This window comes from Pithys albifrons, chromosome 2 (genome assembly GCF_047495875.1).
Source record: "Pithys albifrons albifrons isolate INPA30051 chromosome 2, PitAlb_v1, whole genome shotgun sequence".
NCBI classification, from domain to species: Eukaryota; Metazoa; Chordata; class Aves; order Passeriformes; family Thamnophilidae; genus Pithys; species Pithys albifrons.
Genome location: NC_092459.1, coordinates 57540188 through 57684366, shown reverse-complemented (window position 1 = coordinate 57684366; position 144179 = coordinate 57540188). Strand labels below are relative to the sequence as shown.

Below are 144179 nucleotides of genomic sequence, written 5' to 3'. Positions count from 1 at the left end.
GCACATGTATCCTCACTATTAAATTTGAATAGATGAACTAAAATCCATAAAGTGATAAGGTCTAGTTTTGCAGGAACACACAGTGACTTAACATGTGTGCACATGGGTGCAGATCTAAGGATTTTCTTAAGTCCTTGCAGTAATCCATTCTAAACAGAAAGATCAGAGATGGAATATAAAAGACTGAAGGGAAAAAAAAAAGCAAAGCAGCAAGTAAAAAAGGCTTTGTAGGCCAGATGCAACAGACAACTTAGGTCTCTAGCATGCACTGAAGATTTAGATGGTGATTATGTATTTAAATCTGATTCTCAAATCCAGACTTACTCCACTCTTCATACTTTCCATTAGATCCTCTGCATTTTTCTTAGGATTATGAAAGTTTTCCATGTTTCAAAGGACTTGATAATTTAATGCCTCCATCAATTTCAGGATCCAGAACATATACATTTCTGCTAAAATACCAGTCTGACTGGTATTCTCAAACCATTCATAAAACTCACCTGAAGCACTGGGTCCCTATAAATGTAGCAAAATTGCATTCTTTCCAGAGGGGACCTGGGGAGGAGCTCCTGCCCAGGCTCCCTCTGCATGATACCCCATAAGCTAGTATACCGACTCTTCTTCTACTCAGAACCACCCTACATACCACCTTAGAACACTATTGCATTTTACTAAATATTTCTTCTATGTAAAATACAAGAGTTATGCTCAGAACAGACATTAGAGACTATGAGTTTTTGCTCCTAGAGAAATGCTAGTAAACTACAAAAGATTCATGATTCCTCACAGATTTTTTTCTTGACTCAATGATTCTTGAATTTTTCCTGCATGCTTTCAATAAATGCGATGAAAATATTGTCCTTTAGTTTCCTTAATCCCTGATTAGGATTTTATTACACATGGTGAAAGTAATTGATGTAAAAATCTTTCAGCTGATGAAACAATTGATCAAAACCTTGCACTTCCTGTATAAGTGCTCTAAGCAATAACCTATAGTATGAAAGGTGGGCACCACCATCTATGTCTCTAGCAATATTTTAAAACTTACCCAAGCCCTGCCCAGGTGTTTTTCAAAGCAGCAGGTTAGATATGTGCTCTGAGATTTGCATCTCTACAGAATAAAGAGATCCTTTTGAAAGCCCACAGCAGATTACGTCTGGCCTCCAGAAAGTGGGAACACTTACTCTCAGCAGTTCATTTTCTAACATTCCTACCACTTCGATAGTCTCAGGGAGCTGCCTGCTGATTTTAGGCAATCACAGTCTTTAAATACTGCAAGTTTTGAATTTTGTTTTGATGCAGTCCATTCTCAGAAACAATGAAAAAGGAGACATGATGCTAATTCAGTGTTCAGAATTCACCAAGAGAAATGGACTGAAAAAAGATCAGTAACAGATGAGTCTGACCTGGGCCAGTGTAGATTCTGTATTCACCAGAGAAGGAGCTTAAAGCATGAGTGGGCCCACCTCTAGATGGTAAAGTACCTTCATCTTCTCTAGATTCACTAGTCATTTCCTGTAATTACTGCATTGAAGCATCTGCTTCAAGCCAAAGAAGTTAACCATTGATACAACGAAGAGCAGCTTTCCTCAGAAGGGAAAACTTTTGCTGTCTGACAACTGAACTATGATTAAGAACAATCTATTTCACCCATATTTGAAAATCTCAGTACCAATTTTAAGTGGAAATTTTTTTCCAATCTTGTAAAACTAGTGAAAAAAAAATTAAAAATTTGAGGACATGTATGTATGATTCATGTTTTCTTTACAAAATGATCTTGACTGGAGTTTCTAAAATGTCTCAAATTAGTGGCAGCAGTACAAGGTTGCTTCTGTTACTGATTTATTCACAGGAAATGGCTTTACAGCATAGCAACACACCACAGATAGCATAATTAGGCACTGTGTTTTGGGCTTTCATAGTAGGTTTTCCTCTAATATACCAATAGGGGAATATTTTAAACAAAACTTTTCAGAAGCCTTCTACATCTCTTAACATCCGGAATAATAAACTGTCTTGCTACCTTTGCATAATCTGTAACTCCCCAGTATCTGCAGGAAATCCACAAGAAAAACCTCACTTACGCACATATTCACCACAGCAAAATCACATGGTCGGCAAGGTGAAAATAACAACTGAAGCCTGATGCAGCTGGAATATATATGAAATATAAAATGACAAAACAACCTACTCCTCAGCATTGCTTTTATAGAGAAAGCTATATTTTATTGTATTGTATTACATTATAAATTGAATCTACACACACACAAACATCATTAAATAAACAAATTTTACAATTATAGTAATGTGAATTTTAAAAATTGTTATAATGGAAAATGTGTATGGACTGGTAGGACATAAGCACACATTTAGTCACTCTGTGATATTCCTTTATGTCAACAGAAATCTTCTGTGCTTGTTCAAACTTGTCTGCTCTGGTACTGCCTGAAGTTGATGTTTGACTTTTTGCATTTAAACACAAATCAATTTATGTCTGTAACTGCATATTTCATTAAAAAATTACTAGGTATCTATCCAGAAAATCAATTACAACCTATTTCAATGTAATGCATACCTCATTAACTGGTATCTTTAGACATAAAAGGAAGTTCAGTTTGTTGAGTGCCTCTGTACAATGCCTCTGTCTTTACAATGTAAAATACTGATGTCAGAGCTTTATAGACAACATACATACAAAAAGAATGAAGTTAACGTCAGAAACACTAATTTCAGGCACATTACTCCTTAATTCTGAACAAAAATATATCACAAGACTAGGGAGGGGTGAACCACTGCTGTCCAAACAAAAGCCAAACAGGAATATTTTCTGGGGTTTGAAAAGGTTACACTAAATTTGTTGTTTGTTTCCTTTCACTTTTATGTACTGTGGCACTTCCTAGATTCAGGCAGAAGCTCAAATATCATACAGTGCTAAGAGAAAAGCTCTTCTTCTGCTACTGTATTTCTGGTCTGATGAGAAACAGGAAATACCAGCAGTCTCATGAGAGTGTCTGTTCTCTGCAGATCCCCAGCTCAAATGGGGAACATTACACAAACCCATCTGAGCTTGAAAACTTTTTGAAAGTGGCCTGTTTCTAAGTGGGACACAAAAAATCATAGCAGAATTCAATAGCTTCATCATTTGAAGGCACATAAATATGAAGTGAAACAATACTGTTTATCTGACATGGCTACAACCAACATAAAGTGTTAATAAACACTGAATGAAAATACTTCCAGCTCTATATAGAGATATTTAAAATATGCTTTAACAAACAATGTGAATAAATGTTTTAAAACAGGGGTTTAGTCTTTACTTTTCAATAGCTTTTAAGGGCCTAGATTTTCACAGGCTGTATGATCACCTTTTCTGATAAGCAGACTCCTTTAAATTTTACCATTATTTATACAAAATCCCCTCAGCCCCTCTGAACTACAGCTTTTAAATTCTTGATTAAAAGTTTTAAAACTCAAGAGGTATTCAATTTCAATTATCAGCAAGAAAATTCATGAGCAAAGTGGCTACACTGGTGCCAAAAGTAATGCAGACAATAGCCAACAGCAGTTGCTTGGAGTATAAAACAGACAAACACAGTGATCCTTTCTCTAGAAAGGATTTTGGCAATTTAGTAAGGGACCTTCTGAGACAGAAGGCATATTTGGGCCATTAAGTTTACTGGCAATATGAATGTTAAATTTCATTTTGAAAACAGTAATATTTTTGGCCTCAAGAACCCGGGGCTATGAATCCAGCAACTTAACTAGGCATTGTGTGAAAGAGTGTTTCCTTTGTTTTGGTTTTAGAGTTCCTGTCTTACAAAGTGCATAATGATTCCTTGCATGACTTCTCCATTATTTTATTATGCCTTTTCCTCTTACCTCTGGTCTTTTTCTACATCAGAGGATCTCTCTTAATCTATTGACTCCTGTGTTCTATATTCCTTACCAGCTGGTTTGTACTTTATCTCCTAATATTTACTTTCTGGAATGAGGTAACTGGGACTGCATGTAATGTTCAAGATGTGAGCATATCTTTGATTTATTTAGTGGTGTAATGATTCTGTTTATTTTACTCTCTGTTCCTTTCCTCATTCTTTTCTTGGATTTGGCTGATAGTATCCAAGCTGATGTTTTCAGACGCTTGCCCAAGGAGTCCAAGACACCTTTCCTTTGAAGTATGCTCATTTAAAATCGATTGCTTTGCAGACATAATTAAGATTTCCCCTCACCCTTGTACATTATCAATATTAAGACTTAAGCATCATCTTTTTACCTACTGCTAAGGATCACAAAGCCCTTTGGCAACCATCTCTAGTTTTGGCCATCCTGAACGATTTTTGATTATTGGAAAATTTCTTCATATCCTTGTTTCACCAATTTTTAAAGTTTCTTTATGAATAGCTGAACATTTTTCCGGGCACATACTCTTGTGAGACTACAATGGAAATCTTGTAACACCATGAAAACATACGCATATTCTGACCATTAATTTATCCTTGAAAGAATGTATTTTTCTTTTCTCCTGCAGAAATTTAGCCCTTCAAAAACCATTGTAAATGACTTGTTGAAAACATTTTCTTGTAAATACGAGTATGGTGACTCACTAGACCAACCTTATCCCCATGCTGTTGACTGTTTCTAAGAAGCATAACAGATGAGGAAAAAGTGGCTTTTCTCTACAAAAGCCATCTGGGGTTTGGGTATTGGTTATTAGTTATCAGTACAGAGTATTAGTTCCATTCATTATTATAATTTATAAAGATTTGTCTGCTCATGCTGGTAATGAAGCCAGACTTAGAGTCTGTAAACTGACAGAGCACTTATGGTCTTTTAAAGTTTACTATCACATTTTCCTCCTTAACCTCCTCAGATACAGTAGCTGATACAAGTGGCATGTTCCACGCATTTATTAGTTTACTGTTTTAATAGCTGAGTACTTTTAAAACTCCAGGGTGGCTCAGGTAAGCTGATTATTCTTATCGACCATTTTACAAAACATTTTAATTTCTTTTAGACACAGTGGCATAAAAAAAATATATAAAAAATGAAGGAATATACCCTGTAGGTTTCCTGTGTAATCTATAGATGCCTGTACTATTGTCTTACAGGGCTGTACCTTCCCATGGCTTCTTGATGGCACCCACACTAGGGACTGGATTTGGCATGGATAGCTTAGTAAAACTGTTTTCTATGACAGTAAAACATGAGGATGAAAACTCTCACAAAAGCAGTTAGACAAGGTCTTAAAAGACTTATGTATCTTTAAGAAAAAGACTAAACTGGGCTTGAGCCACTGATGAAAGAAGCTAACACAGGCCGTGGAGAGCTGCAGTGAAGGAGCAAGTACAGGCAAAAGCTCCTGTTCTGTCCACATCCCACTGAAAGTGAAAGAATCACAAAAGATAGACAGTAGTACCAGATAAATGTAGTTTTAAAGGCAGCTCCTTAAAATTCTTGAGAGCTTTGTAATTGTGGTTGATGTTCAAACCATTTGATGCAATTTTTTTCAGTCATAAATAGGTTTTGGAAGAACATAGAACATAGGAACCTACTTACCAGATCAGAAAAGGTAGTCAGACTAGGGGATATGATTACTATCCTATTTGTAGTAGTGCTCAGCTGATCTGTTGCAGATTCAGAATAAAATATTATAGCAAAGTGTGAAAATTTTGTCTCTTCTTAACTTTCTAAATCTCTAGGTTTGTTTTTTCATATTCTTCGTTTATACTGTCTTGAATCCTTATTAATTCTACACTCTTCTTCCTGGGGGAAATCCATTCTATGTAGTAAATTTCACTTCTGTGATTATTTTTTTAATAATTTATTTTATAAGTACTACCTTAAAATGCCATTAGTAGATCCTGGGGTTTATATCATGAGAGAAGATATACAAATAGATAACTATCTCACCAATTTTATCTAAAATGTCTGAAATCTCATGAGTTTACATGCTAAATTTCAGTCCGTCATTATATATTTCATACAATTTTAATTTCACTCCACTGATACTTCTTTTTAACTCTGGTAAGAAGAAGATATATCAATAGAGTATGTTGTAGAGGAATTTGTATTTCTCAAAAATACTAATGAGTATAAATTAATATAGATTTTAAAATAGCCTCTACCTCAGGGTTTTAGGGTCCAATGTTTCAGATATTTATGACCAGATTTAGAAAAATGTGGAATCTGGATGATTGTTTTCAAATTGGGCTTTTGAAATATTCACCTCTCTTTGTTTCTGCACAGCACCTTTCCCTACTCTCTACTCTCCTACTAGTCTATTTCCTTCCTGTTTTTGTTCCTATTTGACACTGTTTCCACACCACAAGCATGCATTCAGATTTTACAGTGTACTTTCTTTCTTCACTTTATAGAAGTCCTACAAAATTGCAACTCTAAAGACATTTTTATAACACTGTTACAGACTGACATTTTAACAGCATCATCTGTTATTTTAATAATGTCCCTGGTGCAAGATGGCAGCAGTGCATATCCCAGCCTGTAACAAATCCCTTCAGGGAATCCTGATAAGGTCCTTTCAGCTGCACACTATTCAGCCTGTATTAGACACAGTCACATTAGGTCTGCACAGTGTCAATAGGCCCCTGACTCCTGTAGGCTGTGGAACTGCAGGCAGGCTCCCCCTGCCTGCTCTAGAATATTTCCTGTACATGGTTCTTCTGTATGTCCCCCAGGCCAGACTTCCTAAACCTTCCAGGCAAGGGCTGACAGTACACACATCCACAGTTCAGCCTCTGGGGTCTGGTGCTACAATTCATCCTTCAAGAAGACATGAGGTTGAGCCATTATCTGCATGTGCCTCCTTGTTGTAGATGATTTTTAAATTAACTCTGGGCATTTTTTCAGGTGAGATCATAGGACTCTCAAGAGACAAGAAATCCAGTCCAAGCCCATCCTGAATACTGCCAAGAGTTCCTCCTCCATGTCATGGGATCTGCCTCCCATGCAGCACACTTTCCTCTTTCCTGGCTGGCTCCACAATTAGTTCCTATTATAACAAAAATACTATCTGTTTTTCTACCTTTCCTAGGCTTCCTGCCTGAGAGCTTCACTGGATAAGGCAACATAGGGTGGGACAATCTTCTGCAATTATGGCCCTCAGATGGCACCCTCTGCAGCCCATCCACCTCCTTAGACAGCTGCTTGCAGATGGTCTCTTGGCTGGGCCAGTTCATACAGGGAGGTAGCTAACATCCTGCTGTACCTCTGCTGACTTGAGTATTACATTCGGAGCTCTGCAGTCCTGAACAACCAAACATGCTCTGCTGAGGGCGATTGTCAAAAAATTATGTAGATAAAACTTCTTAGCTGCCCCTCCACCCATCCACTGGAGCTTGCCAGCAGTCTGGTTTTTAAGATTCTGCATTAGGCTGTCATTTCTTTGTCCTCCTTGCTGGGGGATTTCCACATTCAAACCACCATCCCCAGCAGAGCTCTTGGAGAAGACTGACCTCATGAAGGATGTGGCTATCTCATTGTCATAAGACAGGACAATTCAAGATTTTTCATTGCTGTAGACAAAGCTGAATATAGAGGAAGCAGAGGAAATGCCCTAGGCTCCATACCCCACCCTGTCACCATTCTGTTAGTCCACTGGCAACAGAACCTCTCCTTTCAGTTGCAAGGAGTGGAGATAAGAACAATGCAGAACAGCGCTGAGCACGCACATTACAGGGCTACCAGCACCCATTTATGTGGATTTTGCTTGAGCTGCTTTAGTGAGAACCTTGTCTACAAGAACTGCTCTGCTGCTGTTATTACCACTTTGAAGTAACACCATTTCTGAACTGAACTGCAACTGCAGTCCAAGAAGTTGGGAATCCCTCTCAGTTGTTTATTTAAGGACCACTCCTCTTACCCTATCTCTGCAGACACTGGTTCTAGTTGACCATGCTTATATCCAGCCAGAGTTTCAGTGTCCTCTCATCTGCATCTGGGGGACTGGAGCTCAATGATCTTGCACTGTCTACATCTGATATAGGAGCCTGACAGCATCTGGCTGAGTCCATGCACATGAAAAACTTCCCTTACATAATGATTCATGAGCAGTTTTTCTCCAAATTGCAACAGCACTTACAATAGTTAAAATGTAAAATCCAGTGAGGATAATATTATTTTATTCAGTACATAGACGGTACAATACTGTGTAATAATAATACTGCAATGAACTGAGCAGTAGGCAGAATATATACTTAGGAAGACAAGAGTAGATTTTGGAATTAAAACAGATAATCCGTAGATCTGAATTTTAATTCCTGGAACTGTTTCCCAAAGCTGAACAGAGCATAGTGGCTTCAAGTTTTGGTTTCTTGTAGTTTTGTTTATTGGGGATCTTTTTAAATTTTATAATAAAACCATTGAATTTGGATGGCAAAGAAAGTCTCAGCCTACAAACCCTCTCAACAACTCCACGTTTGCCTGTAAAGATACATATTCATCATCATCTTCTGTATTACATTGAGATCAAGGGACAATAATAATGGAAGACTAGAAAAATGCAGACAATATTATCTGTAATTTATTTGGTGGCTAAAAGATCATAAGAAAAAAGATATATGAGCCCGTTTTGTCTTATCCTTTGTATATCAATCCACTTTCCATCAGAAGGCTAAATTTTGTGGGAAGTGCATTAAAAGCAATTTTGCAAAAACAGCTAGCATTTCTCAACTAACCTTGGAGACTCTTCAGTAAATCATAATATCCAGTAGATGACATCTTTCTATTAATACATATTAAAAAAATTCCTATTTTTCCTAACATGTGTATGCCACACATGGAAGAAATTTCCTGTTACAGCATTATCTGGACTATGAAAAAGAAGACATTCACTTGAGACCAGACTGACAACTTGTATTTTCCAGCAGGCCTGGATACATGATATGGAAGCTCTGAGTAACAGAGCTTTTACATCCTATTTAATATCCCTTTAATAGGAACAGATCTGTAGCATGATGAGACATATTAACAAGGTCATATATGCATTTCCCTAGCAAGAGGAAAATATTATTATTCACTGAAATGTATATATAACAGAGGACATTTCATTCCTCAAAGGAATGATTGGTAATGAATGTTAGTTAATTAATATACACATAGTCTTTAAGCTTTGTAAATACAATTTTTCTGGTTTGCAAACAAGGTTAAATTAAAGTGATGTGATTTAAAACAAGAGTCTCAGTCAGAAATGGACTGGGGGGTCATGCTGTCATGACTTCCAATAGTGTCAGCCTTTAGGACCAGTTTGTGTCTACTATTTCATTTGTGCCATACTCTCTAAAAGAACCCATAACCTGGAGATAAATAAACTAAAGTAAGTTCAGAGTATTACACTTTCAGACAAAAATGTGTAGAAGAAAAAAACCACAGCTTTCCAGGAGGTAGTTTACATAGTACAAGTCACAAGATGGTAGAAAATAATGTTATAAACATATTTAATAAAGATTTATTTTTACAGAATAAGGTACTTGAACAACCTTAGAATAACACACAGAAGAATAAACAGTAACAGTTCTAGGAAAAGTGAGGAGGTGGATAGTTCTGACTATGTCCTTCTGTGCTTCTGCTGGTGTGGCAGTGTCTGTCAGGTGAGGGGGTTGCAATGTGACAGCTGCAGAAGCAGTTACACAGCCAAACCTGTACCTGGGCTGGAAGATCCTACTCGCCTCGATGAAGAAGGAAAGCAGGGCAGGGTGCCTTAGGGAGCAAAGCTCTTCTGCCACTCAAAGCTGCATTCACACAGTGCAACTAATGCAGTATGTAGCTGCTGTAAATACACTGGCAAAGGATGACTGTATAAATCTGAGCGAGATGATCCTTGTTCTTATAAGTGTGAAGCAAAGAGAAACAATAAAACGCTACATATACCCTAGAAGAAGAATACAGTCTGGAAAGAAGAAAACAGAGAGATATTTTCTAACTGTAAAGAACATGTTTTATGCATTTAATCCCCTAATAGTAAAGAGATAAAGAGAAACTTACAGGACTTCAATAAAGCACTGTGGTCTCCTCTGTGAGTACTCTTATGGAATATTAAATGGGTTTTAAAGAGGAAAGCAGGACATTGGCGTACTTTTAAAAATCATCAAACATACTAAGTCTAGAACACACACTGTCTATTAATTAACTGCAAGCAAGTTGCATCACATTGTTTCTCATAAACTTGCACATTACAGAGCCAAATTTAGGTTAATTGTGAAATTGGAGGCAAATGCAAAAGCATTTCAGTTGCTGAAAACTGTTTTCCTCTACTAAAAAAAAAAAAACAACAAAACGAAGAGAGAGGGCAAGAGAGGGAGAGAAAAGAAGCATCTCCGGAGGTTGACTGCTAGCTAGTTTCTGGTTTGTGTCAACTTGTTTATATCAGCTGCTGATTTGCGTCACTGGCTTGGCTTTGTGGTTGTATCTGGGGCCTGATGGACACCCTGGTGCATTAAGAAATTCACCACAACAGTACAGCATGTTAAGATCAGATAGCACAACTTAATGTTGTTTTCTTAAGCACATACCCCACACACAACCCTACTAAGAAATTACTGCAGGCAGCTTAGAGAGGCAGACCGTAAGTTTGATGCAAACCATCTTTAAATTCAGATAATGAGGAAAATGTCCATATAGAACTAAAAAAGTGTATACTACAAATTTTTAAGAGTAACAAAACTTGTACATACATTTTCCAAAGGGTTTGGATTTCTAGGAATCAAAATATGTTACATGTCTTCACTTGTAATTTTTTAGTAGAAGCATCTTGACCCACTGCATATTTACTGTGTTGCGTAGGGAAATTTTTTACTTTGAGACATAAAACAGTTTTTTAGCTATGGCTTTAATTAGTTCATTGGAAATTAAAAAAGTATAAATCCTGAATATTTAAGATTGAACATCTGACAACTAGGAATATTGACCACAACATAACTTAGATGTTCTGCCTCAGACACACCTACTTTATAACACATTTACAATATATAGGTTGCCCAAAGAGAAGTCAAAATTACACCTTAAACTTTGTGCCCATGTCTAGACAATACAGGTTCACACATACAGAACTGTCTAATGAAAACTGAGTACGGCAGAAATGAGTAAATGCCTTCTTGCTATTCCAGATGTATATCACTGGAAACACTAAGTAGGGACTACTGTGATTCTGAGGGCAGACTTCAATAAGGTTATTAATCTTTTATTTCAGCTGATGTTTTGTTTCACATTTTCTGCCCAAGCTTTCGATAGAAAACCTTAGAATTCTAGTTTTGTGATAGTTCATAGAAGGTCTAGTGAATAAACAAAGAGAATACACCTTAACAGACATATTTCATTATACAAAGCAAATATTTTCAAACCCATGTTTGCTTTATGCAAACTTCCTATAAGAAACAATGAAATCAGCACCAGGACCCTCAAAATATTCTGTGAGCATGTCCCTGAAATAAAAGATGCTTTTCTGTTTAAAAATTAGGAATTTGATAAAATTTGTGTTAAGATAATAAAGTTACTTCCAGTATAAACATTACAGTTGAAATCTTTTGATCCATCTGTTTTACTTCTCTTTTTCTTTCTGAGAATTTAAAAATATTTGGCTGTTGCACAATTTGAAATTAAGTCAGATTTTTAAATCTCAAATTCTTGAGTAAAGTAAAATGATTATTCCCTAGGCTGTTCTGATAATATATCATATTTTAGATTGAGGAGTCACAGTTCTAGAAACCACACAATGAGTCCAGGAAGTTCAGCAGTTTGCATGGCTGTTCACACAGACAGAGAGAGCAGGAAGGGCTCCTCTCCAACCACAATGAAAGGAGCCAATAGAGGCAGATAAATAGACTCAGTATCTGGTGGAGAAGAGCACAAAGAGATCCTTTTGGCTGCAGTCTTATCACTGTACTAGTGTAAGCTTCTTCTGTTAATGGTGTTGACACACCATAGAGCTCATTCCCCTGGAGCTGCTGGAGACACTGACTTCCAGACAGACAGAATTGCTGATGTAGCTCTTCAGGTCACAAGTTGGCACGAGTGCCTGATGCCACTCTAGGAGGCTGGGGCTGACAAACTGTTATTTTGTAGATGTGCTGTGGTTAAAGAGCTATGTCATCAGGTGAGGGAGCTACAGAAGGAAGTAAATAGGCTACAAAGTATTCGAGTGCATAAGCAAGAGTTCACCACTATTTTCAGAGATGCTACAGTCTCAAGACTCTCGGGAATCTCAAACCTCTGTTGTAGTGGAGAAGTATATGAGCTCAGAACCCTGCATAGAAATAACATAGAAGTAACATCCAGTTACAGGATAAAGATGGTTACCTTACAAATAGGGACAGAGGCAAGCCAGAGGTGTTTAACATCTTCTTTGCCTTTGTCTTCAACATGGATGGTGAACCAAGCAAGGGTTTTTAAGAGGTCTTTGGAATCTGGAGAGGTTCCAGCTTGTTGGAAGCTGGCAAATATCGTCCTGAATTTCAAGAAGGGCAAGAAGGAGGACCCCAGACACTACAGGCCTGTCAGTCTCACTTCAATTCCCAGTGAAATCATAGAAAAGATTATTCTGGAAAGTATTGAAAAACACCTGGAGGATAACACAGTCACTGGTCACAGCCAGCATGGCTTCATGAGGGGAGAGTCCAGCTTGTCAAACCTGATTTCCTTCCGCGACAGGGTAACCCACCTAGCTGATCAAGGAAAGCCAGTAGAGGTAATATTTGTGAACTTAAGTAAAGCTTTTGTTACTGTCTCTCACAGTATCCTTCTGAACAAAACACCCAGCCTACAGCTGAATAACCATGTTACATGACAGGTGAACAATTGGCTCACATGTCAGGCACAAAAAGTTAGAGTGAATGGGGAAACATCAGGCTGGCAACCATTTCTTAGTGGGGTTCTTCTGGGCTCCACCTTGGTCCAGTTCTTTTCAACATCTTCATTAACAACGTGGATGCAGGACTCAAACACTAAGTTTGCTGGTGGCACTAAATTGGGAGGAGCTGTTGACTCCCTCAAGGGCAGAGAGGCCCTGCAGAGAGACCTTGACAAATTAGAGGGCTGGGCAATCACCAACCATATGAAGTTTAACAAGGGCCAGTGCCAAATTCTGTAGCTTGGATGGGGAAACCCTGGTTGTATGTATAGACTGGGGAATGAGAAGCTGTAGAGCTGCACTGTGGAAAGTGACCTGGGAGTCCTTGTCAGTGGCAAGTTTAATGTGAGTCAGCAGTGCCCTGGCAGCCAGGAGGGCCAACCATGTCCTCCAGGGCATCAGGCACAGCATTACTAGCCAGTTGAGGGAGGGGATTGTCCCTCTCTGCCCTGCACTGGGGCAGCCTCACCTTGAGTACTATGTGTAGTTTTGGGCCCAACAACATAAAAAAGACATTTAGCTATTAGACAGTACCTAAAGGAGGGTCATGAGGATTGTGAAGGGTCTGGATAAGCCTTATAAGGAGCAGCTGAGATCACTTTGTTCAGCCTGGAGGAGACTGAGGGGAGACCTCACTGCAGATTACAGCTTCCTCATGAGGGGAAGCAGAGGATAAAGTACCAATCTCTTCGCTCTTGTGACCAGTAACAGGATTTGAGGATTTGGCTGAGCTGAGTCAGGGAAAGTTTAGACTGGATATCAAGAAAAGGTGCTTCACCCAGAGGGTGGCTGGGCACTGGAACAGGCTCCCCAAGGAGTTCAAAAAGTGTTTGGAGAAAGCTTTCAGGCATATGGTGTGATTCTTGGAGTGTCCTGCACAGGGCCAGGAGTTGGACTTGATGATCCTGATGCGTTCCTTCCAACTCAGCATATTCTACGATTCTATGAAGGCTCACAAAGCAAAAAAACATTCAAAGAAAAATAATCCAGATTTTAAGCAATGGGTCCAGGAATAATACAGGGAAAAGCACATCCTAGTTTGTATAGTCTAGAGTTGGTTTTCAGAAGTATATGGGTCATTACAGCAGAATATAGTAACAGTTTACTGGCATCTTCCTTTTCTTGTCTTGGTTTTTACAAGGAGAAACAGAAATGGTGTTGGTGCCTGCATAGAAAATAGAAGTGAATATCAAAAGAGATGCTACAACAGCTTTACATTTCCCAAAAGATTCTACAGTGCAAGAGTAACTCCTTTAGTACTGAGCATAATTTCCTGGAGGGGTGTGCACTGTTGCCCCTGCAAAGTGAAAAAGCTAAGCCTCTCTAGCTGTCCAAACACACAACGCCCATTCTTATACTGAGGAACTTCATCACTTTTGATGACTGTGAAAGGGAGACAGAAATGCAAAGATTTCTAGTCCCACCTGCATCAATATAAAGCTATTGGCTATAAGTGTCTTTGGAACAATCAAAACTTCATTAACCCAGCACTGCCTGTTGAGCATGGGGCAGAACCCAGGCTGGAAAGATTTTCGACCTTCCTATGAACACCACAATTTAGCCAGGGAGAACTTATTAACTACAAGCGTCCCAGAACATCAAAGCTTTATATAACCCAGATCAGCCAGTCTGCGTCTCACCTGAAGAGGCAACACTGGACAGCACACTGCTTGGAAAGGTCTTCGATACTCAGTTTATGGACCACACTTAATTGCAAGAACAGCTCCCGAAATAACTTTTATTAATACAAGTATGTGACAATGACTATATGGGTTGCTTAGTTGGTGATAACACTTAGCTGCAGGATTGTATTTAATTGATGCCAAAAAAACCCAAAAGAAACTGGCGCAAAACACATTCTACAGGCAACTCCAGCAGTATACCCCTCCCATGACAAGTTTAACTAACAGAAGATTACTAATTCGAAACACAACAGCTCAACACTACATTTAAACACACTCAGTAACCCAAAGGAAAAGCAACAGGAAGAATATAACAGCTTCCCACTAACACATATACACCAGGTGAGCTATAACAAATCACAATTAGTAAGGAATAGGAAAATAGAGTAAGAATTTGGTTACTTACCCCTGCAATGTCTGATGGGGTGGGGAGGGAGACAGATAGCTCATAGGTTGCCCTCCCAGTGGTGGTGGAAATATTCTCCCCAGTTTTTGCTCAAGCCCAATCTCTTTTTATGCATTTTTTTCCCTTTAGGTAGGTTGTGTGATCATAGTCAATACTTTGGGGATGATAGACAGATGCCCGAGGGGTGTCTTCTTGGGACTCTGCAGGGTGCCACAGGGTGTGTGAAGAAAGGCCATGTTATTTCCATAACACTCCATTCTTCGGTAACCCCATCAATAAGCACTTTCAGGGAGACACTGGAGTCTCTTTGTCCTGCCAGCAACCCTCCGGGGGGGTTTGAGGCATTTCCCTCAACTCATCCAGACTTTATCAGGGCGATCACCCCACAGGTGGATACTGGGAGCTTCAAGAGGACCTGAAACATATGGTGTCAAAGAGAAATGACTCACTTGGAAGTTTGGTTTGCTGTGTTTGACCTGCATTTCAAAGTAAATAGCAGATTCTGTACAGAGTTGTTATGATTTACTCTCAGAAGTATAATAAAAAAGTAAATGCTAGAGAGAGTTTTCATTGGGACATCCCTGTTAAAACACAATGGAGAGAAGCAAAGAACTTTTGATTTCATTCAACTGCTTTTGTAAACATTTTCACATCTCTGTCTATATCAGCACTCCTCAGCTTTGGAGCTAGGAGCTTCCAGAAACATTGTGAAGTGTTAACAGAGCCAGTGGAATCCGTCACACCAGCTGGAAGAGGCACATTGAGGATCTGGTGAGTAGGAAGGAGCCAGAAATTTAGCTGGAATAGCTCTGTGGTTTCAGGGCTGTGGCACAGACTTTGGGTTTTAAGGCATTCTGGGCTCCTGCTGGCTCCAGTTTAGGAGGGAAGAACCAGCTACAAAGGAAAAATAAGGAACAGTTTGGTTGTCGTTTGGTGCATGAAGACTGTGCTAAGGATACCAGCACTCCCTGGATGCACAATGCCAACATGGGCAGGATGGGAATACAGAAAGGATGAACAGTGGTCTCTGATTGCAATCTCACTGGCTTTGTGCACCAAAGGGCACCATCACCTTGTCCACGTGGGAGCTACTCTGTTTGAGGGCTCTCCACCACTACAATAATTCAGGAGTTTTGCTTTCCCCGTGTTCTCAGGTCTCTTTTGTTCCTCATTCAGCCATCCCAGAGTTTCCATGGTTCCCAAATTCCATCCTTCCAGGCCTCCTTAAAAATAGCAGAAGGGCCCCAAAGTATGCCACAATGACAGTCAGAGAAATTTGGAAAGCAGAGTTTGAGTAAAAATATTTACTACGTGAACACCCTTCTGCTGGTCTTCATAGGAATTGAAGTAAGTGACCAAGGGTGAAATTTGAAACCAAAGCTTCTAACTGAACCAACAATTAAATAGAAAATCAACATGCCCTGTAATGACAACAGAAAAACTATGTCAAAAGCACAAGCCTTCACTGTCTTTATGGCTTTACAATCATTTTTTCCAATTTGTTTAAGTATGTATTAATTGGATAAAAAACACAGAAAGATGATTCTGGTCCTCTGCTGACAGCTTAAACAACTACTCTTTAGTTCAGAGGTTTGACTCACTACTTATTGTCAGTTCTGGCTGTTAGTCACTTACTGTGATGTAGCAAAGTTGGAAAATAAGAAGTTAAGTCAGTTCTTTAGTCCAATAATTCTCTCTAGCTGAGATCATAAGAATATGAAAACTTGGCAGTAATATATTTTATTTCATCAGCTATTTCAGTATTCTGAGATAATTACTTTATTGCAGGCAAAAAGTGTATATGCTTTCTTTTTTTTAATAGGTAACCGCTTTTGAAATAAACAACTGTGAATTGAAAAGTGTACTTGTTTGATTCTCTTCACTTAGTTTTTGACACACCTTTCTAATTTTATGTAACTGACATGGTAAGAATGATACTATGGGTGAGGTAGAGTTAGTACTGTCAGATAATGTGATAGACAAGCTACTGCAGAGCTTTACTATTGCATCACAGAGATAGTTACAGCAATGTAGGAGAAAGTAGTTCTTGTCCCAAGAAAGTCACTACTTGGCACCAGTGAAAGCTGCTCTGATGCTATGTGAAAGCCCACTTTAGTGGTTGCAGGTACATGGATTGTCCATAAAAAGGAATATTAGGTATTGCTCAGAAGAGACTCCCGAGGCTATGAGATAACTTCAAAGAGAACTAACAAAATTTTCACCCAAAATAATGAATGGCATAGATTTAAGTGGTCAGATTTAAAAGGTGGAGGGGAGTAAAAAATATGGAGTACTTCCTCTTTCATTCCAAAGAGTGGAAAGTGAGGAATGCCTTATCAAACAAAAAATTCTCCCATGGCAAATATTTAGCCATATGTACATAGGGACAGTATGAACGTGGATGAGAGAATCATAGAATCAATTGGGTTGGAAAAGACCTCTGAGATCATCAAGTCCAACCATTGGTCCAACTCCAGTCCATTTACTAGATCATGGCACTCAGTGCCACGTCCAATCTGCATTTAAAAATCTCCAGGGATGGTGAATCCACCACCTCTCTAGGCAGCCCATTCCAATGCCTGATTACTCTCTCTGTAAAGAATTTTTTTTCTGATATCCAACTTGAATTTTTGTGAGAAATATGCAAACAGGCCAGTATTGCACTTATCGTATGAATGGACAACTCATTTTAAGACAGAGTCAAAAGCTGTAATGCAGTTATTGCTCAACTTACATGTTCAACTGGTGCCAGTATCACTGAATGAAAACACAGTTTAATATATCACAATATCCAGCTACTGGCTTGGTGACTGCTTCAGGTCAAAGATTCAATCTGTTTCCTCAAATTACTTCAGTGTGCCACAATTTCCATACCAATTAAATAAGGCACAATACTTGCAATTCTTAGTAAAGTGCTTTCAAAGCAACTGACAAAATTTCTAGAAACAGCTCAAGTGCCATTGATTGTATATGTTTACTTGAATGCATCACTTGGCATGATAATATTATTAGACCATTATTTCTGTGTAAACCCATGCATTCTTTCACCCATGTTCTTCATTTAATGAGTACATTCACGTAAATTACTGCAGTTGTCTCTCTGGTACCTTTTTGAAACTCATGAAAGATGCAGAGTAAGCTGCTCTCTCGCATCACTATTTTTCAAGCCATCTGTATTTCTCAATGTTCCTTTAAACTAGTTTCCTGCCCAGAGAGCGAAGGGGCCTAACAGAGAAATACCGATGAAGCTACAACAGTCTACTTAGGATGCAAGCACTTTTACCCATCCCTCTCACATTTCTGCTGGAAGCCTAGCAGACTTGGTAAATTGGAAGACACATGCAGTTTTCAGCTACTGCTATGCACAATCCATCAACTCAGAACAAATTCCCCATTGCTGCTATTAAAGCCAAGCCTCCAAGCTAAATCTGAATAATCACCTTCGTTTTTTGTGAACTCTGCAACAAGTTGTTAAGGAAAAACTAAGGCACAATGTGTAAATATTTTGGTGTTCATCAGTGAATTTACTGGCGAAGTATTTTTTGGAAGATTTCTACTCCCATCTCCTGCTCAGAGCAGGATCGGCTGTAAAATCAGACAAGGTTTCTTAGGGATTTATCTTTTTGGGCTACGGAGAAGACACAGCCCCACTGGGCAAATTGTTCCCGTGTTTGAATGTCCTCATGGTGAAAAGTTTTTCCATACATCCATTCTGAACCATTCTTGCTTCAGCTTTTATTTTTTGTCCTCCACCATGCAGCACTGTGAAAGATTCTGTCTCCATTTTTTTTAACTTGATCATGGCAAGGGCAAGGCTGCTGTTAGTGCTCCCCAATGCTTTCTCTCTTGCAGGTTGAACGAGCCCAGTTCTGGTCCTTCAGCTGCTTTTCACAAGGCAAGTGCCCCCACCTCTTGACTGTCCAGGTTACCCTCTGCTCAAGTTTTAAACTTGAGGGCCTTGAAATTAGACACAGCCTTCCAGATTTCATCTCATGAGCAGAGATCTCATGAGTGCTGAGCAAAGGAGGCTAGCTACTTCTCTTGATCCTGTTAGCGCAGCTCAGGAAGCTGTTGGTTTTCTTAATGGCCAGGGCATGCTGCTGGCTCATATCCAGTCCACTCTCTGATAATACTCCTTTTTTGTAGAGCTCTTTCACCACTTCTGTTTAGACTCCCTACTGCCCCAAATGGGTCTTATGTTCAAAAAGCCAAATTCCTATCAATGACATCAGCTGTACAACTAAATATTGACATGTGGAAACCATCTGCTCCTCTCCAAACCTTTCCACCGCACTGGCAGGACTCAACACCACCTGGGTCTCCATACCTTTGACCCTCATGCCCATAGCTGTCCAGTCACTCTTGATAGGTTCAAAGTTCCTGCTCCAATGTATTAGTGCTGCCAATGTAATCAAGCAGCAAGAGAAATAGCACATGGGTCAGACAAGCCTTGGCAGTTTCTTTGCAGCATGCTGGATCTGAGCTCTCAGCAAGCACTAGATTTCCTAGACAGAAGTTGTGTCAGCATATTGGGCCTTCCGTACGTGTAGAGGCAAGTCCTACAGGACTGTCAGTCATGGCTTCCCCTTCGTGCTAATGCAGGGCTCACCAGGAGGCTGTGTTGTTTCCTCAGGGATGGCTTTCTTTACCTTGCCTGCTACCAGCACTCTGAGACAGTTTAGCAGCTGCCAATCTGCCATCCTCCCTGCATGAGGAGTCACAAGATACCTGCCTTTTCTAGGCTGGTGTTCTTCACTCCTCCATTTAACCCCTACAACTGACCATGATCCCTGGCTGCTTGCCCTCCATGCAGTTACAAGTTCAAGATCTTTTTTATGCTCCCTGATGCTGTGCAGTTTGTCCCCTTTCTTGCACAGATTCCTGTCTTGGCAAAATATTTCCCCATTTAGTGCACACCTTGTGCAGGCAAGGCACTGTTTACTCCTGCTCCAGGCTTTGGGAGACACACCAGTTATGCTCTGCAGTCTGGGATTTGGAGAGCTTTATCCTCCCACTGGAGCTGTTACTTGAATAGAGGCCTCTGCTGTGCCATGGGTAGTTGCTCTATTTGGTACCGGGAACTGTGCCCTGTGGTGCAACACTGCCGATGATGAGTCCCACATGGCCTTCCACAGATTTCTGGCCCCCTTCCAGGTGCCTTTCTGAGCAAACTGCTGCTTCTGGGAGCCGTGCCCTGGGATCTGTGTTTATGACAGATTCATATCTTCTACTTTCCAACAGCAGCTGGTTTTAGAGAGTCTATATGGTATTTTCAGCATCTCAGGTGTTTCATTCTAAAATCCCTAAGACCCCTTGAGTGGAGAGTATAAGGGTTTAGATATTGAAAATCTTTAATAATTATGATGTTACTTAAATGAAAAGTTTTCAGGAAGTTCCACAAAATATCACTTTTCCTTTCTGTGGACTTAAAAAATATTTCAGCCACCCAGACAAGAAACTACATTTTAAAAGTTTTACATATAAGTTCATGCCATGTCCTTCAATACACACATACTGCTCCCACTGCAATGAAAACATTGCATGCACACTGATGGGTAGGCTTCAGGCTAAAAGATTGACACCCTGTTTAGACTAAGACAGATATTGTAAAAACTGATAGGGTAAAAATGTGACCAAATATATTTTTTGTATTTCTTTGTAGTGCTTATGTAATTATCTGGGCAAAAGGGTCAAAACAAAATAAAACGCAAAATTTCAAAGATCTGTAAATGAAATAAAATTAAAAATTAAAAAATAAAATAAAATAAAATAATAAATACCAAAACTCCTAAATTGTAACAAACTACCATGAGAAGGAAAAATATTGTAAGAGAAATATTTCTAATCCAGAATGTCAAATAGTCTCTCACAGATGACAAGGAGGAAAAAAAAATTTAAATACAAGAAGAATCTTCTTTAAAATAAAGTGTAATAATAATCTGAAAGAATAATAATAAAGCAGTAGGGCCTAAGATTAACTAAACTATACTATGTGAAAGGTTATGAAAAGACTATGAAAGAGGAACAGAGTTTGACAGGGCCATGTGTGATTCTCATTTCTATTGATAGAATTTGTACATATATCAGAGACAATGTGGTTCATTCTATATAGCACCATTAATAAATAATGAGAAAAGGTCCAGAAAAAGGAGGAGCAATGATTTACCATTACCACACCTTCAGCCCTCTGACTTCACTGGTAGACATTGCCTTATACAGTTTACATGGGACTAAAGGTCTAAGTAATGAGACTCCTATTTTTTGCATACCATTAGGAAGCACATCTGTAGTCATAAATTGCTCATGACAGATAAAACCATCGCCAAAACATCCTCTCAGGTTTCAGAATTAACTGAGGCTTCAATTCACATAAAAACTACTTAAAGTAGGGGGAGTTGTCCCAGACAACAAAGCATGAGTATCTGCTATCTATTTCTTGCCACTAAAGGATTAAAAACTTGAATTTGAACATTCAACAGTTTTGAATTTATTATTCTGACATATTGTGTCCAAAGCAAAGTATTTGAGGACTTTAGTGGAGTTTTAGTTCTTCACATGTGAGTACCACCTAGACATCTTGTCCCAGTGTGGGATGAAAAATATTTCAAAATCTCGAAATTTTTCATTGGAGTTAGGTTTGCCAGCTTGCACTAGCTAGCACAAAAGCTGTTTCAAAAGAAAATGCAACTATTTGATATAAGTAGGGACAAGAACATAAATTTTAGAACACAATGGGCTAAAGTAAACTTCAGCTGTTGTTTTTAACAACAAACAAATATTTCTGTAGTCACAGTGGACACTGTTTGCACTTACTGAGCTCAAAATTGCACTGGATGCAGTGCTTGGAATTGTTCCTGCTTGTGGGTTCATTGCAGGAGGGAGGGAGAAAGGAAGAAGCCCTGTGAAGGGCTATGACATCTTATATCTCCAAAATCACTACCATACAAAATGAAAACCTTTGTTCTAGGGAAGATGAGTTGCTTGTTGAGTTTAAGGAGATTTTTGGGGCAATGCTGCACACAACTGAACTGTTGGAAACATTTATACTTAACAACTGCATTGTACTTAACACAGCTTTAGGCTCAGGAGAAGGAGATGGTGCCTTTCCCAGGACCCCAAATGTTCTAATAGAGCTTAATGGCCTTGATTAGCCTCACCTGCGGACTTCACTCAGGAGCCCCATCTAAGCTCAGACCATGCCAGGACATCCTGGCTAGCTCTGACTGATCCCTTTTCCCTCCCTGAAGCTGTCAGAGAGTAGGTGTTTTTAATCTCACAGTACCCTTGTATTTTGTATATACCTGCAGGGATTCACTATGAAACCTGAAAATAGAAGTCTTGTAATGCATCATGCTATGAGCCTTTTAGGATGGTTTTGTCAAAAAAGTAAGTTATGTGTGTAATGATGCACTTGTGCTGATAAAGGCCAATATGTTAAGTGACATTAATCAAGTAACACAGCACTGTGAGATTTCAGTGCAATTCACCAAGTGTTCTTAAGTTTGTGAGCTGTGATATTTCTAAGTCAGAGTATTAGCATTATTACTATAAAAGGCTATTTCATATTGCTACTGTGTCTGGTTATTGAGGCACATTACAAAATAATAATGAGTAGCACTACTTACTTTTTTGTGTTTGTTTTGAAAAAGCAATCTCAGTAAATGGTTACTTATTCTATCTGAGATCCTGAAAAGGGAGCAGAATAGCTTATCTGCAGGAGAAAATACATGAAGCAAAATACTTGTTGCTTTTGACTTCCTCCCCAAAATTACTGAAAATAAGTTGTAAGAATTAAAAATCACAATTGAAGTATTATTGTACCTGGTTTTTTTTTCAGTTCCTAGGTTGCAATTATATAATTATTATAGATAGAACAATATGGCTAATCTCATGGTTTTGAAACTCTTCTTGAAAGTACCAGTGGGCATAAAAGATGACCTATTTTTCTTCTCCAACAGTTATTTTTCCCATTAGCAACTCAGACTAAGTTATACAGCTTCAAGCTATAAAATCTAGTTCTAGGTGTACATAGCTAAAATTTACCACCTGCTTGTCAAAGTTGAGAATGAAACTTGGTAACTCATGACAATAAAATATGGGGCAAGTATTAGCGACATGTTATCCTCTGCTGTTTCTGTTTACTCTAAATGGACAATACCAGACTTAAGTTAACACTAATATACTCCAGCTAACCTTGAGGGCTAGCAAATAATGCTGCCTTTCTGGTAGTATTTGAAACGAGAGTTCTATTGCATTATGGAAATTACTAAAAGTTAATCTAACTTTGCTCACCAAAATCAGTTCCTTGAGAACAAAAAATCCCAAACATGAAATTTTCTCTAGAAGTCAGATGTAGGAGATAGCCAGAGACATCCTTCCCAGTGAAGCACAAGGCTGAAAAGGTAAGCTTGTTGCTAGCGCCTGAAGACTGGGCAGAGGCTGGAGCTGGCAAGAGGGTTTTGGCTCACAGTTCATCTGGAATGGTGTATGGGTTATTGGCCTGCAGTTAAGGCCAGGGTTTGGGTCTGATTGTGTCAGGTCTTGAGTTAATGATAGTAAGGACTGAAAACCTATGTTTATCCTGGAAATTGCAAGGAATCTGGTGCTGATGCAAGCGGCAGCAATGAAAGATTGATGGCAGATTATTAAGTATCTGGTGGTCACTAGGCTGTAGATAGCTACAGGGAGTATTATGCTTAGGATTTAAGGCAGCAGAGCTCTTTTTTGCTTGCTTTGCTGCACTGTGTGAGATTTAAGACTCCACAATACCTTTCCAATTTCCCTTTAATAAACTACTTGTGACCTGGTCTTTTGTCTTTCACTTATTAGGAATGCAAAGTTGTCAAAATATGAGGACCATGGGAGCAAATACATCCCTAGTTCATCTTAGAAGACAGCTAAAGAGAAATCCTCATAAACTTGTTTATGAAGATTTTGTAAAATCAAACAATGGATGAACTTGCACGTATAACCTGTTAAAGAAAAAAAGTGCAATGTGACAAAACTGATATGAAAAATTTTACAAGTAAAGGAAGTGGCAAGATAATATGGGACTGATTTGCCATTGCTTGTTAGTCTCCAGTGTCAATGAAGGCCTAGTCCCACCTCACACAGAGGGCAGAAACAAAGTCATTATACTTACTTTTTAGCTGAAAATATTTGATGTGTGCATTAAATCTGCAATGCTTTCTCCAAGGTGCTAGTTTTCCATGTCTTGTCCCATGACAAGAAAGGAGGAAGAAAGAAACCAACTCAAGTCTAACCTGAAACCCAGAGAAAAACACAAGAAAATCAGCCGGCTTTGTAAAATTTCTGCAAGCTACTCTCTACAGTATAGTGTAGAAGTCTACTATAATGCACTTTAAAAGAAAAAAAGTTTTACTTGAACTTTTATTCAACTTTTTTACTTGGTGCATTTTGAAAGTAGTAACTGGAAATTGTATGATAATCATGAGGAAACAGAAAACAAATTTATTTATTATTGTCCTAAATTGATCAACACACTTTTGTTCAGAAAATAATAACATAGCACTTGAGGAGAACAGTTGGCATTTAAACAAAAGCTGAATGCATGTGAAACAATGTTTTAAATTTGTAAAAAGGTGGCAATCCTTTTTGCTTGATTACCACACATAGAAGTTGGAAAGAAATTGCCCTTATGAACAAAAAGGCATTGTATTTTTTAATTATTGTTCATACAGAACTCTAGGTCCCCAAGAGAAGCAATGCTGTTTTCTTACCTTAAACTATTTCCTCCTTCTTTTGAATAGGAGAATTACTTTTATGATTTTAATCTTCCATTCAGATTATAACAGATTATTTGCTTTTATTTCAATATATTGCAAAGATTTCATTACAAAGAATAGATTACAACACTTGGAGAAAAACAAAGAAATCACAAAAATATACATAATAAAAATATACATAATGTCCTTTGGATACGCTGTTTGGAATGCGTCTTTTTTGGTTAGTTGGCAGAATCAAGACTTGAAACTAGTGGATAGAAATGGTGACCCAGTTGTTGGAAAAGCTGCACTCCCAAACATGGCCTTCCTGAGTAAGAACTGCTAATTGGAGTAACAGTGGGTTTTCTACCCACCTAAGTGTAAATATGTCCTTGCATATTTCCTGTAATCTTTAATCTTGGTAGTTATTTTAACAGATAAATTTCAACTTCTCTGTTGAAATGCCACTTGGTGACTAAAAGGCAGCCTGTTGCTGGACAGTTCTAAAGAGATTTTAATACTTCATTTATCATCAAAGAAAGGTATGTTTGTACTGCCTTTTCTGTGTAAATGAGTATGAGAGGTGATTTTGTTGAACTTATGCACACAAGATCATTTCACTACATAATTTTTGTATATTACATATATTTCAGGACTAGTTATTGTATAACAATTGCATGATATCTAAGAGTGCACTTTTCTATTGGCTCTTTGTAATAACTATATGTAGTCATGAATGAGAAAATTATGGAGTTAAGAGTATGCTTGTGTTAGGTGCATCTGAATCACAGCTAGTCTTATTCCAAATATGACATCTTAGCAAAAATGAAAATTTTCCATTCTGCTACAAAAGTTTGTGGTTCTGTGCATGTCAAATATATGGGCTTCAAACCAAACTTTCCACTCAGTTCATTCTGCTCTTCTCTGTCTCCCCTCTACTTTCTCTAAGCTGTCATGTGGAGCATTTCCATCTTCTACACCATGGAGTAAAAGAAAGACAAAATTATTCTATCAGTCATTGGTTAAGAAAAGAATCAGAACTCCCCCAGGCAGCTGGATTCTTTTTATTTCTACCCTTCTGGCTTTGAGACCAATCCAGGCTCCTGAAGTGGTAAGGAGAGAGTGTGGCCTGTCTCCTGAGGCTGTGCTATCACCATAAAGATGTGCAGCAGGAGCCTGGCCTAAGGCTAAGGATGCTCTTTCAAGCAGCTTGGAGAGACACTGGAACAGGCACCACAGTTTCAGCTGAAACCCACCAAATCATTAAAATACTGTGACAGTCAGCAGTGCAGTTAACAGCAGGTTAAACTGCTATCCCTTACTGGTCTTGGACCAGCATGAGGTTTGTATGATTGAGCACAAAGCCTATGAAGTGTCTGACTAAGTGTGAGAATATTACCAATGAAATCAGTCTGAGACAAGGGCTCAAGACATCACTGTTTCTGTCATCCAAGTTGCCTTATGTCTTAGCTGAGAAAAACGAAGGTGAAAACATTAGAAAAATAGAAATTCTTTAAAGTCTTTTAACTGAAAGAGATAAATTCATAAAGATACAACCAAAGCAAAGTTTAAGGGAACAAGGTATTTTTCTGTGAACAACCCCTCCCTCTCTTTATTTCTAATATATTTTTACATTTCTGCTACTAAAAAAAATAAGCAGTGCATTTATTGAAAAAGTCTGATTTTATCAGAGAGAGAAACTTAAGTCTCAAGCAAGCAAATGCTCTCAGCTGCAAACCACTTACATGATTATTAAGTTCCACAGCATGTCTGGGTCACTGGAACAATGGTACATAGTAGGGGACAATTTAGTCCTCCTGTAAGTCTAAGAAATATGGTGATATGTTGAGTATGCATCAATCCTTTCTTTTCTTTTTTTTTTTTTGTCTTAAAGACCAAAGAGGACTGTGAAATTGAACTATCTTCAGCCATTTAGGATTGACAGATAATTCACTCAAAAGATACAAAATTCAATGCATTTTTCCATTTTTACATAAGAGATCTGACAAATTTTCCTTTATATGGTGCCTTTACAAGAGATGAGGCCAACTCTCTTACTACACAGAGCTTTGTGTAGCTACAGTGCAGTGGTTACAAGAGGGCAAGGTATGCCTTTGAAGTTCTTTTTCCAGCAAATAGTAATATGTCTATCAAATAGTAAAAAGGAGAATAATATTCAGCTACCTTGAAAATATCTCAGCATTCAGCCTTTTTTGTCGTGTAAGAGAAATATTAGTTTCATATTACAATTAACTTGTGTGTAATTGTGATTCAGCCATATGTACAAATTGATGCTTTTTAAGAAATTAACATGTAAAAGATGAATTCTGTAAAACCAGCAAGAAAGTCTCTCAGTTTACTTGAACCAGCAGAATTTGACCCAAATTATTATTTGCCTCTAACATGGATCTTGTGTTACTGAAGTGTATGAAAAGAACTTCCAAATCAGCAACCCACAACTATAATTTGCCAGTATGTGGCTTCATATTGGAGGCTGCAATGAAGTGTTTGTTTTTATTCTGTGAAATATGGATGTCTCCCACAAAACACAGAATTGCATACTAATATAAACTTGGAGTAAAATTATCAAAAGCAGCATATTTGTTAGTGCCAGAAAATTAAACAAAACAGAAAATCTTAAGAAATTTTCTTAGATAGATTATTCTTATACTCACAATATTTAAGAGCTGAAAGGACCACTAGATCATCTAATCTGATCTTAACTATGGAGGTAATGGGCCTTTAGATTTTATCCAGGCACCTGTACATAAATCTGTACATAAAATACTTCTGTTCTCAGATGATTAAGCTGTATGTCCCAAGCAAAGACAAGGGCTTGACTCTCAGTAGTGACAGATGTTAGGTAAGCCAGGATGAATGATCTCAGCAGGCAAACTACATCAGTAACTGCTCAAGGATGCAAAAGTTCTTGTCAACATAAGACAGAGACAAAATTTCTTCCCATTTCCAAAGGTAAGTATACATATAACCCTAGTAAACATCTCAGTCTTGAAAGCACCTCAGCACAACTTTCTTTCTAATAAACAGAACTAGTCCTACCTTGTAACTCTTCTGTAGTTCTGTTTTTGTGATCCTTCTTTGAACTGTCTCTAGGAACTTCCAAGGCTGGGCAAGGATGAATATAAAAGCGTAGGGGAAAGATTAAAAGTGTTGTTTGGAAACTACCTAACTATCAGTTTAGCAGCAACTCCTATTAAAAAAAAAAAAAAAAGAAAAAAGAAAAAAAAAGAAGAAAATGTGTCATGGAATGAATAGTCAACCTTCAACATGACTGAAGTAACACTCATCACAGTTGTGTTGAAAATAATTTGAGTCAGATCATAGTTTCTTTTTGTGAAAGACTAACATGCTTTGAGAGGGTAACATTTTGTGCATAAGGAAGAGACAACAGACACCATATACCAATCTTTTGTAGAGTTTTTGACGCTTTTTCACATATCTAGTTTGCCTATGCAAACGTTACCTACTCTAGATGAAATACGCACATTGAAGGGATAAAACTAGTGGAAAACCTATTTAGAAGCAGCTATCACTAACTCATTATCAATTATCAATAAGAAAAGCTGTATCAGTGTGACATTTGCAGGACTCTGCCCTGGGGCTGATACCATTTGATGCATTAGTTATTGAACTGTGCTGTAAAGAGGAACCTTTTTAAACTGGCAGTTATACCAGTCTGTGAGGAACTGCAAGTGTTTTGGGCAAAGGGGTTATAATTCAAAGAGATCTTGACAAACAGGAAATAAATCTGAAAAAGGAGACTGCAATTCAGTAAGGACATGTGCAAGATGTAGATGCACAGCAATAAGTATGCATATAAATTGGGGAATGTTTAGCTGGCAGCTGGGCTGAAAAGGATCTGAAACTACAGGGGCAACAACTGTATGTGAGTCAATAGTATCAATGCCACAGGTAAAAAGCACATGACTATCATGCAGAAGATTGGTATAGCTGTTACTTTAACTTTTTCAACTCTAAGCCCTTATTTGCAATACTGTGTTTAATTCAGGCACATTTTAAAAGAGATTTGGACCAACTCCAAAGTCTAACAAGAATCAATAAGCATGGCTGAAAGTCTCTAACATACTATCTATGAGGAAAGATGAAAAGCATTGAGATTGTTTGGGCTGGAGAAAAGACTAAGCAAAAACATTTGCTTTACTATTCAAATTCTGAAGAATTCTCCTCTTGACTGATGCAAATAGGAAGACAATAATCTGCTCTCTTGGCAGGGAATAGGGGCAATATGGATGACAGCAAAAGAGGCCTTAGTAGCAGAGACAGACATGCAGATGCCCCACTCAGTGCTTGCCAAGCTGCACCTGCAGTACAGTTCTCGTCCCCACAATTCCAGAGAGATATGGAGAGCCTAGAGAGTCCAAAGAAGGGCCACAAAGATGATCAAAGACTGAAGGTGTTAGGTCTTTTCTCGGAGAAGAGAAAGCTTAGAGAGAACTCATCAAAGTATTCCAGTACTTAAAAGGTGGCTACACAGAGGCCAGAGGATCTCTCTTCACAAGAAGCCACATGGAGAAGACAAAGGGTGGTGACTACAGGTTGAAGTGGGAGATGTTTAATCTCCATATAAGACAGAAATTGTGGAAACAGTGAATCACTGGAACAGCCTTTCAGAGTGCAGAAGCCCCATTACTGGGGATTTTCAAGATGTGACTGGATACACCCATGTAAGTAGATTGCATTTCACATGAAAAGTTGGACCAGATTATCTTCTAAGGTTTTTTCCACCATATTTTGTTCTTTAAATTTTCTCAGACCACAGGTAACACCACAGCAGGACACAGTGGGTGAAGAGGCTGTGGAAACTTCAGCTTTGGAAGATTTTTACGAACAGTCTAGAATGATATGTGTATGGTTTGCCTTGTATTTAAAAGGCCAAAGAGATTGTAGATCACTTGAGTCCTGTGTTCTATGATCTGGGGCCAGCACAGCAAATAGACTTTTCTTTCCACAGCTCATTTGATTAGTACCAGCTGCTGCAACAACTAAAATTGATAAGTAGAATTAATTCAGTGAGCTAAGGTGAAAAAGGCAAGCTCTATCAGCTTATTAAACAAAACAAGTTTGAGCAGTGCATACAAAAGATGAGAGCTATGAAACATCAGTATTACATAGTAATGCAAAATACACTATACAAAGTACACTAAAAAGAATAGTGAGAAATGAAAGTAATTTCATAACCATTCACTAGTAACTGAACCTATACATTAAGTATATAAGAGTAAGGATTCAAGTGTACTCCAGCTTTATCCAGTAATGCAGAGAAGTGAGCTGCAGCGGGGAAATGCAAACCCAAAACCATTTAGACTAGAGAAGGTGATTCAATAAGCAGTACATGAAAGCTTCAGAGAGTTGGGGTAACAGAAAAATAATCTTTTAATCCTGTGAGCATCTGCAGGCCCAAGTAAGAGAAATTACCAAGAGACCATAGACATGAAAAAGTAGAATAATTGAACAATGGACAATGATAGAAAATTACTGTGTCTGATAGGCAGAACCAGATTAGATACAATCTTAGGAAAAGACTGCTAGTAATATAATGACCACAGGCACAGAACAGTTTGCAAGATCATAAAACATCTAGCAAGAAACCTTGCCCATCAAAATACCAAAGAGATAATAACAGTACCTATTAAGTGTTTCAGGAGTAAATCAAGTAACCTTGATCCTGTTATTTTCCAATACATGGGTATTATGCAATAGGTTTTCCATTTGACTGATTAATTTACCTGCATCTGAGATCTTTGCCCCAGATGTGGTCAGGATGCTGTGTCCTTGCTTTAAAAGGGCTTCTGATAGTCACAGGAAACAAGTAGAAAAACGCATGTGTATTAAGTTCTGCATCCTGAAGCAAAAACTTCCCTCTATTCTCTTGAAGCAACAAGAAAGAGTAGCTGGCTTTAGATTACCTAATTTAGCAGCAAGAAGATACAGAAAAAACATAAGAAGCAACTGTATCAGTAAAGAAAATAAGTATTCCAAACACAGAAAAAGGAGGGAACACTATGTTAAAGTACAAATTCTGTGTTCCAAGAGTAGACAGAGAAAGCCTTACAGAAAAACAGTGTAGAAGGAAAAGAAGGTTCAACAACAATTCCCAGATTCCCGGTTTCAGAAACAAAAGAACTTAGTTAATAAATGTAGAATGAAATGAGAAACTAAGAAAACTTTTTGCCAAAAATTTATTTCTAGATGATGTCTGTACTCAGAAGGTAACAGAATTGAGACAGGCATATAATTAGGAGATAGAAAATGTAGAACTGATAAAATGGACATAGAAACAATGGCTAAAGTAGATAGTCCTTATGCATCATGCCAGGTTAAAGACATATAAAAAAAGCCCTGTCAAGACAGGATTTTTAAAGATTTCTAGAGATGGCAATAAAATGTTGCAGAGCTAGTCAACACTGAAAATTGAATGCTGTTAAATGTATCTTCAGTCAATTCCTGCCTTCTTGCTCAACAGAAAAAGCAGAACAGAGACTGATCTTCTCTATACTGAATATCTAAACTGCAAGATTTTTTTAAAACTAGGAGCATCTTCACAAGTAATTTGTACTCTTGCTGTGCACAAGAACACAGGAGCAGTAAGGAGAAACATTTTATGAAAAAGTGTTCTGTTGACTTTGCTCTCAATCATCTAACCATTTAGATGTTTAATTATTAATTTTCTTCACTAAGTTTCATTAATCTTAATGTCAACTTACACTTTACAAACCTAATATGTAACTTTGAAAGAATGGTGCATTTAAGTAAGACAAATTAAAGCTGAAGCTTTTATTTTTGCTGGGCAGATACCAACACTGACTATAGCACAGTACCAGGAGGCAGAATCACCAAATAACCCAGTGCAGAAATAAACTGTTCATTAGGTTGAATGCAGAATTTCAATAGAGAGCTAAGATGAGATTTCTTATGTTATTTAGTTCCAGCTTGTTTCATAACAAAATGACATCCAGTCACAGAATCAAGAATCACAGAATCAACTAGTTTGGAAAAGACCTCTGAGAACATTCAATCCAACCTTTGACTGAACACCACCTTGTCTACTAGACCATGGCACTAAGGGCCATATTCAGTCTCTTCTTAAATACCTCCTGGGATGGTGACCCCAATACCTCCCTGGGCAGCCCATTCCAATGCCCAATCACTCTCTCTCTGTAAAGAACTTCTTCCTAATGTCCAACCTAAACCTCCCCTGGTGTAGCTTAAGACTGTGTCCTCTTGTCCTGTTGCTGGTTGCCTGGGAAAAAAGACCAAACCCCACCTTGCAACAACCTCCTTTCAGGCAGTTGTAGAGTGATAAAATCTCCCCTGAGCCTCCCCTTCTCCAGGCTGAACCCCAGCTCTCTCAGCTGCTTCTCATAGGACCTGTGCTCAAGCCCCCTCACCAGCCTCATCGCCCTTCTTTGGACATGCTCCAACACCTCAATATCCTTTCTAAAAACCTTATCTTTCTTGGAGTTTGAATAAATTTTAAAAGTCACTACAAGTTATTTCACTTTTGGCAGATACTTAGACATGCTCAATCAAGCACAAAGTGCTCTCTACAAAACCCAGCTCCTTCCTACACATTGGCCAAGTGTAACTCTTTCAACTGGATCACCTAGAGTCCCCCTAGAAAGGCAGACTCTTGGACTTCAGTACAAGTCCAGAGTTGTGTTATCCCTTTGCTAATCAAAGAAGGATGAAAAAATGTAGTGGCTTTGATATAAAAATATAAATTGCACAAAAGTGTAATGTTTTTTATAGATATGGCCTGAAATTTTGTCATGAAGGCAAACTTCCATTGCTTCATGTAGCTCTCAAATACCTTCAGTGAAGTCTAGCAAGACTCCACAACAGGTCGATTAGAAACAAGTAACAGCAAGGATACACAACATACACAACAGCGTATTTCAAACAGAACTATTAAAGTACTTCCCCAGTTAAAAAAATCACAACTCTTTTGCTGACAATAGTGATTCTTACTCAAGAAAGCAGTGGGAGCATGGAAAGAAATGACCCTTAATAAAATACAGAAGAATAAAATATCCCAGTGAGATAAACAAGAACGTTTAAAAAGACAGGCTTGAAGGCTTTGGAAAAAAGTTATGAGAACCTACCAAAGGGTTATGAACTAAAATTTCCAAACTGACTTGATAAAAACCCAACACTTTAAAACAAAAGAAAGATACCAGATGAAGCACATCAACAATTACATTCTGAAACAAAACAAGTACATTCTAAAAAATAAATTACTTTTCTGAAAAGGTTTGTGGCAAGTAGTCTACAAATAAAATACTGTTAATCATAGAATACAATAAGGATATTCAGAAGATTCATTAATCTTTATTAAAGCTTATTGTAAGCTAATAACACAAAAGGAAAGCAAGTTAATTAAAACATATGCAAAGATGCACTAAACATACAAGTGGAACAATGGTATTTTGAACAAAAGCAACAATACTGTACTTACTTACAGACAAATTCTAGCTCCAATATCCAATGTTTCCGGAACATGTAAGAAAAATTAGACTTAATGATGTGCTGCTACACTGCCATCCTGTGGCGAGGTATGTGAAGTTTTCTGTGAATTTACGAGTTTTCCAAATGACAACCTGCTTTCAAAAAGACAGCATTCTTGTTCTGAAGACAGGACATCAGCAGAGGTTTAGCTATACTTCAGGAGATGTTGCTCAAGAAGTATTAATTCTACTGAGAACAAAATAAATTTTTCTTCAGAAGGTTCATGATGTCATTGTCTGGAAAGATAATTTGAAACTATGGCTTCTGAAACCTAGTTTTCTGGCAGTTAAAAAAAATAAATTACCTTATTCTTTTCTTCATGTTGTAAAAATGTAACAAATTATTATAAATAGATAATCTAGTATGTCAAACATATTGGTACACAATCTGAGATACGAGAGAGTGTTGATGTGAGGCTCCTAATACTTTCAGCCCATTTAAAATCAAAAATAAATTACTTATTGAAAATTTAGAAGTCTTACATTTCATGTTAATACCAGATGATAGCATTGTGCCAATTCATAGTTCTAGCCGTGGTCCAAGCCTCTGCATTAAGATGACAACTAAGGCTTGATTTCCTTAACAAATTTCAAAGTGCTAAACTGGAAACATGTTCAAATAGGACAAAAAAAAAAAAAAAAAGAAAAAAGGTAGGTTTCTTTAAATGTTTTGTTGAATTTTAATATAAGAATTTTTTGGTCTTGACCTACAAGTAAAAAATGTAATAGACTGTGAAATAAGTTTTCTGCATTACAGAATTTTAGTTTTCAATGAGCTATCACCCACAAGAAGGCAATAGAACACAAGAAAAAGAAAATCCATACTCCAGAAAAAACTTCGAGATGGTAACTATGGCTCAATAAAGTCAATGAGGATAAAGAACATTCTCAAATACAAGAAGTTCTCTTCTGAGAAAGGACTGTTCATGTATTCCCCTAAACTAAGGGCACTCATTTTAGGATTAGGAGATGAGTCAGGATTTGATCTAACATGGAAATCGTTTCAGCTCAAAAAGTTTCAGATCTCTGAAAAGCAGCCACAGAAAGACAGATTGCCAAATAAACACAGACAATTTAGGGGCACACCAGTTTTCCAGTGTAGTCAGACCTTATGACTTACTTTAAAGCACTAGAAATTGGGCATGCCAGATGCAATATTCTCAGGATGCAGAACATCTTGCACAAGTATTTTAAAGAAATTAGTGATTGACTTTAACTTTTGTGATGCTTCTTTTTCTTATCACTATCATATAATTAAAATTCTTGTTTCAGTTGCCCTATAAATTACTCAAGCTTATGTCAAACAATCAGACTGTTTGCTCTGAATGTCCAATACCAGAAACTCAATTACATTTGCTATCAAGAAGCAAAAAAACCCCAAAACACAGACTAGTTAAAGAATTAACATCTGCCAAAATATCACTGTATCTTTAGGGCTGAGTTACCCAACTCCAAACCTTGTTTCTATTTTGTACACTCAAGTGACACCTACAGGTTGTCCATGCATGTGACAGGTTTTATTCTTAGGCTCTGGAAAGAACCTTGATCCATTCTTCATCATTCTGAAATTCAGAACACATCTGATAGCTACAAACTTTCTACCTGTACACTACAATGTGCCATCATTGTTCATGTCCCTTTCTATTTCCTGCACATACCAAATGTAAGATGATGGGAAGCCTTTTATATGCAAGCCCCCTGCAACTGAAAAATCAGGTGAACACAGTGACCACATACTTTTCAATCCATTGAAAAGCTCCATGCATCCATAATTGCTGTTTTACCTTTTTTGAAAGTCTTGCCTTCCTCGTTCTAGCAGAATAGAAATTGCATACTCTTCTGTGCTTTTGGACAGGATGTGTTGGGTTTGGAGTATGCTTTGTTTTCTTAGGTCTGTTACACAGGCCATCAAAGTAATGACAAAAATCATTCTGTTATTCTGGGAGCTGTATAGGTTTCCAGGCTGGATTTCTTAGGTGCTTCTCTTGACTTTCATTGCCTTTGCAATAACAAGTGAAGTTGAAATGTTGTGAAAAAAAATATCACTGTTAGGAAATGTTAAAAAAATAGATCCGTGACACTGACATTGGAATGCATACAGCAATATCTTTAGCTGTAATGAGAGTATGATTAGCAACCTTAAGAACTGCTTAATATCAGGAAATAATGTTATACACTTTGCAAAGTAGATTGAAAGAACTGTAAGACACAGGTCCTCATAAGATGTTGCATGGGGGCAAAAAGTCATCTTTAGACAGCATGTCAAACCTTGGCTTACAGTAACTTTCTATATGGAAAGTTCTTGTCTCCAGAATAGTAATTTTTAACTGTCCCAGGATGAAGGTACCAAATTTAAGACAGACTTACTGGTTTTATCATGGAATCTATTCTTTATCAATAAGAGCTGCAGTGTTTTCATCTGCCTATACCTCCAAAAAATCCAACTAAACAAATCAGCTGAAGAGGTGAAATGTGTTCTCCTTTGACATGGAAAATGGGCCTGACCACTACTTGCTTATAGAACTCAAGACTGCACATATATCTTGTGTTTTTTATAGGTATAGTGGCTACAGAACTCTGTAAGACATTCTCATGAAACAAATGTTCCTAGAAATTTAACACAAGTTTGTACTAGTAATAGGATAACCTGTTGATGTTGAGTGACAGGTTTATTTAGAAGGCTTTGTGGCCTGTTACTGCTGCTGACAGGTCAAAATTAGACATCAAATCTGCTTTCTATGTCAATGATAAAATGACTGGTTTTTAACCATAACTGAGCCTCCCAGCTGTCACAGGCCACTGTTGTTGTTTAGGAATGGTATTCCTCAATTTAATGTTCCCACTGAAACTGCAAACCACACAAAGCTCACTCGCTTCCTCTCCCCACCCTTCGCCTCCTCCTCACTGCTGCAGCAGATTGGAGAGGGGAACTAGAGGCATAAAAGGCAACGATGAGTTAAGAACAATTTACTGCAATGAGATAATAAAAATAAACAGTAACAGCAACAATATTAATAACAAAATTGTATAAAAGAAAGAGTGCAGAGCTCAACCCAACTGCAACCATACCACCTCAACTGCTCCCTGTGGTTCAGGACCAGCATTGACACACCACTATGCCCACCCTGTCCTCGCTTGACTGGAAGGCACCCCTTCTCCCCAGAAGAGAGTCCCTTTCCCCCCATTCCCAGCAATGATGTGAGGCGGTATAGAATAGCTTCCATGTTCTAGCCATGACCCCACCTGCCTACTACAAAAATTAACCCTGTCCTGGCTGGAACCAGGACACCCACTCACTCTGCCAGGCTCAGCATTTATCCAACCCCTGGGGGACTTCGGAGATCTTACAAATTTTAAGATTTGAAAAAGTAGGATCTTTCTTCAGGTTTCCTCTCAGAAAAGCCATCTGGCAACACCCTCAACATCTACCATCTAAGATTTACAACCCTACATACCCTGGGGCTTTATATGGTGGACACCAATCTGCATCTTAGTCCTGTGAGCCACAAAAGATTCTCATTTAACCCCAATCCTAGGCCTCACAGGAAGCATAATTTCAAGGCTGACAGCATTCTTCATAATTTACCATAAGTCACTTTCCATTTCACCTTGTCTCGCTTTCCAGAAGCCCATTGGTTTGCCATACCCAGCAATATATTCTACTGTTCACAATATGGTTTGTTTTTGCTGGGGAGGACAATGCTTAAGCAGCATTATACCAGATAATGGCAAAACTGAGCAAGGGAGCTCGGAGGTTACTGTGCAAGCTGGGGTATGAAAAGCTTTTGGAGTGCGTCTTCATCAGTTACAGTCCTTTAACAGATTCTCAAGAAAATGTCTAGTTTTTGGTACAATTTGTCAGATTATGGCTGACATTAGGTATGGACCTATCTGGTTTTTGACCATTCACTTAAGAATTAGACCTGATGATCTTTGTGGGTCTGTTCCAGCTCAGAATATTCTGTGATCCTGTGATTGACTGTACTAGGGCTGTTAGGACTGGCATTGACATTTAAAAACAAAGACATTGAAGAGGTAGTTTTTCTGCTGCATCCTGAACAATTTGTGGGTGTAAAATAAGGCTTATCAAAGAGAGGTAACATAACACAGTAATCATAAATTGGCAGTCTCTTGGGGAACCATTTTGTCATTTTCTCTACATTGGAAGTTGGGGCTGGAATTTTGATTATTTGGAACCCTGCCAGGCTACAGACATGACTAGAATGTTTAGCTTATGTCTGTCTCTGAGACCATTTTAAGCATCTTGGCTACTGTGAAAACTAGTCATCTAATTATACATTGAATATAAACCTAAAAAGTAATGTCACAACCATACAACCTAGTTAGGAAAGAACATCTGGATTTCTGGTCCAATCTTCTCTTCAATCCATGCAAGGCCAGCATTAAAGTGAGATCAAGTTGTTCAAGGCCATTATTGGAGTCTGGTGCACTACCAAGGATGGAGATATATGAGAATAGAGATAAATCAAAGATAAAAAAGAAGCACAAGAAATGCTGAGGAGTTGCTTTTTGTTTGTGTTATGCCAAGGCAACCGAGGACACCTACCTTATGAAAAAATACTCCTACCTATAGGATGAGTGCATGTAAGCATTTGAGAAAGGAAAGGACAGGTAAGTATCAGAAAGAGGTAATAGCATCTGTCACTTTTAACGTTTGAGAAACAAGGAAGCAAGATTTCAGAATGTGCATTGCTTTGGCAGCCAGTGTAATTCATTGACAGAATTTGAGGGACACTGTGCTTGGGAACTATGGCACAACCATGGGATGACAAGCAATAGCTCACCTCTTGGCTGTAGAAACTGCTGTCAGCCAAAAGCTTATTTTACCCAACTTGGCTCTGAAAAGGTCTGACCACAGTCATGCAAGGCCTTGTATTAATTTCTCAAACCTTCTAGTGCACGAAAGAACCGTGGACAGTTTTAATCAATGTTTACACAGAGGAAATGTACATACAGCTATTCCATGACAGTAACGAGTTATATTATTCCTAAGGGGGGAAAAAAACTCAAGCCCAACAATGCTTAAGTTAGCTACTAAATCAGACAAGAAATAAAGGTTTCCCCAGGATCTGCACAGCTTAAGGACATTCATTTGTGCTGCCGTTTGCGGAAAGCTGATGTCCATTCCAAACACTTTGCAGACGCGCTCCTGACTCCAACAGAACGCGTTACCCATAGACTTCCTTCCGCAAGCCGCTTCTGTCTCAACTCGAGCTATTTTGTAACTTTTGACACTTTTTTTTTCCAATGGACCGCCATAAGGAACCCCCCGGGAGAGCTCCCGTTTCTAATGCTTTTCAGTCTTTTTCTTCCCCCTAAATTCCAATTTCGCGCTTCCAGAAAGGTTTTCCTAAGCAGAGCCGGAACGCGGCCCCGCTGAGCCAAGCGCCGGGACCTTCCCGTGCAAAACACGCTTCCCCAGCCACGCTCACAGCCACATCCCGGCGCGGGGCAGCACCGCAACCGCGGCCCCGACAGACACCCGTGTCTGGACAGGCTCCCGAAGCTCCACGCCCCGCTTCCATGCACGCGTGCGCCGCGCGCCGTTTCCTTGGAAGCCGGGGTTGTTTTGGACAGAGCCACCGGCGTGGCGCTGCGGAGGTGGAGCGGGAGCGATCTCACTGGCGGAGGTGCAGGCGGGGCACCCGCAAGCACCGCCCGGCCGGTCACGGCGCCGCCTCCGCCGCCGCCCCGTGAGCGCCGGGCCAGACGTGAGTGATGCCCCCGCGGGCAGCGGGGCCGCGCCCCGAGGAGGGAGGGCTGTGCGCGGCCGGGGTCCCGCCGGGCATGTGCCGCCGCCCGCCGCGGTGCGCGCCCCAAGGCGGGTGGGGATGGGTCCCGCCTCCCGCCGCTGTGCCCTCCCCCGGCTCCGCTGCCCGTCCCGGGCCAGGGGCTCAGCCGCTCCAGGGCAGCGGCGCGGTGGGGCGGGTGGCGCGCGCGGGCGGGAAGCGGGGAAGGGGGGAGCGGGGAGCGGGAGCGGGAGCGGGAGCGAGAGCGGGGGGGCGGGCTGGGCGGCGGCCAGCGCGGGCCGGGAGCGCGGGGATCCGCGGGCGGTCTCGGCGCGCTCCGGGGAGCTCCGGAAGTGGGTCCCGCTGGTTGCAGCGCCGCAGTTGCGCTGGGTAACCCCGCGGACTCACTGTGCGGCACAGGCGGCCTGGGCCGTGACACGGAGCGGTGCCGCGGGAAGCCGTAATCCCTTGATCAGTGTTATTCCTCCCCCTCTCTTTAAAAGCTTTGTAGTTCAGTGGTGAAGTTGCGTGGTCAGTGTGTACCCCGCGACACGTTCTCACTCAGCGCTACTCCACGCCTGAGTCGCTGAGCTCCAAAGCGGGATACCTCCCTGCCGGGAGGAATGTGCACCCGCACATCACATGCCCATTAAATAATTCCATCGGTTAGTTCAACTGTGCTGTGTGCTGAGAGCGTTCCTTTATATCTTTTATATCTAACCCTATTCCATGCAAAGCAAAATACTACATTTGAAATTAACGTATTCGGGTTGGTCTCTGTGAAAACGTATTAGCGTAATTATCAGATAAGGCAGAGACTTTAATAAACAATAAGTCAGCCGTATTTCCTTCCGTAGAACTGTTCCATAGTTTTGCCACCAGGGCAGACAGAAGTTGCAACTTTGTCTTGACTAAAGGTGCCAAATTTCTGCGGAAAAAAAAGCCAGCTGAACAGTTCTGAAGCTGAACCTTCCTGATACTACAAGAAAACTGAGAGTAGCACCAGCTTTTTACAACATCTTTTTAATTAGTGTGAACACCAAGGTTTTGTGGGCACGTCTGAACTAGTAGAAGGTTACTGCATTTTTAGTAGTGTTTATTTGATATGCAAGTACATAGGTGTTACCTGGTGATAATAAAGCTATCTATCAGTTGTCTGAATTAAATTTTCTTTAATAAAACCAGGTTGTTTTTTGATGTCACATTTATCAGTAGTGAAGAGAAACAGATTTAGTTCAGTGTTATTTTGCTGTATAATTCTGAGTTGAAGCTCTTTCAGTTTTAAAGTAGTGATACCTACAGGTAGCTAAATTGTAAACCTACTAGTAAAACCTAAGATTTCCCACTGTGCTCTAAAAGATGAGAAGTAAGCAAGGCCTGATGTTCTACTTGTTTTCAGCCACGGAAGTTCGTGCTCACTTTTTGTGACAAAATAAAAACAAGGAATTTAGTTTAGGAAAATCCTGAAGTGTGCAATTATATTTTGTCAACTCAGTTTCCTAAATGGTCCTAATTAGGTAAGAAATTTGTTGCTTCACATTAGGTAGTACAAATTCTGTACATTCTGCTCATTATAGTATAGATTTGATTTATATCTTTTTTTCAGTGACCAGTAAAAGTGTTTTTGTGAACAGTGGCTTTTGTGGCGTACATGGCATGGAGAATTCCTATATTACAGATGTAGAATATAGCAACTCAGTATTGTGAAACTTTTATAAATACATTTTATATGTATTTATATACAAATATATGTATTATATACGTAAATATATATACATGGAATATTAGAGTAGAGCAAACCAGGTAATTTTGAGGAAAGTATATAGTGATTCTAGACAGTTTGGACTTCATTATTTTGTTTCCCTGGTTATTCCTGGTGGCTGGAATATGCCACTGTTCCAGGTATGTATTTTTGTCATTCCTGAATTATCTTATTTCCTAACATGGAAGTGATCCAATCTGATCAGGCAAAAATGCATCTTACAAAACTAATGATAGCTGAGTTTATTCAGATTGGGGCACTATAGTTGCTGAACTTTGATATACGATTAAATCCCTCTTATTTCAAGGTGAGATTACACTAAGTAAACAGCTTTGATCTTACCCCTCTTGATTAATGGTCTATATTTACATAAGTCTAATAGTTGCTTTAATGCACCATGTCAAAGGTCATGAAACTCTGAATTGGAAATGTGTATTAAATAATAGCATATCATTAGAGGACTTTATCTCTTTAATTTTATCGCCACAACAGAATAGACATTTACTGAATAAATAGACACATTAGTGAATTTTGCAAATTAGGCATTCTGCAGACAGTGCAGGCAGCCATGAGGTGACCCTGGCCTTTAGAGAGCTGTTTGTTACATTATAGGCAAATGTATCTGCAAAATTAGTTTACCTATAGTTTGGTTGGTTTGAGGTGGTTTTTTGTGGTCTTATTTGTTTAACCTTTTACCATAAAATTATTTCCATACTTGGAACAGGTGTGCACTTTACTAATTTTGCTTTTGTGTTCTATATTGTCTCTTGTAGTTTTTGTTTTAAATTTAAGAGCCCTTGAGCATTTCATTTGTTGTTTGTAATTAGTTGTCAAGCGCTGATTGAAATCACTCAGCTATACATAAGAGACTTTTCCATGTTCTTGTGGTCCCCAGTGGATGATTAAAGTGATAGAATCTGATGTATTTTGTAAACATGTTTCTTTTTCAACTCTTCTAAATTATCAATTTTCTAGCCTAATGTCCATTGACTACTTGAAAAGTAGCTCTTAATAACTGTAGTACTTTTAAAATACCCATTTAGTGTAACTAAGTGTAAATTACAATAGCAGTTTTATTTTCCAGTGGTGTTTTCAGTTACCATTTCTTGTAATAAGTGTTATTTTTAATTGTTACTGGTTTACTTGTGACAGTAAAGCTTTGCGAGTCAAGACATGTTTCAGTTAGTGAAAATATTGCAACCTCATCAGTGTCATGTTGAAGCATATTACAGAACTAAACTTTTTTTTTCAATAACGTCCCTTCTAGCCATCCTTGCTCATTTCAAATATCTTTATAATGTTGGATACATAGTGTAAACTCTTTGCTTAAGACATAATGTAAACTAATGACACCTGGCATCTGACTAGTCAGCACGTCTATAATCCCAAACCAACCTGAACAATTTTTTCTTTATTTTTCCTAATTTGGTTTGATTTGGTTATCCTGCAGAACACAGTACTGGAAGTAACAACTGTGGAATGATCTGAGGCCTGTGCAAGTAACACTATGAAAGAAAGATGAGAGGCATGTGAGGGTATGGTAGTGCAGGTGTTTGGGGACCCAAGTACAGCCTTAGCTTTTCCCTGTGCTGGTGACGTGTGTGTGCCCAGGAGTGATTTTTAGTGTTGAGGCCATTTGTCTGCCTTTACTGCTATTAAACTGTCTCAGCCTTAAATCAGAGTAGCTGCATGCAAACTTGCTGTTAATAATAATCCATATAGTTTGAGTGAGTGTTAAGTGACTTGGACCAAACTGGTGTGAAAGTAACGCAACCACGCGGCCTGGCAGCATTCAATACTGTGTCTTAATTTGTCAGGATCAGTGTAGTCTGGGTGTCCACTCAATAGGAGTTACTGTGTCTAACAGAAGGTATTGCCTATGGAGGACTTGGAGCTTTTGCCTGATGGGCTATCAGGGTGATAGGTACAGAAGTTCATTGCATGGAGGGCTAAGGGAAATGTATCACCTTCATAGAAATGTAGATTTCATTAGTTCCACTGTTTACAAAACAGCTTTTTGTATTAAAGTTTTTTGTAAAACATTCTGAATTTTCTTGATGAAAAGATAAAGCTGTGTAATGCTTTTACTTGCCTTCAAGCTTTGTTTGGGTTGCATTTGTAGGCTTTTCTCCAGAACCAGAAGGGCCTAATATTTTTTTCTCTAGAGAAAGGAGTTTCGTGTAATTGCTTGTTTGCTTATGAAAAATACAAATGCTTTATGTAAACATAAATATTTAGAGGTGTGTAATAAAGTAGATTTGCTGGCAGATACTAATCTTTGCTTTGGAAGCTGTCAGCTGATTACAATGTGACTTCCTTGATGATGCTGTCAGGATGGGAACCTGATTAGAAAGACTTCAATGTAAATGGCTTTATTGGACATTATTATTTAAATAAACTGTTGGGTTTCTTAGAAGAGTGGAAGACCACAGTGCTGGATTATTTTGCTGTTGCCAGTTGTAGGGTTGTTTTTTATTTACTCTCACATAGTAAGTATCAAATAGATGCTAAGAATACTGAACTGGGATTTGATGGCAGGAAGCTTCTAATAACTTAGACAGGGAAATATTTATTTCTAAACTAAAACACTTGTACTCAATATTAATCAGCACACATTCAATTTTTAGCTTCAAGTCTGTGGACCAGTTATGTTAAGAAAAAATTTTAATTAATTTAATAGAATGGTGAATTCTGAGAAAGAAACAGCTGGTTGAGCCACTTGTAACTGAGGACTGAAAATGCCAGCAGGTAAGAATACTTCCTGTTTAATTTCCAGTATGTATTTTATAGTTAGAACTAGATGCAAATAATAGAATTTACTTCTGTCTTATGTGGTTCTTCAATGCTGCATTGACTCCTTTTTGAGTGCATGATTATAGCTGATTTTCAAAGTGGTGGTGGTTTTTTTTCTTTTAGATTTGGGGGCTTTTGTAAAAATTGTAATAACAATACTAAATATGTTGTAGCTGAGGATTCAACAGCCTTTTGCTTTACTGAATACTAAGCAAATTTGTTGGTAAACTTTCCCCGATAAATAATTCTCATCCTTTTCCATTTTAAAGCATGATTATGCACTTTTTTAGCAATGGTGATTATTGAGATAGTGAATCATACTCTAGATTTCTTTTTGCAGTTGAAAGTGAGGCAAAGGCAAAAACCAAAGTCCGCTTTGAGGAAATCTTCAGACACCATGCTGGCCTAACAGACACAAAGAAATCAAAGAAAAAGAAGTTTGACTCTCAAGAGAGCATTGTGGTGAGTTAGAAAAAATGCAGACTTTGTTTGGTTGCCTTTCTTAATGGAAAAAAGATCAGGAAAATGTATTGTAGAAAGGAGATGTAAGCATTTTTAAAAAACAAAGTATAAATTATATTTCTGCACATATCCCTTGTTTTTGATGCGGCTTTTATTATTTGTTTATGTACTAGCAATGCATCTATGTAATTTGGAGGTATGTCAAAATTATATAGGCTGTAATACTGGCAAAAAGATAGTGGCACATGCAGGCATGCACTTATTATATGTCTGCCAGTACTTTGTTTTCCATTCCTTTTTTTCATAAAATTTTTAAGATTTTCAAATTCAGTATTGATTGTAGTTGGAGTTAACTAGATATTTGAGGGCTAGTGGAATTATGGCTGTAAAAGCATTTGATTGTGAGAGTACTACATCTGTATAATACCGGTGTGTCTAATACAGATGTGACCTGAGAACTGTTGAGAAATGATAATAACATTAGAGATAATTATTAACTTTATTCCATTTTCTACTTCTTTTTTTCAATTTGATCTTGGTGATCACCATATTTCTGCATGTGCTGAGCTTTGTGTCTGAGTGGTTCTGTGTTTGTTTTTTTGAGTATTTTTCAAAGATTTTGACCTTTGCTTGTGATTTGCAGATCAGGAAGGATTCTATCACCCTGACATTATGGTTAAATGACATTTTTGTTTGTGGCCTATCTGTCATTGAAAGAGCCTCAGAAATGCTTCTATGTTATGGTTCAGATTGTACTCTTTTCCTGAACAGGAGAGTAAATGTTTAATATGAGTCCTATATATACTTGATTACTGACTTAGACGATTTGGAATTTGAAAAGAAAGCAATTTGCTTAAGAGATGTTCTGTTTTTTTATTTTTCTTCTGTTAGGTTTTATGTTTTCAATCTTTTTTCTTACAAGTGTATCCTTACCAGGTGCTGAAAGTGAATGCTCCTTCTTTAATATTCATTTAAGACAAAGAAGTGGTATTTTATATAATATCAAAAGGTTACCTGTATTTATTATATATATTAAATATATTCAGAATAGTTATATTAAACTTAGTCTTGCTGTTTTTTGTTAGACTGACAATTTGAAGTTGAATTTTGTATGGATTTTTTTTAATATTCCTTGAAGTATACGGTATTTAGTCAATAGTCTATACAAAGAATCAATCTGATTTGTATAGTCTAGCATAGAGAGTTAGAGAGTGGGTTCTTTCCTATTTTTTTGGCATGTGTGTAAATACAAGACTAAATTCCTCAGGTTTACTTTTTTGATGAAATCTGAATTCTTATTTCTGTTATTTATAAGTATTTTTGAGAACATAATTGTGTGTTCATATGCAACTAGGTATTACGTGTAAATGTTTTATGGTAACTTTGATTTTAAAGTTGGTTTCCATTCCAGAAGTCTCTGATGTAAAACACTACTGTTTTGGAGTTACCTAGAAACACTTCCAATCACAGTGACCTGAATCAAAAGTTAGTGGTATGCAAGCAAATTAAGAAGGAATTTTAGTATCGGTGTGGAAGCCCAGCTTTATGGCTTTGTTGAAACTAGATTTTTACCAATCAAAGCACTTAGAAACTAAGAACTTGAGGAGAACATGTGTTGAAACCTATTAGGGACCATTTGGAGTATGTCCTTAGTGTGGCAAAGTTGCAGGAGCTCAGGCTGATATTTTGCATGCTGGGTACATTCAAGTAGAAATTTCTGTAAAAGCTTCAGCAAATAAACAGTCATTTCTCTGTAAGAAATAAATGTGTGTGGGAGTAGAAGAGGATGGAGGAGGTTGGCTTGTTTTGTTCCCATTTTCTTCAGTTCATATGACTTAACTGTGTAGAATTTCACATATCTTGGAATAATGTGAAGTTTTTCAGTGGTGGCTGGCTTTGTGTCATGCAGTTGTCATAAGTGGTCTCTCAGGTTGGATCAGAAACAGGTCATGACTGAGAGCTTATTTCAACTTGATATGTTCCAGTCTGCTTCTTTCCTTTGTCTTTGCTCTAGCCTTTCTTTAGATTAATAAACCGTTTCCCTTACAATCCACTGTTCCTTTGAAACCTGAGTTCTGGATCTGCAGGAGTTTGCTGTGGTTTTAAATGACAGAAACAAGGATAAGGAGATTGCCTGCACTGATCTGTGTGCCCATTGCCTGAAGACCTCTGAGGAGAGAAGGGAAGCAGCCTGTCTGGAAGAGGAAAAGTTGATGTCTGTAGGGCAGGATGAGTTTGAAGTCACAACTATTAGGAATGAGGAGCTTGTAATGGAGATGGAAAGAGACATCAGCCATGGCCAGTGAAAGCTGCTTTGCTGTTCAATAGCCACATGGGCAAGATTGTGAAGCCTAAAGTCATGGCTGAAACACAAGGAATTGAGGCAGAGTCAGAAAGTGAGTTTGCTAGTATCCCTTCTAGAACAGTCACCTATTTATTTTTTACCTCCTATTACAATTTGTTAGAATGAGGCAAGCCTCAGATCAGGCAGTATCCAGACCATTTTTCCCAGCTACTTTCAGTCTGTCTAAAGTCATCAGGAAAATTAAGTTTATTTTGTTCAGTCTAAATTTTATGCTAGAAAAGAGCATGTTTATCTCTGAAAATGTCAGTGAAATTTTCTACCAGATGAAAATCTAGACCCTGTTATGGAGGCAAAAATTTCTTGCCTACGCTGTAGTCTGATCAGGTTAAAAAAGTGGGATGGGCACACATTGATAACAGGTTTTGTAATCAAGGCAGGACTGCAATGGATTTATCTGTTTAAAGCTTTTTACTTCCTACCTCACTGAACCTGCTCCTTCTCTGAGTGACAGGCTGGAGTCTGGAGTTTCATGTGGTTACAAATAATAGGAGTCCATCTTTAGGCTTGAAAATCCTTGTATTCTTTTGGGAAAGATGGTTGTTTTACAGGTTTCTTCTAATTCCACATGTTAGCTTCTGTCTCACATGTAAACCTGTGGAGCTTTGAGGCTGTAGAATTTTTCCATGTTCTGGGTTTGGGTTTTTTTGGTAGGCTTTCAGACAATGAATAATTAATAAAACCCAGTGGAAATCTCAATAATTTGTTTCTTGTGTTTCTTGTTTATTTCTGCTTTGTTTCCTGGGTTTCTTTGTTTCTTGTGCTTAAAATAATAGAACTGATAGTAGTTTACTATATAATGTACCTACACATTTTCTCAGTGTTTTCTGTTAGAGTGTAGTGAAATTTGTCCAAGCCCATCTTATCTGGAAATTAAAGGTCATGTAGCTTTGAGTGTCTACATTTTATAGTCTTTTATGAGCAATGGCAGTAAAATTGACTTCCTAGCACATTAACATTTTCTTAAACATCCACCCAACAAATCAGCATCACAAGTACATTCATTACCAATTCAGTTGTAAGTAAATGGTCTTTTACAACTGGTACATTATCAGCGCTTCTGTGGGCTGGCAATGTCCACCCCTAATTTTTCAAGGTGCACATGTATTATGGGAAGAAGTTCAGGTACCTCTGTAAATCTGCTTATGTGAGTTTTCAGATACCCATGACAAACTCACTCAAGGTGTTGCCAGCTTGCTCTCATGCATATTTGAGAAGCCTTTTTTAAAAAAGGTGTAAGACTATTAGGCGTTGTCCCTTCTGTCAGCTCTGGGACGTGAATGGCAAGTGACGTGACCTGGGGTTGGCTCATTGTGGTATGAGCATTGAGTGTTAGCCCACCTACATGCATCTTGGCTGGTGCCCATCTCTTGCTCCTGTTGAGCCAGTAGTGCAAGCAAGTCTGTTTTCAGGGAAGAGTTCTTCCTTTGCACTGATGTTGTAATGTGGCCATGGAGCTGTTTGGAAAAAAAAACCTTCTTATTTGTTCCGTGTTTTATACTGAAGGTCAGGTTCAGGTCAGCAACCCTCTTCAGTAACCCTAGAGACAGGCCAATCCTGAGCTGCTTTTCCAGCCTAACTGCTTTTCTCTATCTCAGTTCAAGTGTGTTTATGTATTGAAAATTGCTCTTAGCTGATACTTCTCAGTCCTGCATTTCAGATAGAGAATCTCTACCAGTAGTCCTAACTCTGACTGAGTCCTAGTCTGATAAGTTTTACTTCACTGTGTTGTGACTCCTTTGCATCTTTCTTCTCGGTTTCATTACAGTGTGTAACTACAACATCTGGAAAAAGTGGCCTGAATTAAGATCATACATGGCACATATCTGAGAAATTTGTGTTTGAACTGCGGAAGTACCTTTGTGTTGCTTGCAGTATCTATTAAGGTTCCTGAAATCTGCTGTAGTTTGAGATTGTGGGCTTTTTCACTACAAGGATAATCTGTGGTGGGGTTTTTTCCTATGAGTAAATTTGCTATAGTTAAGTGTGCTTACTATTCATATTTATGTACATATGTTTTGTTCCTTCTCTCTACAAGAAAGGCACTGAGGTGCTGGAACATTTCCAGAGAAGGGCAGTGACACTGGTGAAGGGTCTAGAGTATGTGTCTTATGAGGAGCAGTAGAGGCAGCTGAGGGTGCTTAGCCTAGTGAAAAGAAGACTCAGGGGAAGACCTTATCACTCTACAACTACCTGAAAGGAGGTGGATTACATATGAGGAAAAAGGTTTCACTGAAAGGGTGGTCAGGCATTTGAACAGGCTGTTCAGGGAAGGGGTTAAGTCACCATCCCAGGAAGTATTCAAAAGGCATGTGGATGTGACACATGGGGATGTTGTTTAATGGTGAACACAGCAGTGCTGGGTTAACAGTTGGACTCAGTGATCTTAGAGGGTTTTTCCAATGTTAATGATTCTATCATCTATGATTTTTGTTTGTAGGCATAATAAATAACAAATTCTAGTTAACAATTCAAGCCAGTTTTTGCTAGGTTTCCTAAAGGAAATTATTTCTTTAAGGAAATAATTCTTCAGTATTGGAGTGCTTTTGGAAACCCTTGAGCAGGTTAAAGATTAGGGCTTTTTGTTTAGGATTTCTCAAAGAATTCTGTCTCTTGGGCTTAATGAATTAATGTTCTGTCAAAGGCAAAAATCAGCATGACCTTAGCCATTGGCCACTGTTGGATCTTAATTGTCAGTGTGTTTTAATCTTCATTCCTCATACTCAGCAGTTTAAGCCATTCATAGAAACAAAGGTAAGGAAGTAAGCTTCTACTGGAAGTTTTTTGGTTTTTTTTTTTAGTTTATAACAAGCTTTATGCTTTTCTTGTTTTCCTTACTGTGTTCTGTATTTCAATTTATCTATATGAAATCTTCCACATCGTCTTGAATATGAATAAATATGGTGTAATTGGTTAGTTTAAACAAGTATAAGGTGAAGATACAAGGCAGTTTTTCATTATTTGGTATTTAAACTATTTTTAGATACTAGAACTAAAAATAAAAAAATTTGCTGAAAAGGTATCTGAATAGCTTTAGATTTTATGATTTCTTAGATAAGCATACTTGTATGAAATTCTAGGTGTTTTTCTAAATTCATGCTTTATTTGTAGAATGTTGTTTAGTATTTAGCCTTAATAAATCTAGTTACTGCATTTTTAAGTCTCTAGTTGTCTATAGTTAAGACATCAGCTTTTATTTATGTGTTAGACTTTGTCTTGGTATATGCTTTTTGAGGATTTTCTTGTACAAATAGTAAACGTCCTCGTAGTTTTTTGCCTCTTGTGTTTTTATTCATACACTTCAAATTTTCCTTTCTTTTTCTTTCCTTCTCCTTCTTCAGTTTTTATATTACTTTCCTTGCTCACCATGTTTTCTCTTCAAGTGTCAGATGTGAATAAAACAAGATAGTGATGAAGGTTTGCAGGCTTACATAATTAAGGGCATAGAATATGAAGGCAGATGATTTGCACATTGAGTATTCTTTCTAGTCACATAATACTGTTCTCAGAAGTGGGCATTTTTAAGTCAGGAGCCATCCTTCAAAGCATGATTGCCATTGCAACTTCATTCTCTGTGTTCTCTTCTTGGATGAGCTTGTATATTTTGGTGATCACTTATTATACATATTGTCCCTTTTTACAAATGTTTGAGGCAAACATGATTGTATAACTGGAAGTATCCTACCTAGAAAGGGACAATGTCTGTGTTTATTGAGGAAGAGGATCTTGGCAAATACAAGACCGTATGCATATGCATATCTTTTCTCCAAAGTTGATTGCTTTTTTCTTTAATTTGCTTTCCTTGTGGTTTTAAGTCCTTTCTAATGTTTCATGATGGGACTCAAGGAAGTTTTCTGTAAGACAATAGAGTGAATGAACCTCAGCGACTTTATAGTTCTGTGTGTGGACCTGCTGATATAATCATAGAATCATAGAATCGATTGGGTTGGAAAAGACCTCCGAGATCATCGAGTCCAACCCTTGGTCCAACTCTAGGCCATTTACTAGATGCACGATTTACTCAGTGGCACGTCCAATCTGCGTTTAAAAATCTCTAGGGATGGTGAAACCACCACCTCTCTGGGCAGCCCATTCCAATGCCTGATTACTCTCTCTGTAAAGAATTTTTTTCTGATATCCAACTTCAATTTCCCCTGGCAGAGCTTAAGCCCGTGCCCCCTTGTCCTATTGCTGAGTGCCTGGGAGAAGAGACCAGCCCCCACCTGGCTATAACTTCCCTTCAGGTAGTTCTAGACAGTGATGAGGTCACCTCTGAGCCTCCTCTTCTCCAGGCTAAACAACCCCAGCTCCCTCAGCCTCTCCCCATAGGGCTTGTGCTCCAGTCCCTTCACCAGCCTTGTTGCTCTTCTCTGGACTCACTCCAGCACCTCAATATCCTTTCTGAACTGAGGGGCCCAGAACTGAACACAGTACTCAAGGTGCGGCCTCACCAACGCAGAGTACAGGGAAAGGATCACTTCCCTGGTCCTGCTGGCCATGCTATTTTTGATACAGGACAGGATCCCATTGGCCTTCTTGGCCACCTGGGCACACTGTTGGCTCATGTTGAGCTTCCTGTCAATTAGTACCCCCAGGTCCCTTTCTGCCTGGCTGCTCTCCAGCCACTCTGTGCCCAGCCTGTAGCACTGCAGGGGGTTGTTGTGGCCAAAGTGCAGGACCCGGCACTTGGCCTTGTTGAACTTCATCCCATTGGAATCAGCCCATCTCTCAAGTCTATCCAGATCCCTCTGCAGAGCCCTCCTGCCTTCCAGCAGGTCGACACTCCCTCCCACCTTGGTGTCATCAGCAAATTTGCTGATGATGGACTCAATCCCCTCATCTAAATCATCAATAAAGATGTTAAACAGGACTGGACCCAACACAGACCCCTGGGGAACACCACTGGTGACTGGCCGCCAGCTGGATGCAGCTCCATTCACCAGCACTCTCTGGGCCCGACCGTCCAGCCAGCTCCTAATCCAGGAGAGGGTACACTTGTCCAGGCCATGGGCTACCAGCTTTTCCAGGAGTATATTATGGGAGACAGTGTCAAAGACCTTGCTGAAGTCCAGATGGACCACATCCACAGCCTTCCCCTCATCCACCAGGTGGGTCACCTGATCGTAAAAAGAGATCAGGTTGCTAATCAGACCTTAGTTGCTTGCTGTGTTATCATGGAATTATATTTTGGATTGAAAGGGACCTTTAGAGGTGATCAAGTCCAAGCCCCCGTCATGATCAGGAACATCTTCAGCTATATCAGGTTGCTCAGAGCTTCTTCCTGTCCAAGGGAGGTGGCCTTGTTACCTCTAGTAACCAGGAATAGAAACCTGAAGAAGAGAGGAAAGTTTACAATGTGTTTTTTGTAAAACCTCCAAAAATTAAAACAGGTGGTGCACAATGCATTAGCTGAAGTTTATCTTTGCTGTTTTTACTTGACTGTTCTCTAGATTAACTCTCTACCATTCCACTACAAATAATGTGGGATAGCTTTTTGGTTTTTTCCAACTTTAGGTTGTTTTGGGTTTTTTAGAAGTCTTAATGGAAGCCTTTTTTCAGTTTTAGCCCTTGTCAATATGATTTCATTGATAAATTTTGACAAGCAACTTTATGTAAAGGAGACCACAAACATCTGAGCCAGAAGTCTGTCTCTAACTTTCATTTTCAATGGATGAAAATAATTGTGTTAGTCTTTCATAGTGTAAACACCGGCATCTGTTTATGGAGTAGATTTGATTTATTTTTTCACTGGGTATACATCAAAGTTATTTAAAAACTTAGTGAAGCATTGAGGATGAGTTGTCCAAACATGAAATGTTTTTTTTTCGGTGTGAATTTTCTGTTGACTTTCAATCTGTCACTCATAAAATTAAAACAAGATAAAAACAGGATCTTTGATTTCATTTTACTTTTTGTAATGCTGCTAAAGGAATAACATGAAGTGCTACATTTATCTTTAGAACGTGATTTTTAGTGCAAATATGTTTTATGTTCTTCTCATTTGTAGCTTGATACCTTTAGAAATAAAATTGATCTATCTAAGGAAAGTGTGAATGATGAAGCAATTATAAACAACACATATAATCCTGAAGAAGAGAGCCCCCGATTTACAAAAAATAAATTGAGAGAGAAAGCGTCAATTGCAGAGAAAATAAACAATGATATTGTTAGTGGAGAGGAGAAAAAGCAACCAAAGTCCAACAGGAAGAAAAAGAAATCACTGTTACAAGAACAATTTAATGAGGAGGAAGATTTATATGAAGCTAAATTGGGGAGTTTTGAAAAAAAGACTAATGATTTTCCAAAGAAGAAAACAAAAAGTAAGTCACAAACAGATGTACTTCCTCAAGAAGGAGATAGAAAGATTAAAAATTCCTTGACTGAAGTGAGAAATGTAACTGAATTAGAAGAGGAAGAGCAACTAATTCAAGCCTATCAGCTGCATGTGGCTGAGGATGAGGCAAATGCAATTAAAAAGAAAATGAGAAAGAAACTTAAAGAACAGATGTCTGAATCTACCTCCGCAGTTCAAAGCCATGAAGTTGCATTGAACAATGAAATGGGCAAAAAGAAGAAAAAGAACAAAGAAATAGCAGTTTTAAGTGAAGCTGAAACAAGGTATGATGATAAACTGTACACTGTGTGTCTGTGAATCTTAAACAAAATGTTTCATTTTGGTTTAAGATAGGCAGAAGCTTTCTGAATAATAGTTCATATTTTCTGAATGATTAACTGGGTGATTCTGTCATGAAAAGTTATTACCAAATACTTTTTCAAAATTCTTTCAAATTCTTTCAAGAATTTTTTTTAGTGGTAAGTGGTGGCCCTGATCCAGCAGAAGAGTATTAGTTTAGCTCTAGTCACGTAAATGGTTCTGCAGTTGTCTGGAAATTAGGGGGAGATGAAGGGGAGAGAGCAGTGAAAAAGGCAAGACACTAGCATGAACGGTGAGGGGATTGCATTTTCAACATAGGCAGATGATGAGTCACAGAATTTTAAGTGGATTGGTAGCAGTAATGAGTATTTGTATCAATATATGCAGTTGGGAGCAATTGCTGATAGTAATTCATTACATTGCAGTGCAATGTCCCTTTCTGAGCTGCAGCATCGTCCAGAAGAAGATGGCAATCGAAGTCAGTCACCTGAAAGACTGTTCACATCAGCAGGAGAGAAACTTGAGCAAAGCAGGGATAAACAGAAACCTAAAGCCAAGAAGGTTAAAAAGAAAACCAGAAAAGGTCTGCCAGCAAAATGTTATAAATCGTGTATACCTCTCTGCTTTTTTTTGTGCTGGTACAGAAATATTTGTCCATAGTAGTAACACAGAAGTGAATGAGCTGTTCTAAGTTACTTACGTTTTTCTAGTTACTTAATTGTACTTTTGTTCTTCCGATTCTGAGGCTTATATGTATCCATCTAAAATCTCGAAAATTCCTTTACAATAAATAGTTTTGAGTTGAGACATAGTTTTAAAAATTGTTTTTTAAGCATAATATGAGAATACATATGCATCACCTTTACAGTGTATTATTTAGATGCATATTCTGATTGGGTTTTGATGGTCATTTTTATTTACTTTATGCTCTAAATGGCACATGGCCACTGTTTTGACCTGATGGCTCTATTCAAATGTGAGAAATACTGTTTCATGCAATGCATAGTAAAATTGTAGAACTTGATGTGTTAAATATTGTGGAGGCCAAAATAAGAAATTAGATTTTAAAAAATGGATATTACTGAAATTGATAAGGAGGAGGTGTTTTGATATCTATCAAGTATGGTGGTGTTCCTGTAACTTGTAAACGAGGAATTTCTGAAAAGTGTTTTGTAAATTCAGGGAAAATACACATGGAGAAAGCATAAGTTTCTGCTTGCCTTTTTTTTATGTTTTTCTTAAAATAAACCAAACAAAACCAACTGCAGGCTGTTGAACTGTATGGATTTTAAGTCATTGGGACACAGAAGAACCTGTGTCAATCAAGAGGAAGACCTCTGATTTTAAATGAAAATGTTAATAGAAATAGATTATATTAATTAATATATATTTGTGTGTATACTCATGCATGCTTAAAATGCTACAAATTTGATAATTTTAAGCTATTACTTAGAGAGCACTTTAAATATTATTGCTTTACTATTTGCTAAGACAATGCAGAGCGTTCTTACTCCTTTGAGGTTACTATATTCCACTAGTGACAGTTTATTTACTTTGTTCCTATTTCTAGAAGAAACCATGGAAGTTGCTGTAGAAAATGATGAGGAAATGAAGAATTCAGAAATTTCAACTCAATCTAAATTTGGGTTTAGTGATGATCTTGTTTTGGGAGTTTATATCCATCGATCTGATCGGCTTAAAACTGATCTTCTGATATCTCGTCCTGTAGTAAAAATCCATGTTGTTGATCAGAGAAGTGGCTTGTATGTCAAGAAGGATCATAGGTGACTTTTAATAAACTGTTTCTATTATCAGTGTTTGCAATAAAAAGTATACTCTTCCCTAGAAAATTAAATATAAAAATGAAAACAATGCAGAATTTTGAGCTTGCATAGTCATTTGTTAGTTTCTACATCTGTGACACACACACACCACACACATACATATACATGTACATATATGTATACACACACACACACATATATACACACACACATACCTACACTAAATGACGGTGGTATTTTTCTGTTCCCTTTGGTACTTTTAAATGCACTGCCACAGCTGTATTGCTCTCAAGGTCCCCATATTTGCAACACTGTTCATTCTGTATTCTTTCCAGAGAAAAAGTTTCCTGTCTTAAAAATATGTAAAAACTAAGATTAGAATAAGTAAGCAAAATTCTTGCGGTATAAATTGCACTTGCCTTTTCTTTTTTATTAAAGAAGTGTTAAAATCCTGAACTGACGTTTAGGTCTTTGTAGATCTAATTGCTTCAGTTACTTGTTTCCACTGTCATTATGCATAACTTTCCTGAAAACCATATTTGAACAGTGTTTAAGCAATAGACTTTACCATGATCACTATGCATAAATTTTCTAAGAGTAACTTAATTGTTAGGGTTTTGAACTTTATCCTATAGCATTTCTATATCCATTGCAAATTGTCTTAAATTTTGGTTGGGTTTTTTTCTGGAATCAAACAAATAGTATCTTATGTGTTTCTTTGCTTTCAGTAATTGAAAATACTGTTTTGTTTGAGGGTTTTTTTAAAGTGCTCCAATAACTATAACTCTGAAAATTTTCAAACAGCAAGAGGGAAATTTCATCTTATGAACAAGAAGAAACAGAGCACATTCTTCCTATTATGACACAACCTTATGACTTTAGACAGTCTAAATCAACAGTTCCAGATTGGGAAGAACAAGTAATATTTAATGAGCGTTTTACTTATTTCATTCAAAACACTGAAGAAAACCCTCAAGTTATCCTGTTTTTTGAGGTAAGGTTCAATATTTTGCATCCAGTTTATGCATATTCTGATTTTTACTTTGTTTCTTCAGCAGTATATATTTAACTAAATCAGGTGTTTTATTTCAATTAAAATGGGTTAATAGTGTAGCCTTAAGATACAGAATTAAGTGGAGATGCCAAAAAGTGATTTTTTTATAGGAAAAAAATTCTGTTTCCATAGTAATAAGGAATACAAAACTTAATAAATCAACTGTCAAACTTCTGGGAAAGGCTGGTAAGATATCAAGGGTATTACTTTTTTCTTTTCACATTCTTGACTTCTGAAAAGAAGCTTAAGTACCAGAAAAACAAGGGTAGAATTTGTCTGCTTGTAGCAACACCTCATTGTAACAATGATCAAGCTATCGCATTGTTTCCGTTAACATTTTGCACATCTATTTCTCCTGGCCCGGTCTCGATAAAATAGTTATTAATCCATCCTGCAATATAATTCTATTTGAAGGAAAAATTGTAAGTTATATGTTCAACATAGTTTTGAACTTAAGGATTTCAATATTTGTACAGACAGATTCTGTACTATTAACCTCAAAATGGGATCCTAATACAGTAAATATTTTTTCATTCCCTGTTTTTTCTATCTCAAACAGATTGAATATAATGCATTAGCATGTGTTTCTTTATGTTTTGTGATGCTTATAAATGAACATATTTATAGAATTAAGAGTCCTTAGTTGTTTGACACAAAACACATATATAAAGATTCTTTGTGGAGATAAAGCTAAAGTTGGGACCAAAAGTATGATTAGAAAGTATGCTGTTTGACTTCAGCATGGTTTATGAAATGTTAATTTGAAGAAAATACGATTTTAAGGGGGGTTTTCATATACCAGGTAAACTTCCAGAATAGCTAAATACGAGAAAATTCTGGTTCCTGTCTGAAAATGAAGGTTCTTCTGTGCATCCCTTAAAGTATGTAAGGCCAGGTTAGATGCTTTGAGCAACCTGATCTAATAAAGGATGTGTCAGCCCATGGGTCAGAACTGTATGGTCTTCGAAGGTTCCTTCCAGCCCAAACTGTTCTATGACTGATTCTATAACAAAAATGATAAAGCTAAGAGAGGAAAACTGAATTTTTGACTGCCATTTTCCATCTAGATTAATATGCAGCTGGTTTTAGCTGTCAGATATGTGTGTATGATTTCTGAAGTGCATAGGGTTTAAGAAAATTATATATTATTGTTTTCTTCTTTTATTGAGACAGAAGGGAAGCAAGAATAGGTTTTTTAAGACCAGACTTTCTTTTTAATACAGGTCATAAATAGTCATCAGGTAAATGCATAAGAATCTGTTATTTCTGGTTGTCTGCTTGTGTGGAAAAAAATACTGGGTTTGTAATTTCTTAAATTTGAAATCTGTTAAATTTAGTGAATTTTACCTAACCTGTTTTCAGCAGTTATTTTATAATTACCATGAAGTTCATTAGAAATAAATTTATATTCCTTCTGATGCTTCTAGGTCCTTGATTCTCTAAGTATGAATGAAGTGAGAGCCAGCTCTGATGTACAAATTCAGGAAGGTCGTTATCGAAAAATTTGTTGGGCATTTCTAAAGGTATTGTAAATATTTAAACAGAGAAGTAAAATGTATAAATATTTTTATCTGAAAATCTGTAACTGTACTAAGTAGTGAAACATGTTTTAATATTTCCTATAAAAGATGGGGGAAAAAAGCCCTTGCTTGTTTGGCTGTTTTCTCCTTTTCTTTCACCCCATAAAATCAGCACAGTAACAAGTTTGACCAAAAAACCCCATGTTTTTTGAGAAAGTAAAGAATGTGTAAGATTTTTTTTTGTTCGTAAAGTACAGAAAATGTTTTTATTTTAGGGTTTTCTGTGTGTTCATGTGATTGTGAAGAAAATGACACACACATTAATTTCTGTACCTCAGCTATTCTGTATTCTAGTAGCATTTTCAGTTGTCCAGTTTCTGAACAGACTCCCTCGCCTAATTACAAATTGCCTCTTATTTTTAGTTGCAGAGTTTGAAATGCTGTGGCCATTGATATACAAATGTAGCAAATATGAGATACTGGTAATTTAGCCAGCACATAGGTACCTTTTTACCCTTTCAGGGGAGACTCGAGTGTGTCATTTGTTCTTTGAGAGCTGACAAGCTTTAGTTTCCCCGATGAATGTTTATTTACACCTACCCCTGTAGATGGGAATCATTGAGCAGTCTACAACATGAGAAATACAGGAGAAGATAATGGACTGCAAGTTTAGGTGAAGGGAGAGTGGTTTGAGTTCAATTCAGAGATTTTTCTCGGCTCTGCCCAAGATGAATCTGATGCAATCAGCGGTTTGGTATCCCATGTCTGGATGTATTGCTGTGCATCCAGGCTTTCAGTACAGCCTACTCCTGAATAGAGGGAAAGATGGATTTTCAGCATGAATATGAACAAAATGGTGGCCTGTTCTTTTTTCTACCTGCAACTTTCTGCATTATCCTTTCATCTGTGTCAAAGTAGAAATGTCCTGATAAACACTGATTGGTGTTAACGGCGGTAGGTACACTTGTTCTTTAGTTCAATAGAGCTCTGTCTCCTCTGAAGTTGGAGACGTTACGACTTTGCTGTATGTTTTGCTCTGAACCAAAGCCTTAGCAATGCCCTTTGTTGCAGCATTCAAAGTGAAAAAATTTGGAAGAGGCTGTTAGTGGACTGGCAATTGTTTGAGATTTGGTTGATTTCAGCAAGTAGTAATAAAAAAACAAAACAAAACAAAGAAAACCAAAAAATCAAGGGGTACTGCAGAGGTCTTCCCACTTACAAGATATTACTGCTGTGAAACATCTTTCAGAGGTGGACTGCCATCCAAGCTTTAATCTCAGTGATTTGATCCTTGGGGCATTTAATACACGTTGAATTCACTAGCACTTTTAAGGTTAGTATATTTCTGCAATGGGCAGTGGATTTAAAGAGTTATACTGCTGCTATGATGTTAGAAATTATCAGTTACTTTTATTTCTTTCATATTAACATTTTTTTCCTCCTATTAATCACCTTCCAGCTTGTAGGTGCAAATGGAGTTTTAAACACTGATGGAAAACTTCGTCTGCAATTGTATTACCCACCTTCAAGGACCAAGTCACATTCCAATGTTGTTGAAGTTTATGACTGGTGGGCAAAATGTCCTAGAAATCGTTATCCATCAACTTTGTATGTAACTGTAAGAGGCATAAAACTGCCAGATCATGTAAGCTAAGTATATAATATATGAATATATATACAAATATGCAGACTTTTCTGTAGGAACTAGTAACTCAATAGGGCATGTGAGTCTGTGTTTGTATGCGTGTATGTAAAAGCTGTGCTTATGTGTGGTATGTAAAATATATAATAACGTTCCATCTCAAGATACATGTTTCAAACTCAGCTCTTCATAATTATCTTTGAAAAATAAGCATACTTTTCTGTCTATAACTTTGAATATTTTGCCACTGACAGTCAAAAAACTTTCAGAGTAATTTCTTGAAGATTAATATTTCTTCTCATTAGGAGAAATGCCATTTTAAGTCACTGGACTCATGCAGGTGTGTAAATTTTGTGAGAGATGTAAGTCACTTAACTCTGATTCCCTACATCCTCAAGCTATAATAAAGATGTTTGGTTTTTTTCTCAAATGAAAACTCCTTCAAAGATAGGCTTATATTGGTATGTGCTGAGATGCACATTCAAGATAAATACAGCATTTCCTTTTTTACTATGCAAGTACAGTATTGTTCTATTATATAATTTTCCATTTGTGTTTAGAGCTGTAATAAGCCTTTCTTTTGCTCACTGTTCATACATTTAAGGGTGATCTCTGAAAGACCAGTGAGATGTGGTGCATGGACAAAACCCAGCCTAATCTACGGGATTAATTTGTAGGGTTTTGGACATTTCTCTAATCTGTGTACTGGAATGATATCTGCAGATCTCCTGCTCAGTCAGCTGCTGAGGTTGTTAGGAATTCTTTGCACTTCGCTTGAGCAGCTGTGCTTATTTTTTAGTGGAAGTGCTCTGAGCCCGTCTTCACCATGATCTGAATGTTTTCTGATAGGTTTAGGTGCTGTTACTAGTTTACAGCTGTCCCTGCTTTACAGTCCTCTGTGAAGTTCAATTGATGTGATGAATTTGCATAGACTTTCTGAGCTGTGCCTGACTGGATCCATTGGTTACTGGTATTACTTCATTCTTGTGATAAATGCCAGTTTTGCCAGTGCTGGGATTGAGCTCCAGATAAGAGCCATGGCACAATAGTTTTCTATCCATCGATTTCTCGTTCCTTGTCAGATCTGTTACAGATCCTGCCTAGTCTGCTTCTCTAGTAGGGTCCAGATCTTACATACCTCTTCATGGGCTAATAGATGTGAAAATAGATGTCTTGGATAAAACAGGGCATTTCCACAGAAGTAGACATCTATGTGTCAACAAACAATTTAAACTCTTAAGTTGATTTCTGCTTGCATAGTAGGTGTGCAACGTTCTTTTTCAGTCACAGGAACCTAGAGAATTACTCACCCTGAAGTGAATACCTAGCTACTGTCAGCCTGAAATATTACAGTAATTTTGCATGGTATTCACATGTGTTTCTGAAGAGACTCATCTTAGTGAAACAGATCAGAACTGCAGCCCTTGCTTAATGGCCTCTGCCTCTCAGAGGGACTGCTGGGCTGTTGCATAGTGTTAAGGATTTCCTGTGTGTTCAAGCTTGGTGTAACTTGCAACTATGGTTCAGTGAGTGTACTTACAGAAATCTGGAAAGTATATATGCTTTACCTACAATTAAAATTACAAATGTTGTCAGTCTTGCTTTCTTCTTTGCAACACTTGAACATAGTTTGTTCAATACACAGCGCTGGTAATATGTTTTGATATCAAGGGTGACCAACACTGGTAATGTATTTCGATATCAAGAACATTTTGGTTTTTTTACCAAAGCAGTATTTTCATTGGGAAGTCATAAGTTAATGTCACTAGAACTATTTACATGCTGAAAAGCTTTTATTTTTTATACAGTGCCCCTGCACTAGTACAATACAATACAATAGTGCAATATTACTAATTTTCACTGACTTGGATAGTTACTAAAAATAGAAAAGTATCAATTATTTGAAAAATCTGTGATACGATTTGATTGGCGCAACTTTGGAAGCTTTGGAAGTGTTTTCTAACTTCCTGGTTGCTTTAAATGAAATTTTTGTAATGCTCTTTTCCTGTATTAAGCCTTTCCAATCTCTGTGTTTCAGATGTAAAAGTGCAATGCATTTGAAGTTAAAAGTACCTTTTTGTCTTTTCAGAAATTACATTGTTCACTTTAAAATATTTTTCCTTGATACTTAGTTTTGTTTGCCCTAAGGGTGCTCCTTCTTGTCGCTCTATGATAGCTGTTCAACAGGAACAAAGTAATACAGCACCGTCTGAGCTCCAGAGAGAGGGATGTGAACATTTTCTAGAGGAGAAAAAGGAGCCATTTAAATGGTCAAAATTGCCTGGACAGGTGAAGTGTTTTTCTTTACTTTTTAAAGGAAAGTAATTTAAATATCTACTACTTTTTTCTATCTTTGTTTTTATGATATAAATATTATGAAGCAAGTAATTAATTTTAAAAATTAAGAAAAATATTAAAACATAAAAAACTCTCACAGCAGAGAATGCTTAATTTTAGCAAATACGGTTGATTTAACTATTTTTTCCAAAAGCCAGGTATTTTTATCTTCAGAATTCTCTGAGAATTTGAAAGGGTAGGGTTATTCAGGTAATAGAAGTAATACAGGAAACCATTTCGCAGTTTTCAACTTGATTGCAAATACATTTCTTGAGGTTTGTTTTTGTTTGTTTAAGTTATTGTTACAGTATAACAGAAAGAACTTACATTGAAGAACCTTCTTAAGAAGTTTCTTGCTGACTTCATCCTAACTCCTAGATCACTGTAGCTAATGAAAATCAGCAGTCATAAAATGGGAATATTTTTGCAACTATATATACAATGTCTGTGTGTTGATTTCATATTATTTTGTAAAATGGTGTTTGCATGAGTTCAAGATTTTATAAAAATTCAAATCATAGCATGAAGATTTTTTAAGAATGAATGAGGATTTTTGTTTTGGTTCCCTATTGTAGTTCTTTTACAGATACTTTAAAAAAGAACACTTAAGTAGATGTGGACATAATTTAATTTCCAGTACTGTTTTACAAAAATAATAAAGTAGTAAAGAATAGTGTTTTTACAATGGGAATTTTCTTACCAAAAATGGCAGGATACCTAAAAGTTGTATTTATGTTAATAACTTTTAGAAAGTCATTGTGATGATAACCATGTAATTAAACCCAAAAGAAATGTGATCCTCAGGATAGTTGTCTGCCATCATACTAATTAAATTTGTCAGCTCATTTATTTCTAGATTAGTCTGTGGGCATATTGAAAAATGGTAGCATGGATGATGTATTTTGTGATATGCTCTCTTGTGAAAAAGTTTGACCAAGGTTAGCATGATTTGGCATGTCTGTTTTCCAAAGAATATTTGAAGTAGAAGCGCATATTTAAAAATGAATAATGGATCAAAAACAATATTTCCTTTTTATGCATTTAAATTATTGTTATATAATTAAAGCTATATTTTTAAAGATGAACAATATGTTTGTATCTGTCTCCATAGATGGATGATGTGTTTTTTCAAAATTTTCTATATTTCTATTCCTGTGACTTATTTAGTACATGAATTAAATATTAAATTAATTTTATATGTGAATTATAGCTACATGACCTGTAAATGAAATAAGTTTTTTCTGAGCTAAATTACTTATTCAACATTTTAATGTTTTATTTTAGAGCAAGGTTAAAAATCGTAAGAAACCTTAATTACATATGTAGTTTTTAACAGGATGAACAGTGTATGTTCAATTATTTCTTAAGTAGATCTATTTTTATAATTTAAATGGATATAAATCTGTTCACACTCATTTTTCATTCCTAAAGGTAAATCAGGTTTAGGTTAAAAAATCACATTGCTACTGTGGATTTTTACTTCACCTTAAAATTGAAGAAAAAACCCTTGGGTGAAAAAGAGGAAATGTTTTGGTAGAAAGGAAAGGGGACTAAAATACTTGTGCTACTTTTTGGAATATTTCATCTCTAGTTATGTCTTTGAAAGTCAGGTATTTAAATACAGATGAGGAATGCTAGAAGTGATTTGGTAGACCAAAAGTTTGAATGCCTGTGATGAGACTTTGAGTTCACACTGCAGTTCGTTAAGTTACTGAAAGTTGTACTTAAGACTCCTTAAACAAGTTTGACTTTCTTAGGTTGTTAAAACTTGCTAGTTATTTGTAGTGATGGGGCAGAAACAAATACACAGACTAGATGTTGCCTAAGTTTGCTGCAGAACTGTCTCTGTTTATCAGGTTGAATTTTTCTTTTAAATTCCATTAAGGTGTTACTAGCTTTTTAAAACCTAAGGATGTCAGTAGCTAAGAATGTGTTTTAAGCATTGGCTAGTTAGTATTCATGCCAGTTCTCCCCTGAAAAGCCAGGCTTGCCGCATACCAAACAAGCACCTGTTTTCACTGCGAGGTGGAGATCTGGGCTGTTTCTGCATTCGTTTCTCTCATGATGGGAAAATACTGGCAGCAGCATGTGCAGGAAGGAATGGCTATCCCATTGCTTGTAAGTTTAAATATATTCTGTGTTTTTTCTTACCATTCATGTAGTTTGAAAGTAAGTGTTAAAAGTTGTATCTTTAAATTGTGCTTTTTTAGAGGTTCTCTTTTATTATTGTGGTTTTCAAATCGCTGCGTGATTAAAGAGCATTGAGTAAAATGCTCTTTCTGTGTTGATAGGGCTGGAACTGACTTTCCATACATGGTTTTATATACACAATTTAATGGTATGAAATGACATTTTCTGCCTAAAGGTCTAATGGAAATACTAAATCAATTTGCAGAAGGAACATATTTTCTGATACCGGTGTTTTAAGTGAAATAACTTTTTCAGCTTCCAGCTCACGCACTTTTCATGTAAGTTTTGCTCCTAACCTGTCTTGAAGATTAGATACCCAAAGGTTTTCATCATCTCCAGACAGCCTACTGGAAGTTGCTGTCTTCCATGGTCCGTTTCAGTTGAAAGACAAATATTCCTTATTATTAAAATTTGGAACTGTTTCATCACAGTAGCTTCAACTGCATAGTTCTTGAGCCTTGCATAAGAATTTTGAGATTTAAAGAAAAAGGTATTTTAAGTATATACAAAGTACATGTTTAAATGCAAGGAACAGTAAATCTAGATTCCTTTACTACACAGCCCCAGAAAGTGATCTTGGTATTAAAATAATTCAAAGATTGGCCAAGTAGCTGTCAAATTTTTTTAAAAAATCTATCTATCTATCTATCTATCTATCTATCTATCTATCTATCTATCTATCTATCTATCTATCTATCTATATCTCTAAGCCTAATCTAGTTCTAATAATTTAAAGCAAGTAAACTGTTTCTTGAGGGTTAAGACATTGTGTCATCCATGAACCACTAGATGGAAGTAGATGCTTTTTGTCCATGCATATCTGGCAACTATTTGATCTTGTTCTCTCAAAATGAGAAGATAAAGAAAATGAGTTGATTTGTGCTAGCAGAAAATCAGCATAAGATTAGACTAAATTTTGCTCTAGTAGCTGCATATATTTGACTGTAAATACTTACAAAACTTTTATTTTTCTATTTAAACATTAGTGTATGAAATTCCTTCTGGACAGTTTGTGAGAGAGTTTTATGGTCACCTTAACATAGTGTATGATCTTTGTTGGTCAAAAGACAACCAATACCTTCTTACTGCATCCTCTGATGGCACTGTCAGGTCAGTATGATGATGATGTGGTGGCAGGTAGCATCTGAAGGAGAAAAGAAAGGGGTCCAACTCAATGTGTTATTACAAACTGTATTATAATGCTTTAATTAGAGATTTGGTTAGGTATGACGTAATATAAAAATCGTAATTGGGCTAGTCACTGACAGTATATTTACTATATTGCTTTCTAATGTATATGTATTTGAGAGCAAACCTTTTCCAGAAATTTTAGTGTATAAATCTACAGTGCGGTGAAAAACCAAAAGGCTTTATATTTCAAAAAGACACTGAGACAGTTATGATCTTCTGTCCCTGGAGAAATTGCCACACTATGAATGCAGTGTTAAGTTTGAAAATTTGAACACAAAGCAGGAAATTGAAAATATAAGATTCAGGTTATGTATATAAATTGGCTACACTGCATATAAGTATGTTGGTAGGGTGTTTTTGTACACCTAGTTAAATAATTCAACTTAAATTGCTGTAAATGAAATTTGGTAGTGTTATTTCTTAAATTTAATGTGTACACATTTTCCTCTACAAGGAAAAAGTGTCCTTTTGTGCAGTGTTAATGTTAAAATATTAAATCTGTTAAAGTTTTAAAAACCAAACCCCTCAAAACTGTAGAAATACATGAAAATATGGCTGTGACACCACACAATTTTATTATGAGCAACTTCATTGGTTTTCATAGAGCTTTTTTTTTATTTTTTTTTAGCTCTTCAGATCCCTATCTGTTGTTTCTGTTACGCAACTGGGTAATGCTACAGGCAGTTGCATAATTGAAATGCCAGAATTGTTAAATGATACATTGTATGTGTGAAACTGTGTTAGGTTTCTTTGCTGCTTGTATGTAGGCATAAAAATACTGTTTTGAGAGCTCAGTCCTTTTTTTTTGTTGTTGTTTGGGAGTGGATTAAATAAGAATTTTTTATATTGAGGTAAATATCAGTCATTCATGTTGCCTATAAGAAGGCCGAGCTGTTCCTCTATTCATGAGTTTGTGGCAGCAATTTGAAACTGTAGTGGTCTGCCTTTTTTTTTGTGTGCTGTGCATAGTGCGTGTGTGAGTTAATAGTTCCTGTATTTATTGTCTGTTGCCTTAAGCACCTTAAAACGTTTCAGCACTCCATTGCCTTAAATTCATCATGAGTTTATTACTTGGATCATCTCTTATGCTGGATTCTCATACTGCAACTTGAAGGGAAATTTTGGAACTTACATTGCCTCTTCTTTATATAGTGTTTTATGTTACCCTTGAGCCTTCTCAAGGTTTAGTCTCACGTTTTTTGTGAGCAATAAAATAATTTTCTGTTATTAGATCAAAACCATTCTAAAAGATAGGTAGATTCCTGGTGACCTTTCTGCATTAAATTGCAAATTAATTGTTATACTCTAAAGGCTTGCAATTTTGAAATGAAGTCACCTCAGAGTAAGCCTAGCATTCTTCAATAGCCACCAGAAGTGGTCACCTCACCTGAAAGGGTGTCACTAAAACAATTCACTTCCATATTGTAACTGAGCACTCTGTGTAAGGTGCTGCCCACTTGTGTTTAATGATCCAGGTCTATTCTATTCTTTGTGTACTCATCTTTGGGGAAGGCTCGGTGATAAAATGTATACCGTCAAATAGAAAACACTAAGAAAAATCTGATCTTACAGCTATGGGTACAAAGGATAGGAAATAGATTAATAGTAAGAAGTGAAATTTATGTGATGCAAACATCCTTGAGATCATGATCACTGTGTGGTTGGTAATTACTATTTTAAAATTTTCTGGAATTTTATTTATATTTAGTGACCCTAAGTGTTCCTTTGTGAGTTTTGTGTTCTAACATTTTTTTTAATCAGCAATATTCAACAAGATCTTAATTTGTTTATAACTCCTGAAAGAAAGAAACCATTCTGTTCCATGGAATACTTTGTTTATTTTAAAATGTGCAGTATATCCATTAAACAAGTAAGTAGTCATGAATTTACTTAGAAGACAGAGTACTATGTAAAGTAGTAAATGTTTCTTAAATCTTGTAAAAGTACCATATTAAAGGATTAGATATAAGTGGGACAAATTGTTAGAATAATCGGATGTCGTTTAGTGTTTGCCAGCATTTGCCATTAGAAGCACTTGCACAACATATGGAATCAGTTACACATGTGTATGATTGCTTTATACAGTAGATATCCTAACTTTGTTTCCTTTTAGAATGTGGAAAATAGAAACACAGGCGGCATCTGCAGTGAAAGTTTTCCCTCATCCTTCATTTGTTTACACTGCAAAGTACCACCCAATTGCTGATTCATTGGTCGTGACAGGATGCTATGACTCAGTGATTAGAGTCTGGAATGCAAATGTTAAAGAAATCCATGGTCAACTGCTACAGGAGCTTGATGGTCACAAAAGTTTCATCAATACACTTTGTTTTGATGCAGAAGGTATGGAGTTAGTATTACTTCTTAAGATAGTTGTCTTCTTAGTCAAAGGGCAACTTGAGTGTTACTACTTTGCTTTATTTCATAGAGACATTGTATTCTTAGGAGGGTGGTGAGACACTAGAACAGGTTGCACAGAGAAATTGCAGATGTTCCATCCCTGAAGGTGTTCAAGGCCGGGTTGGTCAGGGCTTTGGTCTAGTGAAAGATGTCCCTGCCCAGGTCAGAGATTTCAGAAGTAGATGATCATCTAAACCAAACCATTCTATGACTCTTTGATAAAGAAAAGGAGGTAATAGTAGTCAGATTGTGAGAATTTTAATACTAGGCTGCAGAAGTGGGAAGGTGATGAACTTTTTGACATTGACAGAAATAGGAAACATGAAGAGAAAAGGACAGATATGACCATTGTGAGTCATGTTAACTGGTAGATTGACAGCTGACAGTGAGTGATGTAGTGACATATACTAGAGGAGGGAGAGTTGGAGACGGGTGAATAATTAAAAGTACTTAATATTGTTTGACTTCTTCTGGTATTAGTGATATCCTTATAATTAGGTGGTTCATTTCGGGAGGTAGTCACTGAAGCAGGTACTATGAAGAGGAAAGCCGCATTTTTATATAAAACAAATACTTGTTCTTAAAGAGTAAGTATTGGATGACAGTATTTGTTCTTGTTCAAGATGTTCTTAGTGAATGTATAGGTAAGCATTTATCTTTCACATGAAACACATTGGGCTATAAATTCTCACTTTTTACTGGTTCTAGAATGTGAATAAAATGAAAAAAATTAGAAGTATATTCTGCTCCTCCATATCTGATGTATACGCTAAACTCAAAATTATGGTATCAGCTTATGTCATGGTATATAAGCAACATAATTTGCAGTGAGTATGGATGGAAGAATTGGTGTTTACCTATTCACAAAAATTATACAAAGAAAATTTGTTTCTTATTCATACATTGTTTTCTGTATTAGTTTTTTTGTGTGGTAATATTTTATTTATAAGACATTATTTCACAGGACACCATCTGTTCTCAGGAGATAGTTCAGGACTGATAATAGTTTGGGATACACCTGTCAAAGGAAGTTCTCAACGCGTGTTTCAACATTGGAGGATCAGTAAGGTATACAGGTTTCTTTAACTAGCACTGTAATTTTTGTGTGAACTGTTGCAAATCGATTTGAATTCAAATTTTTTATACATTACCTTTTATTTAACTGCAGAGGTGTATTTTCTGTAAATAATGGTACAAAAGAACTGATAGAATGTGTTGTGATTCACTGACTTAATGACTTTAAATTGTTTTGTTTGGTGGACACTGGAACAGGCTCCCCAGGGAGATGGTCACGGCATCAAGTTTGACAAAGCTCAAGAAATGTTTGGACTCTCAGGCATATGGTGTGATTCTTAGGCCTGTGCTGTTCAGGGGCAGGAGTTGGACTTTGGTCCTAGTGGGTGTGTTGCAACTCAGGATATTCTAGGATTCTATGGTTCTATAATTATTTTTTTTCTATATAAAACACAAAAATGCCTGAGGTTTAATAGCATTGTATTAACAAATAAATACTAATGTATTAGGTTTGTTCTCTAGAGACAATAATAAAATAGACCACAGGCTTTACAAATCACCTTTGTTCATACCTTAGAGACCTAAGGTTCAGTCGACATTTCTGCCATCACCTGATTTTTTTCAAATTCAGTCACAGCAGAAACTGCCTTGTGATTGGGAAAAGTTGATTTCTAGAATGTAATGCCTCAATATAGGAACAAACATTTTCCTTAACCAAATGGAATGAATTAAGCAGAAAAAGGATATTGCAAGAGAAAAATGAGTAAATATGGAGAAAATGAGTTTTAAAACACAAAGTTATATATTTCTCTTTATTTGCCTTCTTTTCGTAGGAAATAAAAGAAAATGATATTAAAGGAACACCAATAAATCATTTGGAGGTGCATCCGAATGGAAGGCGTTTATTAATCCATGCCAAAGACAGTACCCTGAGAATTATGGATCTCAGAATGTTAGTATTTTTGGTGACAAATGTGTATTTCCTTTTTGTTTTTAAATTTACTTGGGGAAATAACATAATTGTATTAGATGTGGAGTTGGGGAGGAGAAAGATGTCCTAATAACCAAGGATAGCAATGTAAGAGTTAGGAAACGGTTTCAAAACACTGCTGTATTACAGACCTTTTGTGTGATATTGGGTAAGTATTTTAGAGTAGAATATCCAGAAATTATTAGATTACTTGGGAACTTAAGGTGTCATGAAGTAGTCAATTTTAGTCTCCTAAAGATTGAAATTCTTTTTAAAATGCAGTCTAGATGTGAAAATAACTTTGAAATGATAATGTTTATTTGTGTGTTAGTTCTGCATTGTTAAGGGTCTGGGAAAGGTATTTTTATAAGGAAAAGGAAGGTGATCGTCATCATAAATACTGAAAAATGCAGTGATTTATGTATTATGGTGTATTAAGCAGGCTGTGAGATATTTTACATAATTTTTTATTATTTTCTTGTTTTTAATGGTTATTAACATAATTCTTTAATAATAAAGTAAAATCAAAAGCAAGAGGATTACAGACTCACTTGAGTCCTTGATTTTGGAGAGTGATAAGTTCAACCCAACAATCAAATCACAACAGCATGTTAATCAGAGCTTTATATTGTTGTGTTTTTAATGTCTTGAAGTATGGAAATTTTAGAGCTTCTGTCAGTAACATGTTCTAGTGTTCATTCACCCACAAAGTAGAAGACTTTTTTTCTCAATTCTCAGCAAAGCTTCCTATACTTTAGTTTATGTCCATTCCCTCTTGTCCTTTCATTGAGTGGAAGTTAGACGAGTCTCACTCCAATCACTTACATACATGGATAAGATGCCCTGAACATTCTGTTCTGGAAAGTGACATTAAAGCTATGAACCTGCTTTCTAAATGTTTCATCCTTAATTTCCTAAATTTCTTTGCACCCTTCACTACACCGAAAATCATCCCTGGAGGTATTTAAAAGATGTGTAAATGTGCCACTTAGGTACATGGTTTAGTGATGGACTTGGCAGAGCTGGATTAGCTGTTGGACTTAATGATCTAGAAGGTCTTTTTCAAACTAAGCAGTTTATTCTATTGGATTGAATGTTTGAACTAGCTGAAGACTTTGCAGTATTATAGTGCACTTTTCCTCTTTTACTGTAAATGATTCATTATAACGATCATGCTAGAAAGCTAAACTATCATGAAGCATGATGAAGTTTGAGAGGGAAAAATAGACATGCATATTAATCTTTAAGAAACTGTTTATATGGGGTGCAATTTCACAATTATTTTAAGTAAGTTTATCCATAGGACATACCATCTCCTCTGGTCTCCCACACCTTTGGCCATGTATTCCTAGCATTTCCTTTTTATCATCTCTTGAGATCTTTTGATGCAGGGTAGTTCAGATCAGTGTGCTGATCTGACTGAAAATCAGCCTACAAATACAAATGATTAATTTTCATTTTAATCAGCTATCTGATCAAACTCATCTGATAGCTGCCCAAACACTAGAGAAGAAATAAGGGAGAGCCTGGGAAAATAAGGGTGGAGAGGACAGCAGCAGGACTGCTAATTTGACCACAGCCCACAGTTACATTGGCTTAAGTCTATCAATAAACCACAGGGTCAGATATTCAGCAGTGATAATTTTACACATCAGCATTAACTGTTCATTCCCTGCATGAGAAAAGAGTGGGTGGAGGTCACAGATAATCACAATTCACTTTGATTGACAGCTTATTGCTCTTAACTTTACCCTTTCAACTTGCTTTTTTTTGATCTTTTTGGGTAATACTGCTGTCTTGTCACTGAGGTATGTGATCAGAGATTTGGTTCAGTCCTCTCCTTAGGGTTTCATATGCAGGTTAGTTTTATGTCTTGCAGAGCTCTTCTAATGACATCTAAGAGATACTATTTTTTTTTATTCAGCTAAAAGTATTACTTGGACTAATACAGTCTTGCACTGTGATCATTAAGGAATCATTTTCTCTTACTTTCCAAATAGGATTGCATACTGGAGTATGTTTATTCAGAATATAGTTTGAAATAATATTCCGGTCTTATTAAATGTACTGCGTTTCTCCCAGCATACCTCCATTGTTCCAGCAGTAACACCTTTCAAAAAATGCTGTCTTCTGTTTTTGAGGGCTGTGGTGCACTACTGCCGTTCTTCTTGCCTCAAATTCTGTGTTGCAATATTGCTGCTGTGTTAGTCTCCATGTTGAACTTTCATATCTTTTTCTAGGTTATGCCTAATGTTTGAAATAGCCTCTTATATGCCAACTTATGCTTCTTTCCATCCTTTTGTAGATTCTCTCCTCCTTGATGCCTATAAACTGTTTGACAGTAGATCATTATTACTGTGCTGACCAGTAGTGTTTCACTGAAAAAAAGATTAGGGCACCTAAGCTGCAAAATAAAATTAAAACTATTAATAGTAATTCAACATTTAGGTCTGAAATTTGTAGATTTTACTGCTGGTTTTCTAACTATTAGTCTGAGAGCTGGAGAATGCTGCTAGATAAATTTAAGCACTGAAGCTCAAGAAGCATAATGAAAACTTTTTTGACAGAGCTTTGAGTTAATAGTGCTCATTTCCCCATTTTTTTGCAAAGTCCAGGATCAAGACAATGCAAACTACTACATCTGTATCCTTTCTCTAGATCTGAGGATTTCTCTTTTTTCTGATGAATGACAAGGACATATGCTTTCATCTGTAATGTCAGGTGCACTATGAAAGTCAAGGCAAATAAAGGGTAAACGCTGCACTCTGCAGAAGGTGCATATGTATTTGGGGTGAAAGGCGTATGGATTTTTCTGAGGAATAGAGGGGAGAACTGACAGTTAAAAAGGTAGATTGTCTATTCTGAAAGTATCTGCTACATTTCTTTATCTTTAGCTTGGCTACAAAGAAATACATAGGTGCCACAAATTACAGAGAAAAGATTCACAGCACCTTAACACCATGTGGTACATTCCTGTTTTCAGGAAGTGAAGATGGAAAGGCTTATGTTTGGAATCCAGAAACAGGTAATTAATTATTTTATCGTTTTAAGCCAGGTGGCCAAGGCTGAGGGGGAAATGATTTTTTAAGCTTTATTGAAAAACTTTTGATATGGAATAAAGCTTAGGTAATATGTACTTAAATCCTGAGGCTTTAGCTCCACCTTTTAAATAGTTATTATTAATAGATGAGATTTAATTCCCTAGAAGAAATTATTAGAGGTAGCATTTGTAATATCCAGCAGGATTGGATCTCCTGAAACTCAGCGTTTTGTATACTGCAACACACAAAAAACGTTTCAGGTCAGTTCAGTTTTTCTGTTGTGGTGTTTAGACTTGGTTTTTGTTCAGAAACAATCTGTTTCTCAAGATTGGTCAGAGACTTTTGATTTTTTTGCCTACAGAATATAATTTCTTTGTGAATTAGTCTCCAAGCCAAGTACCTTCAAAAAATAGCTACCAAAATCTTTCTGAAAAAGTGTTAGGCAAATATAAGATAAAGAGTTTGCTGTCTTCTTATACAAGAGGTAAAAGAGACAAAAATAACAATAGAAAGTAGCAGAATACCATTTTGGTTTTGATGACAATAATGTTCTATTTCTGATTATGAAATAAACAATTTTTTAAAGAAAAAAGTAAATATTTTATAAGTGGCAGATAACTAACAGTTCTGGTTTGAATTTCTCACTATGTTTCCAACTACATTAGCTTATATCTATGCCACTACATAATTTGCCTGAAAACATTAAAAAGAGAATAAAAGTAAAATGAAGAAGGAACTTTGTATTAGAATGTTTTCATTGGGTTTTGACTATTCACACACTGTACTGGCGTTCATATAAAGAGCTAATTTTCTTCATATTTTTTAAAAATTCTGTGCTCAACTTTCACTCCCACTGTCAGTATTATGCAGTTGAAATCCTCAGCTAAGATGGGTATCTCCAGTACAATGCAAGCACAAACAAATGCCGTGGAACGCCACCTTTCCAGAACTTGCTTATCAGAACAAGAGAACTCAGCTAACCTGGTGCATCCTCTGGGGTTTCCTGCAGCTATTGCAACAGCACTAACTTTTATGACTTTTTGAATAACTTAAAAGCATGCAATATTTTTTGTTTTATGTTAAAACACTACTTTTCAGTAAGAAAATTGACTAAGAATGTACTGTAGTAATACAAGCTTTAGCCAACTGTTATTTCGCTGTATCAGATATGTTTCACATACATTTCCATGGTCTTAATAAATGCATTTCACTTCTGCAGGAGATCAGGTGGCTATATATTCTGAACTGTCCTTCACATCTCCACTTCGTGATGTTGCCTTTCATCCACATGAACATATGGTGTCATTTTGTGCCTTTGGTCAAAACCAGCCAATACTTGTATATATTTATGATTATAAAGGTAGGTACAAATTGTCTTGATACACACCTGTAGATATTTGATTTTTAGAAGCAATTTGTTAGTGTTTCTAGTTCTTTCAAGGGCAAAAGAAAGCAGTCATTCGATGATAAAACATACCTTTTTCTTGGGAGATACCAAAACAGAATTGAACATGATCCCATACAACCTGTTCTAGATGCCGCAGCTCCTTTAAGCAAGGGTTTTGGCTTAGCCAATCACTAGAGATCCTCAAGTTTAACCTCAAGTTTAAATGTGCATCACTTTTTACATCACTTTTTCATATATAGGCAGTGTCATACAAATACTTAAAAGCCCCTTTTCAGTATTATGATTTATTATGGAGGCAGAAAGTACAGTCATTCAGAAAATTAATGAATAGCTTAATAGGAAGCTCAGTATTTTGTACTGGCTAAAATACAAAAAAAAGTTGAGAAGCTGTATAGAATTGAATCAGACAGTATAGGCTTTCAATAAACAGATGTTAAATCTGTGGTGCAATTATGTGAGATATGTTTATTTCCTGGGTTCTATTAAAGAGAAGATCATGATAAATGCTCATTTTGAATTTTTGGTATACAAAATAAAATTCAGGTTGTCTTTTGCAGGCTTTTCTGATGGTTGTGTTCAATTAAGGACGTTCCATCTAGATAGTAGATAATGTTAACAGAATTATGCAGGGGTTTTTTTGTTTGAATTATGTTTGCAGAGAACATAGATCAGTAAAGCTAATCCTGTCTTTAGACGCTTCATTTTAAGTAACATACAATATTGAGATTACTCATGTCAAATCTTGGAGTCTAGGTTATTTGTCTATTGAATTGGTTTACTTTTACAGGAACACTACGTGGAGTGACTTTAAAATCAATATTCAGTGCTAAACTTCAGTCCAGTAAGATACCTGTGTTTTAGAAAGCAATGGAATTTTTGGGGGGGTCTGAAGGATTTCTTTAAAATTTTTTGACTGTTCAGCAGACAAAGAGTCTTAAAAAACTAATACAGTAGTTTAAAGTATACATATATATATTTCGAGATCACAGAGATGTCACACGGGTAGTTCTTTGTGTCATCTGACTGCTTAACTAAGTCACTGGTGGCAGTAAGATTTTGCATAGGTTGTGGTCTTTTTTACATTGCCTGTTACTATCTTTTTGTTCCTTTTTTTTTTTGTTAAAAGCACCCACTTTGCTTTCAGAAAGTATTCTTACTGCCTTAGTGTTGAATGAGTTAATCATATAGTAATACTAATTTTAGTCACTGACACATTTTTTAAGACTCCAACAGTATGTGCTTTAGATACACCAGCAGTTTTATCAATATCCTGGACAGAATTTTCATGGACAATTATTTTAACCTTTGTTGGCTACAGACCACAGTACAAAATATTGCAAAATTCAATTTGTCAGTTAATGCCTCCTGTGCCTGTATAATATGTCTAACAACTTCTGAAATATTTCTTAAGTATAATAAACTCACTTGAACTAGGCTGAAAAAAATGTGAAATATACATAGACTTGAACTCGGTGCAAGTTTTATAGCTTTCTTGCCTTCGAAAAATTTTTCTCTTCCTAGTCCCCTGTTGACCCCTTCTCCACTGCCAATATTTCTGCAGGAGAAACACAATACAAAAATATCAGTTCTATGTGAGAGCTTACTGAACACAGATAACAGAAGTGAGAATTATTATCAGAAGAGTTAAGGGAAAATGGGGTAGTATGGGGAAAATTTCATGTCATGTTCAGGTTTTCCCTGTAGCACTATTTGTACAGATTCTGATGGTGTTTTACAGACGACATGACTGACAAAATGACAGCAATCATTCAATTTTTTTTTCCCATGGCAACGTAAGTCTTCACCTGACACATTAATATTGGTTATTTCTACAGTTGCACAACAGGAAGCTGAACTCGTAAAAGATCTCAGTTCATCACTTACCACAGCTGCACCAAGAGGGCCACAGTTCTTTAGCAGTTTTTCTGAAATTCCTGTGCAGAAAAGCTCAGTGATATCTCCTGCAGATCAGTTTGTCAGTGTTGCAAGAGCGTCAATGAGAATGCAGAAGGTGAAACAAAAACTTGATTCGGTTATGGTAAGTCAAATTTAATTAATTTGCAGAAGTATATAGTCTTCTCAGTCAGAGATCATGTTCTGGGACTGGTATATGTAACAAAACATACATATATTGTCATGGCATCTGGTCTTCAGCAATTAATACATCTCTCACTAATATTAATGCACCTGTAAGTAACTCTTTAGAAAAGAGTAATCATAAAATACTTACTTTTGTTTATCAAGTATTGATGAAAAGGGATTTTTTTGCTAATACCCATTGCCATTCATACATTTATATTATTTGTTCCATAGATCATTATGGCCAAGCTTCAGAATGTTCTCTCTCTGGTTTTTTTTCCCCTATTCACCTTTAAAATTGCATGTGGCATAAATGGCAGGGGTTTTATAGTGTAGGGGGTTGCAGGGCTGACCTGTATGGGAGATCATGGTCTTGTCTGTGCTGGGCAAGCTGTTCCAAGCATCTCTGTGAAGGACAATGCAGAGCCACTGCACAACTGGAACTGGAACCAAACAGAACAGCATATGGCATCACCAAGAAAACATACTTAAGACAAGTCTGTACCTAGCAGGGACAGGAGACACCACAGCAGAGGAGAAATGCAAAGGAAAATGTGTCAGGAGGCACAAGTGGAGATGCAGGAGGAGGGATGTGAGGTGGCACAGAAGAAGACACAGAAAGAGTCACAAAGGTGATGCAAGGGATACAAAAAGATACAGAAATGGAGATGCAGGGGAAGACAACAGAGTAGGCTTGAAGGAAAAGACATGAGATGTGTGAGGACATGCAAAAGAAAACACAAGAGATGGTACTCCTCTGAAGGGGCTTGCAGCCCATGAAAAATCCATGTTGGACAGGTACAAACCCCAAGGGGATTTCATCTGGTGGATGATCCATACTAAAGCAGCTGACAAGAGTAAGAAACAACAAAAGTCAAAAAGAGCAAGTCAATATACACTTAACACCACTCTCTTGCATCACCTTACCAAGGGGACTGAATGTAACATAATAGCAAAAACAAGGAGACTGAGGACTATACAGGAGGAAAAAGAGGTGCCTGAAGCGAAGTTAAGACAGATAAAGAGGGATGAAAATTGTTTTCTTTGGGTGAATGTTTGACTATCTGTCTTGTTTCTCAGTACCCTAATCAGTAATTAAAGCCTTTGTAATTGACAATAAATTTAATTAAATTAAATTCCCCACCTTGGGACAATTTTGCATGCAACAGGAATGCTTAATGTCCCTGAGTAGCACTATGGAGTTATAATTACTTTTCACAATAACATGAAGTACATTTGGGTTTGCACTTGCTTTTTTTCGGTTTTGAATACTTATGAGTACATGTAGATTTTTTTAATGTTTTTTAATGGTTTTAGGTTTTGTCTTCATTAGTTAGTGAATCACAAAGGAAGCAGGTGAGTAGATGAAAGCAGTTGTTGCTGAGGTTGCTGTAGCTACTTTCATCATGCCTTAGGGTTTAGATCTAGTCTGGTTCCCTGGTTCTGACATCCCCATTAGGCTTGAGCTTTGAAACTGTTTGGAAGAAAGCTATCTCACAGTCCTTTGGTTTTTGGACTGTGAACTCCCAGTGGACCCCTTTCTGAAACACCACATTGTAGCTGGACTGGATAACAGTAGCTCGTTGCTTCTGACTGGGGCCTCACCCAAGTGAAAAAGCCTTGATTCTGATTTCTGCTCATTTTCTTCCTACTCATTTACAAAGTGATCTTTGGTACCTTCAAGTTGTTTATCAGAGAAGAGTGCAATATGGAGACTCTGGACCACATAACATTGTGTCTTGGAGAAGTACTCCTGGAAGATACTCCAGAAGACATCTTTAGTCTTCTGGATGTCTTATTATATGAGGAAAAATATGGGAATAATGAATTCATGGCAGTCTTTATCATTGCATCTGTTTAGCCTTAGATTAGCCAAGGGTTTTGGACTGTGGTAGACAAATCTGGTTTAACCGAACCACATAGATGTTCCATGGAACCATGTAGCAAGATGAAATAGGTAAGCCTGTAACTGTATTTGAGAGAATAACTTTTATCCACTGGAGTTTTGTAACCCTACATTCACATTTTACAATGACCAGTTTGGGACAAGTAAGTCCACTGTGAGTAGAATCATGATCAACATTCTTGGCAGCATCCTCCAAATCCTCTACCCATGTGGGAGATGTCAAAAAGGTCATCTGAGTCTTCTCACTGTGTGGGTTTCCAAACAGTAGAGAATGGCAGCTGAAAGGGTGAGTCCACATGTGGTTTGATACGTGTCACATGGCAGTGGTGATTATAAACACTGAGAGTGCTTCCTGACAGGACTTTATAAACCACTGAGATATTGGGGAGGAGATTTTTCTGAAAGGACTCTTGGTACTAATCTTTTCAGTGATCCAATATGATGTTCAGGAGACAGTGATAACTCCTTTTCAGGCAGGGATAGGATCCTTTCTTGCATATGGATGCATTATTGCTTGCCTGCATTATCACATTCTGGACAGCCCCAGAGTAAAATATATCAACATTAAAGCTTAAAATTACTAATTTGTAATTGAGAATTACCGTTTTGGTTGTGTGTGCAGTTCTCTTTTCCATGTGAAAAATGATGTATGTGTGTAAGTGCAGGGTTTTCTAGAAGGCTTGTTAGAGAGCAAACTTGCATAAATGGTTTGCTAAAGTGTTAGTCAAAATACAACTCATAAAAGTTGCCATGCAGCCACAGGTGTGAGAACGTGCTAATATTTCTGAGAACATACAAGTGAAAATGGAGAAAGGAGACTTTATGAAGCCACACATAGTGGAGCTAGCTGCCCTGTGGTAGACTTGGAACATGAAAATCCAGCCAAGAACACAGGTATTACCTTGTCTGATGGGAAAAACAACAGGGATCTGGAAACTATGGAGGCTTTTTACTGTTTTTTTTGGGTCATGTTTGCATGCCTAAACCTGGTCATATACATGTCAAATACCATGTTGGGACAAGCTTGGTGGCAACATACCTTGTAGACAAGGTCACGCCTGAAGTCATGTTTTATGGGACAGAGGTGCTGCATGCACAAACAGCAAATCTGCCAACACAGGGGTCTCTGGTTTTAACATGTGTGAATTTAACAGTGTAGCTAATGGATATAAAACTAACTTCTCAGAGCAAAGTTTGGAGTTCTGCAACTTATATATGTCATTTGAAAATGTAATGTCAATACATCAAAATTTCATTTAAGTTATATAGAAATAGAGAATAGTCTGATCCTGTATGAGCTTAGTTTTTCTTTGTTGTAACCAGTGCCTCCTTTCCAGGTCCCTTTAGAACCAATCTTTTTTTTTTCCCTCTTCTTTGCTACCAAAAGAGGAACCTTAATGAAAGATAGATTTAGTTTCTCTTCTTCTCCTCTGCAACAGTACCAGAAAATATGTAATTAGAACCAAGAGTTGACTATTGTGTTAAAACTTTAACAGTTCACAAAATCTAAGACACTTGGTTAAAAAATGTAAGAATTAATTTCTGTATGAAACCCAAATGCAGAATTGGCTTCTTTACCACAGAGATAAATTACAGTGTAGTGAACCTTGGCAGCAATTATCTCTGCCTCAAGAAACTAATGCTAATGTATGATTCTATTCATAGAAATTTTTGATAGGAAAACACTTAACTCATCTCTGGTTCCTGAAAGAACTTCTAAGTGTTTTTCATTCAATGTTACTTCTTCCATCTAGTTGTGAAAATAACTGTTTATAACTTTGCATAACAAAGGGATGATATATGTTATCTAAGTATGGGGAGAAGGGCTTTCTTTAAAGGTTAGTATTATAACTCTGAAATTGTGATTTTTAGATGTCTAGATCCTTTGTATAACTTATGAATAGCACCTATATATACTCCATAGTACTAGAAATCAATTACAGATTGGCTGTGTCATCTCTTAACATGTAAATGCTCCTAAAATAAAGTATGATGAGCTTTTCCAGTCTTTACTTCATGATGTGTTTCTGAAAAGTGTTAATAAAAGGTTAGCAAAGTGGTTACCAAAATTCTGATATTCAAAATATATTAAATGCAATTTTAGACAAGTAGAATGTAAAAGTATTCTTTCCTGTATACAGAAATACTTAGAACTGTTTGATTTTACTTCTTTTGTCCTTTGAGTGTGTTTCTTACTGTGGCATAATTCACAAAAGGAGTAGATACTGTGTGAGAATCCAGAAGCTTATGCCTCAGATTGCATCAAATGTACTGAAATTTCATCATTGAGCTATATGGCTATTATCAGCATCATCATCATGGCTAGGCTTCGTGAATGAAGATTTGAGAAGGGCACTACCCACGCTTGCTGCAAGCGTGCTGGTGGCTAAAAAGGCCGATACGGGATAGGCAGGTCCGGTCACAAAAGGCACAGCGGAACGTCTCCCTAGGTGACACTGGCAAGGAACGGTTCTTTCTGCGTTGTCTTTTCTCCTCAAGACTGACTCTTCGTGCCTTCTCAAAGGAAGCAGCAGCGTCGTGAATGGTGTGAATCCATGAATCCCGATTGGAGGCCAGAGTGGACCATTGGTGGCAGTCAATATGGCCAAGGCTGAGGTGTTGTTTCAGGGGGTCCTTGTATCTCTTCTTTGGGGCTCCTCTCTTGCGGCAGCCGGTGGCGAGTTCACCATAGAGCACAATCTTTGGAAGGTGGTGATCATCCTGGAGACGTGCCCTGCCCAGCGCAGCTGCGTTCTCATCAGCATGGCCTCGATACTGCTGACCCCTGCCTGTTCAAGAACAGACACATTGGTCACGTAATCAGACCAGTGGATGTTTAGGATTGAACGGAGGCAGCGCTGATGGAAGCATTCGAGAAGCCGCAGGTGGTGGCGGTAGATGACCCGGGATTCAGACCCATATAAAAGAGTAGAGAGTACAATGGCTCTGTAGACACTAATCTTTGTACTTTTCTTCAGGTGTTTATTGGACCAGACTCTTTTATGGAGTTTTCAGAAGGCTTTGTATGCCTTTGCCAGCCTGTTGTCTATCTCTTTGTCGATCTTACCGTCTGAGGAAATGATACTTCCCAGATAGGTGAACTGCTGGACTGACTTAAGCTCTGAATTGCCTATGGTGATGTGAGGATGATGGAAGACTTCTTGAGGTGCAGGTTGGTAGAGAACTTCCGTCTTCTTCAGGCTGACTTCCAGCCCAAAAAGCTCAGCAGCCTCTGCAAAGCAGGATGTTAAGCGCTGCAGAGCTGCTTCTGTGTGAGCAACGAGAGCGGCATCATCAGCAAAAAGCAGCTCACGGACAAGATGTTTCAGGATCTTGGTGTGGGCCTTGAGTCGCCTTAGGTTGAATAGGCTTCCATCGGTACGATATCGGATGTAGATGTCGTTTTCTTCATTGAGGTCTGCTGTGGCTCTTTGGAGCATCATGCTGAAGAAGACTGTGAATAGAGTTGGTGCAAGAATGCAACCTTGTTTCGCACCATTGGTTATTGGAAAGGGCTCAGAGAGTGCATCGCCATATCTGACTTGTCCACGCTGATCCTCATGTAGCAGGATGATCATTTTGAGGAACTTGGGGGGACATCGTAAACGTTCCAAGATCTGCCACAGGCCTTTTCTGCTCACAGTGTCGAAAGCTTTGGTGACGTCAACGAAGGTTACATAGAGACTTTTGTTCTGTTCCCTACACTTCTCTTGCAGTTGTCTGAGAACAAACACCATGTCTGTGGTGCTCCTATTGGCTCTGAAACCACACTGGCTTTCAGGTAGAAGATCTTCTGCAATAGTGGGTACTATTCTTGCAAGGATTTTACCAGCAATGGAGAGCAAAGTAATACCACGGTAAATTTGAGCAGTCTGATTTTTCTCCTTTCTTCTTGTACAGGGTGATGATGACTGCATCACGGAGATCTGGTGGTAGTTCCCCTTGTTCCCAGCAAGGCACAACAAGCTCGTGGAATTTGGCATGGAGTGCTTGACCTCCATGCTTCCAGATTTCAGGTGGGATTCCATCAACCCCAGCTGCCTTGCCAGTTTTCACCTGTTGTATGGCCTTGAGTATCTCTCCCATAGTAGGGGCTGCATCCAATTCATGTTTCATCAGTTGTTTTGTAATGTGTTGAATTGCTGAGCCTTGGACTACACGGTTGGCACTGAAGAGAGTCTGAAAGTGCTCAGACCATCAGTTCAGGATGGAGGTTTTATCTGTTAGAAGCAGTTGACCATCTGCACTGAGTAGGGGGCTTTGAACCTGGTGTGTGGGTCCATACACTGCTTTCAGGGCCTCATAGAATCCTCTTTGGTCACCCAAATCTGTGCATAGTTGTGTCTTTTCTGCTAGGTCGAGCCACCATTTGTTCTGGACGTCTCGAAGTTTCTGTTGGAGCTTACTGCATGCAAGATGAAAGGCGGCTTTTTTTATATGGCAAGATGGCTGAGCAAGGTGTGCTTGGTGAGCAGTTCTCTTCTTCTTCAGCAATTCCTGGATCTCTTGACTGTTCTCATCAAACCAGTCTTTGTTTTTCTTGGAGGAGAACCCTAGGGACTCTTCAGAGGACTGCAGGATGCAACTTTTAATATGTTGCCAAAGCGCTTCAGGAGAGGGATCTATGGGATTATCTTTAAGTCTAGTTTGAAGGTTTCCCTGGAAGCTGTCTCTCACTGTGGCTGTTTGAAGATTGCTGACTTGGAGCCTCCTCCTTGGAATGTCGCCTCTCTTAGGTTTGGGCTTGAAGTGGAGGTTAAGTTTGCAGCGCACAAGGCGGTGGTCTGTTTGACATTCTGCACTCGGCATCACTCGAGTATGACGGACATCACTGATATTTCTCTGTTGTACTAAGATATAGTCAATGAGGAGCCAGTGCTTGGATCGAGGATGCATCCAGGTTGTCTTCAGGCTGTCTTTCTGTTGAAAGACAGTGTTGGTGATGGTGAGCTGCCGTTCTGCGCAAAACTCTAGCAGGAGGCATCCGTTGTCGTTGCAGTTTCCAACGCCATGCTTGCCCAGGACTCCTTTCCAGGCTTCAGAATTCTTACCTACTCTGGCGTTGAAGTCACCAAGGATTATGATCTTACCATCTGCAGGAACATTTTGGGTGAGGCAGCGCAGGTTTGTGTAGAATTTGTCTTTTTTCGCTGGGTCAGCTTGGAGAGTTGGGGCATATAAGCTAAAAAGAACATGTTGCTTGTTGTGCAGAGGGAGGTGTAAGGTCATAATGCGATCAGAATGACCTGTTGGCAGATTTTCAAGTTTGGAGGCAGTGGAGTTTTTAATCATGAAGCCAACTCCTGAAAGGTGTCTTTCGGTTTTGGGTTTGCCTGACCGGTAGAGTGTGTAGCCAGCACCATGTTCTTTAAGGCTGCTTTCCTCATGAAGACAAACTTCACTGAGAGCAGCAATGTCAATGTTGAGCCGTGACAGTTCGTGGGCAATTAGAGCAGAACGACGCTCAGGACGTCCACTATCCCCAGTATCAAGCATGGTTCTGATGTTCCAACATGCAAGTGTTAGTTTGAGCACACCTTTGCAGGCAGGTGTCTGCCTTTGAAATCTCTTTGTTCTTGTTTGACCGCATGGAAGATGCCGGTTGGCCGTGGTTATCCAACCGGGTGTGGAGATGAGCTTTGTTTAGGCCACCTTTGCTAGGCCCCTCTCTGTGTGGAGCAAGCAGTGCTGTCCCTAGAAAAGGCTGCTTGGTCATACAGGATGCTGCCGCAAGAGACTGTCATCTCTAGTCAAGTCTCTAATGACCCATATCCTGAACCGCCTGCATGCAGGGTTTGGTCTGCGGCTTCCAGCTGCTTCCTATCACCTGCCGTTTTCGACCCTCCCCTGTCGCTACAGGGCTTTGCAATGTGGGTGAACCCTTCGAGCCTGCGCAATGGATTTTTTAGGTGAGGCACAGCGTGCGCAGGACTGGCCCCACCCTTTACTCCTAAGGTTCATCTGCCACGGCCTAGCGAGCTTGGACGGTGACAGCGAATACCTCAGAACGTAGGTTTGGTTAGAGTATCCTTCTCTTAGATGGATGGCCTTAAAGGGCTAAATGAGCTCCATCTGCCCGGGTTTGGGGTTGGAGTTGTCCTTCTCCTAGGATGGTTGCCAGATGGCTAGCGAGCCCATCCTGCCCGTGGACACACTTTGTCTGACCCTTCAACTGAGACCTGTCTGGCATGGGAGACCCTACCGGCGGCACAAACCACCTCCAGCATAGCTCTCAACCTCATGAGGGCACACAAGCTTCTCCCCTGCGACAAGGGGGTGTCCCCAGAGAAGATGGCTATTAAGTATGCTCATAAATGGTGCTTTGGTGTAGTATACATCAGATACTATACTGTGTAATCCTTTCAGATGGTCTTCTTTTAGAATTTACTTGTGATGCAAAATACATCTTTTTGTGTTAAAACAGTATAGAATTTAAAGCCACTACTTTAAGGGAAAAAAATGCAACCTTATGATGAACACATAACCATGACACTGATACTTAAGCCATCAGGTGGAAGAAACTGGAAACTTGTCCTTTTGTCTGCAACAAAGAAATAGATCCAGAGTTAGGCACCCAAGTGGTTTGTATTTTTTTTATGCTACTATTTTCAGTCTTGTAAGGGGCTGTCCACTGGTTCATCTTGGTTTTGGTAGACTCTGAAATACGTTGCTTGACTTTTGGGGTTTAGTGCAAATCTGGAATGTAAGAGTTCTATAGAAATTTACTACAACTTCTACCTGAAGATGGTAAACCAGGGGGTCATAGTATATTAAGGACTGAGGACTCTTTTTAAAACGCTGCCAATTTTGTGAATGCTTTTCGCCCAATAGAAGACAATGCTGTAGTGTCTCTGCAGGGTGAAATAGCTGTTTCATTTTATCATGCCTGAAATACAAAATTTTTATCTACAAATTCTTAGGGGATATACTGATTTTCTGTAATCATATCATACATGTAAGAAATTTGCAGTATTTTAAAAACCTCTTTTTCACTTTTTTTCGCATGATCCTGTAATGCAGGCAGTCATTTTCCTGATGACCTGCATAATGTCTCATTGGAATGAGGCATTTCAATGAAATAGTTGTTTTTAATAGTGATGTATACTTTTTCCGATTCCTGTTTCAGAATGCTAGAAAATGCTGTTCTTACTCTCAGAAATTCTATTACAGTTATTACTTGAAACATAGCTACTCGCAGCTACAGACTTCTAAGGGTGTATTTTTTAAGCCATGGTGGATCTGAAATCCTACAACCCTTTGCAATTTCATTTACTGTGTAAAAATAATTCTTATAAACCTCTTGTCCAGCTGATACTGTTCAATCATTGTGATTTCATAAACTGGTTCTTGATAGGAAATGGCTGAACTATTACTAGAAGCTTTATATTGGTAAAATACTTAACAGTAAATGAAAGCTTTGCCTGAATTTTACTTTGTAGGTTTTTAGGAAATAGTTTACTTGTAAAGTAAGGTTTTAGAAATTGTGATGTATTTGCTTTGTCAATTCATTAAATTTACTAGTTTAAACAAAGTTGCCTGTTTTATAAAAAGTTGAACAAATATCGAGTTTTTTCATGTGATTTCTTTTTTGTTTAATTCCTTTCCCCCTGCCCTCTGAAAATTTTACAAAGCAGGCCAGGTTCTTAAAATCTGTAATGTTTTCCTATGTTCGAAGATTCTTTCCTTAGAAAGAATTTTTTTATGCATTCCTCATTTTTAGCAGCCATCAGGTGAATTTTAAAACAACATAGTCAAAATAGATGTATGTTTTGCCAGGGATAGGCTTAAACCATGATGTTTTTCAGCATTGTGTCTCTCAGAGGCTTATGTTTTATATAAATGGTATGCCAGAGAGAAAGTGAAGTGCATACATTTTTTAGCATAAAACTATAGCATTATAATAATTTTATTAGAGGGTAAAATAAGATGTTAAGCATTTTTACTGTGTGAGGATTTTATTGATTGGTTCTTTAATTTTGTCTTCATTTTCACCCTATTAGCTTTCTTACCATAAAGTTTGTAGAGTTAAGGAATAGTTACTTACTGTTTGTTTTGTCCTTGCCAAACAAAGTTAAACAGCGACATCTGGGTATTGCTATGTTTATTCAGATAATATTTTAAAGCCAAGTAAGCGAGATTCAGTTGTGATAAAACCCAGCACATTATTTCTCCTTCTGCCAGCTGGCTTGTTGTCACCAAGGTATGGGGAAAGCAGTTTTTACTAAGAACTTTTTATGACAGAACATACCATAAATGTACACTGAGTCAATTAATAACATTTTTGACAACTTTATTAATGGTTATTGAGACCATGATAGAGTTTCTTGCAACAGGAAGAACATTATTCCTACCCGAAAGGAGATTGTAGCAAGATGGGGTTGGGCTCTGCTTCCAGGCAGCAAGCGGAGGACAAGAAGTGGCATCAAGCTGCACCAGGAGAGGTTCAGGTTGGACATCAGGAAGAATTTCTTCACTTGAAAGGGTGGTTAAGCGTTGGAACAGGCTGCCCAGGGAGGTGGTCGAATCACCATTCCTGGAAATGTTTGAGGAACGACTGGACATGGCACTCAGTGCTGTGGTTTACTTGACAATGTGGTATTTGGTCAAAGGCTGGAGTCCATGATCTTGGAGGTTTTTTCCAACCTAAATGATTCTATGCTGGGTGCAGAAAGGACTCAGATATTAAGATACTATAAACTGAGAGTTAAAGAAGGATATACAAGCTCAAACCTTTAAGAATTTTGTAGTAAGTTTTCACAGATTCCTTTTCTTTTTTTGTTAGTTGAGGATATTATTTTTTTTCATTCAGATAAAAGATATGGAAAATAACTTTTTTTTACTTAGCATCCAAAAGCATTACTTATTCTGGAGAAATCTAGTCAGGTTTTTGGTTTCTTTTACCTTTCTGTCTTTATGGTTACATTACAGTAAATCCCTGGAATAATCAAATAAGGGCTTGTCTACATAATAAAGGAGTTTACACTTTTTTGTTTAAGTGCATAATTTTAAAAACATTTTAGTGAAGTGAAAGTCTGGTTGGGTTTTTTCTCTGTGGGAAAACAAATTACTAAAAAGGAATTTTATATATGATAGGAAAGCCCTAGAGTATAACCAGATACTTGGGTAGTGGGGGGATAGGTGGAGTGAAGTTACAAATATCTGAGTAGTTACATAGTTACCTGAGGCTGTATACTGTATTTAGACCCCTGTCCTAATGTCTTTTACTGGAAGGTAAAAAAGAATAGGTTTGTATACATATTTGACAAGATGTGAGTCAGAAGATATTCTGCTACTTATTTTCTGTAATAGGAAGAGAAATAAAATTATAGGACAAGTATCTTGGGGTGTGTTTTTTATGTGGAACGTGTTACATCCATTTTTCATTTGCACAAAAAAGAAGATATTTTAAAAAATAACTACCAAAGTAATGGATTTTTTTTCCCCAGTCACATGTTGTTGATAGCATGAATCATAACATGAGGTCACAGTTTGCATAGTAACCTCCTTAGGTCTTAATAAACAAGACAAATCTGGTTTTTACTGTTACTGGTGATACATTGCCCATTTCTGCTAAGATGTGGGTATCTTTGCATGTTCTGAAATAGAAATGCCAGTTTTATCCAATCCAGTAAAGGTCATTCTCTTTGTATTTTAATGGCTAAGTAAGTCTAGAGTTCCTGTGTATTACTGAGCCTATATTTAACTGTTTTGTGTCTTGTACAAACAATTTAGTATTCCTTGTGGCTAAATGAAAGAAGCGTACTATTCCAAATGTTTATAGTAATCTTAATTTCTTCTTAACATTTCTTTTAAAGACAAAAAAAAGGAAAAAGGGAAGAAAGCTTTCAAAGTAACCTGTAATTGAAATGCCAGAACTCGCTGGCAAAACTGAGGAACTGAGTGTACATAATTACTGTGTGATGAGACATAGCATCTGTTGATAATGAACAAACTGTAGGATTGAACACCTTTTAGTGTCAGTTTTCATATGTATGCACTGGTCACTTCTGGGCTTCTAGGGGGGAAAAAATTTGAGCACTCAAGTGAGGAGGAAACTGTATTGCCATGTAGATCAGTTTGATCTGGATAATAATCAGAGGGCTGTAGGGAGCATCAGGGAAACATACTTACTTCAGGCAAGGATAGTAAATCTGTTTCAGTTTTGCATGCATGTGGGGATAATATCTTCTTTTGGCTATGCTTGGTTTTTCCCCTTAGTCTAGAAGTGCATAAGAGCAGAATAGCTAAGTCTCCAAGTGATTGCAGGACACCTATTGCAATAGAATCCCAGCCCTCACTGTAGTCATACTAGCACTACTGTGACAGAAATTGCACTTTTATGTAGATGTAAACTTGATTCACACTTACATTACAAATTTAAAAGCTGTAGTGCTTTAGTCCTACTTTAGGCATTAATTTTATGTATTTTCTTCTAACATGGAGAAAAATATCAATATTTATGTTTTGTTTTTATTTCAAATTCAGCTTTTAAATTCTGCAGCATCATGGTTTAGTAATGCTTTTAAACTCTCTTTAAAAGTGTCCTAGAGACCTAAAGTTTCAGAAGGGAAGCCTAAAACTAAAAGACTGAGAAGTAATATAATGCCGACCACCTTAATTTGGCTTCCAAAGTATATGGAAATGTTGATTATACTGATTGCAAAGGTCATAAAATAGCATTCTTAGGAAAAAAGTTGCTTTTGTCAGCTTGTTGAGTCTTAGAGTATTCTGGGTTTTGTCTCATGAAATTCACTTTTAATGTGAAAACTAGTTTCACTGAAAATGTGTGTTTGTGGAATTTTCATAAAGCTGCCCTACCACAGAGAAGAACATGCAAATCAACTTTGTTTAAGCTTGGCAAAAATTGTGTAGATATCTTTATTGCTACAAAAAATGAGATGAATATTATAACTCTTAGTTTTACTCAATTCAGGATCGTAGTAAACTGTGTCTTTGATAAAACTGTGGTTTGTGTGTGAAGCAAGCAGAGCCTGTTGTGAAAAATAAGTAAATTGATGGTTGTCTATCTTAGCCAACTTTGCTCGTTGTTGTAAAGGTATTTAGCAATGCCTTCCCACAGCATGCATTTCAAAAAAAAAATTGATTGCTTCACTCTGTTCCATAGTAGTCTTATGTCTGCCTGCTGTAGGAGAATTAATTTTTCATAAGACAGTGCACTTCATCTGGAGACAGTTGTGCTTGAATCGCTAGTCCCCTTATTAGCTGAGTGGTTCCCATTCCTGTTATAATGTTGTGTGGTGTTTTCCTCTTTGGGCCTCTTTGAGATTTGAGTAATACTTACAAGATAGTGGCAGAAACTAGAATGCACTCAGCTTAACTGCCATTAAGGGAAGGAATGAATCACTCCCCTAAGACTGCTTAGATTTAAAACTTTACTTTTAATATTTCTTTTGTTAAAAAGGTTTTTAAGGCCTTGGAGAGGAAGGACTTATGCTGCACTTTAGAATGGGTGATTCTCTTAAATCTTCAGGACTGTGCACTAAATCATCTACTGTGCGTGTCTATTGCATTTGATTTTAAAGCATGGCTATTTGGACTGTATAATGACAATATTTGTGTAATACAGCAGGAAAATAAAAGTGAATTGTGCAGGAATAATTTACATAGAGTTCCATAACTCTTATATAATTCATTCAAGCACCACAATGAAGACAAGTTAATCGTCATAATTTTTCCTTTCAAGATAAACTGGGAAAGCATGTTTGGTTTTCGATGGTTTGCTCTGTCCTTTTTAGTTTGATTTCCAAAGACTGATATATTCAACCTGTCTTCATTCTTCATTCCCTGGTATTGTCTGAAACCTGCTTCTTAAGAGAAAATTTGAAAGAGAATTCCATGAGAATATTTGACTGGAAAACATAAGTTTGTCTGATGGCATACTGTGCACTTAGCAAGAAATTCTCGCAAGGGAGAATCTTCTCATTTATGTCTAGGGAGAAAGGCTCTCCCTAGAGTTAACAGTGGGTTAGAGATGAAACACTAGGAAGCTGAGCTCAAAACATTTGCAGAACAGATTATTTTTCTGTTTGAGTAAACATGTAAGCTAATGGCTTTCCACCATTTGTTTTGTATCAGAGAAATTTTTTATTAATAAACCTTGCTTGCATATGTAAGTGTAAGAAAAGCAAGTTGATTTTGGTTCTGTAGTTGTTCAGACAAGCAGGCCTCTACTCTGGTTACATTTCACAGTTACTGTTTGCTAACATTCATTTAAATTTCTACACTGCAATAAAATATAGCAGGTTTAATATTTTTTTTAAATCATGTTCAATGATTAAACTGATTTTGTATCTTGATTTTCTTCCTGTCAGTCCTTACAACTGTGCACAGTTGCTGCTAGAGTTCTTGGCTGGTCAAAGACAGTTTCTACCATAAAATTCTATCAGTAGAATTAAATCCATAGTGTTACACAAACCCCAGATATGTTAAGACAGAGCTCTAGTGTAGTGGTATAGAGGAGGTGGTAGCAGATATCCTCTGTGGCCCAGTCAAATCATTCAACACACATTTTTAGTGCACTCCAGTACATCTGCCAATGCACAAATATTACACATTACTGAATTGATGAATATTCATTAAATTACAGAAATAATAGTTATACAAAATATATAATTTCTGAGATAATCCCTTTGTTTTAGCTGTGTCCTTTCTTTAAACAGAATTCACAAGCCAGTAGATTGAAAATTTGCAAAATATCACTGGCTCACAAGTGAAGTTTGAGGTTCAGATCAAGGCCAATGGGAGTATTCCACTGAGTGTGGGCTTTTAGTTGGATTAGGTAACCCTATGCATTTATTCTATATGAAGAAATAGGCTTGACTTTCAAAAGGGCCAAGAATTATGTTTCATTATATAAAACTCTCAAGAATTTTGGCACATGAATCTATTTTCTTGAAGAAAGTTACAAATGTTTTATGTAAGGCCTATTTTTCCTCTCCTTTGGCTGTATTATTAAAGCACGTGTATTATTAAGTACATTTAACAAAGAGTAAAATTCTCAATTGGATCAAGTGAAAAACCTAATATTGTTAATTTGTTTTTATAGCTTGTATTGGATAATATGTCAAGTAAAATTTGGGAAGGGCTTTTGCTTTGTAACAGTTGTATGTGTATCAAGAAACTCCATAGGAAAATAAATTACATTATCTTTGTTGCTATGAAAATTACAACTGGAGGTATTTTTTGTGTAACTCACATGTAGAAAGTGTCTGAGATTTTGGTCTAAGTATGCCTTAGTGCTTTGCAGAAATCAGTTTTGTGTTAGGACTTGTTTAAGATTTTTTTTCTGTAATAGCAAGTAATGTCTTCAGAAATATAGTGTAGTTTGAATACTCAAAAATGATAATTCATAGTTTATGACCATATATAAATATCTTTTTATACACAGAGATGCAACAAGATGCTGGTTCTAACAATTCTGTTTCATTGTTTGCACTGCCTGCAAGATAGTATCCATATATAAACACACAGTTGATAGCTGTGCCAGTAATTTTTCCAAGTCTCTCTCTCCAAATATTAAATATATACATATATATATTTTGAAATTGCTAGTCATTGTTGACTTAAGTCTTAATTTTTTTCCTGGAATTTAATAGTTATTTACAGTAAGCAAATACTTCTCTTCTGGCTATTGCATCAGTAAGTGACCCAGGAAATTACACTTCACTTTCTGATTTGTCTTCCTATTACAGGCAAGCTCAAATCTCTTGCTTCCTGCACCATCATCATTGTCACCACACTCCAAGCTGAGACTGCCAGGCACTCTGAATGCTCCACTGAATCCTCTGTATTCTTTCACTACTGAAAGTGGTAAGTTTCTTTATTTCTTCACTCTTTGCAGGGAATGGGTAATCCTTATGAGGATTTTTCTTCTGCCTTTATAAGTTTTGCTGTGCAGCTCTTTCAGGGAGCATCCTGGTTTTGTTATATGTGATGCTGTTTATAAAGTGCAGAGTGATACAGTCTAATAGTGATACATGTTTTTTTGTAATGCTCTTTTTTCCCTTAAACCACACACTTGTTTATTTGTGGTTTCAGTTCCTAGAAGAGTATGAGATTGCCAGATTTTCTTAATTTAATATTTTGATAGTATTTTAATACTTACTTCATAATCTTAAACTCGAAAATAATAGAATTTTAAAGCATATATACTGATGTAAGAACCATAGCTCTTGGTAGTTTATTTGCAATTGTGTTTGATGTCCTTTTAGGTATGTTTTTTTCTAAAGGCATTTTGTATTGAAAAATTTTGAGAAAAGGATAAGCAAGGCAATTATGCACGTTCGTGATGCTTACTTTGCTAATAATAGGTTTAATTGCTAAACACAGTATTTAATAATAAAATTTATTATTTCAAGCCATTTTCTCTTTTATTTGGAGCTTCTGTAAAATAAGACAGAAAATTGGAACCTTAATTTTGAAGTGTTTTTGTTTTGTATCCTTCAGAAGAGTAAAAAGAATTACAGGAGGAGGGTGGAATATATAACGAACTAAAAACAGGTAATAGAGATTTAAAATTTAGATAGTAAAGATAGGAATAATCTCCATAATTATACAGAATTATCTCCTCAAGGGAGGCAATTTTTTTTGCAAATCAAGTTATGGTTACTTTTTCTGAGCGGCCAGGGAAAGGGTCCTTAGCATGGTCTAAAAGATTGACCACTGGTTTCAAAATCACTCTTAGTCACTAATTGGCCATATACCAATTAACTTTTGTATGTCCATTTTCTACCTGAACTGAAAAGCTTAGAGCAATGATAATATTCGTCTGTTGCTCAACAGATGACTGTTATTTCCAGAGTGTGTAAATCGTACAGAAACTGTAGAATCCATATGCTGTCTTATATACTATTGACATTTAAAATAAGTGGACCAATACTTTAAAGAACATTAACATATACTTGAATTGTTCTAAATGGCTATTCCTAATATTGATCAAATGGAGGAATTCTATTTTCTTGAATTTTACTTTATGCAGAAGCACAGATAAATGTGTTGATGGAAACTTCCTAAACAGCATGAGCAAACACAGATATACATTATAGCTGTTCATGTACACTCCCAATGTAATTGCATCCAAAACTGACCAATGCTTGAAGATGATCCACAGGTAAAGGTATTATTTATACAGGGAAAATATAGTAAAAAAGGAAATGTAGCAAAGAAGAAGCTAGGAGAACATCAAGATTTTTAAGGGAAGACAACCCTAAAAAGTACTAGTAGACCACAATTAAAATAGATTTTTCTGCCAGAAAATCTTTTAAAATCATAAATTACTTTTCTGACATTTTGGAGGTATCCAAGTTGTTCTACTGTGGTAGAGTTGTTTTCAGTGAAACATATGGGAAAGATTTAGTCATATATTTAATCTTTCCCCATTGGTTATAAATTGTGAAGATAAGCACTTGTTTTCATAGCTCCTAACTGCAAGTTAAATTTTGCTTTTCAATAATAGAAAATTTGTATTTAAATGAATTTATTAATTACAATTGTGCTGGAAGGGCAGAACCTTTCTTTTCTGTATTGGTTTTATATACACAATAGATATGCTTTTTATACTTTCTGGGATTGCATTCTTAACAGTTGTCTGTATGATAAATCCTTCATTTTTGTCCCACAGATAGTTACATATTCCTGAGGGTTACATTGACAGTTCAGTCCTGTCACCTTTTGCTGTGTATTTAGTGCTGCTTAAGGCAAAATGGAGAATTCCTATTTATATGTGTAAACCTCTGTTATCAATATTTTTAACCATATAACTGGTGTATGTGCATTTGGTACGGTGGTAGCTGATGTCTTGTAATATGGACAGTGTAGTAGACTGAATATATGCAACCCTTTCTTTTTAAGACAGGCTAATTGCCTAGGTCTTGTGTTATGTAGGAAACAGTGGGAAAATGGTGTATCCATCTTTGTGTTTTAGGGGCAGTAGCAGTAATACAGCAGATCTTTCCTGACTTAAATCTTTTCGTATCCAGATACATTTGCAGAAATAGCTGTATGTGATTTCATAATACTTCAAATAAAAGTAATATTCACTACTGTTTCATTTAAATGTCTCTTTGTTTTGACAAATGGGTTCTGTATACTCTCAAACATACAGTATGTTTTGGCTTTTCTTCAAGTGCATACTTCACTGATTTATAAGCTTTCATGAAGCCCCACTCCTTGTTCTGCTGTTTATGTTCCCCGCTTCCCTCCAAATCAGTTATCTCATGGATGCTGAGGCAAAGGACTACCTTTGTTTCCAACCAACTTGCTCTAAATTGAGTAATTCATCGTTTAATCATCTAATAGAGAGCTTCAGTATCTTTCTCAAGGACAGAATATTCTTTATGTGAGATGAGTAAAGACAAGGGTATATCATTGACCATGTAGCCTAACCCCCTGCTCAAAGCAGATTCACCTAGAAATCAGACCTATGTCCATTTGGGTTTTGAATATCTCTAAGGATGGAGACTCCAAAGTATCTCTAGGCAACCTGTTACAGTGTTTGACTGTTCTCACAGTAAAGGGTTTCTTATTATCTTTAAATCATATTTTGTGTGTTTCAATCTTCATTTGGTGCATGGAATTATTCCTCCTCTAATGCAGGACTTTGCATATCCCCTTGTTGAACTTTGAGAGGTTCAACAAATGGTTGTTGACACATTTGTGAGGCCTGTCAAGGTGCCTCTGAACGGTAGCCTGTCCACCTGGTGTATCAGCATCTCCTCCCAGTTTTTTATCTTATGCAAATATGCTGAGCTTGTACTCAGTCCCATCATCCAATTCATTAATGGAGAAGTTAATAGAGTGGACCTCAATATCAACCACTGGAGAGCACCACTGGTGACTGGTTTCCAGCTACATTTCGCATGAGTGGCTACAAACTTCCAGTCTATATGGCTCAGCCAACTTTCAGTGTGCTGCACTGTCTATTTATACAGTTGGTACTTGAGCTGTTTGTCTGTGGGAATGTTGTGGGGGACGGTGTTAAAAGTCTTGCTAAATTCAAGGTTAACAACAACTACAGCTTTCCAATGACACTGTTGAGGGCTGTGCAAGAGATAAAGTTTTGTCAAGAGTATGGTTAGAATTAGTAGAAAAAAATAATGATTTTTGTCAAGTATTAATTAACAAAGTAGGAACGACAAAACCAATACAAGACATGGGTGGACTTATTTTTACATGTTATGTATAAAGCACTTCATTAGAGAGATTTTATAAGATTTAACAACAATTTAAATTTAAGAAAATGTAAATTGTGTGCCTTCCTCTCATGAAGGTTGTGTTAAATTTGAGAGCAAGGCACAGAATTTAGATTTTCTTACTGTCCATCATGATAGGTTGTCAGTTGAAAATTTTCTTTGAGAGTGTAACTCATCATATCAGGGAATCTTCATGTCTGCCTCAGTAAAGCTGCAGCTATGTTGATAGCTATTTCGATCATCTGAAAAGTTTGCTAGATATTTGTCTTTGGAGAAAGTCAGTTTTACATTTATAACTTAGATTCCCAGAGCTTTATGGCTGGTCCTATTATTCATTCCACTCAAATTTATGTTTTATGTATAGCAGAATTACTTTGTTCTTGTTTGATTCTTGTTTAGAACTCTTTAAGGAATCTCTCTCTAAACGTATGTAATTTCAGCTTGCTGAATTTCTTATCTTCTTTCTTTAATTTTCTTCTTTTTTTTTCTTGGTAGTAAAATTTGTTTAAGACCTGTCTTGAACAATCAGAATTGAGGTTTCACCTTCCCTGTGCTATATAGCTCTCCTTACGTTCTTCCTTAGTGCTAGTTTTAACATATCCATCCTGTAGTGCTGTTCTGCTACACTGCACTGTAGCATTATCCAGGGCTTTGTCTTAGGGATTCCTGTCTTTTCCTTGTCGTGTTCTCGTCTTTGTACTTTCTTCCAGGGTAACCCATTTCCTAGTTGTTCTTTTTTAAACAAATAAGGAAGTAGCAAAAGATCCAGACTTCAATTACACATTCTCTGACAGACATTAAACTCCCCTCTGGCCTTGTTTGCCTTTCCTCCTTAAGACTGTGAGCATCTTTGCACAGTGAAATCACCTTCCTATGAGACACTGTTTTGCAGATCTGTGGCATGCCATGAAAGAAATGACTGGTGTTTTTGAGCTTTACTCAACAGTGACTCTTCAGTAACTCCCACTATGTTCAGGACATGTTTTCTAAAATAAGTTTTAGCTCTCAAGTCACTGTAATTAGCAGTGACCCTAACTGTTAACTATGTGGGAGATTGAAGCTCAACTATAAATACTACACAGATCTTTTCACTAAAATTTGGACTTCAATAAAACCAGTTAATTAAACTTGCTCTTAAAAATTAATTACGTATGCACTAGAAACGTGATGGTTCTTGTATCTTTAAAGAAAATCTCAAAAACAAAAAACACAACACTTTGGCAGGGTTGAGAACAATTAGAAATTTTCTCCCCATTAACACAACTGACAGTCAAAGGTGTTTTCCACCTATATAAAGTGAAAGCTTCAAAGCACTCTTTCTCACTCTCTGAAGATAATAGCAATACTGACTTTGCATTTAAGTCTTCCATTATATTTGATAGACTATTAAAAACTTTTTTCAGTCTCAAACAAAGATAAAAATAGATTTCTGCATCAAACATAAAGAAAATGTTTATGCCTCAAATATTCTTAAAATACTATTTTTATTCTTGGTTTTTTTTTAAAAATCAGAAAAAGGTACATGAAGTAGCATAATTCAGACTTTTTTACAGATACTGGAGAAACACTGTCAAAAGTTGCATCCTCATATGTTACTGAGTTCCAGTCCATGCAGACAAATTGAATGGCACACAGATGACTGATTATGTGCTTTTTTTAATCCTAGCATGTTAGTGTAAATACTATATTTTATCAAATTTTTGCATAAAGTTGAAATCTCTTCCTATTCAGTTTTTAAGAGAGATATCTTGAGTGTGTGTTAAAGATGTCATGTCAAGAATATAAAAACAAGAAAAGAACTCAATTTTGTTTTGAAAGAATCTGGATATATCTGTTCCACCTTCTAATTGTAATGTGTGCTGCCTCATTAGCTCACCAACAGCTCCATTTAGATTTGCTGTAATGGTGAAGGCAAATAAGCCTTCAGGGCTGCACAGATCAGAGCTATGGACATGGTGTAGCAATTTGCCATAATGTCTAAGTAGCATTGAGATTTTTCTTTTTAGCCCTACATCTTCTTAAAATTGGGGCAGGAACTTATTGTGAGTCACAAATACATACCTAAAAGTGGTTCCATACCCACACCATTAGTTGAAAGTGGTTTGAGTGTAATACAATCTGCTAGGAGGAATAGGTAATGATGGAAACTAATTTTCCTTTATTTTATGTATAAAAAAACTTACAAAAGAGTAGTAGATAATGTATAATAATCTCAGTTTCTTAATCCCATTAGCACTGCTGAGTATGCTGGGCTTTTTTTGTGATATTGATTAAACAAATAATGAAGTGATATTATGAGACCTGTGCAGAAGGGTTGTGGTAGCCTTTAACCTGGTGGCCTGATATGTTCATCTTTTTCTTTTATTCTTATGACTATAGAGAAAGAAATGAAACTTTCCTGTTCACTAAGGGGTAGTCATAATGTCCTCAGTGTGATCAGGCAGTCTGGTGGGTGAAGTATCTTTGATTAGTAATCTACTACAAGTTGCCTTTTAGTCTGAAACTGGATAAAAATACAGAACACTATTAGGATATCCTATAGAGGTGCTGCCAGCATAGGAAGTGATACATGAGAATAAATGCTTGCTGAGTGGTTAGCTTCCTGTAAGCTACAATCTGCTTCTAGTAGATTATGTCATGTGTTTGACAAGGGTGAATGTGCATTAAGATGAAAGAAATATGTGCCTAATATTTGTCTCTTGCTTCTCAGTTATTTTTCTGTATTTTTATGCAGTTGCCTGCTCTTTCACATATATGAAGAACTGATCCTGCCTAATAAATGTTTCAGAAATTTAAACTTTCAAAAATTTTCAAGACAATTCTTCTAATAGTTTTGTGGGGATAGATTTTTTTCACATGTGGCCTTTACACTTACTTATTCCAGTGGGACAGTGGTGCCAAAAAATAGAAACTTTTGCCTAGTATTTTCTTTTGCATTCCTAAATGTAGAAATGTGAATTGCTTTCTGTTATTATAACAAGGATCTAATTGCAACTTTGCAGAATTCTCAGATTTTCGGTAATTTGTAGGACATAATTTCTTCTAACTCTATGATTCGATCAAGTACGTATGTTTTCGTTCTTTTGGAAACTGAATTACTAAAACTCTTACGAGAAAGTTCAGCGCTTTTTAAGTAAGTAAGCTTGACTTATTTTAGTCCCTAGTTTTTTCAGTGTATTAATCTGTTGTGGGTCTCTTTCCCCTATTGACCAAAGATAAAAATACCTTTACAGTCATTACAAGGCTTTTTTTAAACTGAAAAGCATTGCATAGTCACAGAACATTTATTATAGTGAATTACGTTTTAGATCTAATTAGCAGATTTTCTCTTTATTTTTCAAAATATTGTAGGAGAGCTCATTGCAGAGAAATTACCAGCTGAACACCACAAATCAGGTCTCAGCAAGTGTCGACTAACATAACTATACTGAAGTTAGGTAAAAGCATTTTTACCAGAAGGAGAAGAGAATGAAGTCTAAAATGTTTTTTATAATATGTCTGTGTGTTAATTTGAATGGGAACTTGCCTGGGGAAAATGGTCATTCATTTTAAGATTTTCATATCTCTCACTTTGACTTAGGGGAAAAGTGTAAGAGAGAAGGGAGAAAGAAAATAAAACTTTTTTTGTTATTATTTGCTTACAGCACAATGGAAGAACTGAAAAATGCAACTTACAAATATTTTTCTAAAAGTTAATTTTCTTTTAAAGGAATAGAAATATCTATCACAAGATTTTTTATTTTTTTATACCTTTTTTATGGTTCTTTTATAAGCTATTTTGCTGTACCATTCACATTTTTAAGTAGCTGTGTCTTATTTTCTTCAATGCAAATAGGTTACAAAGGCTCATGGTGTTCCAGCTTATAGCTGACTTTGGGTAAATAAAAATTAAGAGTACAAGGACACACCTGTGCCCTCTTCATGGCCTACAGGCAGCTCAGGCAATTCTACAGGGAAAATTCTACAGCAATTCTGCTGTGCTACCCATGTTCCTTGACAATATGAGAGTTTTGGCTCAAGGCACAAATACAGGACCTTGTTTTAAGGCAGAAGAGCTGAGTGTTTATATTTATAATATGAATAGTAAAAATGATCTTTTAATTTGAAAACATAAATTGTATAAATAGATTCATTTAACCACAAAAATGTTCCTACAGAATAGTAAAGACACAGAGACATATCCATTAACATTAATGACAATCTAGTTCTTCTATTCTAAAAGGTAGCTTATCCAGTTTCTTCTATCTGACTGATAAGATGTTATAAATGCCAGAAGAGTTTGTATTTTCTAGTTAAACTTGCTAGAATTGTTTATACTGAGATCAAAGATACACATGTTCCTTTATTATATGTTCTTTTTCATGTTTCTTCTAGGTAAGTTAATTAAAATATTTCACTAAAAATTACATGAAATACAGAGCACAATAACAGCAATCTTTGAAGATTCCAAAAACTTTATCAAAAGAAGACCATTTATATTTACTTGAAATTGGTGTATGTTAGGGTAATTACTGCTGAGCCTTCAGGCTAAAGGAAGTACCCTCAGCCAAATTACACAAGGGTGTGGATTAAATGAAGCATTACTCTCTGTTTGGCAGCAGTGGATGTAGATTGCAAAATCAGGGTGTGACGTAGTACTGTGGAAAGTCTCTGCCAAAAGTGATTTGGCCTAAGTGTGCCCTTACTTTCTCAATTGTGTGGATCCTAAAACAACTGAATCTAATTAATTCCTAAGAAGATAGGTCCTGTTAACTATTTTCACTCTGAGCTTGTCTGTAATTTTGAGCTATTGAGCCACAAGACAGCAACATGTTTAAATGCAATTTTAGCTATTCACAGAGGTGGAAACAACCCTTCTGCCAAGGACTGTGCAGTAAGGTATCAGTTCTCATGTCCAGCAGAAAGCTCAGGTCAGCTGAGCTGACTGTACAGCAGTAAGCATGAGTGAATAAGATGAGGAAATTGATCCCTCCTTGTATTGGTTCAATCCTTCTGTTCCTGTCATTTCCAGAGGATCTGGGAGAGGCAAAAGACCCAGTAGCAGCCATGGTTCACAGGAGGGAGACATCTCCATCTTCCAAGAGGAGACATTGACTTCATTGCTGGTTTTGATACGTTAGCAAAACCCCAAGTACATTAAAAACAATAAAATCCCCCATGTTTTAAACAAGCATTATTCATCCCATTTTGGTATGCATGCATACTTTTTCAACTGTTTTGAACAGCCTTTGATAATTTTGTTGATAGATTTTTATGTGTGAAACAACTTTCGTGGATTCATACGCACCTTGTTATCTTCATTGCTGAAGCACCGATTTCAGTGAGAGCAAGCTTCCCTCAGATGATTCATTCTACTAATGTAACACCATTTAAGTTAACTTTGGCTGTCTGTGGTGTACATTATGCTCTGCAATAGACCGTGGTATCTATGTAGTTTAGTAACATTCATACTGGTTCTGTGGAAACTAATGCATCAAGAAAGCAGAAGGCACATACAGAGAAGTGGGTTTGTAACTTAGATGTTGCGATTGTCACACCACCTCGTAGCCTGCTGTTATAGACAGAGTTGGCCTCAATGTACTGCCTTGATCCAGGTGAAAGGAGAGCTTCCCAGCGAGCTTTCTTGCTTACTGGAGGTTGTAAGGAACAGCTCATTGTTTGTTGGCTTCAAATGACATATTAAAATTCTCTTAAAACTCCACTTCTGAAAACTTGTATTTGGGTGTTTTCTGCAACCTTAAGGCATGCAGTGAAGCAACAGATTGCAGGGTTTCCTTTCCCATGTTTTCCTCTCACAATCAGGGCTCAGTTTCTTCAGTTTTTACTTCCTCAGACAGAGAAAAAAGATCCAAGTGACAAACAGGCAAATTCAAAAAAAGCTCTTTTAGAGTTTCTCCTGGTTACTCGACCCCAGGCTTTGTTGTGGCATGCCATGTAGTGCTTTTGCAGAAGACTCTTATCCACTGTATAACAGGTAATATTTGAAACTCTGTATCTCATCTGTAGATTGATTCCAGCATACTGCATCCCCATATTCTTCTAGATGTCACATCCCCTTTTCTTATCCTGTCACTGTCTACTCCAGCGGTCTGTCCTAGCTTCTGAAGCCTCACTGACTGGGTTTTTGTACAGATTAGCTGAATGATGTTGTCATGGCATATGTTGATACAAGTCTTTCTGGAATCCACTGAGAGCCTGACTGGTCAAAGGAAACAGATTGCTGCAGCTAATATGCCAAATAATAAAATACAGAAAATTGGAGCTTCCTTCAAAAATATATTGAGCATCTTTTGCTATAGCTTACCTAGTACCAGAAAATGTTTTGAGAATTCTTTCACCTAATTTCTAGTTGTCATCATGCACCTGCAGAGCATGATGAGAAACAATTCCTCTTTTTTGTTTTTGTTTCTTTTTTTTTTTCTTGCAATGGCTGTAACTGCTAAGGTTCACTTTTTAAGATGTATTTTCAGGTGAAGATTCTAAGTAGGCTGTTTCCTAGTCCTTGCATCTTTGAATTTTTATTATGGATAGTCACAGTTAAGCACAGTTTACCTCTGGTAAAAATCAATGATCCTGTCCTTAAAGTGGGGTGGTGGGGGTTTGAGGCTGCTTCAATTCAGAGTAGGTATCTGTGAGGTGTGTCACCTCCTCTACTTCTTCAGGAGAATAACAGAGTTATGCATGTTGCTAATTGAAGAACTTCTCTGGTGAACCAGCTACTAGCTAAAACCAAGTTGATATTTATTTCCTACAAATACTCCAAGTGTATTCTTGAAATTTTTTGTTTTAGAAATTCTGAATACATACATTGTTTAATTAGTGATAACTTTTCACCCTTTGTGTCCAGCAGTTCAGTCTAAATCAATGTATGTTCTGCCCAATTATATTTGTTTCAGATTTGGCTGCTTCTGCATGAAAAGCAGCACCAAGAGAAAAAGTATAATTGTTCTATTGTTATTTGCTAAACCTAGAGTGCTGTAACACTTATGCACATCAATAATATACCACATCATATGTACCTTGATAACAGTATTTAGTGGAAATTTGTTTTCCTTCTGGTAAAGAACATAAAGGAAGCTTCCATCTTTTTTTTCTATTCACATGTGTAAAGGATTTTCAGCAACTGAACTGTATTTTGAATTAAAAATCTTCCTGCAAATCAGGTTTTCTTACCAAAACAAATAATTTTCAGAGTAAGTTCCAGGAATCGCTCAAAGAGAACAAGGTGTGTCCAGGGCTGTCTGTATCACCAGTTCTTGAGTTAATAACTGGCATGTAAGTGTGTGCAAAAACCATCTAGGAAGGTTCACTGAGCAAGGTTATTAAGACATAACAAGGTTATTAAAGCATATATTTTGAAGACTTCCAAAGTTAGAGTGCTACTAGACAATTTTCTGTGTTTTTCAGTTGTTTGGTCCTTTTGAAGAAACAAATGTTTGTAGCAGTTGGCAATGAAGTCAGTTTTAAAGAAACAGATTGCATTTTCAATGCATAATGTATAGAAATGGTGGTTACTTTCAGAGTAAACTATGGAGAAGAATTTTCTGTAGTTGATATTCAGACCTTAATAATCCCCTTCCTCTTACTGATGATTGTGAGAACTTAAGATTTGCTGCTTTCATGTGGATTTTGGTTTATTGGAAATGCTGTATGAGTCAGTAGTGATTTTAGCTGCTGCTAGTAGTCAGACCAGAAAGGATTGGTTATATAACTAAGCTTATATATTTAAGTACTGCAGTTTTTAACAGTTTGGCACTACCTGTGTGATGATGTGAAAAAAGCTATTATGTTATTATACTAACTCCTTAATCAAATTGTATCTCATGATACTATGCAAAATATTAAGTCAAATGATATTTCTTTATTCATTCTGAAGTTACTTTTCATTATTATTTTTGTTTACATCTTTAGATTTGCTGTGCAGATAGTCTTGCTTGCAAAATTCCTATACAAATAAGGTAAAAAGTCACTGGATAGGACTGTAACTTCTCCTGGCTGGCTGGACACTTGAGATGGTGTGAAGTCTTACTGTCTTCTAATACCAGCTGCAGAGATTTGTGTTGCTTATTGAACCTTGGAGAGAAGTCTGTTCTCTCCAGGATATCCAGAGTTTTAGTAATGTAGTCTTAGCCCAAAGGTGGGCACAGACCCTCCTTGTGAACCTCCTTGTCTTGATTTTCCTTCTTTTACCTCTCCTTAGATCAGGTACCGCTTTGTAAATTAAGTGTAATATAGCTTCCTAAATATGTTCTTTGCAGACAGTTTCCTTTCCCTACTTATTTTTTTGCATATCCTCCACCTAAGATCCAAGGAAACATTTGTCTAGAACAGATTACTTTTCAGCTCTTTGTCAAGTGATAATTCAAGCTTTCTGTCAGGGTCTCCTATAGTAGAAAGTGGCCCTTAATGGCCAAGTCATCTTTTTTTACTTTCAGCAAAGTATCATAATATTTGATATCCACGTATTTGTATAACCAGTGTAATTTTTGCTAGAGTAATTATAGAATGGTTGAAGGCTGAGAGTATAGAAGTGGTGATACTTTCTAAAAAGACCTCTAAATATCCACTGCTTGAAAAGCAGAATCAGGTTGCTGTTGCATTTTAGAAAACTTTGCAGACTTTGTAGGTGGAGGAAGCTGAAAAATTGTTGCTGAAAAATTATCACTAAAGTCTGTGCCCAACTGGATCTGCAATGTGTCGCTTTAATGTTGGACTTAACATTTCAGTATATTTTCCTCTGTAATAGATACCAATATTAGTCTCAAGCACTTTGTCATATGTTATTTATAAGGAAGTATATTCAGATTTTGTTACCAAAGCTGCTACAGACCATTATTTTGTTTCCTTATTCAACTGGAAACTAATTAGAAAGGACTTAATTATTCATACATGTTCTAATCACTGATATGTAGAAAAACTCCTTTGTCTGAAAACTCAAAAGTGTGGATATGGGAAAACTCATGTGTAGGTTGGTTTCACCACACATTTTCATGAAATATCAGACCAATATAGTTTCTATAGTACAAAATGAAAAGTAAACTTGGGAGTGTATTTTAAAAGCAAGGCCTTCTGTTTCTGAAAGAAGTGTGTCTGCTATGAAATTTTTTCCTTATTCTTTTGTTTTGAGACCATATTAAAAATCTTATATAATGGTTACCTGATTTAATGTCTGCCAGTGGTCTTACATTTTTCAGATTTAATAATATATTAATGGTTTGTCAATTTCCTGGAATTTTGTGGTAATATTTTGTCCCAATTAATACTCAGTACTGACAAAAGTGCTAATGTAATAGAAAAAGTAGTGGTTATTCTAAACATGATAAAGACCTGAAATACCAAGATAACATTTTTTTCCAGTATGTCCTATATGATATTGATGATACTATTTTTCCTTGAATGCAAATGTTAGGAAAATGGTACTTAAGTTCTTCAAGGACTTACAAGATTTTAATATTTTTTAGATTTTTTTTTTCAATCAAGACTTAATTTGACATTGTGAGCCTTACTGGGTAATATAGAAACTCAGTTTATGCAGTAACTGGCTGGTTTTACTTAGCTGACAACACTTTGCATTGCAACAATATTAATGGCTGATTTTGGAAAGCACTTGTGATATTCTAAGCGTATTTGCTTACAGCTAATTTAGTTTAAGTAACTGTGAGTAACTAGTCATTGCTGAATTTGTGTTGTGGGAGTAACCATGTGAAGTACATTACTTTGTTTTCCTTCCTTACACAATTTTCATTCTTTGTCTTTTATCTGTAGTCAACTCTGTTTTTTTAAAGACATTAGTGGACTCCTGAGGTCAGTAGATGCTTGACTTGCAGATAGGCTGAAATTCAGTTTAAGAGTATTAAATATAAATTAACTGAATTGATAATTAAAATTTAACCCTACTACATATTTTTAGGAAAAAGGTAAGCATAAATCCTGCTTAAGAGCTTCATTTCCTGTGATTCAGGGAGGGTAAATCATTGCAGAAGCAAAAAAAATGATGAAACAAAAAGTGTAGGTTGCTACTTCAGTGCTGGGCATCCACAACTCTAAGGGACTGCAGTTTCTATAGTTCATGAAGTATTTTTTGATAGAGTAACACCACAAGCTACATTTAATAAAATACCAAACAAGTTTTTTTTCAAGTTTTTACTTCAGCTTGTTTGTTTTAAAATAGTCCAGGGAAGCTTAGCAAAACTAATAATGGCTTTCTCAGGATATCTGCAGCACTAGAAGAAAAATAACTTATTAATGCAAAGTATGTGTCAGAGTCTGCATTTTCCTTACATCTTTTTCATCTGGCTATCTAGAACTTGTAAATAATACTGCCAATCTGATTTCAGAATGCTGATGGTATCTGTGCAGGCTTATTGATCTGTGCTGTAGAACCACTTTCTGTTCTCTACATTGTAGAAAGAAACAACTGGATACTTAGAACCTCTGCTTATTTTCAGTTGTATCTACTGCCATTGTGATGTAATGTTAGAAGTTGTCATAAAATTAGCACATTCCTGATTAGCATGAATTCAATAAATGTTCTTTACTTCAAAAGTATGCTTGGGACATGTGCTACTACTTGCATTGTTTATATATGGTACTGTAGAAACTTAACATTTGCAAGAAAAATGTAAGATGATGGTTTGATAAGATTACTCAGAAATAATTAGGTGGGTGTGTAGGCTGCTAAATGTATTTGATTTTAATCTCTAATTAAAAAGTTGGATTTTTTAATTGTTTTTGTGATGCAATAGTTTTTACTTCATTATGCTTTTAGTAAATAGAGGCCAAATTCTGCCTGTTCATTCTGCCTAAGTACAGAATAAATGCTTTCAAATGAAACTGTTTTTCTCAAAGCCTATGATAGACTATCTCCATTATTCCTCCTGAAGAATAATTCTCTGAGCAAATACATGTTTGTGTTCTTTTATACCTTGAACCAGGAATGAAAATGATGGCTAACCTTGAATGAATATCTCTATGCATTCTTTTGGCTGATGAGAGATATAATTATGTTGTGGGATCTGGCACTGCCAGGAGCGTAGTGTTTTCATGTTGATACTGTCTGATTCTGAGGTCTCTTATATGAAGATTGGAATTAGTTGATGTTACAGCAAAGGTATCTCTCTGTGGATCTACAGGTGTGAATTCAAGCCTTGCTCTGTTCTACTGCTCCACTCCTCACTTCACTCTGCTTCAAGGACACACTTACTTGGTTATTTGGGCTGGGGAGTCAGAGACTACCAGATGGAGTAGCTCAACATACTTGCATCGGTCCTTGGATAAGGAAGTTACCATGTTAAAGCACACTGGATCTGTTGTCTTTCTCAGTTTAGGACATCTGTGACTCATTTGAGAATCCAGGGTTCTCCTGTTACCTGGAGTTGGGGCATCTACTAGAAAATCACATGCTGTGTGAAAGAAGGTGCAGCAGTATGGAACTGCATGCTCCTGAATTGTGTAACTCCCTAAAGCTGCTTTTCTAGGTAACTGTTTTAATACCAGTATTTAGTAAACTATTTGTTAAAAAGGTAAATTTGCTTACTTTTTTAATTGAAAGATTATCCTTCTGTGCAGACTTTTCTGTGTAGTTTAGTATTTTGAACAGTAACCAAAGCCTGATTTATTGACATAATTTTTCAAGTTTATTTTGTTAGTTTTCAAATTTTCATTGTATTAATGGGGATGGAGAAGGAAAACAAAAATGTTGTGCTTTTCCACCTACCAACACAGCTCTGTTTTAGCTTAACTGATAGGGGAATGGTGTGGGTTGGGTATTTTGTTAGATTTTGGGGGTTTTGTCATTGTCATCTATATCAGTCTGTACTAATTGAAGAAGGGACATCTGGCTGCAGTAGAGCCAAGGCTTTCCTTTCAATTTTTAAAGTGTACTTAGCATGCAAACAGCTCTCATATCCAACTGGCAAAAAGAAATAAGCAGAGCATTTTCTATTACTTATAAAAACTGAGGCAATAAACAGAGATTCTATTTGTCTTATAGACTTTGAGGCTTGGTTTTAAGTGGATAGATTTAGGTTAAAAAATTGGAACCTGACTTGGAAAATGAGAAAAACATTGAGGAGATAGTTCTGTTTTTTCCAAATACTCTGATCAAATTAAAAAGTGGGGAACACACTATGAGAATTCTGGTAATGGCTGACATGGAGTAGACTTCTGTCAGTGCAGAATTCACAGGTGTCTGTAGAAGACCTTCACATTTAGTAATGTTGCCATCACAGCACTTTCATATATATACTTAAATATGGCATGTGAGAACTGCCTATTTTCAGTATATACATTTTATGTGATTTCCAAGATCACAGAATCACAGCATCATTTTTGTTGGAAATGTCCTCCAAGATCATCAAGTCCAACCTTTGACCTATCACCACTGTGTCAACTAGACCACACAGACAGTGGTTTCTTGAACACCTTCAGGGCTAATGACTCCACCTCCTCCCTGGACCATCAGTTCCAATGCTTAACAACCCTTTCTTTCCCTGAAGAAATTCTTCCTGATGTCTAACCTGAACCTTGCCTGGTGCAGCTTGAGGCTCTGTCCTTTTGTTCTGTCACTTGTTACCTAGGAAAAGAGGCTGACCCCCATCTGGCTGCAACCTCCTTTCAGGTAGATGCAGAGAGTAGTAAGGTCAGCCCTGAGCCTCCTCTTCTCCGGGCTCTACAGCCCCAGCTCCCTCAGATGCTCTTCATGGAACATGCACTCCAGAGTCTTCACCAGCTTCACTGCCCTTGATACAGGCTCTCAAGAAAATGAACCATTTCCTTTGGCATAGTATTAGTTACAAAGAAGATGCTGTTTTAGAAAGAATGTTAAAAATACTCTGTTACTTGTCTCACTTGTATCTGCTTTTGAATGTAGTTTTCTTGATCTACCTTCAGACAAATGTGTCCATAACAGTTTTAAAAGCTATTATGTAGATTAAACTTCATTAAAACAGTTTTCAGTGTACTTAATCCTGTCAGTTTTCCTGCTTAATATGAAATATCTTCAAAATTGAGTATACCTCTCACCTATAGCAATAGATATTAGTAAAACATCTGTTTTATTGGTAAAATAAGAGGTATACTTGTGTTGAGTGTATGAATCCATTCCTTTAATTTTATGTGACTTGCATCTGAAAATGTTTGTGGTGGGTTTTGAAAGTATTTTTGATCCTGTGTTTAAATAATGGAAAATAGGTTCTTATCAAATATTTAAAAAGTCTTTTTATTTAATGAATTCCGTTTGATATTTTAAAGCGTAATTGGTTTGAGGATAAAACCTTTGAGGAAAGATTAATATATCTTTAGCACATTACAATATTGTCTTATTTATCTTATATAAATAATATTGAAAAATGAAATTGCTGAAAGCTTTTACTTAAAACAAACATACAGAAAAAAAACCAAAACCAAAGAACCCTCAAAACTTTCCTTTGAACTAAAGCAGAGATTAAACCGTGTACTAGAAGACCTTTGGTCATAAAGATCATACTTTTGAATAGGTGTCTGTGCTGAAAACATAATTCTGTTTACTGGAAATAGTTTTAGAGCCACAGAAGATGAGTAGGAAAAGGCCTGAGCTGATATACACATATTCACCTCATATCTGAGTTAACTTTTTTCCAGTGTTTGTTTTTTAATTGAGTGTATTTTAACTACACTATGTTGCAAGAGGCCACAATGCAATTTAATAAGAATGTCTGCAATAAGAAATACTATTTCCTAGAGGCATTGTTTATTTTCATGTCTTTCAGGATTTGTTTGTGGGTTTTTAGTCATTAGCAATTAGTATTAACTTAAAGTAAAACTCAATTAAAAATAAAATAATGTGGAACTGAAATAGATTTTTTTTCTCTTTGCGTGCTTTATAGTCATTCACCACAGAAGTCTCTGAACCTTAACTTTTTTCAGTTTTCTTTGATATGTCTTTCTTCTTTGATGTTGTGTGATGTTTTGAGAATATTCCAGGATGAAATTTTGGATGCTTACATAACCTGTAGATTCCATGTGACTGGAATCCTTGGAGATTTATGATGCTTAAAAATCTTGAGTAATTAAAAAATTAATTTATCAAGAACATTTCAGAAAGCAAGAAAAAGCCTTTTGAAAAGGTACTTAAAACGTGATTTCTGTAATGAATGTTCTTTCAGCTTCTCTTAAGAGAGCGTTTTTTCACATAAACATTTAACATTGGGTGGTTGTAGACAGTCCCTTAGGATAATAGTGGATTAATGTGACTCCCTAGAAGGCTTTTTTCCGTATTCTGGCTCTGATGCTATTAACTTAAAAGAAATAAAATAGCTAAAGATGCTGTTGTTTAAAGGGGAGTTCTTAATAAGTAGAGGCATTATTTTGGGGCACTGTTGCTGTTATCATATCAACTACTTTGTGCATTTCAGTCTGACTATTTAGAATTTGGTCGCTTCACACTGATTTGCTTGTCTGAGGCAGAGGGTAGTTCTTCAGTGAAAGCATGCAATAAAACTGGGAACTTGGTAGTACAGATGTGCCTTGGACAGGACAACTGCTTGGTTTCTGTCTTCCTTTCTCTTTAGCTGCAGTTATACTGGCAGAGAATATATTGCCACAAATGACCTGGAGGGAATTGAGGATTAAACTTTCAGCTCACTGTTCATATACTGTGCAGGAAACTGGCACAGTTTCAGCCTCCTCTCAAGGCAAGCAGCTACCTTGTTTTTAGGTTTTTGGTAATCATTTCCCAAAAGCCAGTACATGCTTGGACTCACAAGGTAATTGTAACAATAGGTTTATGTGGACCCTAAAGAAGAGCTGTTCTGCTGTTGAATTGTGTCAATATGAAAATTTTGATCATTTGAGAAAAAGCATTAGCATCTATCATTTTGAGACTTCTAATGTTGCAGTTAGATATTAACAGTAAGTTCTTTTAGAAATAATCTCTCCTTCTCATGTAAAACTCTGTATAAAGGAGACCACTGGAGAATCAATGCCGATCAGTAAGAAATGCAGTAATTCAAATGTTGATACTTGAAAAGGGGAGATTTGCTTCTCAAGATGTTCATGATTTTGAAGGTGAAGACAGCAGTGCTGTTAAGAAAGAAGATTATTGAATAGTTCAGTTAATCCTCTGCATCAATGAAAATGCTTCTTCATTAGTGATTCTGAAGTATCCTTAGGACAGTCTAAATTAATCTAGTTGTTGGGGTTTTTTCAGGCTTGACCTTACAAGGGATTTGATGACCTTTCTAAAAATCAGACTAAGTGAGAGTCCCAACAGGTCATGGTGTCTTGTAAACTTCATTTTTAGATTAAGTGGAAATGTTGTTCTACAGTCCTGATCTCAGTTTCAATACCTCACTATAGTAGTTGAAAAGTGTGCAGCCTGGAATAAAGATAACCAAAGCAAGCACTGCTGAGGCTATTAGTCACACCTGCTTGATGTCATTTACATGCTTCATCAAGCATGGAACCATATCAAGCCAATAGCTTTGTAGCGTTGCTTTAAAATTCTGCATCATTTGAGAAAGAAGGGATGGATATTCCCTTGCTTGCTGAACAGACCTTATTTTGTGAATAAGGTAGATTTGAGCAGGATTTTTTTTTGTTTGGTTTGGTTTTGTTCTTTTATTGTTCTTTTTTTTTTACTATGACAGTTCTGAATGTAGGGGCTACTAAAGGAATACTTGATAACTGAAAAGTACTAACAGGTAACACTCAAGACTAGTTTGGGGTAACCAGTAAGCATGATCATAGAATATTTGAGTCCAGGTGTGCTGTGGTCTGTTTACACCTCAAGCAAAGTAGTAAGAATTTTCTGTTTGTTTTGGCTTTGGTCATGGAAAACACTGAGTCGAAACCAGTGTCAGCTTCCAGAATTCAGTACAGCATTCCCTGTATCTTTCTTGCACATCTGTCTCCATCGTACAGGTGGAGCATAACAGACCTGCACTGCCCTTTGTTGAATCTAAATTGGAACTATCAGGCTAACAAAAAGTTTCCACTTGACAAGCAGATAAATATGGAGACTGCACAGGAGTACTCACACTGATAACCATACAGTTGAGAAGTACTTGGAAGTAATGCACACTTTTCCTTTGGAAAACAAGAAAGTCAAGGATATTACTGATAAAACCACAGATTAATTTTGGCATTGATTAAAATTTGATTTTTCCAAACAAATGATTTTCTTTATCAAATATTTTGTATGTCTTTTGTCTTCATATGGGTTTGTATGAATTGACACACTACAATGCTCAAATTAAAAATCCTATGGTGGAATACTTATGGGTCTAAAGAAAAAAAATTTTTTTACATGCAGACATTTTATTGGTTTGAGGGGTTTTTTTATTCCAAGAGTTGATATGAGACTTGTATGCAATTATCTCTGTAGCATCAGGGTTTGTAACTATATGAGTATGTAGATAATAGTATCAATAGGAGTAATATCTCCACTGACTTCTGCTGTTCGTGCTGAACAAATGTCTTAGCAAATAGTTCATTTGAGGAAAGGTTAGCTTCAGATCTATCATCTTGAGCATGGGATGAATTCAGAAAAACGTTTCTTATCTCTTTCTTCTTCTTAAAGGAGATGGCAAAAAGTAGTAAAAATCAAAGTAACCCTTTCAAAATTAAGTACTTCAGAATTTTTACAACCTTTTTTGAAGTTACTAAATCAGAAATCTTTTAATTCATACACAAAGTGGAATAATGCATTATTGCTTGCATTTAGGGTTTTTCACAAGTACAAAGTCACATGCAGAAGATCTGCAGGAGCATGGTTTAACTATGATTATTTGAACTTGTAGATTTTATTCTACTTAGAGATATATAAATATCTTAATGATTAAACATTTATGAGTAAATCTCCTGTGAAAGTCAAAGCCAGTAGGCTTTAGAAAGCATATCATAGGTGGAGTTGTGCAAGCTTCCTTGTGGAGCTGTGCTGGTACATGAGAATCTGAATCTGAAAAGTCCTCTTTATTCAGATACCAGACTCCTCAGAAGCAGGCTTTTGGTGTGGCAAATAAAAATGAGTTTTCAGAACTTAGTCCTCTTTGAAAACAAAACTTATTTCAAAGCTAGTGTCTCACAGAGAAAATTCAGTTAGCTTAACTCTATGTTGCCTGGCTTTTCTGTACTTGAGAAATTGTTCTGCAGTGAAACTAGCATATTTCACTGTCATGTTCAATGATTTTCAGACTTTTTGTATCTTTTCTTTTTAAGATGTTTTCTTAAGTATACTACTGAGGAGACCAATAACAAAAAGAGAAATCCATAGATGATGAAAGGATTTTTGTGAGCTTAGTAGTTAACATAATAGTTTGAAAAGAAAAGAATTTACAAGTACTTGTTCAAGTGTGCTATGTAGAGAGTGAATAAAATAAACAGCAAGATGTGTTTTGATAGGAACTCAGATGATCAAAGGGAACTACTGAATAGGCATAGTTATTCTTTTAGATAAAATAAGGAGTAATTCCTTTGTGAGTTTTTGTGATCATTTCTGTTGGAAAACTTTGTATGCATTACTCAGAAATTCAATGAAGAGAAAAGCAATACAGTCTAGATAATAGTGTCAGCTTTGAGCACGAGGTGGCATGTGGACATAGCTTGAGCTACTTCTCCAAGTCATTTGAATGGAAATATTGGATTAGTTAACCTTGTGTCAGGTCTGTTAGTTAAATAAACCCTCCAACTGTTCCTGACTGAAGGATGCATAGTTGTGACTGAAAGATGCTGCTGCTTTTCATTAGAATTTTGTCAAACATATCCTGCTAACATAATGATTTTAAAATAAAATGGTTTATTCGATGGAAAAGGATAACAAGCAGAAAATTCACATTCTTTTCTTTTCACAGGGGGTTTCAGCCCAGTAGGAAATCCTCTTAGCCGAACACTATTGGGTAGACTACAGACGGTATGGAATTCTCTTTTTGCATTTTTTTTAAATTGATGTTTAACTATAAAATGTCATTATTCAAAACTTCTTATTGTAGAGAGGTGTTTTTTTATCCTGTCTTTATTCAAAACAGAGATATCTTCAAGCCAATTGTCTTTGTGGGCAAATTATTTTGTGCTGCAGCCAGCTGGTAGCAAGATCAGATATCTACAAATCAAAAGCTTTATATTTTTCGTTATTTACTTTTTGCTGTTTAGAAATAAATATGCTAAAATCACACTCCTGGATTTTTTATTATTACTAAGAAAAAAGGCATTGATTAGTAGCAAGAGAAAGCTGAGACAATAACTTAGAATGAAACTCTATTTACAGCACCATGTTTTCACTGTTTACTGTTTCATACTTGACTTTTTTGTAAACAAGTGAAATCACAACTATCCTCGTGTTTATTTAATTGCTTTTCTCTTAAATACTGATTGTAAACTTATACTAATTATCTCTGTTCCTTTCTTTTTTTTCTGTTTTCCTGATCACCATAATAAAAATCCAACAGAATCTGTAAATGCCATTAATTCCAACTATACATTTGATAAATCTGTATTAAACACATAACGTATGGAGAAAGTAGTGAGAGAAGAACAAGTAGTCCTTCTGAATACCAAATGCATTCATATCTCTATGAAGCTGGGCCTGTTGTACTGGAGATGTTAGTCCTCCTGCACTCAGGGACAGAATGGCATTGGTTAATATTCTGTTGTAATTGCACTAATCATAATTTTTCAGAAAAATGTTATAAATGGACATAATTTAACTTGGATCATTTATAGCTGTTTTATAGTTTGAATTTGGGGTTTTGATTTAGATTGGTTTAGGATTTTTTTGGACCTACCTTATTTAACAGAATGTTAATACCGTTGTGGAAGGCTTGTAAGATATGTAGGAATCACCAAATAATTGGAAAGTGTGGTTTTACATTGCTGTTTTGTTAGTGATTAAATGGTTCTTGTTTTTACATTTACAATTTTTTAGCCATCAATATATAAATTTTTAGGGAAAAGTACAAATTTTTCAACCAGTATATAAGTGTTCACACCACAGCAAGCTTGATAAACATTTACAGGATCAACTGTTTTATAAAATACTTAATAGCAGCTAATTCAAAAATATTTTTTTCTGAGAGGGCTGAATCAAGCTTTGAATATATTTGTTGCTTCTCCTATTATAAATGCAGTAATATCTATGTAGAAGCAGGTTAACCAAGTAATTGTTATAAAAAAAATAGCATATGAAATGGTGAAATTGTTGAAGAAGTTTTAAATAATTTCAGGATCTGAAGTATTTCACATGCTTCTGAATTGGTCGTTTTTATCTCTTTCTCTTTTTTTTTTTAATCCCAGTAGGCTTTACTGCAGCAGCTCTGTTTGCATTTCTGATTTCTGTTTGTACACTGCATGTTTCAATAAAGAGCATCTTGGTGCAGTTTTGGTTCTTTTTCCCTCTGGGCAAATTATAGATTCCCATGCTTATTAAATATTGAAGGACTGTAATCAAATCAAGATTGTAGTCATCTGAAGCCTAAGGAAGTAACTTTACAGTGTCTACAGACAGATTAATTATGGCTGAAAAAGTATGTATCATTCTTAGCAATTGATCCTTTTAGCAAATTTTAATCTAGCTATTAATAGTTATACTTGTGCTTCTCTTAGCCATAGATTAAATTTGTAGTTAGGTGTCCTGGTCTAGGAATGCATTGGACCAGAGAACAAGAACACATATACTACAGTGCTAACAGTATTCAGCTGTTTTCTTCTAAGTCTCAGCATATTTAGCATTTATTTAGAACTTCAGTTAATGGAGTAAAGAGATTGTGTGACATTCTTAGGAGAGGAGAAAATTAAGTAAATTTCTAACTCTTAGGTTCTTGAAAAAAAAGGAAAACAATGGAGGAACAGTAAAATCTCAAATCAGTTCTATATTTTTTAAAATATTTTAAATGTTACCTTTTAAGTGAACCAAGGGGTTTCAATCAAGCTAATTTCTCATTTTCTCTTCTTCAAAACAAGAAAAAAAAAAAAAAAGCCAAACCAAGAAACCGCCATAAACCAAAAGCAGCAGCAACAAAAAATTGCCAAAAGATAACAGTCTTAGAACGCAAGCTATTACACACTGAGGCACAGATTTACTGGACAGACAAGAGAAACTGTAACACACATTCCTTGTGTCTTTACTGGAGTGTTTGTGTAAGTAATATTCAGTTTCTCTTCCATTCTGACAGATGGCAGGTGTTGGGAAGTGGAGTGGAGAGAAGGAGTAGTACTGTGCAGCATCAAGGAAACAGGTGTTTGTCCTTCTTCATGTCACTGAATCTTTTCACATGTCCCTTTTCGCTAAAGGGAAAAGGAGGGACGGTGGCTTTGGCCCTGCATTCATACCCATTGGGGTTCACACTGGTGTGTATAGTGTTGCCTACAATTAATCTTAGAAAAATCTTATCTTTCAAGTGTTGTTATTAGAAGTTAATGGCTAATTAGAAGTGGCACTTAATATGTGTGTTTATTCTTTTACCATGAAGAATATGCTTACATATAAGGAAAAAGCATATGAAACCATCATTAGACTTTACATTTTTCCATTTTTTTCTTTAAATTTTGATATTGTGGTAATTGTAATATATTAGTTCAGTAGGAGAAATTAAATGCTGAGACTTTTACAGAAATAACAAAACACTTCTCAGTTCTTCTTTTCCTAAGAGAATGAGTGATATCTAATGCTCAAATCCTGTTGGCCACTATACCTCTGCATCAAAAAAGCAAAACCTCCGTTAGCACAATCACAGAAGCTGTTAAAAAGAAGCCATAAACATTTTGATTAGTGTATTATCAGGAGTTGATACACTTGATACAACAGTGTATCAGTTTACTCTTATATGCAATGTTCTCTTTTGTATTACTGTCTTGCAACATTTTTGTTTGGTTTTGAGTTAGAATTTCAAAGGTGTCTAAGTGAGTTAGTCATGGACAACCAGTGTGACACTTCATGATTTAGGAACTCTGCATGAACAACTGGATCTATTTATCTCTCTTTGAGGATGTACCTTAATGCTGAAATCTCGTAACAGCTTTGTTCAACCAAAATCAGCGTGACATGGTGGACTTACTAGCAAGCATTTTGTTTCCTTTTCTCACAGATGGTCTGTCTCTCAAAATGACCAACTCCTCAGCACTTAGCCATAGCCCCACATCTGTTCCAATGCAAGAAGCAGATTAACTAGTTTCCATCCTGCATGAAAAAAGGAGACATTAATATTGTATTAAGAATTACATATTCATGCATTTCAGTATGTCTGTTGCTTTTTTAGAATCCTGAAAGTGTGGTTTCATCTTGTGACACAACATTTGAAAAATGATGTTCTTAAACTGAAAGGCCAGTAGTTTTTGTTGGGTGTTTCTTGCAGTTTAACTGGTAGTTGGCACTATTTGAGGAATGGCATGGCACAGCAGAGGCAACTCTGCTGCCTTACCGTAGCTAATTTGTGGTGGACAGCTGTGGCAATTGCCCACTAGAGGCAGAGGTGTGTGCAGCTGGTGACGTACTCAGAGTATCTCTCTTAAAGACACACATCTTTTAATTGTTGTTGCCTTGTACGTTTAAGGCAGTGTCTGAGAACATTCAGCATAGTCTCAGGGTGACTCATGGATTTTAGCTTGTTATTTCCAAACAGCTCACTTTCTTCAAGCTGTTCCTAAATTGAGTGTTGGAGAGCTACATAAATACTTTATTAAAAGAGAGAGAGAGGAGAGAGAGAGAGACAGAGAGATTGAGACGCAATAATGGGGCAATATGAGTACCTGAACTAGATACCTAAATAATGCTGCTAATAATTCTGATGAATCATTTTTGAGCAACAGGAGGCACTCCCATCCCACAGGCTAAGCACATTGCCTGCACAGCATTCTTAACCTTGAGAACGGAAAATGAGAATTAGCTAAAACCTGTACAGCAGTGCTAACTACTAGTAGACCACTGAACAAGCCGCGTACTCTGAACTGCAGCTCCACCAGTCTTTGTTCAAAATTTGTTTATCAAATCAGACAGTTACACCTTTTTTTTTCCTGCTGTGCATGTACATAATTATTCAGAAGTCTTTAGGTGGTTGGTTGTTTGGTTTAGATGTTCTGGTAGATGATAAGAACTGAGTTTAACTCTTCACTTTTATACTGTGTTCACCTGTATGTACTGTATGTGTCTAACTACTGTGGCAGTTCTAAAACAACCTAGAAACTGGATGGAACCCCTGTGTTCAGGATAGTCAGTGATTTCTTTCCTATGTGGGATAAGCTTAACTAAATTATGAAGACATCATTGAGAGCAAGGATCTTTGTTCTCAAGAATGCCATTTTTTCTACTGAGGATTTGCAAGGATTTTCTTAGTAACTTGTAATGATGTTCCTTGAATGGCCATAATAAAAACTAAAACAAAAAAAAAATTGAAAATAAAAGGAGCACTACCTTTTACATACTTTTAAAAAAAAAAAAAAGAGAAGAGAGAAAGATGTTCATGTAAAAGATAGTTAAAGTAGTGACTGTAAAATGTGAAAAAGTTGAAGTATGTTGGATAAAAGTTTTCAAATGGGAATGCTTATAAGGTGTTATATCTGTTAGAGCTGGAAATGTTTACTTCACGAAGCTCACATTTGGTTGTTGTCTTCTAAAATATTTTAATTGCTGTGTAATATTTCTGTTCTGTATAGTAGTTTGTATCCTTTGACACACACAAAATCTAGGGGAAACTGGTTTCCCCTTTGTGAAGATGGACCATTGAAAAAAAATTAGGTAATACCAGCAAAGGACTTCCAGCTCTTCCTTTTTTATTCTAGTTTGTTTTTCCTCTGCTAGTTTTCTTCATTTTTCTACTTTAAATCTTCTTTCAACTGAACCACTCTGTTGTTTGACAGAAATAATTTTTTTTAATACAGTCATATCCTGATTATTGCATTATATGCCTGCCATTCTTTTGAATTTGTGGGAAGTCTGAAGAGTGAGTGGTAAAGATATAGTAACTAGAATTAAATGGGAAGGTTTGGTTATTAAACCAACCTAAAATTCTCCATTGTATAGAAGTGACATCTTTTGCATACTGGTTGAGAAGTTCACTGCAACAACTTCTTATATATCTGCGGTAGTATTGGCAATGTAAACAACCTTAGACTGCATAGTCATCAGTCCAGTTGTCTTTAGCACAGTGAACATACTTGAAAAACTTCTAATTATCTTCTAATTATCTACCCGCCAGTAGCCAGTATTACTCAGTGTTGCTTAACATCACTTCTGCTTTTTCCTTTAAAAAAAAAAAGGCATTTTATTACAGAATTCTTAGTGTCTTAGTAGACATGAAAATACTCATAATCATAGTTTAGCAAAGTACTTCATATTAAAGTTTCAAAATAATTTATTCTTCTAGAATGATGACAGCCTCACTGCATTAGGAGTAGGAGGAGGAAGCAGTTGTCCACTCGGGCAAGAGACAGTAAGTATTATGTAATTTTTTGCAGTATTTTCTACACCTGTTATGCTGTATCTGTGCTTTTGAAAGCATGTTCCCTTTTTTTTAGCATGATCCCAAGGATTTTTTTCTTGCTACCATAGATTTTGCAACTCTTACCAAGATGTTCATAACTGGCTTAACTACATTAATCCTGGTTTTATAACACTCTTGAAAAAGAATCTTGTAAAATTTTGTTGAATATAGATTTTTTTTTTTTGCTTGGACTTGAACCCAGACAGAACTTGACAAATGTTTGAATGTCGCATCAGAATAAAGTCCAGTGCTTAGTCTTAATTATGAGTGGTTGACATTCTTCTTTGGTTCTGAGATGCATTTCCTATATCCTGTTATGGTCGGTTTTCTGATACTATATCTCCAGAAAATATAATGGCAATTTCCACATTTCATTTAAATCATCAGCCTTACTAAACCAGTTGTATTACAGGGCACATTGGTATATTAATTTCCTATTTCTCAGAGACATGCTGTGGGACTTGCTTGATTGCTTTGAGCTGTTTGTGTCAGTTTCCATGCTACTGAATTTTTGTAATATTTTCCAAAAAATGTAACACACCAGAACTATCTTACAAAAGACACATAGTTGTTGCTCTGTCTTTCATTGTTTTTCATGTTGCCAAGTAATTGTTTTTTTGGTTGTTTGGGTTTTTTTACCTTAAGTGACCTCATGATTTTTATGAGGTTGTCACTTAACTGAAGTGGGCATTATTACAGCACCTCACCGAATATGATCATGGTGCTCATTAGTGTGGTTTAGTTTGCTTCTTTGGTATAGTTCATATTTCTATATTGTCAACACCACCTGCAATTAGCTTTCCTAATGAAGGGAGGAGAGTTACAATAGAGGATATTTCATTGTTTAGCTTCTTTATATAAGTTCAGCACTTCTGAATGCATACTTAGTTAAATTTTCTGTCTACTGAGAACTGGATTGATATTAATTTTTGATGCTGACCAGCTCAAAAATTTCCACATAAAATTTACAAGGGTAGAATCTTTCCATCTTTTCCCATTCATAACTTATTTAATCTGTTTAATTGGTGACATGGAATTATGAAAATGCAAGAGACACTGGCTATATTTTTACACATATAACTCACAGGTGATCTTACTCAAAGTAGAAATACAAGTATAAAAAGCACTGTGCAGTTCAGCAGCCTTGAAATTGAAATGCATGCATAAGTAAAGGTTTCTTCCTCCAAATGCTTATTGTCATAACTTTGCTGTCTCCTTCAATCCCCTTCAATCCCCTATAGCTCCTAATGATCTGTCTTTCCTGACCTCTTTACTTACAGATTTGTAGAAAAATCTAAGGTGAAGATTATAGGTAGAGAAAGAATATTCTGTGTGTAAAATAGGTCATAATTTTGCTCTTCACTTATGCTGAGAGAAGTGAGAAATTCCCTTATTCTTTCAGTTCATTTGTTTTATTTTCAAGCTTTACTTCTCAGAGTTCACCAGAACAGATTTTTGTTCATAGGGTATAAGAAATATTTTAAAAATTGTGCTTGATATTTCATATTCATACCAAGGCAGGCTTCTGGTAATGTATTTTATGTAGAATGTGTGATGCTGATGATGCTTAGTACTCGTTTTAAGAAAAGTATAGATGCGCTGTATATCAAATGGATTCATTATGGGAAATAGAATATAAATATATTTTTAGCAGATATTTATAAAGTTGTGTATCCCAAACCCTTATTTTTAAGCAAGACAAACAAAAAAATGGAGTGATCACAGTAAATCTTTGCAATGTGTTTTTGTATTAAATTTTTCCTTCGATAAAACTGTCATACCGTTGAAGTATTTATTCAAACACATACGCTTCGTGAGCACACAGAGAATGGGATCTGAAGGTGGTGTAACAATTCTGAGAAAGTGAATGTATGAAGCTTTTTTTACTTTTGCTTCACAAGCAAATTGCTTATAAAACTAACAGCTGCTGTTTTGAAGCTAATCTTAGTGAATTGAATGTTCTTAACCATTTCTGCAATCCCACAGTCCTTTATCTTGCCTCTCCTGCTGCTTTCCCACCACCCCTGATCCCATTAGCAAAACTTGAGGCAGCCTCAGCTTTTACCAAAGTACAGCTTTGGTTTCAGCTGCTTTTCTGCAAGAGGAAGTGAATGTTGCGCTTTTTTCTCTGTGGCATGGTTGTGATAAAGCTGTGGTGCTCTTATCTCTCTTTTAGGTAGTGGCTCTTTATGACTACACAGCGCATCGATCAGATGAGCTAACCATCCATCGCAGTGACATTATCCAAGTGTTATACAAAGATAATGATAACTGGTGGTTTGGCAGCCTAGCAAATGGACAGCAAGGCTATTTTCCAGCTAATTATGTGGCTGGTGAAAGTAAGTTTACTGCTGTCTTCCTGGTATACCGGTGTGGGTTTAACTGATGGTCCAAGATTTTACCGTGCTGTTCTGCTTATTGTTCCAAAGATAGGAATTGATGTAGTACACACATGGCATAATGATGACTTATTGTGGTGCAAAAACTGTATAGCTAACCATTTAGCAAGTTGTTGTACCTGACTTAGGAAGGTAATTGCTCTTGGTTAAACATTCCAGCTAATATAGTACTTAATTATCTGTCAACTGGATTGATTCCTTGTCTCTTACATATAGCGGCCTGGTTCATGCCCTACCTTGCTAATATTTTAGGACACATCAAAGCATTTCACGAACATCTTAGTTTTTCTTAGGCAATCTTCATTAGATCTAGCTTTTGTAAAACCTCTTAATTTGGATTTCAGAGCAGTCATGGTTAAATCTCACATTTGAGCATTGAACTTGCAACCAGGTCCTTGTTTAATAAAACAGTTTTGATTAAACTGATACAGACAAACATAAGTGAATCGGGACAAATAATATAGGAAGCATCCTACTTAGTCAGCTGCTCTAAAGGTGCTGTTTGCTAACAGTTGTTAGTATTCAGCTTGTGGAAAAGCATGTGGTTGCATATTACAAGAAATTCATTTGCCATCCTAAACTATCAAACTATCAGTTATACTGGTGTTTAGAAATCTTTTAACCCAACATTTCTCAAGATGTTTTCCCCCATTTTTTAGTTCCTCCCTCTGTCTTTCAAGTGAAATCTAGTATTTAAACCTCTTTCCTAAAAAAGACTTGGACATAACACTGTGCTCACTTGATGCGGATAAGTAAAGGCAGATTTAGTATTGCCCTTTCCTTTTGTCCTCTCCTTGCACATCCTGAGGATTTTCTCCTGCCTTTCTTCCTTGCAAAATAACCTAGAGAGAAGTCTGTAGGAAGAGTCTTCAGTGATGGCCTTAAAGAAAATATGCTTTAAAAAAATTTTTGAGGCAGCTGTCTACATGTGCAAAAACGTCTCTGTTAGAAGATGTGTTATCTTGGTTAGTGATCATCCTATTATTGAATCAAAAGAAATGCATATGATACATTTGTTAAGTATCAGTTGCATTGCTGCAGTATGGACTTTGTTCTTAGGTAAATGTTTGAATGCTTCTATTTCATATAATAACCAATATATAAATCACATTTAAATCTAAACTTACTAATATAAATTAAAGTTTATGGGAAAATTTTCATAAATCCTCATGCAACATTTGACTTCAAACATTTTTCACCTGTTTCAGTTCACATCCTGTTTTTGGCTAGATCATAGTGTCATGGTGGTTCACATAAATTCTTTCATGGTTCTCATAATGGCGAATTATGGTTCCTCTTTTCAGAAGAATATGAAGAACAACCTTCAGAGTTAGTACCAGATTCTGCTCCTCTCCTACCAGAAGGACCAGCCGAAGCAGAGGAGGGGTCTCTAACACTAGATAAGGTAATAATTTGAGAAGAAAGGATTCTGTAAGTAGTGTTAGATTATCTTTTTTGTGTACCACCTGGACTGTATTGATTTTTTTATCTTTTCTGTAAAAAATCCTTACGAATAGACCTCATTCCAGGCAAGCAGGTACATTTTCAACAAAAATCTAATGTTTGTCTGGTGTGGAATCAGATGTTCCATCATGACAATTCAGTATTCTGCTTACTTACACCATTGTAATGAGTGGCAAATCTCCCATTGGCTCCAAGGTTTACAGAAATATCTCAGAGCTACCTGGTCTAAACCATGGTTGAAGAAATAATATGGATTTGTCAAAACCTGACATAATTTCAGGCACTTGACTGTCATTCTTGGAATATCCACTGCCCACATATTCTTCAGATTTTCAGCCATGACATTTCCTTATCTATCAGATTGCTTAGGAAAGACATTGCAGTGTTCAAGGTTAAAACACTCAATGCTTGTTCTATTAATGTTTTTTGCGTAGCTTCTGTTTTTAGCAGGTGAATAGAGAGAGGTAACATTTAATGAATTATTGAGCACAGATTACTCACTTGGCAGTTTTGTTGAAGCCAGCTGCTATAAATTGAATTACTAAGTGTTTTGTCTCTAACTATATGTGAATAATGGAATTATTCATTAAACCAAGTAGTAATAATTAATCTGAAATATCTTTTACCTCTTCATAGCTGAGAAACTCATAGCCAAACCATTACCCAGGAAAGACAAGGCTGCATTACTTCCAGATACTGCCGTAAAGGCAGACTAGAACAAATCTGTGAAAAATTACGTTACTGAAAATTCCTTTCATTTGTTGTCTACATTGATAGAGGCAAGGAAGGAATTCAGAGGGAGTATGTTGCTATAATCACCCAGTTTCACTCATACCCAGGTTAGAAAAGTGAGAAGTGCAAAATACCTCTTGTTATTAGACTTGATCATTGTTGTCCACATCTCTTTTCTGTTTTAATTTAGTAGGAATCTAGTCAATTTGCTGCATCAAAATACTTTTATTTGCAGCTAGTATTTGTTACTCAGCTTTGTGAGAAGCAACCTTTGGTTAGTTCGGATTGCTTATAATTTCTCAAGTGTCTATGGCTGCCATATTTTTCTAAAACTAGTTTTTGTTTTACTAGTAGTACTTTTTTGCTAACACTCAGTTTCAGTAATATTTAATTGAAGTACTCTTTACTTGTATTCTACTTGTACTTTGAGTTAAATTGACTATGTATTTAATAATTACTTGGAATATTGTAGTAGTCTACGTAGTACATATAGATATTCAAAAGATACAATGAATCAAATGTACAGTGAGAGTCCAAAACCAAGAAAATATATTGCCTTTTATCTTGCACAGCAGCTGAGGGCACTGCAAAATCATGAAGAGTGCAGAGGAAAGTTATCCTGGAAAAAGTTATATAAGAGGATATACTTACAGGATTAAATTAATAGAGAAAGAGAAGTGGAGAGAGCCTATAAAGTAATACCTGATGTGAATTGCATGCACTCTTTTTTCTTCTTTTTATTTCTTTCCTTCTACTGTTAAACAAATTCAGGGAACATTAACCTGGAATGAAACACATCTAATGTTGGTAGAAGGCAATTTTTGTTTGTGCCATGCTTAGTTACCCTGGTTAAACTAGTACAAGGTAGAATTAAATGTATGTGTTTAGGGATTAATTGCTTTAATGACACATTTGAGGTGGAGGTAATGGCCGAGATTCCAAAAAGCAGCTGAATGACTGGGAAACACAAATCTGACTGATTTTTTTTTTATTTTGAAGTCACATTAGCACTATATGAATCATCAAGAAGCTAGAGAGTTGAATCAAATTATGAATCTAATCTCTATAAAACTTGTGATACCTTGAAGTGTAATGGGTTTACAAAAGCAGCACAGTTCTGCATAGAAGAAACAAATTGTCTTAGTTGCCGGTCAGAATGAATGAAAGTTCTACAGAGCTTGGGCTTTAAGCAATACCAGATACTTCTGAGACAAAGCTGCTAAGACGACCACTGAGGGGGCTGATCGGTTATGGCAGTTCCTGTCTTGCAGCAGTGACACAGCAACTATTTTTCCTATTCCTTCCATTTTTTTCAGTAAAAGACCTCATGAAAGGAAATGCCAGTTTCTTTTACGTGAGAAAAAAGAAAAATCATTATTTTGTCATGTCTTTTTTTAAGTCCAAAAATATTTTAATGAATAATTAAGTTGTTGAGTTGTTGCTTAAGTTGTTACCACAAGGAAAATATCATTCCTTTCTTTGGTTGTGTTTGGTTTTTGGCTACGAGCATGTTTTCCTGAATACTTGGTTATACCTAGGTCTGCTATATCTATTGCTCTTTCTAGGTTTTTTTTGAAGATTACTCAAATACTTAGTTCTGTTAAGCCTCGAAACGATTACTGTGAAAATCATCTTGGAAATTATTTGTGATATTTGCTACCACACAAAACTAAATAGGACACTTAAATGAACTGAATATGCCTAAAGTTTTCATTACTGAGAATACCAGATAGTCTAATTAAAGTAGTTTTCCAACTGCAGATATAACACATGCATATCTAGCTAATCATCAGAGCTTTATGAGTGAATAAAGTGGAAGTATTAACATTAGAAGAGGGTGTAATACTCAAGATCCAATATTAATCTTTGCAAATAATTAAAAAAAAAAGCTGTTCAAAGAACTTGCTTTCAAAATTCTTTCTACCATCAGCTTTGCATTCATAACATAGTAATTTTATGCAAACCTTGTTTTCCTGCCATATGAGTTACTTAACTCCTGAGCCACAAAATTAGGTCATAATCATCTTTAATTACAACATACATCTAAACTGCCAATAGAAATTATATGGAGTGAAGGTGCCGCTGCACTGATGAAGAATTCCAAGAAATAAAGACAGATTTATCATCTGGCTTCTCCAGTAAATTTGCTATTTTCAGGTTCCTTAAGATAAAGGTGGAAAGAACAGAAATTCAGATAGGGTTCTATTAAAAAGCAGAGTTTTTCCAAATTTTTGGCAAATCAGAAGCATTTTGAAGTTGATAGTATCTTTCTTTCTTTTTTTTAACCACAAATTTTCTTTAGCCTATAAAAACTTGTTAATATGTTTTTTGATGTAAGATGGCCTGCCAATCACTGAAAAATGCATTCTGAATATTAAGTATGTAATTTCACATTAAGTGAAAATAGTAGGAAATAGAAATAAACAGCAATTTAAAATTTCCATTAAAAGTATAAGAAAATATTCTTTCTAGTATATTTGTCTTTGAAAAATGATGCCAAGATGTAAAATAATGGTCATCGTGTAAAGAAAAGGGTTACTGTCAGGACCACATTGTTATTGCACAGTTTGGATAATCTACCAAAGATCATCACAACTTGATTCCATGTATATTTAAACAAAGTTTGGGATTATCACTGTTCAAATCTCACTCTTTTTCCCTTAGAGGAAGTTCTTGTGAGACTTTATGAATACTTAGCCTGTGTCTGAAACTAACCTGCCAAGCAATTGATGCATTTCCCTTGGGCTTGAGCTCTTTACATGTGGGTGTTTTTGTGGACTCAGAATTTATTTATTAAATAAAACTTCAAAAAGCGTAGAAAACTTGCTCTATATTTCCAAAATAATAGCTAAAATTTTTTCTATTACCTTCATCAAAAGCTTTTATATTATAGTTTGTGCTGTTTCTATTTTCTGTAATGGTACGTTTCTTCAGGTTACTGGGGAACACTTCAGTGACTGATGATCTTTTAGGAAGAGTTGCAGTACTCCAGGTGGGGTCTCACAAGAGCAGAGGAGAGGGAAGAGAACCTCCTTCAATGTGCTGGCCACACTGCTTTTGATGCAGCCCAGTATTTCATTGGCTTTCTTGGCTGTGAGTGTACATTGATGGCTGATGTTGAGGTTTTGTCAACCAACAGCCCCAAGTCTTTCTCTGCAGGGCTACTCTCAATCACTTCTCCACCCAGCCTGTAGGTGTGTCTGGGTTTGTCATGACCCATGTATAGGACCTTGCACTTCTCTTTGTTGAACTTCCTGAGCTTTGCATCAGCTCACCTCTCAAGCCTGTCAAGGTCCCTCTGAATGGCATCCCTTCCTTCCAGAGTGTTGACTGCACCTACTCTTTCTTAAGCGTGTGTGGTGATACTTTCTTTGTAAGATGGTAGTTATGTGTTGTGTCTCAGAAAATGTTTTATTTAAGTTATTAGAAGAGATCTGGTTTATAAGCAAATTAATATCTGTAAGGGTAAAAAAAGGAGAGTTGAAATTATATACATAGTCATTTACTGTAAATGAACAGTTTGTTTAAAGATAGGAACAATCAGGCTGAGCCACTGAACTGGTCAAGCAGAACCAAAAATACTGCTGAGGGACACATATTATTAAGATAGTTCTCAGGAGCAAGCTAACTTCTCCCTTCCTCATGTTTTCTCTTTCTGAAGAGAATTAAACGAGTTTTAAGCAAATTTTAATGCAAAGCTGTGACCACAGATAAATTCCCAGAAGCCAAGACTTCAAGACTGAAAACAATTGCTCTAAACCATACTGCTACAGTCTGAAGTATCTTGCCTCTGCACATCCTTCTCCTTTTGTTGTCCCTCAAATACTCATCTAGTGGATTCAATTTCTGACGTGCTGTATTTGTCAGTGTTAAGCCATGATTACAGTTTTCACCCACTAAATTTTCCCTATCATGCAAAAAATAGAAATCCATGCCAATGTCTGTTGTATACAGAGCCATGGTTCTTCTAGATAATCACAACTAAGTTCATACTGTTAGACATAAGGATTAGAATATGGTCAATCTCATTTAGATAGGCTTGTTCTTTAAAAATGCTAGAGAGCGGGAAAAGTAATTTTAAGTTAATTGCATTTTAAATAAGAAGGTCATGGCAAAAGAAATATGTAATTCTGCTAGCAAAGATCCCTGCTGGTTGTTCCTTTAATGAGGAAGTATGTGGACAGGTGCAGAACAGCAGGAAAGTAAATGATGAGTGTGGCGTGGTGTCACATTTCTCCCAAACGTGACTGTTGGATCAGTTTTGTTAGGAGGCATCAGCAGAGTTCTGGGGAGTTGAGCACATAGCTATGAATCTTTTATCCCTGGACTATGTAATAGAAAACAAAATACAAACTTAATACTGAGTGTAATTTCCTAAACACTAGTTTGAAAAGGTGCAGAGAAATGTTCATTCTTGCCATTTGTGATCCAGTGAATCCTTTTTAGATCAAGTTTTGTAGAAACAGCTTCTGTGGGAGAATTCCTCTCTAAAGAGTAGGCTATAGAGCAAGCTCATTTACTGTCATGGCTTGAATCACCTGAACAGATTTTCTGCACCACTCCGTTCTGTCCATCTACCTCTTAGTCTGTCAGAGAACCTCTGCAGACCATCAGTCTCAGTGACAACTCTGCACAGCCTAGAGCAAGGCACAACCAAAGATGTAGACTTGGAATGAGACTTTGTCCGCAGTATTTCCTTTAGATGGATTCTGCTTCCGGTTCTGCTAAGAGGCATGTTCTGATACATCTGATACATTCCACGAGTTGAACAAGGGAGGCTTTAGTATTTGACGTAGTTCTGTGGATTCTACAGCAGAGATCATGAACTTGATACATTTTTGTGTATTTTGCCTTTATTTGTATTGCCTTGGTTGTTTCTTTTGTGGCAGCACAGAGAATGTTAAAACAATGTGGTGGAAAACTAGCAAGCCTTTTAGAAAAGGACTGCACTTTGGCCACAACAACTCCATGCAGCGCTACAGGCTGGGGACAGAGTAGCTGAAGAGCAGCCAGGCAGAAAGGGACCTGGGGGTACTAATTGACAGGAAGCTCAACATGAGCCAACAGTGTGCCCAGGTGGCCAAGAAGGCCAATGGGATCCTGTCCTGTATCAAAAATAGCGTGGCCAGCAGGACCAGGGAAGTGATCCTTCCCCTGTACTCTGCATTGGTGAGGCCACACCTTGAGTACTGTGTTCAGTTCTGGGCCTCTCAGTTCAGGAAAGATATTGAGGTGCTGAAGCAGGTCCAGAGAAGAGCAACAAGGCTGGTGAAGGGACTGGAGCACAAGCCCTATGGGGAGAGGCTGAGGGAGCTGGATTTTTTTAGCCTGGAGAAGAGGAGGCTTAGAGGTGACCTCATCACTGTCTATAACTACCTGAAGGGAAGTTCTAGCCAGGTGGGGGCTGGTCTCTTCTCCCAGGCACTCAGCAATAGGACAAGGGGGCACGGGCTTAAGCTCTACCAGGGGAAGTTTAAGTTGGATATCAGAAAAAATTCTTTACAGAGAGAGTAGTCGGGCATTGGAATGGGCTGTCCAGAGAGGTGGTGGATTCACCATCCCTGGAGGTTTTTAAACTGAGATTGGACGTGGCACTGAGTGCCGTGATCTAGTAAACAAACTGGAGCTGGACCAAGGGTTGGACTTGATGATCTCGGAGGTCTTTTCCAACCCAATCGATTCTGTGATTCTATATATTTTATTACAATTTTTATGATCATAAAGCAAAAGAAACTTCAGAAAATCCAAACTTCTAGAGTGGATATGAACTAATGTTCTTTTCTCCTTCTCCTGGGCTGTATCTCTCAAAGGATGGAGAATTACAATATGGCAACAAAATAGAGCACCATTAGTGGTACTGTACAAAGGAGCTCATTTTTTCTACTATGTTCAGTATTTATTCTTGTGAACAGAAAAATATGCATAACTATCAAACATTAGAGTGTTATTCTTTAAAGCAAACACTGCCCTAATAATTCTGTATTAACATTTAAGCTCTGCAATCTGGGATAAATGTAATAACTAACACCATATCTATTCCAGTGCTAGGTTTACTGAATCTTAGTATAGACACACTGACAATAGTGCAGAGCCATTCAGAGCTTCCGCGGAGATTTGCCCATGCAGAACAAGTGGTTGAAAAGTTTAGAAATGGACAAAGATGAGACCAACAGCCTATTCAGCTCCTCCATACTCCAGCCATCTCTGGCTTGCGCCTTATGTTGATATGTCCTCAGTGAATTCTCAGTGTATAAGTGTTGCCACCACTTCCTTAGCCAAATACTTCCTACTTATTTTCCCAGCTTCCACTCACTCTGCTGTGCTCCTCTTGCAGCTTCATCCCCTTGTTTCACCAGCTCCTGCACTGCCTCCTTGCATCTGCCACTGACCCCTCTTGTTCCTTCAGTAGTGTTACTTCTTGCATCATCATTAGAACGGGGAAAGTAGTTCAAGGAGTAGGCTAAGAGGGACACAGATATGTGGGGGAGACAAAAGAAGGTAGTGGCAGTGACATCTGCTTCAATAAGATCTAGTGCCTAGTTCCTGCTTCATTACATGCTTGAAAGTTTGTAGGAATGAGGCAAGAAAGCTGTCATACTCGAACAGTGCTGAGGAGAATTGGGTGTCATTCTCTACAGACCGTAGTAGTTCTCCTTACTGGCCATGTGAGGAGAACACAGCTAGTCGGATGTCTGCAGTTGTGTGCTTTTCATTCCTTGGTACTTGTACTAAAGAGCTTTGCTTGAATATATGACAGCCTATGTTATGAGTTGTTTTTAAAACACATAATAAAAACTCAGAGTTAGGCAGATTAATTTAGTGAATACTTTAATCTTCTAACTGTAAAACACGTATAATTTTCTGTGTTTAGATATCTGAAAGTGTTAAAAATCCTAGCTGGTCTTCTGTAATAGCACTTTAGGGAATTCCACTACATGGTTTTAGTATTAGTACAGTGAGGAGATTCTGTAAGATTAAATCAAAAAGGAGGGTGAAAAAATGGTTCAGCATCATTCACACAGGATTTTCAGAATAAGATTTTGTTTAGACTGCAAGCAAAGTGAATTCATGGTTATGTATGGCAGGGAACGACAAGGTTTTAAGTGCTGGAGGAAGTATAAATTACTTGGAGTCATTCCTTTTACAACACTCCTTTGTGTTTTCATATCAGTGTCATTATATTTCCTTCTTTTGTGTTTACTTTTACCATTGACTTAGTCTCAAGTTTATTACTGTAGTAACAAGGATTTTGTGTGTGAAGTAGATGATTTTTCTTCCTAGTCCGGCCAATTATTGTATTCTAATAGGTTGACTTTTGTCTAAACTATTCCAGCAATCTGTGTTTTTTCAGCAGAGTAATTCTAATGACTAATGTTTGAACATGGTCGTCATGGGTCATGTACTTTTATGAATTCAGTAAGTCAATGGGATCTTGATCCTCTTTATTCCAATTCAGCAGAGAAATAGTATTAGAGTAATAAAATAATCTGTCCCTGAAGACTCAGGAAGGGCACTCACATTTCCTTATGGGAATTCTTGCAGTAAGTATGAAACCTGTTACAAGTAGAAAAGTTTTTTTGTAGAGGGAACAAGTTGTATAGAGGCCCATTAATTATGTTGGAAATGAGAGAATTTACTCAAAATTTTCCAGGTTTGGGGAGTCTTTCTAGCCCTGAATTATATAGTAACCTGGAGCAATTTCAGCTGCATTTGAATTAAACTTGCAGGCTTTAAAAATATACGGTTTTCTTGTTGAAACTATGCCATAAAATGTCTTTTTAGCATAGTGCTTTTAATCTTGTAGTAGCAGAAATAATTTCATTCTTAAAATACACATGATCTGTAAAGCTGACATTAAGCAGATTCTTAACCTCCTGTTTCTACACTTACCTGAAAACTGTCTTTTATTTGCAAGAAGCTTTTTTTTTATAGCAGGGTACTGTTTCCTTGTTTTGTAACCACATAGGAGTTAACATTTTATGGCTGATAGACATTCTTTTTCAAACGAGGTATATTCTCTCCTTATTCAGGAAGCTAGTGGGTTTTCTATGCACATGTGTTTGCCCTGTTGTCTGTCTTCTTTTTACCTTCCTGCTTCTTTTATCCTCTTTTACAGATGTCACCACTCATCAGTAATTCAGGGGACCTAAAATTTCTCTCCAAACGTGACACAGATAGAGACTCTCCTGCAACACAGTAAGCGAGAAATATCTTAAAATAATTTGCAATGTTAGTTCTACAACTGCTGTTTGAAAACTGTGAAAAATGTTGGAAGGCTTATTTTGCTTTATCAAGCAAAACAAGCAGTTAGCTTTAGGATAATCGATCAGAGTGTGCTTCAGACCTGAAATGTGAAGTAAATCACAGTTCATATGTAAGTGCACACACACATGTCCATACACTCTATCCCCAAAAGAGCAAGGACTATAATGTATATGACAATCAAAACTCAGGTATATGGAGCTACCCACTAGTATCCCTTAGTTCTGTATTAGGATTTATTGCTCCAAACTTTGAATTATTTTTGCACCTTCTAAAAATTAATTTATATGACTTGCCAAAGGTCGTCACATTCTAAGAAGATGCAAGCCAGCATCTTTGATGGTGACACTTGCATTTTTTCAAAATTGTATCTATTCATCGTGTGAAAGCTGTAAGCAGATAAGATCTCAGCATTTTGAATAAGAGCTTCCACAGCATCTTTAGCTATTGTAACCATTTATACTTCAAAAAGTATATCTGAAAATACTTCCTGTATTTGCTATTTTATCTGTCACCTAAGCAAAGTTATTTCACTGATTGTTTCCTAGACTAGTCACCTCCCCATATAAATAATCTGTGCATATATGCTGTAGATGCAGATACGTATCTAATTTTAATGTGCCTTCAAATCTTAATTTTGTATCTCTGGCTGTAACTGAATTTGAAAATAAAATGTGAGTGGAAAGCTTAACCCTCCTGTATGATGAGGAATGGGGTTTATAACTGCTCATTAACAGAATTCAGTGTTGAATTTTGGGCATAACTACTCTGACAGTGTATATGCTAAGGGAGGAAGTACCTTAAAAGCACAGTTACTGTGACGGTTGATACAGTCTGTTAGAACTCAGTATCAAAAATTTGGTATGACTCAACTCCATTAGTAAAATTTCAGGAAACAATTATTTTGAGTGACCTTTCCATTACATCCACTGAAAAATGTGCAATCACAGATTTAAAAGATGGGATCACAAATGATTTAAACAAATTCAAGAATTTTGAGTCATATCAAATGTAAAATGTTCATTTTCATGGAAACTAAGACTATCCTGAGTAGAGGTCACACTGAAGACATAGAGCCCCAAAACCACTTCAGTTACATTTAGAAAAGGTGAGAGAAGACACCTATGTGCCTGAGTCACTGAGATGTGCTCCCTTCTCCTGAACTATAGGGAGCAGGACCATCATGAAGATTCCAATCTGAATTCAAGCATGCTCCATGTCACAGCACTTCACTGCAGTGACTGTCTGTACCAAGTTTTTCTCAGAAAAGACTGCTGTCTCGTGCCATAAGAGCTAAAAGAGAGAGGGATCCTCTGACATTGCTGGTGTCACTAGTTTGAAAGACTCTTGCATATTTCTGTTTATAGGTATCTGTACAGTACAGATCAGATAATAAAACATCTCAGAAATATGGTTGCCTAGTTTTTCGTGAAAACTCACTTCATTGTTATTGAAAATATGACCTACAGAGGCTGTGACAGAACTGTCATTTTCATGCTCACTGCAGTTGATGTGTTTGAAATATGCTTAAGATGCACATGCATGCAAGTGTTGCCATCTTAACTGGAAAATTTTTCTATTTTAGCATCTAAAAGCAGTATCAAAATGACTTGAAGTCCAGTCATACTGTTATTTTCCTGTTTTCTGTGAAAATGTGCTTAATATCCATGTCACATCTATATATGTGATAGGAATTATGCAGTAAATAAAATTCCCAAGAATCAAATGAGATGTGATTGCCAAGTACACACTTTCAATATGGAGAAGTGAAACTATTAACACCTCCAGAACTTACTATGCCAGAAGAATGATTGCTAGTTTGCCTTAGAACAGTATTCATTATGGCCACAATACCTGCTGTAGAAGAATAAGAATGGCAAGTCCTTAAGGCATGTCTGTCTTTGCCACTTTCTGGATGGAAAATAAGATTTTGCAATAGGAAAGCTAAATTTTATACAAGGTGGTAGTAGACTTTTATCTTAGCCAAGTGGTTAACATATCTTTTGCAGACTCTGGAAGATACAGAGAAATGTCCATATAATAGATGCTATGTAGTTTCAGTCTGTCTCAAAGTTTTGATACATCATCACATCTGATGTTCAAATAATGAAAATATGAAAACTTCTCAAAATTAGACTAGCTTTACATGGGAAATCAGCATAGTAATCTCGCCATTTGAATATTAATGATTAGATACTACTTGTCAATACAGACATTATCTCCTGAAATATATTCCCATTTTGTGGTTTTGTTGAGCTGCATGAGGTAGTGCTTTCTGCATGAATGTACACAAGACCCAGCTGAACACTCAGTTTGGTACTTATATTACTGAATAATTATGATTTTTTGTTCCCCAGTTTCCTCATGCAGCAGTACTTCTCAAAATGTCCTTGCAATCCTAACACAGAGGGTCTTAAACTCCAGAACCTTTTCCTTAGGATGTTCCAATACTAGAGCTGCAGCCATCCACGTATTCAGAAATATACAATTTAGTTAAAAATAAAATCAAACTATAGACAGATGGCCATCAGTTCACTAGCAGGGCTGATACATAAACATTTTCATGTATAAAATCTGCTTACATTAGGACAGTAACACCAACAGTAAAGCACTTGCAGCATCTTTTTGGGGAAACAGCACACATTGCATTCTTCAATCTTGATGCAGCCATTTGCTTATATGTTTCAGAAGCATTCAAGTAACAGTTCAGATCATATACCTTTTTTTGCTAGGCACAAATTTTGAACAAAGACAGTACCTGCCCTTGAAAGGTTATAGTTCAAGTATTGTTATGTATTTATAGCTAAAGTTGCAACTTCTCCTGAGAGTGGAAATTCATGGTAGAAGTGATGTAATATTGCACAGTCCCTGGCATCATGTGGAAAACTAGTTAAAGGTGCTAACTTGAGGCTTTTGGTGTTGTATGAAGTCTGATAAGCATAAATAGACATTAAAGTTATTTTTGATTCTGTAAATCTGTCCTCGTTCAGGTAAATTAAAACGGAAAAAACTTCCCTGCCTGTCTTTTTCTTGTTGAATAAATAAACCAGGAATTGCTCTTTAATTGGAATTATTTTGGTGTCTGATCTTAGGAAAGTTAAAAAAATGAAAGTACAATTGCTTTTAGGAGAGGAGGAAACTGGTGATTTGTATTTTTTAATTACATGTGTTGACTGTTGATCAAGACAAGCTGATTTTTAAGATCATGAGCATTTCTTTTCAAAGCAATGCTATGATGAAAAGTGGACTAGTGGAGTGGTCTCATATTTTGTCTTCATGGCTTTTTTGTCTTTGTTCTGCTATGGAACAGTAGTTTTTGTAGTTGTTTCAGCATTGTGCTCAAGGGGACAGGCAGACAATTGCTCTAACACATCAGCTGTGGGTGGAAAAAGCTCTAAATTTGGTCTAACTTTGTGTTTCTTTTACTCTTTTTATATCCACCTTCCTGTAGAGGTACAAAGAAAAAGACGAAAAGGATACAGAGGAATGAGAGAGAAAATCAGCACAACTTAATGAGTATCAATACACCTCTATCATCAGTTACAGCTAATGGTGTTGAAAATGAACCTACATCCCATGGGCTGGAATTGAAGAAGAAGAAAAAAAGGCAGTGAGAGGCTCGAACTTAAGCACAAATGGAAAGACAAATACTGTCTTTGAGCCTGAATGCCATGATGTATAGTCATAATTTATTTCTGAATACTGGTGCGATACTCATTGCACATGTTGAAGGCTGCCATTACAATCTCCCTTCCAGGATTAACAACAAAGAAATTAAAATACTTAAATAGGCAAAATGGCATCACTTGTGACTTACCAATGGTGTATACCTGCTTTGGGTGACTTTTCTCCTTGAAATGAGCAGATCTTGAAGGTTCAGCTCCTCGGTGGACTGGAAAAAAACTGAAACTCTCAAATACATTTCCTAGTTTGATACCTGATTAAACCTTCACTTAGGCATTTCTGTATGCTGTAGATCAATCCACTGGGAGCAAAGGATCAAGAGAAAAAATGTCATCTAGAGCAAAACAAGCTCAAACACTACGTAAGTTATTAAATTAGTATTTTAAAATGTGTTCCTAGTAAAATAGAAGAGTGTTCAGAATGGTAAAATTCCAAGAGTGCTGACATTACAGCATACCTGAAAACTCAAGCTTTTTAAAAACATTTTCCTGATATCAAATACTCACTTGGACTGCATTTTGCAGCTCTGAAGGAAATTGCTGAGTAACTACCTATGTAACTACACTGTCTTCAGTAGGACTCCTCATTGTTGTAAAAGTAAATAAGTGTTACAAATTCCAGGGAGTTATATTTTTCGAATGAGGTTTTCTGCATAGTAAAGATCATTGCAGTTTTGTCAGAGTTCCTGACTGCTTTGCCAGTAGTCTTGCCAAAGATACTTTTTTTGTCTGAATGAAATATTTCATATCCAACTATGCTGTTTGTTTTACTTGTAGTCCTTATTCACTTGTGTCATTAATCTATTTTTATTTGAGTATTATTTTGTGAACTTTTACTTATGACTTCACTAATTATCTGTGGTGTTCAAGAATTTATGTTTTATATTAAATGAAACACTTTCTATCAGTTAGTGTTGGTACTTTTTCTGGCTGATGATGTCCAGTTTATTTTTACCCTGCTAGGAAATTCTTCCTCCTCCCCCTCTGAAGCAATAAATAACATAAAATTAGAAAGCCCTTATTTAGTAGACAGGGCACTTGATTCCATTAAAAAAAGAAGTGAGAATAACAATGTTGGGCACTGATGTGTGAAATGCACCCAGATGCAGAGGACTAGTTGCTGTATATTGTAATATCTTCCTTGCACATGTTTTAAAGACAGAAAAATCTGTAAACTTTTTTCTTTCAAGTGAAGCACAGCAGCAAATACTTTTTTCACCCCACGGGTAGTTGATATTTACTAGCAGCCTAGCTTTGCTTTGCCTAGAGTACATGTATGGAGTCAAATCCTAAATTGGGCTTGCATGTGTGTACTGGAAACTTAGTAATGTCTCTTTCCTCAGTCAGAGGTGGTGTAAAATTACCTTAGTCCTGGGACTGCCTGATTCTAGCAGGACTCTGTGCCTCTTACCTCTCTGTCTTTGCAATTATATTTCAATTCATCATCTGTGTGAAATGTGGGATTTAAGTATTTTATAAAGGAGAAAAATTTCAACATCTTCACATTTCTTAAAGTGTCCTGGGTTATATTTAAAATAAGGGCAGGGAATGACATCAGGCTCCACGTCAGGGAGAGCTGAGCAGCAGCCAAGATCTGGGAGCTCATTGGAAAGCATTGTAAAATGTTAATTTGACATTGTCGACACTGAAGACAGAAATAACACTTCAGATAAACACCACAGAGAGATGGTAGTTCTAATCAAAGGCACAGCACCTCCTTTCATGCTTGCAAACTAGGGCTCCAATTATGTTCACTGCTCTGAAGCTGAATAGAGCTGCTTTGCCACACTTTCCAAATTGAGAGGAGAGGCAGCAGTAGTGCCTTCCAAGGCACTGTTCCAAATAACAATTAAGCAGAAGGAATCAGATAAGAGCCAAACATGAAAATGCAAGAGTTGAAAATAAACTTTTCATGATGTTTACTTGTAATTGCAATAGCTTCTGTTTTGCTTTTATAATTTTTTCTCTTCCCTACCACATGGTTAGTTAAGGACTTCTGTTCCTTTATACAGTGTTACTATGGTGTTACTCTTCTGGGTTCATTTAGCAGAAAAGGAACAAAAGTACCTGAAATTAAAAACTAGTCTGTGATCCTTCAATATTGAAATTAGAACCTTTGGCCTAAGGTTTTTTAATTAATTATTAGCATGGCACAATGGCAAAGACAGTTTTTAACTTTAGTTCAGAAATACAGCCGATACATTCATTTTAAGAATAACTGCTTTTTAGTGTTAGTAGATTCTTTTTTCTTCAGATATTGCTGTTGAGATTTTAAACTTAGAAAAAAGGATACAACTTTTAAACATTCTGGATTAGGGTAATGGTTTGAAAATAAGTTTTTAATTTAAAAAGTCTATATAATGCTTCTTGTTTCTGTGTTAATGCAATCTACATATTTCTTAAAAATCACTTTACAGTGAATATCCTGTACATTTGCTGAATATTTTTCAAGTTTATAAAGGACTTAAATTTCAGTGGAAGAAGAGAATTTCAGAGGGATTCAGATGGCCTACTGTAAATTAATTTTTTTTAAGATGAAGAACTACATGAGTGGCCTGCAAAATTGCTCCCTAAGCCATGATGTGTGAATTAAAATACAAGAGTTATAAAAGTCTCTGTGATGCATTCTTAGAGAGTGACTCAAGTTCATTACTGGAACAAAACAGATAAAATGTTGTTTAAAAAAGGGTAAGTATTAGATATTTTTAACTGCCTGGTGATAGCAGCATAGTAGGTCTTTCATTGTTCTGGTGTTTCTAGGTTGTGTGTGTGGTTGCAACATACAGTTGCTGTTACATTTTTATGATCTCCCAGAGCCATGGAGAACAATGCATAAATCAGCAGAACAGAAGTGAATGGATGGCATGATTTTCCTGTGTTTCCCAATGGCCATCAAATTGCATTTAGTTTTTTCCTTAAAATAATTTGAGGGACAGACATCATAAAACACAATAAGTGTATTTGTAGCATCACGTATTTCAGAAGGCAGTAAAGGATGGATCACAGTCAAACAAGGGCTAATGAGAACACAGAGGAACATGACAACCGAAAGTCTCTGTTGACTAGTGAACTAAATCTGCCGGCTGGACGCGATTGTCTGATGGAGAATTGAATGTCAGGATCATTTAGGGTTAACAATGGCCCATTACAAGCAAAAGCAGACAGCTATGAAAAATAGCCGGCATGGTAGCCATTCTGCAGGGGCCGTGGATACAAACTTGATAATGAGGCACTTCATTCACCACATCCTTCTGCTCTAATTACTCAGGTGAATAGGAAATAAGGCGGGAACAGACTAAAGCAAAAACACTTGTTTGGTAAACACAAAGAATGGGGGGGGGTTAGTGATCCTTTTCTAGCACATATGAAATTAGTATGTATGCAGTGCAACCTATTTTATGGATGTGGAGACTGGGAGGGGATAGAAGTGTTTTCTGAATAGTGGAGGGAGGCCAGAAAGATTCATGTAGAGATTGGTACTGTGGGGCTTTTCCCTCAGCATTCTGTCCAGTGGCCAAACAGAGTATTTTGGACAAATTAATTTATGGATGTACACCTGCACTTGTAAAAATATGCTGAGTTAGTTCAAGGAGTTTTGTTGCTTGGAGTTTAGAATAGCTGCATTAGGAACAAAACTGCTGCACATAGGGAATAGAAACAAGAGGAGGTTTGAGAGAGGGAAATAAGCAACTTGAGAAGAAAGCTGCTGCATGGGGAAGACTTGTGAAAATGTGGCAATTAGAAATTGGAACTTCAGAAGAAGGAACAGAAGATAGTGTATGGGCACATTATAGCAGAGCTTGAGTTGCTTCAGTCATGATTTTTAGACTTTAGAAATTAGGATATTTAACCACTTCACTTTTCAAAACTTATGTGCCATTTACAGAACCTTTTTGGATAAACTCTCAGAACCCATCAGGAATATTCTGTGTCTTCTCCAGTAACTCTTATGTCAATAGTGTTCCTAACTCTGAACTGGAGCCCGAAAAGATCCATGTAGTCTATGGCTTGCAGAGCTGTTGGGATACATGAAGCTTTCATTCCCTAACTTCTGGCATGGGTCTTCAGAGGGCACCTTTATGGTTGTTGTCTGTTGCAATAGGTACCTCTGCCTTGATTCGGGCCTGTCCATCTTCTTCATCTACAGAAAAACAGCTAGAGCAGAGATTGGAACTTCACACCAAGCATCAAGCTGCTGTTTTAAACATTAAATATCGTATGATCCTTTTGTTACATGTGAATATGTTCTGCTCCCATTGGTTTTGACAAGAGTTTTGTCTTTTGTTCAGTCTGTTGTATGCTGGTCACTTGCTGTCTTCCCCTTCAGAAGGGTCTGTTTTTCAGCAGTGAGGTATATAGAGAGTCCTAGTCCTGCAAGCTGCTCAGAGTAGATGGACCCCTATACTCAAAGCTCCAGCAAAGTCAGCAGGGATTAGGCTATGAATCGTAACATCATGGCTGCAATTTATACATTAGAGTACACTAACTTTAAAGGTTGGACTATCTTGCTCTCATAGGTGAAAATGCCATGTCTGCGTTTCATCTAAAACTCCATCCACCTGATTTTTTTGAGGACTTTGTCAAACCAAATGAATTTGCACTATTTGGCAGTGACAAGCAAGTTTACAGGTCCTGTGTAATGCAAAAATGCAAATAATCAACAGAAACTGCAGATGCCACTTTTAGCAGAAAAATATTCCCACACCAGTAAAGCAGTATCAGTAAAATCTATGCTCTGAGCAGACATCAAATTTTTGTTGCACTTACATTGCCTGCAAAGGCAGGGAGTGTAATAAACTAGTGTGTAACAGCTGTAAATTTTCTGAGGATTTATCTAACCACAAATACATCGAAATGGGGAAATAGGTCTATATTAAACTGTGCAAGATGCTGCTGGAACTCAGCCACTTCTGCAACATCCTGTAATTAATTTATTATGACAGGTCTGGCAAACTGAAACACCCAATACACTTGCGACAGACTGTTATGATATAGCTGTTTGAAAACTCTGTAGTCACATCAAATGAAGGTATTAAATAAAAAGGTAGCCAGATACTACCATGATTTCTCTGGTTTTTAGATGTTTTTCACCCGACTTACATTTACCAGCATCCTTCAGCGTACATGGCAGAGTCAGTGCAGGCAGGGGTACTAGCTGGAAGGGAAATTGTTGCAGAATATATTGGCTTAGATTCTACCATTCTGGTATCAGAAAGAGGGTTAATGAACTTCTGTGGACATGTTCAACTGAGGAACCTCTTTTCACACATTTTGTGAGTCAATGCAGGCCCTAGCCATGTGTTTTAGTGATGAAGTTAATAAGTGGAGTGGAGACACTCAGTACTGGTTTAACTTTCTTCTTGGTCAGTCCATGTTTCTGTTTCTCTGACCATTTTAATGACACTTGGTTTTGGTCAATAATAGTGAGAGAATTCTAATGAAATTGTCTGAGTTGAAAAGATAATTAGTACAAATTTCTCACAAATCAGTTTTTTAGTGTCTCTTACTGTTCTAGTTCTTAGAAAGGTGACTAGAAAAGGTTGCCCTTGCATTCAGCTACTTAGAAGTTCATTGCCTCAACTCTCAGAGTGAAGAAATACTGAATTTCACCTTTTTCTGAGGATATCTTCAGTTCTGAATACCCTGTTGTTAATCTACAACTAAACATAGCTAATTCAGCACTGCAGAACTCTATAATTTGAAGAAAATCCTCTCTCCCCTCCTAAATTTTGGTAAGTAGAATACATTGTTTTGATTCTTTGCTTGCACTATGCATTTTAATGTGGGTGAGTTAAGACTTTGCATACCATTGCTGCAGGTGAGCTATGCAGAGTAAATGAAAAGTAGTTATTCTCACCAAGTGCTACTCACTTGGCAGTGCCTTTTTATTATGAACTGTAATAATTCCCTTAGTTCCACCTCAACATTTTTATTTTGCCATTGCATCATCAGCCAGGTTTTTCTCAGTGTACCTCATCAGGATTTTGACACCTTTGTATACACACTGTATATGGTAACCTAATGTTATGTTCCACATTCATTTTAGTGCTTAATGGGGATGTACAATCATGGGTTTAATAGTGACATCAGCCCAAGGCTCATCAAAATAAATGCCATCCAAAGCCAAGCTCTAGCAGCCTGCATAAGCCTATAATAAGCTTATTCAGGGGTGGTTAATCCCCACTGTGATTTGGTATAATGTCATAATAAAAAAGTGACATCAGGGAAAGGGCAGAAGGGGCAGTAAATGTGCTGTGCAGTGTGGCCAAGGGCTCCTGCCATCCCTCCTCCTCAACAAACAACAGGACCAGAGCTGAGCAGGTCCAGGTTACAACTGATGGCTTTTCTGTTAACTGAGGCAGAATGCTACAGAGCAGTAAATATCTTGGGATGGCTTTCCTCAGTGATGCATCATGAATGTGCAGAGGCAGACAGAAAGCATGGAGCAACACGTGGCCCTCCTCTGGCTTGCCTCCCAATGAAGGGTATGACCTTGCAGCTCCTATTCACCTATGGAAACATCTCAGAATCAAGACTCCCTCTTTAGAACCCAAAGTTCTGGGTTTGTTGCGTGTATCTGAAGGTTTGGATGAGAAGCAGAAGGGTGTCATCAGGCAGCAGGGCACCCTCACTCCTCAGAGCAGGGGCACCCAGGGCAACCTCCTCAGAGAGGGTTTCACAGGTTGGTTGTGAGCAGGTCCAGGACTCGGGATTCCTGCTTCCACAGGGAAGTGTGCCAGTCAGCGTGTCATCACAGGGAAAGAGGGAGAAAGCTCTAGACTTTGCATCACTTTTGCGCTTTTGCATCACAGTTGGTTGAAGTCATAGCTAAAGTTGTTTTTTCTTGCCATTCTTTCAGTCAGGATTAGATTTTCTGTGAAAGTTGGAAAAGCCCTCAATGACAGCTCTTTGAGCTCAGTGTCTCTGGCATTTTGTCTTTTTATACTCTTCCAGAACACAATAGTATGGGTGTACAAGTCACATTTGGAAACCTGGGCACCTGGCTCTTGCTGAGACTTGAGGCAGTGTTTTTAACATCAGGTTCACAGGACGAGGGGCGCAGACTTGGCTGCCTCTGCTTAGATCCCTGAGTAGCCTGAATTCATATGGAAAAGATGTCTGATATTTCTCAGGTTCTGATTGTTGGTCAGGTTCTGTGTTAAAGGACAGAGAGTAGTGTAGACATGGTCTAAGATAAAATTTCCTGATGGTTTGTTCTATCATGTATCAACAACTTGATTCAGTTTGGTTCATCAGGGAACCTAGTATTTTTGACAATGTTAGCCTTCAATTGTATTTTTTCATGCCAGTGAAACAGAAGGTGATACAGGACTAGTAATGCTGTCAGTTACTGCTAATACCACTGTTACGACCTGCCCCAGAAAAAAGGGGAGGGGGGTAACCCAGGTTCTTATCAATAATTCCGCTGGGGTGGATTAGAGTGAAACGGCACTAGATAATTGGTGTTTATTTTAACAATTTCGTATAATGTGACATAGAAATAACCTTTGGGGGGGGGAGGAGTAAATGCATAGGGGAGAGAAAGACAGGAGAAGAGTACAGGAGATGGTAAGGGAGAGTAAGAAAAAAGAAAAGATGAGAATGAAAAAAACTTATGTGATCACCGCCCACTGGATCCAGCGCTGTGTCTCAGTAATCCTGAAGGCAATAGTCTTGATCTGCGGGCAGTGGGGGCGAAGAACATAACCCAAACCCCCAAAGTCACCAGTTAGTATATATACCCTCAGCATGCTTTTTGCATCTCCCCCAAGGCGGGGAGTTGTTTCCATGGAGTAGTGTCACCAACCGAGCCATGAACCCCCAATACTTTTCCCGCCTTTCGCAGAGTTCATGTGGAGGGGCAGGGTAGGCTTGGCATTTCTTGCCTCTTCAGGGCTTGACACCTTTAGCACTGGAGGGAGGGGTGGGCCCCAACTGCCCATCAGAGGTATAATGCAAAAGTCAAAGGCCTGCAAAAGTCTCCTAGAATGCATAAATCATTAACCGTTTCAGTCTCCAACAACCACTACCAAGAAAGATTTCTCCTGAGCCATGAAAAACTAGGAGAAGAAATCTGTAAGACCCAAATCTCTTTCAGCCTAAATGTACTTATGGGACATGCCACCAAAGATGATAAACCTTTTTCTAAGAACACATTTTGTAAGGAGATGAAAGAGTGACTACTTCACCACATTGGGGCTGACACACTGGTCAAACACTCTCAAGGTCTGGTCTTTTTGTAGACTGAGGTTGTTTCACCAAGTTATTTGAACTTCACCAGTCTCCCATGCTAAGATCAGTGTTGTGACATCTGTGAATGTTTTGGGGTATCTTTTTTTTTTCCTGGTTTTGTTCCTTTTTTTTTTAATGTGTGGTAATACATATTGGAAGTCTATATCTGTGTCTTTGCAGAACCCTGTTCCTAATCTGTTTGAACTGTTGGTATATTTTTCTGGAGTGCTGCCATCTTTTCGTAGAGCTAGAATCAGCTAAATTTAGATACCTGCTTTCTTGTGACCCAGCAATGGACTCCATAGCTTCCAAATTTGAAGATGCATGTGTTTGTGCCTGAAATGGAAGCTGAATACTGGTTAAGCTCACTTGCAGAGTTCCTGTGTGAATTGGAGTTTCTTGGCATAAATACATCTTGCAGCGTCAGGTTGAATCCTGCAAGTTGAGTAAGACCTCAGTCAGAAAGAGAAAAAGAGAATTTGCTTGTCATTTGAACCTGTGCAATACCAGCAGAGAAGTGCAATAACACTTGAGCAGAGCACTGGTAGTCTCTCTGTTTAGTGCAGCAGTGTGGAAAACAGGCCTGGCTATATGCGGATTTGTAAGCAGTGGCACATGTCACACAGGATTAAGGACTTCTGGAAGGACACGCGATTTGTGGTACTGCTCCCATTCCCCTTCCCAGCCGCCTTCAGTTCCCTGCTGGCCTCCTGCCTCCTCTGTAAAACTCCAGCTGAAATGGAGAAATGGGATGAGTGGCAGCATGCGAACTGCCCGGGCATCAAACACCGCTTATATCTCTTATGGACACCCTGCCATCTGTCCCTGGGGTGACTCACTTCTTCATGCCTCATGTAACTCAAAGAACTTATTCAATCCTGTACAAATTTGTGCAAATATTGATATAGCTGTCTTGTTCTGCATTGGCCCTTTTGAAGTTTAGGGTTTTTGTTTAGGTTAGCCGGCTGGTGATTTGAGGCTACCATTGTAACTTTCTTTGACTAGAAAGGTGTGAGTAGAACTGGGTTTTGCTACATCTGACCTAAGGAAGAAAAGCATATGGAAATTCTTTTGAAAGTCAAATTGAAAGTTAGGATCTGGAATCTTAGTACTTTCTGAAAACCAAGAAAATGCTTTGTCAAAAGATGTTGAAATGATTATTTTTTTCCACTATGTTGGTTTTAATTACCACTGGTTTCGTGACTTTCAACA

At 37.0% G+C, this 144179-nt stretch overlaps 1 protein-coding gene across 1 annotated transcript; it reads left to right on the top strand.

Moving 5' to 3' along the window:
- The first annotated feature begins 38875 nt into the window (after nt 1–38875).
- Nucleotides 38876–135642, top strand: AHI1 (Abelson helper integration site 1). The gene is given in 26 exon segments (XM_071549127.1): nt 38876–38950; nt 43411–43478; nt 43864–43985; nt 52355–52965; nt 53428–53585; nt 54573–54786; nt 55591–55780; nt 57268–57363; nt 58820–59005; nt 61151–61291; nt 63325–63457; nt 64516–64639; nt 66834–67063; nt 68085–68188; nt 68968–69086; nt 71999–72129; nt 73365–73505; nt 75389–75591; nt 91251–91368; nt 112577–112635; nt 118079–118144; nt 120372–120534; nt 121899–121999; nt 130907–130986; nt 134504–134651; nt 134654–135642. Coding segments are annotated over 25 exon segments (3729 nt in total). The 5' UTR covers nt 38876–38950; nt 43411–43468; the 3' UTR covers nt 134735–135642.
- Nucleotides 135643–144179: the final 8537 nt, after the last annotated feature.